The 144,179-nt window shown below is 32.2% G+C and overlaps 9 protein-coding genes and 1 pseudogene across 15 annotated transcripts; 5 read left to right on the top strand and 5 right to left on the bottom strand.

Annotated features, from left to right (window-relative positions):
• Positions 1-43,551: 43,551 nt before the first annotated feature.
• On the top strand, positions 43,552-44,508 carry LOC133790178 (probable thionin-2.4). Its single transcript, XM_062227713.1, has 3 exons — positions 43,552-43,909; positions 44,007-44,084; positions 44,208-44,508. The coding sequence occupies exons 1-3, from the start codon at positions 43,678-43,680 to the stop codon at positions 44,294-44,296; spliced, it is 399 nt and encodes a 132-aa protein (XP_062083697.1). The 5' UTR covers positions 43,552-43,677; the 3' UTR covers positions 44,297-44,508.
• Positions 44,509-54,117: 9,609 nt separating this feature from the next.
• Positions 54,118-58,289, top strand: LOC133789337 (patatin-like protein 3). Its single transcript, XM_062227193.1, has 8 exons — positions 54,118-54,168; positions 55,341-55,432; positions 55,560-55,768; positions 55,874-56,078; positions 56,168-56,317; positions 56,774-57,082; positions 57,177-57,349; positions 57,941-58,289. Exons 3-8 carry the CDS (start codon positions 55,656-55,658, stop codon positions 57,990-57,992), a joined length of 1,002 nt encoding a protein of 333 aa, XP_062083177.1. The 5' UTR covers positions 54,118-54,168; positions 55,341-55,432; positions 55,560-55,655; the 3' UTR covers positions 57,993-58,289.
• Positions 58,290-81,996: 23,707 nt separating this feature from the next.
• On the top strand, positions 81,997-85,711 carry LOC133789336 (patatin-like protein 3). Its single transcript, XM_062227192.1, has 7 exons — positions 81,997-82,273; positions 82,470-82,678; positions 82,772-82,976; positions 83,066-83,215; positions 84,262-84,558; positions 84,653-84,825; positions 85,248-85,711. Exons 1-7 carry the CDS (start codon positions 82,166-82,168, stop codon positions 85,297-85,299), a joined length of 1,194 nt encoding a protein of 397 aa, XP_062083176.1. The 5' UTR covers positions 81,997-82,165; the 3' UTR covers positions 85,300-85,711.
• A 2,069-nt stretch (positions 85,712-87,780) lies between these two features.
• Positions 87,781-88,569, bottom strand: LOC133792692 (ribosome-inactivating protein gelonin-like). The gene has a single exon (XM_062230597.1). The coding sequence runs from the start codon at positions 88,567-88,569 to the stop codon at positions 87,781-87,783; it is 789 nt and encodes a 262-aa protein (XP_062086581.1).
• Positions 88,570-93,751: 5,182 nt separating this feature from the next.
• On the top strand, positions 93,752-103,882 carry LOC133789335 (thionin-like). Of its 5 annotated transcripts, XM_062227190.1 has the most exons (5): positions 94,063-94,278; positions 95,623-96,009; positions 96,107-96,184; positions 99,288-99,345; positions 103,568-103,882. In XM_062227190.1, exons 2-5 carry the CDS (start codon positions 95,781-95,783, stop codon positions 103,572-103,574), a joined length of 372 nt encoding a protein of 123 aa, XP_062083174.1. In that variant the 5' UTR covers positions 94,063-94,278; positions 95,623-95,780; the 3' UTR covers positions 103,575-103,882. The 5 variants fall into 5 exon arrangements, with proteins under 5 accessions (XP_062083172.1, XP_062083171.1, XP_062083174.1 ...); XM_062227188.1 differs by lacking the exon at positions 103,568-103,882 and adding an exon at positions 93,752-94,019 and having other exon boundaries at positions 94,088-94,278; positions 96,107-99,374; XM_062227189.1 differs by lacking the exon at positions 103,568-103,882 and having other exon boundaries at positions 99,288-99,374.
• A 3,332-nt stretch (positions 103,883-107,214) lies between these two features.
• LOC133790177 (uncharacterized) lies at positions 107,215-111,106 on the bottom strand. Of its 2 annotated transcripts, none has more exons than XM_062227711.1 (4): positions 110,446-111,106; positions 110,225-110,362; positions 108,960-109,501; positions 107,215-108,097 (listed from the first exon to the last, which is right to left on the bottom strand). In XM_062227711.1, exons 1-4 carry the CDS (start codon positions 111,044-111,046, stop codon positions 107,420-107,422), a joined length of 1,959 nt encoding a protein of 652 aa, XP_062083695.1. In that variant the 5' UTR covers positions 111,047-111,106; the 3' UTR covers positions 107,215-107,419. The 2 variants fall into 2 exon arrangements, with proteins under 2 accessions (XP_062083695.1, XP_062083696.1); XM_062227712.1 differs by having other exon boundaries at positions 110,225-110,356.
• A 2,720-nt stretch (positions 111,107-113,826) lies between these two features.
• On the bottom strand, positions 113,827-117,677 carry LOC133792691 (uncharacterized). Its single transcript, XM_062230596.1, has 4 exons — positions 117,370-117,677; positions 117,212-117,304; positions 116,909-116,963; positions 113,827-113,990 (listed from the first exon to the last, which is right to left on the bottom strand). The coding sequence occupies exons 1-4, from the start codon at positions 117,538-117,540 to the stop codon at positions 113,827-113,829; spliced, it is 483 nt and encodes a 160-aa protein (XP_062086580.1). The 5' UTR covers positions 117,541-117,677.
• A 12,349-nt stretch (positions 117,678-130,026) lies between these two features.
• Positions 130,027-130,940, bottom strand: LOC133792690 (UPF0481 protein At3g47200-like). Its single transcript, XM_062230595.1, has 2 exons — positions 130,885-130,940; positions 130,027-130,546 (listed from the first exon to the last, which is right to left on the bottom strand). The coding sequence occupies exon 2, from the start codon at positions 130,525-130,527 to the stop codon at positions 130,027-130,029; it is 501 nt and encodes a 166-aa protein (XP_062086579.1). The 5' UTR covers positions 130,528-130,546; positions 130,885-130,940.
• A 4,024-nt stretch (positions 130,941-134,964) lies between these two features.
• On the bottom strand, positions 134,965-136,903 carry LOC133789334 (UPF0481 protein At3g47200-like). Of its 2 annotated transcripts, XM_062227186.1 has the most exons (3): positions 136,748-136,857; positions 136,585-136,621; positions 134,965-136,467 (listed from the first exon to the last, which is right to left on the bottom strand). In XM_062227186.1, the coding sequence occupies exon 3, from the start codon at positions 136,446-136,448 to the stop codon at positions 135,138-135,140; it is 1,311 nt and encodes a 436-aa protein (XP_062083170.1). In that variant the 5' UTR covers positions 136,449-136,467; positions 136,585-136,621; positions 136,748-136,857; the 3' UTR covers positions 134,965-135,137. The 2 variants fall into 2 exon arrangements, with proteins under 2 accessions (XP_062083170.1, XP_062083169.1); XM_062227185.1 differs by lacking the exon at positions 136,585-136,621 and having other exon boundaries at positions 136,748-136,903.
• A 4,562-nt stretch (positions 136,904-141,465) lies between these two features.
• Positions 141,466-143,213, top strand: LOC133789333 (UPF0481 protein At3g47200-like; annotated as a pseudogene).
• Positions 143,214-144,179: the final 966 nt, after the last annotated feature.

The raw sequence follows: 144,179 nt of genomic DNA, 5'->3' as shown, positions 1-144,179 counted from the left end.
TGGTCAAGAATCTGCCGCCGTCTCTCAAACTTAGGATTTCCCCGTCGATCACTTTGAAGACATCAGGTTCGTCGGATTGGTCTGCAATGACATAGTCGGTTACGCGGTCGACCTTCCAGTAAAGGTCAACCTCAACGCTTTTTATGATGACTTGACCAGTTTGGGGAACGTGGTCCTGGATCAAATATTGCACATGTGTGTCGGACGGGGCATGGATACTAGTGAACTTCAGATAAGTTTTGCCCTCTTGAGTTACAGTGGAGAGTAACTTATCATCGGTTGTTCGCCTGAACACCGCCTTCTTTCCGTGAGACATTTTGATTCCACTTCTTATTTCAAGGGAGGGAATATATCACTCTATCTTCTTAGCTTGTTTACTCCTTGAGAGAATTTTGATACGTATTTATAACGAAAATATATATATATTATTGCAACTTAAAATAATATTGTTTTATTAATGATTGACAAACAAGCCATAATTCGTTTCTACTGTTCCTGCATGCATGCATGCATGTAATAAAGTTGAGTTCATTGGTAATGTATTCATAATTAAAACGTTTCTATTAATATATATATATATATATATAACCACAAAAGTCCATGAAAAAATAGTTAGTACTTGTAGGGTTATAAAGTTGAGATAAGCTTAATGATTATTTAAAGGTGTTTTGTCTCAATGTCATATAATGTTGTTATGCACACCTGAATTGACCACAATTAACGAAAAGAAAAAAAATTACCTAAAAGAAACTAAGGATTGTTTGTGTAATTTTTTAGATCTTGTTGAGAAGAAAGGTAAACACACATATTTGATTCCCACTTATTTGATATTGTTTTGTCATATTTAAACGAAAATTGAGTTGGAGTTGTTTTATGTGGAATTTTGTAAACTAATCTTTATATTCTAACGCCGTTTATAATTTTATCGAATAAATATATAAATATGTTTTAGTTGAAGTTTTTTCTTTTTTTTTTTGGTGAATCAGTAAGAATTCATTACTCCAACAAACAAATACAAATTAAAGCACCTTAATCAAGGTCTTGAACCAACTTGTACAACAACCCCATTATAAACCATCAAACCAATCTAAATTCTTTTGCTAAGGGGCACCATTGGTGACCAATACCGTAGGGACATCAGTTCATTATTTTTTCCATAATTTTTTTATTTTAAGATTGAGTATCAATCATTTCTCTAATCGTGAATAGAGGTTTGTTTGGAGTTAAATCCATGCACATTTATGTTATGCATTTATGATGGACATGTGAGTAAGATCTTGTGGGTTCTCTTTTCAAGATATTGTGTGGTATCGAATGCTTACTTAGATGCTTTCGTTCCTCTTGAATGGGTGCAACTATGGCTGTCCCCATGATCACCTTTTTATTTATTTTTTTAATAAGAGATCACACTGTAGCTTCCATGAAATTTTGATACAAGCACATGCAAGCAGTAGAAATGATCATAATGAATACCAAGAAGGATTTCCAGTATATATATATGATTATGATTAGATTATTTGATCATATTGAGTATATATATATATTTATATATGAGTTTTATGTATGTATGTTTTAGATAATTTTTTTTTTTGATGAATCAGCAGCTATTCATTACTCCACTAACAATATTACAACCTATAGGCGCCTAATGATAATTTTAGATAATTTTTTATGATGGGCTTGAGTGTGATCACAAAGTGGGGGTAAGTCAAAATTATGGAGCTTGTTTTTTATAATAAATAATTACGTAGTTTAAAGAACTAAAGAAAAACGTGTTTGGAGAGATATGTCACTTTAACAGAAAAAGCCAAGAAGAAGCATATCGTATATAATTTATGTAAGTCAGAAAAATGGTGTAGCTCTGCTTGTTTATATGTGTTGAAGCTTAGCAATTTTAGTGTCTATCTTTAATAAGTTACCTTTTCATCTCAAATCGTTTGCTCATGCCTATGTTTTCTTCTTTGTTCTCCACTTTATTTTGTTGCTGAAAAATAGTGTTTTTGCTAAGATAAAACTGATGAGGTAAAATTGATCTTACCTGTTATAATGAGGTGAATAATGATCTTATTTGTTACAATGAGCTGTATCATATTGTTTCTCTAACTCTTCTGTAAAAATCTGAGATTTAATTGCAGGTTTCAAAATTTAGGATTTATTAAAAAATAAATATTATACTGCCGCTTTGTTTTTAGAAAAATAACAACCAGCTGATATGTGTATTGCTTATGATAATAACATGAGTTTAGTTTTCTTATTACATTTTTTTCTCTATGTTTATAGGTGATGAAGATAGCGACACGAGAATTGGATGCTTGTAAATAATAAAGAGATAGTATTGGACAAATGTTATAATTTGCCTTCTATTATGCTCATTAGACATATTATTTCTAAGCATAAACTTTTATTATGGTATTTTTCTCTTGAAACTTTTTTCATTTGTGACACATGAATTGGATATTTTGGTTGATAAAAAAAATATATTAGACTTTATCATATTCTAATTACATTAATAAATAATAGATTAATAAATAATAGATTGCTTTATCAAATAAATGTAACTAAAGATAATTTGATTACATTTTGAAAATATAATCAAAGATAATTAGATTACATCTTGAAAATGTAATTAAAGATAATTAGATTACATCTTCAAAATGAAATTAAATGAAAAAAAATATACTAAACATAAAGAATCATAACATCTAGATAATGTTACTATTGACAATATATAACACCAAAACAACGTTATAATAGTCTATTTAATAACATGAAAAAAATGTAATCAAATGGCCAGACTTTTTATAACATGGGCAGACTTAACACTTGCTAAAGTGTTATAAACTGCACTTGATAACACTTCTCGAGAGTTATCGTAAATATTTTTTCTTGTAGGGCGAGTGTCATAAATCCCAAGTTGCAAAAATTGGGAGGACCTCCTGACCAAGGGAACTCAAAAAGATGCTCCTATACAAGGCACCTTAGAGTAAACCCACTGTCATATAAGTCCCAAGTTGCCCAAACATGAGATGACTTCAAGATTTGAGGACCTCGACAAGAGTACCTCAGGATTTGAGAACCTTTATTAGATGACCTCGCCTGGAGGACTTTAGGATTTGAGGAACACGCCTGAAGAAACTTCAAGCTTAAGAATTGGCTAAGGTCTTTGAGTAGCTCGGATCTTCTTACTATGACTATTTTCCATGCTCAGATGTGAAGCATCTCAAATGTCTTACAAGACAACTTGTGAGACTATACACACCAGAATCATTATTAAAAGATTGGTGAGTAAAATTAATGATACGCCCAAGGCCTAATATCATGTATTTTAGATTGTTAGAATATATTTTACATGGTTCTTAATTGTGTAAAAAACATAGTATTCTTTGATTAATATTTGTCATTAAATTGTTCACATCCAATGCTTAGAACAAAAACACTATATGTTTTTCTTTATAAATAATGTTGTTTTATATTTTGTAGTTTCATTAAATTTATTCACAATTAATGTTTTGGAGTTGTACTCTTGAAGTGAAGGAAAATCTATATTTTTGAATTAAACAGAGCTTAAAGAAAATATATTTTTTGGAAAAGATAGTTTGATTGATTTCAACTATCAGTAAAAATTGGGAAGTCAATATATTTATAAATACTATTAAATATGTTGACGTCGTTTTTCCTCAACTAAATAAATAAGACCAATTAAACAACTTATAAACAAATAGAGGAAGAAAAGAATGAACAAAAGAATTTTTACATGGTTCAGTAATTAAAATCTACCTAGTCCACGAGTCACTATTATTAGGTCGTCTTGGATGTTTGAGAATTAAACTAAAATCTTGAGACACGTAGTTATGATATCATGTTGATCTATTGTCTGATTGTAACAAATAGAACAAAGTGTTGTTAGCGTTATGTATGCGACACAACGCGAGACAACAAAGGAGTTACTAAGGTATGGCGTAACTCAGAGAGCGGACACACCAAGATGCCCCAAGTGGGCAGAGGAGGACCAGTTCTGGGATAGTTTTTCTGGTTCCCCTGAGAGTTGTTACTTTATCTGTTTGTGATTATTTCAAATAAAGTGCATGTTTATAATGGAATGACTGTTATATATTTCATTTAATGTTAAAGATGTTGAGAATATATTTGTGGTATTTTTCCTTGATCTTTGTATCTGTGTGTACTTCCTTACTAGACTTTTAGCTCACCCCCTTCCATTCCCCCTACAAGTAGACGTTAGGATCTGTATGGCACACATGGTGAGGTGGGAGTTCCCAAAGTTAAGTATGTATGTTGCAGGGAGGCAATGGACGGGAATGATCCAAAAACAATATTTTGAGCTTCATCATGTTTAGTTTAAATTGAGTGGGATTGTGCTATTTTTCAAATGAACTGCATAAAGACACTTTATTTTGTTTTTAAAACAAATTGGCCCTTATTGCATTATATTTTTATAAGGCCCCACTGAACTTTTTGGATAATTATTGGCATATTTCTAAATAAGCATCAAAATGGCATTTTTGCAAACTTAGACAAGATATGAAGTTATCAATAACTATTCAGTCATAGAATTAACCCTTAAGGGAACAATTATTTGATCCGTTAGGAAAGCATGATTTCCATTATTGTAAAATCATGTTCCCAATCATTAATGTTTTTTAATATTCAAAATAAAAGTCACTATGCTCATTATATTAAGAGACATTAATGAATGAATTAAAAGATCCAACAAACTTCAATAGGAGTTCATAACTATCCTACTTTTAGTTAGAGTATAGCATAGCAAAAGATGCACTTTTTTTTGTCTATGTTGTTATATGTAATTCATGTTATTTAAAATAATGTTATGTTTTTCTTTTAGCAACAATGGGATCCCATATCCTACTTATGAATTTTATATAGTTTTAAGCCTTTAATAAAGATATGTTATTTCAAATGTATGTTTTCGTAAGTTTTATTAAAAATTAGTGTTTATGTATACTAGTCGTTAATGGTCCAAAGTCTAGAGTAGTTGGGTCATTACAGTTGGTATCAGAGCAAACAGTTCATTCACATGAAGTTCTCCTCGATACACACACTCAAAGCTCTGAATCTGACCGCCAAGTAAGTATTTAAGTTATAGTTATTATGCGTATATGTATAGCTAATGATTTTAGCATTTATGTTTTCAGTTAATTATGAATGGAGCATTAACCTATGAGATATACGAGCCATTAAGGCTTTAAAGAGAATAAGAGAACCAAGAAACACCATAGGAACACAAGAGAAAATCACTCGAAGACTACTTTTGTTCCACAGAAAAATAGGTCACCTTCAAGAATCTAAGTAAATCATGATGAGATCAACATAGTAGTATGTTTTAATAATTAGACTACTTAGAGATTTTCATCCCGTAATTGAAGCCTTAGAGGAAATATGGGAAACAATGGATGATGACGATGAACTGCCAGCAACAATGCGATATTACTTCCTCTTAATTAGGTTAACTTCAAAATCAGAATTTCAGTTTACAAATGAGCAAAAACATAGGATTTTTACGAACCTTCCTCGATGACATTTTGAGGCACATGATAATGAAGATTATGAAAAACTAGATGATGATATGCTAGGTGAAGGATCGAATGTAGAAGATCCTAATTTTTAGAATAGTTATTTTCATTGTTGATTTTATTTATTGTTTGTTTTATGGTTGTAATAAGTGAAAACTATTTTTTTTCCAAATTAATATCATGTTATTTTGTTATCATGTATGAGTATGATTTTTTTCAATCATTATAGATAATAAATAAAATAAATAATGACTAAGTTCGGTGAGGGTGGATACAAATCAATGGACCAAGTTTCTATATTGAGAGTTAGGGGGCCATAGTAGTGGGAACGATTTTACTGATCCCAGCCCTCCCTCAATATGGTTAACTTTGGAACAAAGATGAGTTTCGAGCCTGAGAAATTAGTCATATAGGATTGTAGAGTCCAAGAACTTTACTTAGCTAAGTCAGATAGTAGTATAATAGTAATAATAGTATTATCTTTATGACTGTGGATTTTTTGTTCAGAACGGGATTTATTTGGACACTCATAGTAGTACTTGTAGATTTTCTAAGTTTAACCTATAGTTTGGAATATTAATTTTAACCTAAGGTTTGATTAATATGACTGATATTGAGGATAATATTTCTTATACTATAAGGTTTAGATAAGAACCAATAAGATAATAGCACATGTTATGTATAGGTTTATTAATGATTAAGTATTTTGAGGATTAAATCTATTAAGGTTAAAATTTGAATACTCTAAGGTCAGTCAGCAGCTTTGAAAACATTAGAGGGCTTAGTCAAGGCTGTTTACTCAATTCAAATTAAGCTAAAAATGTATACTTTCGTTTTCAAATAATCAGCGTATACCGATATATCGCAGCTATAGGGGCGATATATATATCGCCGCACGAAGATACGAAAAACACGAAACGTTGCACGATTGCCTCGGGCATACTGGCCCAGGCGATATATCTCCTACAGGGGGCGATATATCGCTTACAGGGGGCGATATATCGCCCCTCTCAGCATATTTTGAAAGTTTTCAAAAACGTTTTCCATTCAAACCTTCAACCTCTTGATAAGTCCAGCACCTTTCTGAACGAGTCTTCAGCCTCTGTTGAACGATAATTCAAATTATTTTCACTTAAAAAGCCATTATTTTCATTCAAGTTAAATGAGATCTTTTCATTCCTAAACTCTATAAATAAGACCTAGTACCCAGCCATTTATTCATCTATTACTCTAAGTTCAGAGGCTGCAAGTTGCTAGGTGAGTGTGAGAGTGTAAACACTTGCGTTGGAAATTATAAGCTTGATCATTATAAGCTTATCAAACACTTGGGGAAGTAAGGTTTATTCACATTTCGGTTCAAGGTTTAGATTGAACATATAAGTCTTCAAGGTATTTCCAAACTCTAGTCCATTTCTGTGTTATGTTCTTTAAGTTCTCATAGTCTTCTACTCATTCTAACCTTATTCTTATTCTTGGTTAGGAAATCCAAGTTCTTAAGCACAAGGTTTTTGGTAAGTATATTTTGATAGCATAGTTCCTTCTTCACTTTCATCCCTTTTCTTTAATATACTCACCATATTATAAATGGTTTTTAGGAGTGTTCCAAGGTCCCAAATCAGTTCTCATATCCCGGTTATTTTGGTAATGAAAATAGGATAGGATTTATGTGTTATATGATTTTATATGTTATCTCATGAATATGTGTTATGAAAAATGCTATGTTGAGTATGATTGTAGAGTTGGGCATATGACCTATATGACTAACAACCCCCAAATAGATTATGGGCATATGACTTGCTTAGCTAGCAAGACCCCACTAATCTAATGGGCATATGACTTGTTTAGTTTATGGGACCCCAAGTAATAATGGCCATTATAGTATGTATGTGACATAAGTGTTATGGTATGTTTTTATGTTGCATTATAAATTTTTATGTATATGGCTATATGTTAGATTGTCCTTGCTGGGCATTAGGCTCACTCCTTTTTTGTTTATATGTGTAGGAAAATAGTTCTAATGGTGGGAAAGGTTCTTGAAAGCTTGGGGAATGTGTATTGAGGCAGAATGCATTCAAAGAACCGAGAGTTTCGATTTGAGGATGTAGTTTTTGTTTCTTATGGTTTTTATATGTATTTTTCCGCATTTTGTTATGTAATCTCTTTTTAATTATCATTATGTCATGTTTTGATTTTAAAAAAATGGGATCCCATATCCTAACTTAAATTTTATGTAAGTTTGACCTTTGTTTTTTTCAAGTTTTAATAAAGTTGTGATCTTATCACTTGTAAGTGTTATTAAGAAGTAGTGTTTGTGTATAGTTTTCGTTAATGGTCCAAAAGTCTAGAGTAGTTGGGACATTACAGTTGGTATCAGAGCAAACGGTTCCTTCGCATGAAGTTCTCCTCGATACACACACTCAAAAGCTCCGAATCTGACCGCCAAGTAAGTATTTAAGTTATAGTTATTTTGCCTATGTGTATAGCTAACAATTTTAGTATTTGTGTTTTCAGTTAAGTATGAACGGAGCATTAAGCAATGAGGATATCCGAGCCATTAAGGCTTTAAAAAGAGTAAGAGAACCAAGAAACACTATAGGAGCACTAGAAAGAATCACTTGAAGACTGCTTTTATTCCACAAGGAGATAGGTCACCTTCAAGAGTCTAAGCAAATTATGATGAGAGCAACGGAACAATATGTATTAATAATTAGACTATTTAAAGATTTCCATCCTATAATAGCAGCCTTAGAGGAAATATGGGAAACAATGGATGATGAAGACAAACTGCCTGTAGCAATGCGATATTACTTCCTCTTAGTTAGGTTCACTGCAAAATCTGAATTTCAATTTACAAGGGAGCAAAAACATAGGATTTTTAAAAACCTTCCTAGAGGACATTTTGATGCACATGACAATGATGATTATGAGGAGATAGATGACGATATGCTAGATGAAGGATCGGATGTAGAAGATCCCGATTTTTAGAATAGTAGTTTTCATTGTTTGTTTTATTTCTTTCTTTATTTTATGATTGTAATAAGTGAAAAACTATTTTTCCAAATTAATTTCATGTTATTTTATTATCATGTATGAGTTTGATTTTATTTTTGCAATCATAATAAATACTAAATAAAATGAATAATGAATAAGTTCGGTGAGGGTGGATACAAATCAATGAACCAAGTTTCCTTATTGAGAGTTAGGGGGCCTTAGTAGTGGGAACGATTTTACTGATCCCAGCCCTCCCTCAATATGGTTAACTTTGGAACAAAGATAAGTTTCGAGCCTGAGAATTAAGTCATATAGGATAATTAGAAACAGACTTAGAAAATAAAGATGGCTTGTTTTTCTAAGTATAGAAACCCACTTTAATAATAAAGAAGACTTATATAATTTTCATAAGAAGTCATAATAAATAGGTCCGAGATATGTTTGTTTTAGAATAAGTTTATGCCTTAGAGCCTATTAGGTAAAGTTCTAACATGTTTCTTTCAACTGTTAGAACTCTGCAACGATGTCGCTTCGAAGATCTGCAAGCACCAACGGAAATGCCTCCAACGCTGTTCCAGCGAACAATGACGCCCCTCCAGTTCGCAGAAGGGGAGTGCGTGCTACTGCTAGCCACAACGCGCCGGCACCACAAGCTGACAACACTGCGGAGATTGCCAGACTGCGACAACAAGTCGAGGAACTTTTGCAGCAACAACGTCAACAAGCGCAAACTCAGCCTCAGCCTCCGCCGCAGCCGCAGCCACAGCAAATGGCCTCAGCACCCCAACAAGTTGGTCCATATGGAGGATGGCCAGTGGCGAATTACGCGCCATATCCAGTACCGAATATGGAGCCAGTGTATGAGACATTCCGGAAACACCACGCTCCAAACTTCGAAGGGACTACAGACCCCTTTGAGGCAGAAGAGTGGCTAAGGAATGTGGAGCCAATTCTGACACACATGAATCTCAGTAATGCGGACCGCATATCCTGTGTCTCGACTTTGCTCAAGAAGGATGCCAGGATATGGTGGGACTTGGTCTAGCAATCGCATGATGTTGCCACCATGACATGGACTCGATTTGTGGAGATCTTCCACAAAAAGTACTACAATTCGGATGTACACGTTACGAGAGTTAAGGAGTTCGCCAATTTGAAGCAAGGAAATTTATCGGTGGCATAGTATGCTCGTCAGTTCGACCGCTTAGCTAAGTTAGTGTCTGAGATGGTTCCAACTGATTTTCTGAGGGTAAATAAATTTGTTAGAGGACTTCGACCGAAGATCGAGATGGGAGTTAAGTTAGCAAACCCGGGGATATACTACATATGTCGATGTTCTTGAAACGACAATAGAAGTAGAGAGGTTGCAGGCAAATGTAAGTAAAGAGGAAGCCAGTAAGCCTGAACCAAGACAACAGAATCAACCTCAGACCAATCAAAACAACAACCATAATGGCAACAATCAGTCCAACAACAACGGTAACGGTCAGAAGAGGAGGCATCCTGACAACAAGCAATCTGACAGCGATAAAAGGGCACGAACAAATAATGGGGGAAATAGGCTGAGCTACGTGGAATAACTGCCATGTGCTAAGTGTCAGAAGAAGCATCCTGGGGAATGCCGCGCAAACACAAAGGAATGTTTTAGCTGTGGTCAGGAAGGACGCCAGAAAAGAGATAGTCCTCAGCGCAAGCCAGTAGGAAAGAAAGACGACAAGATGGTTCCTGCTAGGGTTTTTATGTAATGACCCACTACTCTATACTTTTTGGACCATTAACGAAACTATACATAAAAATTCTTACTAAAACATACATTTGCGAAAATACCATAATTTATTATAAACTTGTAGAAACAAAGGTTACTTTCATAAAAATAAGTAGGATATGGGTACCCATTGTCTTTAAAACAAAAACAACTTAAAAACTAAAAAGAGTTACATAGAAAATGCGGAAAATACATTTAAAACCATAAAAAACATAAACAAGACTACATCCTCGAATCGAATAACGCTCGGCCCCTTGACTCCATTCACCATCGATACACATCCTCCAAGCATCACGAATCTTACCGCCTCTAAGCTTATTTTCCTGCACATAAACAGAAAGGAGTGAGCCTAATGCCCAGCAAGGAAAAATCTAACACATAGTCATATACATCAATTTCATAATAACGTAAAGACATATCATAACACATAATGCACTTATTATAATGGCCATTATTACTTGGGGTCCCATAGACTAAACAAGCTTATGCCCATGAGATTAGTGGGGTCCTACCAGCTAAATAGGCTTATGCCCACAATCTTTTTGGGGTCTTGTTAGTCAAATAGGGCATATGCCCAAGCCTACAACATACACATCAATAACATATTCATAACATATGAAAACATAACACATAAGATAACATAAACATAAACATATAGATTCTAGCCTATTTTCCTTACCAAAGTTACCGGGATTATGTGGACTGAGTTGGGACTTTTTGGAACACTCCTAAAACCATAAGAAAGAGTGAGTCTAAAGAAAGGAGATGAAATGAAAGAGATGGAAAGACTAAACCATAAAAAAAAACATACTTACCGACTTATATGCTTAAGAACTTGGATTCCCTAACCAAAATAAGAATGAGGTTAGGGGACTGAGTAGAAGGTTTTGAGAAAGGAATATAATATGAAATAAATGGAGTAGAGTTTAGGGTTTACCTTAAAGATTTGCAAGATCAATCTAACCTCCACCAAAATACTATAGAACTCACTTCCCAAAGTGTTTGATAAGCTTATGATGTTTAAGCTTATAGTTTTTCCCAAACCAAGTGTTTACACTCTCACACTTACTTAGCACTAGCAGCTTCTGAACTTAGAGTAAAAGGTGAAGAAATGGCTGGGTACTAGGTCCTATTTATAGAGTTTTGGAATGAAAGTATCTTGATTTTACTTGAATAAAAATAATGGCTTTTTAAGTGAAAATCATTTGAATAATCGTTCAGCAGAGGCTGAAGACTCGTTCAGAAGATGCTGGACTTATGGAGGAGTTTGAATGGCTGGAAGGAAAAGAATTCAAAAAAAATTGAACATATGCTGAAGGAGGCGATATATCGCCCCCTGTAGGCGATATATCGCCTGGGTCAGTATGCCCGAGGCGACCGTGCATCGTTTCGTGTTTTCCGTATCTACGTGCTGCGACATATCGCCCCCTATAGTTGCGATATATCGGCACTCGCTGAATATTTAAACACGAAATTACACATTTTTAGCTAAGTTTGAATGGAGTAAACAACCTTAACTAAGCCCTCAACGTATTCAAAGCTGCTGACTGACCCTATAACATTCAAACTTTACTCCTTATTAAATTTAATCCCCAAAAATACTTAATCCTTAATCACCATTCATAATATGTGTTTAAAATCCTATTGGTTGATGTCTAAACCTTATAATATAATAAATATAATCCTTAATATCAGTCACTTTAATCAAACCTTAGGTTATACTTAATATTCTTAAACTATAGATTAAACTTAGAAAATCTATAAGTACTACTATGAGTGTCCAAATAATTCCCGGTCTGAACCAAAAATCCATAGTAACAAAGATAATGCTATAAATACTATCATACTATTATCTATCTTAGCTAAGTAAGGTTCTTGGACTCTACATTTTACTTTAACCCAAGGAGAGGCTGATGCTAGCAATAAGGTGGTCACATGTTAGGTTTTTATCCTCAATAACTTATGCTCTGTATTGTTTGATTCGGGAGCCACTGATTCGTATATCTCGTTAGGAATGATAGAAAAACTTGACAAACTTTGTGAAAGATTTAGAACTAGGTTTGTAACCGAGTTGCCTTCGGGCAAAGTAGTTCTATCATCACGGATAGTATGAGGCGTACCGATCAAGATTGAGGACATAGAACTAGAAGGAGACCTGATATAACTGGTGATCAAAGACTTTGACGTGATATTAGGCATGGATTGGCTAGCACGGCATGGCGCAACCATCGACTGCAAATGCAAGAAGGTGATGTTCGAGACTCCTGACGGCCAGAGATTATGCTTCATGGGACAAGCTTCAGGATTATGCACCCCGTTAGTATCATCTCTCAAAGCTCAGAAAATGATGGAAAAAGGATGTCAAGCGTTCTTAGACAACATCACAAATGTAGAAAGGGAGACACCACTTAAGGTTGGAGATGTCCGCGTTATACAAGAATTTCCAGAGGTAATTCCCAATGACTTGCCAGGATTGCCGCCGACTCGGGAAATTGACTTCACGATAGAATTAGTACCGGGCACCGAGCCTTTCTCTAAGGCACCATACCGAATGGCACCTACGGAACTCAAGGAGTTAAAAACGCAGCTACAAGAACTCCTAGACTTGGGTTTTATTAGGCCGAGCCATTCGCCATGGGGAGCCCCGATGCTATTCGTGAAGAAAAAGGATGGAAGCATGCGAATGTGCATAGACTATCGCGAGCTGAACAAGGTAACAATTAAGAACAAATACCCGCTACCCCGGATCGACGACTTGTTTGATCAACTTCGAGGTGCGACTGTATTTTCAAAGATTGATTTACAGTCTGGGTATCATCAGCTCAAGGTAAAGGGAGAAGATATTCCTAAGACAGCCTTTAGAACTCGTTATGGACATTACAAGTTCTTGGTTATGTCCTTTGGTCTTACTAACGCACTCGCCGCGTTTATGGACTTAATGAATATGGTCTTCAAGGACTACTTAGATAAATTCATCGTAGTGTTCATCGACGACATCTTAGTATACTCTAAGGATGAAGTAGAGCACGAGGAACATTTGAGATTGATTTTGTCACGACTGAAGGAGCATCAACTCTACGCCCAGTTCAAGAAATGCGAGTTTTGGCTTTTAGAAGTGGCGTTCCTCGGGCACATTATATCAAAAGACGGAGTAGCAGTAGACCCATTAAAGGTAGAGGGCGTGAAGGATTGGCCAAGACCAAAGAACGCATCTGAAGTAAGAAGCTTTCTAGGGTTAGCAGGTTATTATAGGAAGTTTGTAGAGGGCTTTTCAAAGATAGCCACTCCGCTCACCAACCTGACCCGAAAACAACAAAGATTCAACTGGAATGATAAGTGTGAAGAAAGCTTCCAGTTGCTTAAGGATATTTATAAATACTATTAAATATGTTGACGTCGTTTTTCCTCAACTAAATAAATAAGAGCAATTAAACAACTTATAAACAAATAGAGGAAGAAGAGAATGAACAAAAGATTTTTTACATGGTTCAGTAATTAAAATCTACCTAGTCCACGAGTCATTTTTATTAGTGTAAAATCCTTTATTGGCATATTTGACAATATTGACAAAATTAATTAAAGGAGAATTTTCGAAATGGGTAGTTTCCTGTTTTGTTGTAACATGTCTTTCTATAATATGATTATTATATATATGTTAATAAAATAAATATATAATTTCCTATAAAAGAATATCTTTTATTGAAATGGAAATTATTGGTATTTATTTTATTTTTTGATTTGATTTATTTGTCCAGAAATCGTGTACAGCTTGCAGAGATAATTTATATATTGTTTGCTTATTTATTTAAGGAAACTGGGTTTAAAAACTGTCCAGGTTCAATGAATCTGTTTGAACGGATTGCCAGTCTGTTTGAACAGATTCTGACTTTCCTGTTTGAGAAGATTTTTCATTTATTGGCTGATTGGTTTCTGATTTGTTTTCCACGACCTAAAGGGATTCTAAAAAGTATATTGTAGAGACTCAGAAAAAAAAATGTATAATTTAAATTATTATTTTTGTGTGTGGGACCCACCTGAGTAAATGAGTCCGTACTCTTTTTTTTTTTTCTTTTCTTTTCTTCTTCTTTTCCCTTCTCTCTCCCCGAAACCCCTTCTTCTTCTTCTCCCTTTTTCTTTTTCTTTTCTTTCCTTTGTTTTCTCTCCAAACCAGTCACGACCACAACCAGTCGGACCACCGCCGGAGCGCCATTTCCGACACGCGCCGGAGCTGCAGCTTCCCTGACTGGCGATGACGGAAACCCCAAAGTTTGGTGACCATCAGAGCAAGGACGCGCTTGTACGGCAACTTCGATGTTTCGCCGTCGAAACTTTGAGGTGACTTTCCGGCGAACTCCGACCACCGTTCGGCGAGTGGGTGGTACCGTTGGATTCAGCGTCGTGAGAGGATCGTCGACCACTAAGTCATTCCGGTCAACTCACCATTTTTCTCCGGCGAGATTTTGGGTATCTTCGCCCCTTTGGAAGCATTTTCCTGCGACACCGGAGGTCATTTGGGGGAAGGGGCTGTACTTTCATGACGTACTCATCGAGAGGATCGTTTTGATATATGCCATTCATATATTCGTCGACGTTTTAGGTACCGCCACCAACCGCTATTGTGCACCGCTTGGGTGAGGTTCCGGAACTTGAAATTTTAAATATGGTCATATTATATGTCATTGGACACGATTTTGAATAAGGAATGCTATGATGATAATCGTTTGCTCATTTGGTGCACATAGGAAAAACGTGATATTAAAATCGGACTAAATCATTCTAAGATCATCGATAAGCTTAGGAACGTCGCTTTGGGCTCAGATTAAATTCTAAGAGGTAGGGACTCAACTGGACTATTGGACTTATTTTACTCGTATTGAATTACATTCAACATATTCCAATTTTGAGATTTATTAAATGTTTGAAAAATTGAAAACTTAACCTGCATGCTTTCTGATCTGTTCTAAGGGCACTGAGTGCCAATTATATATTTTTGTTCACTTATTTATGCAGGTTATGATTTTTGGGTTCATTCAAATGTAGCTGTTATGCTGCCCAATTTTCTAAAATATAAAGGGAATATGTTTCTTTCTTTTCATGTTTACCTGCAATTGGTTATACCGATGAGAGCCATAGTGATCATGATTGGTGCACGTTGTTGTTTCACGACCTAGTCTCTGTGTCATCATAGGTAAATCAGGTGCCCACTCAGGAAGTGTTCTGAGCCTCCCCCTTGTGGTGGTTATCAGGTCCGGCTACCCGGTTTAGGATGTCGGATTTTCTATGGTGGGTAACGGGAACTAGGGATCTAGTGGACGGTGTGATGTGCACTTGTAGCTATGCTCTTATGATTATTTGTGGTTTCTCTCTATTTTGGTTTATACATGATGATATATGTTTTGCTTTCAAAGCTAACTATGCAGGGGTTTTATTAAACTTTTGGGTCCATGATATAAGTTGTTTTCCTACTAGGCTTTATAAGCTCACCCCTATCTCTCCCATTCCAGGAGCCTAGTGACGCGAACGTGGAAATGATGAATTACCGATGGAGCCAACGTGTTTAGCCTATTTCTTTTTCGGGTCATTGTCTTATCTTTTGAGCATTATATATGTATTCGACTTCGAATCTAATGATCGGTATATCTGAATGAGCTATGAAATAGTTAGGGATGAGGAATGGTGGATGCTAAGTATTATTTTGAGTGTTTATGACTTATTAAATTTAACTATTTGGTGATTACATAACTGTGAGAATATTATTATTTTATGTATAATGATAAGTGATCATACTTTTATTACTAATATTTTTATATATAATTATAGGAGTTATTTCATTATTTTAACTTATAATTATAGTACGATTAATATAAATTAAATGATCTTTATAAAGACTATTTTTCAACGAGGGTCAAAGTTTAACCTTTGACCACCCAAGTTATGGATATTACAAATCTGCCACGGCCTAGGGCTCGGGTCGTGACATATATAATCATCCTTAGGTCGCTGTTTTTTCATTATCTCTCTCAGTGTATTATTTTCCAAATATTTTTCAAGTTTTAGAGAGACTTTTTATTATGTTAAGAACTTGAGTCCAACAAGTTCTTAGTGGTTTATTACAGTGTACTTCTGTATTGTTTTCTTTGTGTTAATTGTGCAGGTTCAACACACTTGGACATTATTCATCAAGCTTCGGGAGAACTCTTGTTCGTGAGTCACTTTTCGGGAGGAAAAGTGCAAGTGTTATGATTTGAAGGGAGTTCAAGATCTTCGCACTTCAGAAATTTGATTATGAGTTTAGATTACAACAGTTGTGACAAATTCAAGAGGGAGTCTTTATTTGTATAAATCAATTTGGTTTTGTAATCGTTTAAATATTATTATAATAAATTTCATTCTCTGGGCGTGGCCCCGTGGACTAGTAGCAATCTGCAAAGATTGCTGATACCACGTATAATTTAATTTCGTGTGTTCTTTACTTTATGTTCGTTTTTATCTTCTGTGTTTGCTAAAATTGAATATCGTGTTTGCTTGGGGGCGTCAGTTGATTCTTCTCAATTTCTTTCATGACAAGGAGTTCCTTTTCGTGGTAAAGACCAAGCTGCCTAATCGTATTTTCGATAATGATTGAATGACATCTTAGTTATTTATATTGAGAAAGAAATTATTGACTGTATTGGTAATGAAGTTACTATGCGACATTTTCAAAACATGATAACTCGTCGTGGAAATCTCCCACTCGTATGATTCTGCATTTTTAGTTAATTGGAAATTGATTAGTGTGATAGAAGAAGCTCTGCAAGAGAGAGCTTATTTTTATTATACAGCCAGATGGACAGAAAGTACATATATAGAAGAGAAGGTGGAGACCATGAATGCATACATGCATGCATGGCAGCCATGCACCAACCATGAAACTAAGTACGTACGTAAGAGGCATACATGCAGTCTAGTCTAGTGCATATTATACCTGATTAGTAGTACATAGTAGTATGGTGATGAGATTATTTTGTAATTATTACAAGGAAGACACTCTAATTATATAACTTACTACGTACCTGGAATGGAATCAATATTAATTGCCTGCTGCAGCAATATCTAGGCTAGCCTAGCCTAGCCTAGAGGTTATATATATATATTTATATATATAAGGGAACACAGACAATAATAATATAGACCCCTAGCCTTATTCTGCGAATAATACATAGAGAGAGAGAGACCTTAAGTTTTGTTCGCAGGTGCCTCTTCAACTAGCACCTGCAAAGCAGGGGTAGTGGCCACGAGAAAGTCATTCTGATCGGTGGTCAAGAATCTGCCGCCGTCTCCCAAACTTAGGATTTCTCCGTCGATCACTTTGAAGACATCAGGTTCGTCGGATTGGTCAGCAATGATATAGTTGGTTACGCGGTCGACCTTCCAGTAAAGGTCTACCTCAACGCTTTTTATGTTGACTTGGGTAACGTTGTCCTGGATCAAATGTTGCACATGTGTGTCGGACGGGGCATGGATACTAGTGAACTTCAGATAAGTTTGCCGTCTTGAGTTGCAGTGGAGATTAACTTATCATCGGTTGTTCGCCTGAACACCACCTTCTTTTCCTGAGACATTTTGATTCCACTTCTTATTTCAAGGGAATATGTCACTCTATCTTCTTAGCTTGTTTACTCCTTGAGAGAATTTTGATACGTATTTATAACGAAAATATATATATTATTGCAACTTAAAATAATATTATTTTATTTATGATTGACAAACAAGCCATAATTCGTTTCTACTGTTCCTGCATGCATGCATGTAATAAAGTTGAGTTCATTGGTAATGTATTCATAATTAAAACGTTTCTATTAACATATATGTATATATATAACCACAAAAAGTCCATGAAAAAATAGTTTTTACTTGTAGGGTTATAAAGTTGAGATAAGCTTAATGATTATTTAAAGGTGTTTTGTCTCAATGTCATATAATGTGTTCTGCACACAGCTGAATTGACCACTTCTAACGAAAAGAAAAAAAATTACCTAAAAGAAACTAAGGATTGTTTGTGTAATCGTTTAGATCTTGATGAGAAAAAAAGGTAAACACACATATTTGTTTCCCACTTATTTGATATTGTTTCGTCGTATATAAACAAAACTTCAGTTGGAGTTGTTCTAGGTGGAATTTTGTAAACTAATCTTTATATTCTAACACTGTTTATAATTGTATCGAATAAATATATAAATATGTTTTAGTTGAAGTTTTTTTTTTTTTTTTTGAATCAGTAAGAATTCATTACTCCAACAAACAAATACAAATTAAAGCACCTTAATCAAGGTCTTGAACCAACTTGTACAACAAACCCATTATAAACCATCAAACCAATCTAAATCTTTTTTGCTAAGGGGCACTATTGGTGACCAACACCACAACGACATCAGTTCATTATTTTTTCCATAATTTTTTTATTTTAAGATTGAGTATCAATCATTTTTCTAATCGTGAATAGAGGTTTGTTTGGAGTTAAATCCATGCACATTTATGTTATGCATATATGATGGACATGTGAGTCAGATCTTGTGGGTATAGGAATAACACTTGATTTGACAAATCAATAAAAGAAGACAATAAAAATATACTTTGTGTTTTATCTCATTATTTGTTGGGACACTGTATTTTAATAAATTATTTTCAGACCCTATATTTTGTAAAACGATTCAAATAGAACCCTAAAACCAATTTTGACAAATAAAAAATTGAATATAACAATACAGTTGTTAGGCAGAATTATTAGATTTTTATTCTGAGTTGTTAGTCTGGTGAATTATTTGTAATTTCAGTTTAAAAAACTTTGATTAAAATCGGGTTTATGAGTTTATTTGAATCATTTTACAAAACACAAAATTCAAATTAGAAATAAAGCAAAACACATTATCCAAAATAGTATAATCCTTAATGTTTATTTGAGACAATGTGTTATGCATGGGTGGCCATCATTACTAATTAACGAGTTATTAGCTGGGGGTAGGTATACATACTATTGTGTTGAATATTACTTAACAAAACGACGAAAATAAGGACAGTTTACATAAAGAAAATGCACGAAAAAATTGACAATTGGTGCAATTAAAAATATATATATATTTATACTATAAATATGTATGGGCAAATATTTATTAATTAGTATTTTCAAATCAAAAGTTAATTGGTAAGAAACATTTACATTACTCTTCCTATACTAATATAAAACTCCATAAAAAATAACTTCCATGTAATGATTAACTCTATATCCAATATAATGTCTTCAACAAAAATAACCTTAAATAATATTTATCCTTAAATAAACTAAATCTAGAGTTTTTAATGAGAAAACAATTCCAAAGTCTTAATAATAATATTACTACGACAAAATGTGTCGTTTGCACGTGCTGGTCATCAAGAATTTAAAACGTAAGAATTTTATAAGGGTTAAAATATTTAGTTAATTATATTGGTTAAAAATTGAGCCCCTAGAACTCAAATTTTGGGTTGGAAAATTCAAACCCCATACCGAATATGGAAAAGTATTTTGATTCTCATTCTCATCTCTAAATTAATTCCTCCATACTAAACAACCCTATAGTCTTCTGGTACTATAATATAATTGTGTGGCATTACTGTGTGGCATTACTGTGAACTACGTAAAAACGCGTTGTTAATATAGGGGTGGATAACCTGGATCGGGGAATTCTGGGAAACAAAAGATTAAAGGCACAGAAAGCTTGCTGCTCAAAGGAAAGAAAGCTAGTCGAAGGCACAACCACATAATGAAGCTGCTTGAAGTGAGACTTGCTCGATGGACACACTACAGAAAAAGGGGCTATACCAGGAACATGTTCTCGGTATAGACATTTCAGATGCGCGAAACCTTTTCGCGGTTTTGAAACAGGGTAAATTCCTATACTGAGAACATGTTCTCGGTATAGGGTATATAAATATCCCCAGCTAAGTTCCTATAAAATAAATTCAACTAGAATGATCCATATTTCACGAAATATCACAAAATACCACAAGATATTTATGTAATTGATATTTGAATGTGTTTTTTTTTTATTATTTTGAATACGTAATCAGTTGTAACTATCACACTCTACACGTGTAAGGCCTAGATAATTTTGAAGGGCTCATAGCCCGATAAGAGACTCTATAAATATGGATCTCCAAGAGTGCACTTTACATACCTCACATTCATTAGTCTCCAAGAGTGCACTTTACATACAAAATCCTTGTTAAATTGTATTTTCTCTCGTGCTTAGGAAACTCAGTTGAACTTTGTTCTTCTTGATCTTGAGTCTAAGACCTTCTTGATTAATATAAGTTCAAGTGGATATATAGGTCATTACCAACTCTTGGGGTTGAACCACTATTAATTCCTTCTGTCGTTTTATTTGATTTTAACGGTTAATATTATTTGTTGTCGTTCAAATTGACTCGGTGTCGTTGACCAAAATACTGGGCAACACAAAGTTTTATTCTATTATAAACTATAAGATTTATAATATTAAAATAATAGTAGGCATAAATAAAATTTATATGTAAATTTATACTAGGCATATATTTTACGCGTATCATTAATTACCGATTGTCATTAATTACGCGTATCACCAGCTTTGAATACGTTGAAGGCTTAGTCAAGGCTATTTACTCCATTCAAACTTAGCTAAAAATGTGTAATTTCGTGTTTAAATATTCAGCGTATGCCGATATATCGCAGCTATAGGGGGCGATATATCGCAGCACGTAGATACGGTCGCCTCGGGCATACTGGCCCAGGCGATATATCGCCTACAGGGGGCGATATATCGCCTCCTCCAGCATAAATTCAAACTCTTTTGAATTCTTTTCCTTTCATCCATTCAAACTTCTTCAAAAGTCCAGCATCTTTTGAACGAGTCTTCAGCCTCTGCTGAACGATTATTCAAATGATTTTCACCTAAAAAGCCATTATTTTTATTCAAGTAAAATCAAGATACTTTCATTCCCAAACTCTATAAATAGGACCTAGTACCCAGCCATTATTCACCTTTTTCTCTAAGTTCAGAAGCTGCTAGTGTTAAGTGAGTGTGAGAGTGTAAACACCTGGTTTGGGAAAATCATAAGCTTATCAAACACTTTGGGAAGTGAGGTTCTATAGTATTTCGGTTGAGGTGTAGATTGATCTTTCAAGTCTTTGAGGTAACCAAAACTCTAGTTCATTTCTGTATTATGTTATTTTCTTTCTCAGTCTTCTACTCAATCTCTAACCTTAATCTTCATTTTGGTTAGAGAATCTAAGTTCTTGAGCACATAAGTTTCGGTAAGCATGTTTCTCAAATGGTTTAGTCTTTCCATCCCTTTCATTTCATCTCCTTTCTTCTTTAGACTCACACTTTCTAATGGTTATTAGGAGTGTTCCAAAAGTCCCAACTCAGTCCATCATATCCCGGTAACTTTGGTAAGGAAAATAGGCTAGAATCAATATGTTATATGCTTATGTTATCTTATGTTTTATGTTATTAAATGTGTTATGAATATGTATGTTTGTAGGCTTGGGCTTATGCCCTATTTGACTAACAAGACCCCAAAAAGATTATGGGCATATGCCTACTTAGCTAGTAGGACCCCACTAATCTCATGGGCATAAGCTTGTTTAGTCTATGGGACCCCAAGTAATAATGGCCATTATAATAAGTGTATTATGTGTTATGATATGTCTTTACGTTTATTATGGAATTTATGTGTATGACTATGTGTTAGATTTTTCCTTGCTGGGCATTAGGCTCATTCCTTTCTGTTTTATATGCAGGAAAATAATTTTTAGAGACGGTAAGATTCGTGACGCTTAGAGGATGTGTATCGATGGTGAATGGAGTCAAGGGGCCGAGCGTTATTCGATTCGAGGATGTAGTCTCATTTTACCTTTTTATGGTTTTATATGTATTTTCCGCATTTCTTATGTAATGTCTTTTTATTTTAAATCATGTTTTGTTTTTAAAGACAATGGGATCCCATATCCTTCTTAGTATTTTATTAATTTGAAAGTAACTCTTATTTTACAAGTTACTCAATAAAAATTATGGTATTTTCGTAAAAATGTAAGTTTATGTATAGTTTCATTAATGGTCCAAATAGTCTAGATTAGTGGGTCATTACAACATTGCTGGCCGGGGTGCAGTGGAGGCCTTTCAGTACGCCCCAGGCAGTCCTTTCCTCCTAGTTGGCCATTGCCCTCCTTTTCCTTTGATTCATTGGTGTGATGACTATCAGCCTCTTCACGACCATGCACATCTTTGAATTGTGAAGTCCTCTTATCTCGAGGAGTCTTGGAATGATCCTGCCTGGGAGGAGACTTTTTACTACCCGACCGGTGACTCCCTGATCTAGAAGTCTCCGATCGGTGGCTCCTGGAGGGGGGTTCTAGAGTGCTCCCTTTGCGTCGAGGCTGTTCTGGATCGGTCCCCTTCATCTTCCTGACCAGGGGGGTTACTCCTGCTACTGCCTGGTCCTCGAGAATCGGCTCTGTCAGTGGCCCTCCGACCAACGTCATTATTTCTTGCTCCCTGGGAGGCTTCTTGTGCTGCAGCTTGAGCATTGGCTTGGCCCAATTGGGTAGCCGCTTCTAGAGCAAGTGCTGCTTTACGATGTCTCCAGTTGACCTCCTCTTCTTTTTGTCTGAGCTATTCACTTCTGGCCTCCATATCGTGCCTTTGCTGCTCTAACGCGGCTTTCTGCCTGACCATCTCTTCAGCGAACACCTCCTGTCTGGCGTGGAATTGTGCCATCTACTCCTGGAAGGCCCCCATGGCTTCCGAGAGTTCTTCGACTTCTGGAGTCACGTCCTCGAGCATGACCCTAGGCTCAATCTCATGGTCTTGTGGGCCAAGACCTTCTGATCTAGCAGGCTCGTTAGAGGAGCCTGTCTTCTTGGATGCCGCATTGGTGCTCTTAGGCACCATAATACTTCAGGGACCGTCTGTCTTTCCCTTCAGGCTCTCAATGAAAGCACCAAAATGTTGACTGCGTTTTTGGCCAACGACGTGTGAACGTCAAAAACGAAAAAAACCTTCAAGAGAAATAAACGACACAGAAGATTTTTATAGTGGTTCAGCCCCAATGTGTTGGTAATAGCCTAATCCACTTAGAGTTGTGATTATAGATCTGCACTGAAGATCAGATGAACCTGTGGCAATTGAGTTTCTTCAGTGCATATTACAAGAATACAAGAAGTCTCTCAAAATACAAGTATTCTCTCTCTCTCTCTCTCTCAAAATAGGAATTCGAATCAAAAGTTCAAAAGTCCCCTTTATGATGCCATAAGCCTTGTATTTATCGGCTCAGGATCGTACAGATGATATCCCCCATAATCGGGATATTTTGTTATTCTCATTATATTTAATTTACAATAATATTCAAAATATAACAAAACACTGTTTTTACGGGATAATTTGAGAGATTCCCGTGCAAGCCATGACCGATTCTTGTTGAGCCGTTTCTGGAATCTCTTGCGTAGCCCGGATCTGTCTAGTCGATCCATATCTCATTCAGGCCGGTCGACCACACCTTCACTGGGCAAACACGCACCTGACTAGGTAGACATGCACTTGGCTGGGCAGACATGCACTTGGCTGGTCGGACATGATCATGACCGATCAGCCAAGGCCATGCCTGGTCGGGCAAGGTCATGACTGGGCAGACAAACATGTGATTGGTCGGGCAAGGTCATGCCTGGGCTGACAAACACATGACTAGTCAGACATGGTCATGCCTGGGCAGACAAACATGTGATTGGCCAGTCAAAATTCTTCATTGGTCTACTAGGTCACTCCTAAGCCAGATCACCCAACCATTCCTTGCCATTTGTCATTTCTATTGCCATGTCATCGTTTTCAATTTTTGGGGATAACAGGAGGTATCTATGGTTCCCCAAATAGAATGTTAGCAAATTGAGTAATTTTAGGACCTTTGGAGGGGTCCAAAGTCAAAGGAGATGGTGATGCGTCGCCACCCAAGTGGTGTAGCATTGCTTGATGTGTGGGGCTTCAAAAACCCCAGCAGCTTGGTCTTTACCACGAGAAGGAATTCCTTTTCATGAAAGAAATTGAGAAGAATCAACTGACACCCCAAAGCAAACACGATAATCAATTTTATCTTTATTGGGCTGGTTGTTTAAAAATGTTGCAATATGTTGCTTTTGGTTCATTAAAGTGCTACACTTATTCCATGTATAGTTGTGAACACTATCAGGGCTGCCAACATGAACTTTCAACCTATTTTTATTCTTTTGAAAATTGGAAAACCCTATACTGACAAAAGAATCACCACCTCCTTACTCCCTAATATTTTCTTTATTAAGAAAACATCATTGACAAAAAAGTGCATCTTTTGCTATGCTATACTCTAACTAAAAGTAGGATAGTCATGAACTCCTAGTGATGTTTGTTGGATCTTTTGATTCATTCGTTAATGTCACTTAATATAATGAGCATAGTGTCTTTTGTTTTGAATATTCAAAAACATTAATTATTGGGAACATGATTTTACAATAATGGAAATCATGCGTTCCTAACGGATCAAATAATGGTTCCATTAAGGGTTAATTCTGAGACTGAATAGTTATTGATGACATCATATCTTGTCTAAGTTTGCAAAAAGGCCATTTTGATGCTTATTTAGAAAAATGCCAATAATTATCCAAAAAGTTCAGTGGGGCCTTATAGAAATATAATGCAATAAGGGCTAATTTGTTTTAAAAACAAAATAAAGTGTCTTTATGGAGTTCATTTGAAAAATAGCACAATCCCACTCAATTTAAACTAAACATGATGAAGCTCAAAATATTGTTTTTGGATCATTCCCGTCCATTGGCTCCCTGCAATATACATACTTAACTTTGGGAACTCCCACCTCACCATGTGTGCCATACAGATCCTAACGTCTACTTGTAGGGGGAATGGAAGGGGGTGAGCTAAAAGTCTAGTAAGGAAGTACACATAGATACAAAGATCAAGGAAAAATACCACAAATATATTCTCAACATCTTTAACATTAAATGAAATGTATCACAGTCATTCCATTATAAACATGACTTTATCTGAAATAATCACAAACAGATAAAGTAACAACTCTCTGGGAAACCAGAAAAACAATCCCATAACTGGTCCTCCTCTACCCACTTGGGGCATCTTGGCGCGTCCACTCTCTGAGTTACGCCTTACCTTAGTAAATCCTTTGTTGTCTCGCGTTGTGTTGCGTACATAATGCTAACAGCACTTTGTTCTTTTTGTTACAATCATACAATAGATCAACATGATATCATAACTACGTATCTCAAGATTTTAGTTTAATTCTCAAACATCCAAGACGACCTAATAAAAGTGACTCATGGACTAGGTAGATTTTAATTACTGAACCATGTAAAAAATCTTTTGTTCATTCTTATCTTCCTCTATTTGTTTATATGTTGTTTAATTGCTCTTATTTATTTAGTTGAGGAAAAACGACATCAACATATTTAATAGTATTTATAAATATATTGACTTCCCAATTTTTACTGATAGTTGAAATCAATCAAACTATCTTTTCGACGGTGAGTGTACAAAACCGACGCAAAATAGCGATGGTGAGTGAGCTTATTTGTTGTAGTGAATATAATTAAATTAACAAACATATACATCTATATTAATCCTTTAATCCTTTCAAACATATCTGAAGAAAAAACAGATATTATACACTTCTTAAGACAACAAATTGCACAATTATAAAAGCTAGCATTAAAAACATCAATTTCATCAATGACGAAACAATTTTTTTAAAAAAATTAAAACAATGCCTAGGGGAGGAGGATGATTCGATGAGAGGACAAAACACAGAGGGCTAATATGCATCATCACTCAAATCTGAAAAAAATAAAATAACAAACAATCGTTTCTTAGGCGCAATGGGGAGGAGGATGCTCCAGATGCACGATCTTTGGGCAGAGGGACAAAAACATGGCTAGGATGTGGTGACACGACGAATTGAAGAGTTTTTTGTTCTTTGAAACTTTCAGAAAATAAGAGAAAAAAACGAAGAAGAAGAGGGCTAGGGGTTATATTGATGGACTATAATGAAGTGTACTCGCTATAGGTTGAACATATATCATCCCTAAAATTCTGATGCACCATTTCAGTTAAGTGATCCTGAACCTACATCAACAACATGTTTGACGCACCGTTCGTTAGGTGATACTAAACCTAGAGTTACGATATGTCGTCGCAGTAGGCCCTGAAAATTTGGCATAAACTTCTGGGCGGGCAATTTCACTCTACTTTTTTTTTTCATCCCCTATAGTGACAACATGTCATCGCAATACGGTGTGAAAATTTGGAGGGATTTGACATGTTTTGTCCTGTGTTTTAATTTTTAACCCAAGAAACTGGACTCGAGGGCATTTAACTTTTCTTGATTATGTGTTCAAGCAAAACCCACTTGTTTAGATGATTTTCAGATGCCCAGGAATGTTATATACTCAAAAATTATTATTTTATTTTTTAAACTTATAATGTACAAACAGATCTACACAAATTATTAAATAATAAATAATGTATGTTTAGTTAATGAATGTGATATATAAAGCATTTATATCAATAGTTTAGATTAAAATAATATATATGAAATATTATTAAAAATAAAATAAAGGTATTATTATGTTTTTCAAAATTATACTTGATTATAGTATTTCTTTTTATTTCGTTAAATTTATTTCATGATTAAAATTGTATATAAATTATAACGTAATATATAATTTGGTAATAATTTTTATTTTAAAATGACATTTGATAGTTATGAGTATAGTATATATTATTTTGATAAATATATAAATTATATTTTAATTTTATGAAAATATAAAAAATTGATAGATTTCTATAGATGTATCCAACCAAACGCAAAATTTAATTTTCTCAAAAATTATAAATAAGATCTCAATGCACAATCAACCACAGTAATACAAGTTTCCATTAATATAAAACCTATAAGGTCATCCTCCGTACCATACAGTCCTTAGAGTCTAATCTTTGTTCACGTTTTATTAAATTCAAAAAAGAAAAGAAAAGTAGGCCTGCTAAAAAAACAAAAGTTGAACCAATTTTTCAACTGTAAGTTGCTTGCATTCTATATATTTTCTATATACTTTCAGAGTTGTGATGATATTTTTATAACTTTTATTTATATTTTTTCAATCACTAGGACCCATATATACGTATATATTTTGTTAATTGTACCAAAATGTCAAATTTTACTTGCACATGCATTTAATATGATTGATAATAATTCATGGACCGTACTGCATTTTCTTTATGTAATATATAACACAATAGTATATATATATATATATATACCTACCCACCAGCTAATCACCTGTTTAGGAATAATTTGACAATTGTCTTTTTCCTAATTTTTTAACTGTAAATGTAAATGCAAGAATTCTATATTTTTCCTATATACTGTAATAGCTGTGATGTTATTTTTATAACTTTTATATATTACCCATATATATATACTTACATATTTTGTTAATAGTAGCAATTGTCAAATTTTAGTTGCACATGCATTTTCTTTATGTAAACTGTCCTTTTTCTTCGTTTTCTTAAGTAATATATATACCGATGGCCACCCATGCAGAACATATTGTCTCAAATAAATAATATATATTAATATGCAAATAGGTGTTTTCATCGTTTTCTTTTATTGTTGTGTCAAATCATGTGTTATTCCTATATCAACAAGATCTAACTCACTTGTCCGTCGTATGCATAATGCTTGTCTTAAGAAAAAAGTGAGAACCTAGTTCATTTGCTAGATGCACAAAATTAAATATAATTTTCTGCATAACATAAATGTTGCAGGGATTTAACTAACCTATATTCACTGGTAGAAAAATGAAAGAAATCATCATAACATCATGAACTACAAAAATTTAAGGTAAAAAATGAACCGATATTCTTAATGTGTATTCAACTTCTTTTTTAAATTTGTTGACTCGTTTTTGGTTAATTCGTCTAACATCCAAAGGAAAATATTGAGACTTGTGAGAGCTAAATGAAGTATATGAGATGTTTCTAGTGCCCAGGAATAATGAATAAAGAAAGGGTTTTATAGTAGTTTAGCCAAAAGATGATGGCCTACATCCACTTATAGTCACTCTCATTGATCTTGCAAGCCATGTATTACATTAGTATTTAGCTTTTAGATATTTGACTCTATTGAAGATGGAGGGCTCTCTCTATACAAAGTTGCCGCCCCCTTTCCGTTTCTCATTTTGCTTCTTACTCCTCTTATATATATTGAAGAGTTAGGGTTACATTTGAATGTGGGCTTAAGTTACTGGGCTTCACCCAATAATTATACAAAGTGACAATTGACTAGGCCCAAAGCATGATCTGGGCTGATGGGTAGTGATACTCCCAAATTGGGTACAACAAATCTTCATGTTTGCATAAGGCTGGCTTATCGTGTAAACTCTCTTCTTCACGATGACCAAATCTTTAGGCCTTGGGCGTATCATTAATTTTACTCGCCAATCTTTTAATAATGATTCTGGTGCGTATAGTCTCACAAGTTTTCTTGTAAGACATTTGAGATGCTTCACATCTGAGCATGGAAAATAGTCATAGTAAGAAGATCCGAGCTACTCGAAGACCTTAGCCAATTCTTAAGCTTGAACTTCCTTCAGGCGAGCTCCTCAAATCCTAAAGTCCTCCAGGCGAGGTCATCTAATAGAGGTTCTCAAATTCTGAGGTACTCCAGTCGAGGTCCTCAAATCTTGAAGTCATCTCATGTTTGGGCAACTTGGGACTTATGACAGTGGGTTTACTCTAAGGTGCCTTGTATAGGAGCATCTTTTTGAGTTCCCTTGGTCACGAGGTCCTGCAGGCGAGGTCCTCGAATCGGATGGTCCTCGGAATTTTCGCAACTTGGGATTTATGACACTCGCCCTACAAGAAAAAACATTTACAATAAATCTCGAAAAGTGTTATCAAATGCAGTTTATAACACTTTGGCAAGTGTTAAGTCTGCCCATGTTATAAAAAGTCTTGCCATTTGATTACATTTTTTTCATGTTATTAAATAGACTACTATAACGTTGTTTTGGTGTTATATATTGTCAATAGTAACATTATCTAGATGTTATGATTCTTTATGTTTAGTATATTTTTTTTCATTTAATTACATTTTCAAGATGTAATCTAATTATCTCTAATTACATTTTCAAGATGTAATCTAATTATCTTTTAATACATTTTCAAGATATAATCTAATTATCTTTGATTACATTTTCAATATGTAATCTTATTATTTTTAATTAAATTTTCAAAATGTAATCAAATTATCTTTAATTACATTTATTTGATAAAGCAATCTATTATTTATTAATATATTTAGAATATAATAAAGTCTAATGTGTTTTTTTTTTATCAGTCAAAATATCTAATTCATGTGTCACAAATGAAAAAAGTTTCAAGAGAAAAAATACCATAATAAAAGTTTATGCTTAGAAATAATATGTCTAATGAGTGTCATAAAAGGCAAATGGTAACATTTGTCCAATACTATCTCTTAATTAATTACAAGCATCCAATTCTCGTGTCGCTATCTTCATCACCTATAAACATGAGAAAAAAATGTAATAAGAAAACTAAACTCATGTTATTATCATAAGAAATACACATATCAGCTGGTTGTTATTTTTCTAAAAACAAAGCGGCAGCATAACATCTATTTTTCAATAAATGATCAATTTTGAAACCTGCAATTAAATCTCAGATTAAATCTCAGATTTTTACAAAAGAGTTAGAGAAACAATATGATACAGCTCATTGTAACAAATAAGATCATTATTCACCTCATTATAACAGGTAAGATCAATTTTACCTCATCAGTTTTATCTTAGCAAAAACACTATTTTTCAGCAACAAAATAAAGTGGAGAACAAAGAAGAAAACATAGGCATGAGCAAACGATTTGAGATGAAAAGGTAACTTATTAAAGATAGACACTAAAATTGCTAAGCTTCAACACATATAAACAAGCAGAGCTACACCATTTTTCTGACTTACATAAATTATATACGATATGCTTCTTCTTGGCTTTTTCTGTTAAAGTGACATATCTCTCCAAACACGTTTTTCTTTAGTTCTTTAAACTACGTAATTATTTATTATAAAAAACAAGCTCCATAATTTTGACTTACACCCACTTTGTGATCACACTCAAGCCCATCATAAAAAATTATCTAAAATTATCATTAGCGCCTATAGGTTGTAATATTGTTAGTGGAGTAATGAATAGCTGCTGATTCATCAAAAAAAAAAATTATCTAAAACATACATACATAAAACTCATATATATATATATATATATACTCAATATGATCAAATAATCTAATCATAATCATATATATATATATACTGGAAATCCTTCTTGGTATTCATTATGATCATTTCTACTGCTTGCATGTGCTTGTATCAAAATTTCATGGAAGCTACAGTGTGATCTCTTATTAAAAAAATAAATAAAAAGGTGATCATGGGGACAGCCATAGTTGCACCCATTCAAGAGGAACGAAAGCATCTAAGTAAGCATTCGATACCACACAATATCTTGAAAAGAGAACCCACAAGATCTGACTCACATGTCCATCATATATGCATAACATAAATGTGCATGGATTTAACTCCAAACAAACCTCTATTCACGATTAGAGAAATGATTGATACTCAATCTTAAAATAAAAAAATTATGGAAAAAATAATGAACTGATGTCCCTACGGTATTGGTCACCAATGGTGCCCCTTAGCAAAAGAATTTAGATTGGTTTGATGGTTAATAATGGGTTTGTTGTACAAGTTGGTTCAAGACCTTGATTAAGGTGCTTTAATTTGTATTTGTTTGTTGGAGTAATGAATTCTTACTGATTCACCAAAAAAAAAAAAAAAAAAACTTCAACTAAAACATATTTATATATTTATTCGATAAAATTATAAACGGCGTTAGAATATAAAGATTAGTTTACAAAATTCCACATAAAACAACTCCAACTCAATTTTCGTTTATATATGACAAAACAATATCAAATAAGTGGGAATCAAATATGTGTGTTTACCTTTCTTCTCAACAAGATCTAAAAAATTACACAAACAATCCTTAGTTTCTTTTAGGTAATTTTTTTTCTTTTCGTTAATTGTGGTCAATTCAGGTGTGCATAACAACATTATATGACATTGAGACAAAACACCTTTAAATAATCATTAAGCTTATCTCAACTTTATAACCCTACAAGTACTAACTATTTTTTCATGGACTTTTGTGGTTATATATATAAATATATATATATATTAATAGAAACGTTTTAATTATGAATACATTACCAATGAACTCAACTTTATTACATGCATGCATGCATGCAGGAACAGTAGAAACGAATTATGGCTTGTTTGTCAATCATTAATAAAATAATATTATTTTGAGTTGCAATAATATATATATTTTCGTTATAAATACGTATCAAAATTCTCTCAAGGAGTAAACAAGCTAAGAAGATAGAGTGATATATTCCCTCCCTTGAAATAAGAAGTGGAATCAAAATGTCGCACGGAAAGAAGGCGGTGTTCAGGCGAACAACCGATGATAAGTTACTCTCCACTGTAACTCAAGAGGGCAAAACTTATCTGAAGTTCACTAGTATCCATGCCCCGTCCGACACACATGTGCAATATTTGATCCAGGACCACGTTCCCCAAACTGGTCAAGTCATCATAAAAAGCGTTGAGGTTGACCTTTACTGGAAGGTCGACCGCGTAACCGACTATATCATTGCAGACCAATCCGACGAACCTGATGTCTTCAAAGTGATCGACGGGGAAATCCTAAGTTTGAGAGACGGCGGCAGATTCTTGACCACCGATCAGAATGACTTTCTCGTGGCCACTACCTCTGCTTTGCAGGTGCTCGTTGAAGAGGCACCTGTGAACAAAACTTAAGGTCTCTCACGTGTTAAGTTCGCAGAATAAGGCTAGGGGTCTATATATTATCACTGTCTGTCTTCCCTTTATATATATATATATATATATATATATATAACCTCTAGGCTAGCCTAGATATTGCTGCAGCAGGCAATTAATATTGATTCCATTCCAGGTACGTAGTAAGTTATATAATTAGAGTGTCTTCCTTGTAATAATTACAAAATAATCTCATCACCATACTACTATGTACTACTAATCAGGTATAATATGCACTACACTAGACTGCATGTATGCCTCTTACGTACGTACTTAGTTTCATGGTTGGTGTATGGCTGCCATGCATGCATGTATGCATTCATGGTCTCCACCTTCTCTTCTATATATGTACTTTCTGTCCATCTGGCTGTATAATAAAAATAAGCTCTCTCTTGCAGAGCTTCTTCTATCATACTCATCAATTTCCAATTAACTAAAAATGCAGAATCATACGAGTGGGAGATTTCCACGACGAGATATCATTTTTTGAAAATGTCTCATAGTAACTTCACTACCAATACAATCAATAATTTCTTTCTCAATATAAATAATTAAAATGTCATTCAATCATTATCCAAAATAACTAAAATACGATTAGGCAGCTTGGTCTTTACCACGAAAAAGAATTCCTTGCCATGAAAAAAATTGAGAAGAATCAACTGATGCCCCCAAGCAAACATGATATTCAATTTTATATTTATTGGTCTGGTTGTTAAAAAGTGTGGCAATATGTTTATTTTGGCTCATTAAAGTGCTACACATATTCTGAGCATAGTTGTGAACACTATCAGGGCCGCCAACATGAACTTTCAACTTATCTTTATTCTTTTGCCAATTTGAAAACCCTATACTCACAAAAGAATCACCACCTCCTTGCTCCCTAACATTTTCTTTATAAAGATAACAACATAGACAAAAAAAGTACATCTTTTGCTATGCTATATTCTTAATAATAGTAAAATAGTCATGAACTCAAATTGATGTTTGTTGAATCTTTTGATTCATTCGATAAAGTCTCTTAATATAATGAGCATAGTGACTTTTGTTATGAAGATTTTAATAACTTTAATGATCGAGAACATGATTTTACAATAATGGAATTCATGCTTTCCTAACAGATTAAATAATGGTTCCTTTAAGGGTTATTTCTCGGACTGAATAGTTGTTGATAACGTCATGTCTTGTCTAACTTTGCAAAAATGCCATTTTGATGCTTATTTAGAAAATGCCAATAATTATCCAAAAAGTTAAGTGGGGCCTTATAAAAAATATAATGCAATATGAGCACATTTGTTTTAAAACAAAATAAAGTGTCTTTATGCAATTCATATGAAAAATAGCACAATCCCACTCAATTGAAACTAAACATGATAGAGCTCAAAGTATTGTTTTTGGATCATTCCCGTCCATGGCCTCCTGCGACATACATACTTAACTTTGGGAACTCCCACCTCACCATGTGTGCCAAACAGATCCTAATAACGTCTACTTGTAGTGGGAAAGTAAGGGGCTGAGCTAAAAGTCCAGTAAGGAAGTACAAACAGATACAAATATCAAGGAAAAATACCACAAATATATTCTCAACATCTTTAACATTATATGACATATATCAAAGTCATTCCATTATAAACATGCACTTTATTTGAAACAATCACAAACAAATAAAGTAACAACTCTGTGGGGAAACCAGAAAAACAATTCTAGAAATGGTCCTCCTCTGCCCACTTGGGGCCTCTTGGCGCGTCTGCAACCGAGGCCCACGGTTTCCCCTGCCTCCAACCGAAGCTCCAGCTGTTTCCCCTGCCTCCAACCGAAGCTCCAGCTGTCCCTTGCACTCCACGGCCCACCTCCTGAAGCCACTCGGGCCCAAACCCATCTGCCCATTTGCTCAGGCCCTGCCGTGTCCTCCATTCAGCAGCCAAGCCCGATCCCACCAGCAAGGCCCAACGCCCCAACCTGTGTACTCCTCCCAGCCAGCCACCTGCCAAAGGTGCCACAATCCCCTTGAGCCCATCAAATTGCAATTTTGTCCCCTTGTCCCTTTGTTTAAAAATACCACACTTTTCACTCAAACTTTTCTACACATTTTACCCCATAGTATCATCATTACACCCTAAAATTTACCCCTATTTGCCATATTATTATTAATTTAATCAATTTAGTTAATTTAAATTGATTATTTTAATAATCTCATTTTTGCTATAAATAGGGAATTTTCAAGACCATTTGGGGGTGCTTATTTTGGGAGAGGTCATACCACAAAGTTTCTACACTTTCAAACCTCTCTATTCTCTTCATCTTCTTCTTCTTTTTGGTTAACTTTCTATGTATTTTTAGAGGAACAATTTGGGGGGTTTTCCTCCAAATTTTCCTAAGTTATGTTTGTAATTTTTTTGTTTATATTTTCTATTCTAGTTATGAGTGTCTAATCTTTTTAAGATTATAAAGTTGATGATGAAACAATATGTAACTAGATAGTACTTATGTTTTATGTTGATTTATGATTTTGTGCAATAAAGTTTATGGATTTTCTTCTTCAAATATTTTCTTTCATCTTAAATATCATGTATTTTTTATTGTTAGCACATATTTACACTTTGTTCTTCATTAGTGCAAAAACATAATATTCTTTGTGTAAGATGTGTCATTAAATTGTACACATCCAATGCTTAGAACAAAAATATTATGTTTTGCCTTATAAATAATGTTATTTGATTTTTTGTTGTTTCATTAGGTTGATTCACATTAAATACTTTGAAATCATACTTTTTGAAAAGTGAAGAAAAATCTTATCTTTTTAGAAGTAATTTGTGCTTAAAATTATAAATCTATTTGGAAAATGATAGTTATTTTTACTATCACTAAAACTTGGGAATCAATGTACTTATAAATATTATTAAATAAAACTAAGATTAAAAAGTATTAAAAATCTATCCTATCACATATGTAGAAAATATTATGTCAAGATTAGTTCACGCTTCAATAACCAAAGGAGTACCCCTTTCAGAAAAATCTGATTTTGATTTTTTTAATTCGTGCAATTTTTCAAAAATGATTACCATGCGGTCATCAAAAGAGACAATCATGAATGTTTTAGCCCTCTCTCTTAGGCTTCTGTATATAGAATTTCAAGAAAAGTGGAGGCAAGTAAAGGGAGATATACCACTAAAATACAGATATATGTCTTAGTAAGAGCCAAAGACCTATGAACATCAGCCTTCAAAAATGGAAAATTTTGAAATGTGGAATTTAGAAGCCTAAGGTATAGGGAAAATATAAAATTCCGTGCAATTTTGAGATGTGTATAGGGTATTGGGCACAAAAGTTGTAGCATTATGTCTTAGGCTTGTAAATATAAAATTTCGTACAATTTCGAGGTGTGTAGTGGGAGATATGACCAAAATACAGAGAGATGTCCGACTATTAAGGAAAACCTTGTGAAAATTGCCACTAATAAGTGGAAAATTTTCAAATGTGTTCAAAAGGCTTTGTTTTAACTCAAATAGAAGCATTTACCGATGACATGTCACGGGGAAAAGTATCGAGCAATTTGAACAAGAGTAGACTGTATTATGACAAAATTAGTGCAGTCTTCAATTACCAAAGGGCTATCCCTTTCTGAAAAATTTGATTTCTATATTATAAATTTGAGAAATATTTTAAAAATGAAAACCAAGGAAACTTCGAGGGTATTGGGCATGAAAGTTGTAATTCTATATCTTAGGCTTCTAAATATTAAAAACGCGCCAACAAAATTCTTCTTTTTTATACTGAAAACACCAAAATGAGAATTGAGTCTTATAATAAATTGCATATGAATAGTATAAAATTGAATAACATTATAAAAAAAAAATGCACAAGCTGTTATTCTCTTATATTGGAAAGTATAAATCATGTTGATGTGAATGGAAAAGTCTGATAATGGATTATGCAAAGCAATTAATATATTGCCTAAAAAGTTTGAATGTCAAAACAAAGTTTACCTCAAAAGTTCAATTTTAGTAACAATACAAACATTACAACAAAATGGGGTTTCATCACTTTGTTTAGGAGACATTAAAAGTATACATCTTCCACAAGAGAAGACGTAGGAGGAGTCATTAAAAAAAGGCATTTCATGTCTCCCCATAGGAGACGTTGGAAGTCACGTGGGAGATGACGTGAAAGGCAATTATTAATTATTTTTTAATTATATATATATAATAAAATAAAAATATATTAAATGGAAAAAATAAATCTAGCTAACAGAATTGTAAAAATGTGCAAATAAAAAAAAACCAGTAAAATGACAAATTCCATCATCATCTTCATTTTCAATAAGTTCAAGGTATTTCTCAATAAATTAAAATAAACAAAAACCCATAAAAATGCCCAAATTTCATCTACCCTATCATCTCCATTTCAAGAATTTAAAGTGAAACCTAAAACATAGAAATCTAAAACATATATACAATGGATGAGATCAATACTGTGCATGAGGAATGGATGGATTACTTCATTGAGCATATGCTGGCATGGCTATTGTACTCAGCTAGACTTTCAGATATATATAGCTAGGCTAATAACTACTAACTTGCAACATATATTCACTACATCTATATACATTTTTTTATGAGTTTTTGAGTAATATTTAAATAGCATGTCATCATATATATATATATATATATATATTCTATAATATGTCCATTTGCTATAGATTGTTCGGCCGGTTGTACGTGTTAAGTTCGCAGAATAAGGCTACGGGTCTATATTATTATTGTCTGTGTTCCCTTATATATATAAATATATATAACCTCTAGGCTAGGCTAGGCTAGCCTAGATATTGCTGAAGCAGGCAATTAATCTTGATTCCATTCCAGGTACGTAGTAAGTTATATAATTAGAGTGTCTTCCTTGTAATAATTACAAAATAATCTCATCACCATACTACTATGTACTACTAATCAGGTATAATATGCACTACACTAGACTGCATGTATGCCTCTTACGTACGTACTTAGTTTCATGGTTGGTGCATGGCTGCCATGCATGCATGTATGCATTCATGGTCTCCACCTTCTCTTCTATATATGTACTTTCTGTCCATCTGGCTGTATAATAAAAATAAGCTCTCTCTTGCAGAGCTTCTTCTATCATACTCATCAATTTCCAAAGTACTTACATGCTTCAAAAGATATTATTTTGGGTCTTTTTCCAAAGTTAAATATCTCATTAGCCGCATGACGTACCGCAAACGATATCATTAGGTTGTCGAGAAACTTGCATATATATATATTAGACAATTTATTATAATTAATCAATAAATTATAAAAAATAAATCAAGTGAAATAAGTTTCACATCTGAAATCATACTTGAATTGGAAACCAAGTATTATAGGTAAGCATATGGCCATACTAACACAATTTTCACAACATATTTTATTCAGTTTTAGTAACTAGGAATTGAAATCATCTAGTTAAAAAAATATTGAGCATAGTTTCCCCTATTTCTACATGCTATCCACAATTTTTCATATCATAACAAGATAATCAAACAATACCACACAATAAATTTCATCCTTAGTTCTCCGCATCACATAAGTCTTAAATCCTAATTCTTCTCTAGCAATCATATATCCTCATCATAATATATAGATATGTCATAATGTTTATGATAACATACCTTTCAAAGTGTTAAGTCCTTCCAAATCCACATGCAATGTTAACAATATATGTAAAGACATTAAGTAGACAATAAACAAAAACTAAATTTAAAAATCATATTCCATTAAACTAATAAACCAAGAAAAATCAAACTTTAAAAATAAAAATTATGTCAAAATATCCACTTTAACATATAAATTTCTACAATAAGAATTAAATTAGACAATATACAATTTAAAATATTTAAAAAATTAAAATAATAATTTATAACTATAATTTTCAACCAAAATTAAAGAAAAAAATTGTTTAAATAACTCTAAACTAATCTACAACATTTCAGTTATCACTACTGCCATTACCCAATATACTTAACTCTATAATATACAAAAAATAACACAAATTAAATCTTACAACATTCAATTTTCGGCCAAATAAAAAAAAAATTAAATCTTACCAAAGACAGCTCCAAATCAATGTCCCAAGCTCCTTTAGTCTTCTACGAAGATTACCTACTCTAGATTCAACCTAAAACATTCATAAAACAATACAAAATTAGGGAAAAATACTTATCAATACCAAATACCTAAAGTTACTCTTGATGTTTGAAGAAAATGGTGATGAAAAATATAGCTCAAAACCTTCAATTATAGCCAAAAAAAAAAAAAAGAGAGAAAATGGTGGTTGGTTTGGTGTCGCTGAATGGGGAAGAGGAAGAGAGAAGAGAGGGGAACACAAGAAGAAAGAAAAGAAAGAGAGGGAAATTTTTTTAAGCTCAATAGCCTTTCATTTCCAAAAACTAACTCTTAAGAGAACCATTATTTAATTTATCTCAGATTGGTATAGATTATATCCCAGCCATTCACATCAGTGAGTCCTCAAATATTGCATAATTTAGTGAAATTATAATAATTATGCTAATTTGGGTATGTAATTACATTTAATGTTTTACTATTATATTTTAGTACAATTATTTATTAATTTTCCAAATATTGCATAATTTATTTATCGTCTTATTAACCGTTGATTTAAAAATTCTGTCATTTAATTATAAATGAAATTATTGCATCTCTTTTCATGCATATAAATATAGATTACTTTACTAATTTTGTATCTTTAAGTATAACAAAACTTAATGCATTGATGAATTTTGTTTTATACATTTATTTTCATATTTCGAACAAATTTGTGCCAACATTTGTGTTTTTGTTGGATATTTTGGGATTTGTTTAGATTAGGCTTTTTCCTAGTATTTTTTGCATGTTTTTTCTTGATCGATCTTGATGAATCTCGATGATAAGACGATGCTAGGTGCATCTAGATGGGTAATGACAATTGATAAAAAATTATGAAGATGGCGATACTCAACGCATCTCATAGCCCTTAATGCATCTCGATAAGTTATGATCATTGACCAATGAGCATCATCTTTTTCACTAATGTTGGAAATATATGACATGCTTTCTTCAAATTTAATATCTCTAAAATTTAGACAGGTGGTCGAAAATATACGACGATTGGTCTAAAGTTTAGAGAGTTGGTTTGAAGTATTAAACACCCTGCTAAAATCACCATTAATTTTTTTTTATGATTTTCAAGCTTTAAGCTCTACAAAACTCTATAAATAAACCTAATTTCTTATAATTACTATACTTTCAATCTACTAAAACAATCATTTTACATTTTTAATCTACAAAAATAACATCAAATCTCATTTTTAATAATTAAAACCTATATAAACTAACATTAAGAATAATTAAGAATGTGGCCGGCGGCCGTTGATGGGTAGTGGTCACCAGCGACGAGGTGATAGTAATAGCGGCGGCGGAGTGGGGTGGGTGAGATGAGTGAGGAAGAAGATGGTGGTTTTAGGTTTTCAATTTATCTTAGTATCATTCTATATTAATGGAAAAATGATAATAACAAAATTTCACTAATAAATGAGATCATTTACCTAAAATCGAAATAAAATTACACTATAAAAAACTATAAAAATAGACTATTTTACCAAGACATCCATATATGCCATCATTGTCATGTAGAACAAACTCCAAAAAAGTAGTTGGGAATAAAAATCACGTTTATGTATCCAGCCCAACACATGTCTGATAAGGTAGTTGTTGGATTGAATTGTATTTCTTCGATGAGTGGCTATGATGATGCCAACTGGCATGGTGGTCATATTGTGACAGGAACGATCAGGTGTTATTATTAGTTATGTACAAAAATCATAGAGTTGTCAAGTACCCTACCACAGGAAATCAAATTCAGTGAGAATTCAAGCCTGATGATCTGATTGTCCTTTCAGATAATTTAATAGAGCATACAGATTTAATTGATTTAGTTGAAAAACAAAAGATAGTAAAAATGAAGCCAATGGTTTAATTTGCAAGAAATATACATATATACAATTTTTTGTTATGTTTTTCTAATATGAAATATTTATAATAGTTGTCTGAAATGGTAAACTAGAAAAGATTTAGTATGAAATTGAGTTTTCTCAAAGGTGTCAATTCTTAGTTTGTCAAAGATTTATCATTAATATTATTATTATTACTCGTTATAGAGTGTCTGGTGATCATATAATTTTCTATCTACTCCCAATAACATCATATAAATGTGTCAGACTTGCTAATCAAGTCATTTAATTAAAATTGTGACGCTAGAACCCTAATTGAGCTAGGGTTTAAAAATATTTTGGTCATAAAAGGTAAATTTCATTGAAATAAAACTTTTCTACACGGGATCCCAACCAAAAATAGGGTTAAGGAACAGTTGACAAAATTTCAAAGGTTATGAACAACCATGAGCCACTCTAACAGTAAAATATGCACTTTAGGTTCTCCTTACCCTGCATCGTTCCTCGATCGTGGCGGACGAGAAGCTCACTATGTACATTCTGCTCCAGAGCTCTCCAACTCAGGATTGGTCCACCTTGCCCTTGCCTTTACCTTTGATTCTGAGTGCTTTAGTTAATAGAGACAACTCTCGAGCACGATCCGTCCAAGCCCTAGCATACACTTCTGATGAGAGAATCTGACCCTAGGTTGCCTTCAGTGTTCCTCCCAGCCTTGGTTCCACCATTTTCCAAGTTCAAACCCTTACTTTAGAGGCCAATTCCAGTAGATCTCCTTATCCACTCGAAGGATCAAAGTCCCAAGACCTAGCCTTGACTTCCTCTTAATTCACAGCTTCAAAATCCTCAAGGACTAGTGGAAGGAGAAGAAATCGTGTGAGAGAGAGAAAGAGTTCTGTTTTTTTTCTTTTCCTTCAGTTTCTACCACTTTCCCTATGCTCTAAAGAAAATCATTAGAAATATTAAGTATATCTCCTAATAACCCAAAAGACCCTTTTTGCCCTCCCAATAAATCCAAATCGCTTAATCCATCTAAGGGTATTTTGGTCATTTGCTCCCAATTCCCGCAAATTCTTTGAGTGTCCCTAATATTTACCACTTAAATCACATCATCTAATTAATCACCAATTATTTTTCCCAATGTCTAAAAATCTCCAATATATTTCCCCAAATTCCCATAAATACCCTCATGTTCCCACCGAGCCAGGTATAAATCCCCGCTGTGACTATTTCGCTAAACTTCTCACTAGGATCGCCTCGAGCCATATGCTACGAACACATCCACATCATAATGTGGTCTCATCAATTTCCCACAAATAATCACATTTATGCCCTCAACGGGCCAAAATTACAAATATGCTCTTATAAGCTCAACAGAGCTCACATGCTTATTAATACTATCAAAACATGCATTTCATACATTCACATTATCATATAAGCATGATTATCACATAATCATGCAGTTAATCGTTTAAATCACACATAAACCAATTATGCCCTTCTAGCCTGCTAATCAAGGCCCTTAAGCCTTATTAGCGACTTTGGGTCATTACAATGGCCCCTTGTCGTGCTCGGCTTTCTGCCGATCTCGGCCTTCGCTGTTACCGGCCTTCACCGTTCATTTAAAAATATGCATTACATAGCATAAAATCAATAGATATTTAAACATATATTGAACATAGACAATAGGGTTACCCGCTGCAGTTCAATCAATAGGGTAGTGCCCTGCAATTCAAGCAATAGGGTCATGCCCTCCTCTACGGGTACAATAGTTTTCTTACATGTGTCCCAAGCTATCTGAGCACCACAATCCGAAGCACAGTCCTCTAACACGAGCCTCGCTGATAACCTAGTCACAAGATAATTACAATAGTCGTTCATCAAGTTCTCATCCAATAAATAGTTTCGAGGCATAAATCTAGCCTCCGAGACCTTGGTTTCTACCAAACTATGTAGTAGAAACCTTCCTGAGCCTTAAAGTTTGAGTTCCCGAGCTAAAAATCCTTGAACTGGCAAAATTTTGCATCCCCTTTGGCAAAAGCGAGTATGATACATGAACTTCAATTTCTTCTTAAGAAATATCTAGAACATGACCTAGACGATTGGAGGACCTTTGTTAGCTACTGTCTGTCTCCTGAGTTTATGAAACGATTACATATATGATTTATTAGTTTTGAAGTATTAATAATTGCTTAAAAACTTACCTTTACTTATTTCAAGGCTTTGTGGGAAGCACAATACGAAAGAGCTCTCAAATATAATTTGAGGCATCGTACATCTCGTAGAGGACTTGCTAATGTTAAAGAATGTAGTGTCTCGAAATATTACTTAACTAGATATTAGTACTATTTTACGAGACCCATATATGCCATCATTGTCACGTAGAGCAAACTCAAATAAAGTAGTTTGGAATAAAAATCACGTTTATGTATTAAGCCCAACACATGTCTGATAAGGTAGTTGTTGGATTGAATTGTATTTCTTCGATGAGTGGCTATGACGATGCCAACTGGCATTGTGGTCTGGTCATATCGTGACAGGAACGATCAGGTGTTATTATTAGTTATGTACAAAAATCATAGAGTTGTCAAGTTAAAACAATGAGGTCCAATATTTTTGGGGACCTGTACTGCTTCTTGATTATTTAATATATATATATATATACTTATACAAAGACCACGTGAGCTCATTCCTTTGGACGTCAAAACATATGCATGTGATGATCACATACGTATGTACGTTGTTAGCAGTCAAAAATCAACAATTTTAAAGAAATGGAGGAATTCAGTGAGAATTCAAGTTTCATGATCTGATTGTCATTTCAGATAATTTAATAGAGCATACAAATTTAATTGATTTAGTTGAAAAAAAAAGAATAGAGTAAAAATGAAGCCAATGGTTTAATTTGCAAGAAATATATATATATACATATGTATACAAAAGAAATTAGTCGTGGAAATGACATATTAAAATAACTTCTTTATCCAGTCTCTTAGTATGAATAAAATGATGTTCAAAGCAAGGAGATAATTTTGAACAATATATGGAAATATTAAATAATTTAAAATGATTTTGAAAGAAATGGAGGAATCAGTAATAAATTTACAATGCACCCTTCCACAGGGAACCAAACCCTGTGAGATAGTTTATCTAAAATATGAATATGACTGTGCTTGAGATAAGGATGTCAGGTGAAGTTTGTGGTGGCAAGGGAAGCTTGTATGTTGAACACCTACTATTTAAGCTGGGTATTGTAAGTCTAGTTTCATCAGCACTTCATCAATATAAATTACTGGTATTCTCTATATTTTGTAAGAAGATATATAGTGAGCTAATCAAGAGACGATGGAAGGCAAAACTGTTATTATGCTTGCACTCTTCCTGAGCCTTGTTTTGGGACAAATTCAAGTTGAGGCAAGAAAGAGCTGCTGCCCAAATAACTCTGCCAGAACTACCTTTAATGTTTGTCGTTTCGGGGGAGCCTCACAATCAATTTGTGCATCACTTAGTGGATGCCAACTCATTTCTGGGTCTACATGTCCTTCTGGTTTTACACACGACATTCTTGAAAACACTGGTAAAATAAACTTGATCATTTGTTCTATTGTGCTTCTTTAGTTAACTTGCTGCAAGAGATTTCATTTTGATGTAAGCTGCATGTAATTTTACTCTAGGTGATGCTGCCAATGAATACTGCAAGTTGGGGTGTGCATCCTCTGTGTGCGGTGCCATAACCACTCTCCAAAACTTTGGTAAAGCCAACTCCCCACTCCCCAACCTCATTATTATTATTATTATTTTGCTTCGGTCTTTTACTTTTTTGATATAGAGAAGAGATTTCATTCTAATTATGCAACTATTGTTTCGGCGACTAGACGCAGGTGAAGTTGTGAATGCAGCTGTTGAAAAATGTACCATGGCATGTTCTGCTCTTTGCACCAAGTATTCTATTAGAACTGCCTAGACAAGCATATTCTGTAAAAGTGAAGGAGTAGTCATTTAAGGCTTTCAATAATTGTCATGTGTATGTGACAACAATATGCTAGACTCTAGTGCATATTGTTTAAGGTGTTTTTTGTTTGTGTCTGTGTGTGTCGTAGAAGACTGTCGATCTTAGATTGTATATCCTTCTACTTGCTAGCTCTTATCTAATTAAAGAGTAATGTGTCTTTTTAATTTTGTTCTTGACTACTTTGCTGGTTTCCATTTATATTCCACAAATCCTATCCTACAATTTTTTTTTTAATTATATAAGCAGCTCATGAAAACATAACTTAGTAACACAATTTGTAGCTTATGAACATATTATAGAATATATACATATATATATATATGATTACATGCTATCTAAATATTACTCAAAAACTCATAAAAAATTTATATAGATATAGTGAATATATGTTGCAAGTTAGTAGTTATTAGCCTAGCTATAAACTAATAATTTATCTTAAAGTCTAGATAAGTACAAGAACCATGCCAACATGTACTCAAGGAAGTAGTCCACCCATAACAACATTCTTTATCTTTACCATATTAATGACATAACAACATTCTTTATCTTTATCATATTTCAATCTTTAATATTTTCACCCTTGTTTTTTTTAAGTGTATCATTAACTTTTGCACTCAATTGATTTTAAGTAAATTAGACTTAAGTTTTTAAGTTCACTCAAAACTATAAATTACTAGAAAGAGGATTAGAGTACTCTTAATAGTTTCTCTAATATTATTTTTAAAAAACTACTTCTTTATTTTACATCTAATTTTTATATTACATCATAGATCAAGATATGAGACTAAGACTGAGACTGGTTAATATAGTTTAAAGTACATACACACAAGCTTCTTAGGCATTAAACACAGCATAATTAAAACAACTGTGATCACTCTTATTTCCTTATATATATATTATTATTATTATAGACTACTTAATTTAGATTTAAACAGTATTTATTATAGACTTCCAAATTTACATAAAAAAACATTTTAACTTCATATAATCTTCTTAAGCATTAAATATTACTTTTTTAAAACTCAGCATAGCTTCCCTGTAAATAGGACTACCAAACCTTTAAATATTCAATGTACTACTCAAATATTGAACAAAATCACTAAGCAGATTGCTTGAGTCACAGAGAAGATAACCATAATTATGGTTATCTTCTCTGTGACTCAAGCAATCTAATCATAATTACTTACATTTAATAAGACTAAAATACCTATCTATATTGTATTACATCATGTATCTATTATATATATATATTTAAATAATAATCCAAATTTTAATAATAACAGTCTAAACTTTAAAATCCAAGTAATTAAAATCCAAAATTAAATATAATATGCTTTTTTGTTCTTCGATACTTTTAGTGTCTTGAAATAATAGCATTTGTAAAAATTTATAAAAGACGTTTGTTTTAGAAATCAAATATCTGATTTTATATTACTTATTTAAAATATATTATAGGATGCCAAATTATGAGGGCAGCTAGGTAGCTGTGTCATTAAGTCTTTCGTTGAAAATTATAATAATTGCTGACAAACACTACTGAAGCATGTTTTTCCTTTTTCTTTTTCTTAGAAAATATATGTGTATTAGTATTAAAAATGAGGATACAATACGACTCATTTTTTAATTTTTGAGCAAAAAAAATAAATAAAGAAATTAAAAATTAAAAGTTCATAAGTACTACCTTTCTCGTTGATCACAAGTTCATAACATATAATGATAACAACATAGATCTTTGGCCATATATATATATATATATTTCAATATTGTTGTATTAAAATATTTGATGAAATGTCTTCTTCGTTTCTTTAATTTATTACTAATTAATAATACCAACTAACATATGTTAATGTCGAGACAAAACATCATTAAATAAGAAAAATAACTCTAAATTTAACCACGGGCAAGAGTTAGCATTTACTAATATAACGAAATTAATTTTTACAATTCACTTTCAATTTAATGATATCTTAATAACTATAAATAAGAAAAAATATGCAAAGGGAGAAAGTTATAGAATATATGAACACAACGTACTCTGTATTTTGTCTAATTGTTTGTTTGAACCTAGTGTTTTGACAAATTATTTTTTACATTTTGTATTTTGTAAAATAATTTAAATAGACCCCTAAACTCAATTTTAATATAAAAAATAAAATTGAACTAAAATCACAAACCTCCCTCTCTCCTTGGAGCTCACCCATTCGTTGGGTGATCCCAATTAAAAACAAAAGCACAATCATTAATTTTGCCTATTAACTTGTGGTGTCATCCACTCGAAAGTCTAGTCAATATTTGTGAGTGTAACTCATTATTTTAGATTAATAACTTAACTCAAGAGTGTGTCTTAGGGTCAGTCAAACTTGAAATGCATCATTCAATCATCTTCTTAAAATTAAAGAAGTTAAACTTGAATAATAACACAGTCATAAACCTTCCTTAGGGGGACGCAAACAAAGGCGTCTCGAGGTCCATTCCATGAAACATCGGTGTTAACTAACAATGAAGATCATAGGAGTTATTGTTACATATCTCCTTCTCCCACTCACTATTTTAGAATATGTGTTTTCTCAAAACATCCTATGCTTTTTAATTAATTTTACCAAATGATATTCTAATAATTACTAATCTCATTAAGCATTAAACAATAAACAAAATTCAATCAATCTACTAAATAGGCATTTAAACTATCTAGTCTATAAATGCTCTAATTATTAAGAATATCATTTGCCTATCTAAAAAATTTAATTATCAAATAGGTTTGAAATTAATACTTACAATCAGTTCACTGCCTCGTACTAGATTAAACTAGATTAATTATATGAATCATCAAATAAAAGCATATAATCAAATAGGACGTTCCGAATCAAAACATGTTGTTACTCGTATGAGATGGATGCTTTAATTAGATAATGTGTGGGTAATATGTATGGCATGTTACAATGCATGACAATGCTATTAAACACATTTAATTCATTCAAACATTTAAATAAATAAATACAGTAAATAAATAAATGCGAGCCGGATGTTTTGGGTATTTCTAGAAAAATTACAACACATGCAATAAATGACAAAATAAATAAAAATAAAACCAAGACTTCATGTGGAATCTCCATCTCTATCTTTTTGGGTCTACTATTATTTTTATGTCATCTAGCCCAATTTTGAATTATAAATGACTTCAATAATTTTTAAACAATCTTTTAAATATATTGAACTTGGCTAATTAAAGCCCAATTAGTCATTTAGGCCCATTTTGATTTTGGGCCACTTAATTCAAAATTTAATTAGCATTTTAAAATCCTAATTAACAATTTGAGTCAAGCCCATATATTCAAGGAAACAACCAGCCACCCTAGGGCTCGGGTAAGGAGCTCGACTTAGTGCGGGCAACTCGAGAGCCACCTTCGCACCAAGCTGTCAGGGCAGCTGCGCATTTGGAGCGATCCAGGAGCGTGGCAGGGGCGCGAGGAGGCAGGCATGCAGTGGCGCAGCTAGGGGCGCGGTTGGAGGCTCGGGTGCAAGAGTGCAGTAGGGGCCCGGGGAGCAAAGCACGCACGGGCGCAGGTATGCGTACTCTGTCAAATGATCAAAATAGGTACTTCATTCTCTTTATCGATGACTTTACTAGAATGACACGGGTTTACTTTTTGCGACAAAAATCGCAAGTTTTCAATATTTTCAAGAAATTCAAAACCCATGTCGAAAAGCAAAGTGGTCACAACATCAAGACAATAAGAAGTGACAGAGGCAAAGAATACTCGTGTCGAAAAGCAAAGTGTTCATAGGTCATTGGCTCTTACTCAGACATATGTTCGTATTTTGGTCGTATCTCCCTTTATTTGCCTCCAATTTTCATGAAATTCTATATATAGATGCCTAAGAGATAGGGCTACAACTTTAATGATTATCTCTTTCGATGACTACATGATTATCATTTTTGCAAAAATGGAATGAGTTCAGAAAATTTAAATCGGATTTTTCTAAAAGGGGCACCCCTTTGGTTATTGACGCCTGAACTAATCTTGACATAATATTTTCTACATGTGTTCACCATGTTAGTTATTTCTCACCTTGACATCTCTTGGAGAATTGTTTATTCTAGAGTTAAAATGAAGCCTAAACTCCACAATTGAAATTTTTTAGTATTTCAAGGCCAATTTTCACAGGTCTCCTGCTCATAGTCGAATATCTGTCAATATTTTTGTAGTATCCCTTGCTATAAACTTTTAAATTGCATGAAATTTTATATATAGAAGCTTAAGAGTGAGGCCTACAACTTTCATGCTTGCCTTTTTCAATGATTGAGTGCTTATCATTTTCAAAAAATTTCTTGAATTCAGAAAATTGAAATCAATTTTTTCTAAAAGGGGTACCTATTTGGTAATTGAAGACTAAACTAATCTCAACATAATATTTTCTACATATGTTCCCCTCAAAATCTATGGGAAAATAACTGTTAGTTATTTAACATGTTCAAAACATTTGTTATTCTAGAGTTAAAACAAAGCCTAAACTCCACAATTGAAAATATTCCTATTTTCAAGGCCAATTTTCATAGGTCAAATAACTGTCAGTATTTTGGTCGTATCTCCCTCTATAAACCTTCGAATTGCTTGAAATTTTATATATAGAAGTCTAAGAAAGAGGGCTATAACATTCATATTTGTCTTTTTTAATGATAGGGCGCTTATCATTTTTTAAAATTTGCTTGAATTCAGAAAATCAAAATCGAATTTTTCTAAAAATGGGTTCAGTTTTGGTAGTTGAAGCCCGAACTAATCTCTACATAATATTTTCTATATGTGTACAACATGTTAGTTATTTCTCCCCTCGACATCTCATGGGGAAATGCTTTGTGTAGAGTTAAAACGAAATCAGTTCATGTTCTACCAATGAGGATGAATTACATGATTGACCATTATGCAGATCTCTATGTGAGAGAGATAGTTCGTCATCATGGGACTTCGAGGTCTAACATGTCTGATAGGGACCCTGTCTTTACTTCCAAGTTTTGGGGAAGTTTGCTGAGGGCGATGGATACGCCGGTAAAGTTCAGTTCAGCTTATCATCCTCAGACCGATGGTCAGTCTGAGAGGACTATCTAGATATTGGAGTACATGCTAAGAGCATGTGTGTTTCACTTTGAAGGGTCCTGAAGTAAATATTTACCTCTGATAAAGTTTTCCTATAACAACAGCTACCAGCTTACTATTGGAGTGGCACCTTATGAGATGTTGTATGGTAGAACGTGCATATCACCCATTCACTGGGATGAGATGGGTGAGAAGAAATATTTAGGTCCTCAAGCAGTTCAGAGGACCACTGAGGCTATTGAGAATATTAGAGCTTGGATGCTCGCGTCTCAGAGTAGACATAAGAGTTATTCAGACCCAAGGCGGAGGAACGTGGAGTTCCAGGTGGGAGACTATGTCTTCCTTAGGGTTTCACCTCTGAGAGGGGTGAAGAGCTTCGGGAAGAAGGGAAAGTTAAGCCCTAGGTTTGTGGGACCATTTGAGATCCTGGAGAGGATTGGTCAGCTGGCCTATAGGTTGGCCTTACCCCATGCACTCTCTAGTGTGCATAATGTATTCCATATTTCCATGATGAGGAAGTATGTGTCAGATGGAACTCATGTACTGAGCTATGAGGATCTGGAACTGGAGGCAAACTTGTCCTATAAGGAGTAACCAATTCAGATTTTAGACAGGAAAGACAAGGTCCTGAGGAACAAGACTATACCTTTAGTTAATGTATTGTGAAGGAACAACAAGGTCGAGGAAGTGACATGGGAGCTAGAGGCAGATATGCAGACTCGATATCCTGAGCTACTCAGGTAAAATTTCGTGGATGGAATTTGTGTAAGAAGGGGATAGTTTGTAACGTCCCAAAATTACCTAATAAGGCTTTGGGCCTTGATTAGGGGGCCAGGATGACAATATATGTAATTATATGTTTATTTGATATATTTGATTGTGATTATGTGAGTTATATAATAATATAACTAGTTATGCATGTTTAAGGATATTAAATGTGTGTGTGGGCCTGTTTCTTATTAGAAGAGCAATTTTCGTCATTTGGCCCGCTATGGGCATAATTGTATATATGTGCATATATGTGATTAACGTGAGAGACCACATTATTATGTTGGTTTATTTGGGTTACTCATCAAGAGACGATCCTAGGGAGCAAGTTTGCAGGAAAGTCACAACGGAACCCAATACCCAACTCGGGGTGAGTCAAGGGGTATTTTAGGTATTTAGCATTAAATCGGGTTATCTGGTAATGGGAATGAATAATTGAGGATATATTTGGAGTTAGCGAGATTAGGAGAGAATACCGGGGATTTTGACCATTTTGCCCTCGGGGACGTTTTTGGTACCCCAAGCCTCGGGATTAGCTTAAGTCGTTTAAACCTCAAGGAAACAAAACATAAACACTTAAACACCTCACACACTCAATCGACTCTTTCTCTCTCATGTTTGGCATTTATCACATTAAATTCGGTTACTCATTTTCGAACTTGCCTCATTTGTGCACTGAATACTCTATATATTCGAATTCACTTTGGTTATTTAATTGTCAGTGTTTTCTTATTTTTCTCTCTCACTTATAACCAAAGTGTTTAGGGTTTTGTTCTTTGTGTGTTTCACTTGTTTCTTTCTTCATAAAGACTCGAGGTCGAGGTTCTTCCTCAAAATTTGTGAAGTCTCAGAAGGAGACAGTTCCCTCTGCAACTCCGACTGCTCCAGCATCTATCCCTATGGTCTCTCCTCCTACAGGCCATCAACCCAAGACCACAACAAGAAAGAAGGTTCTTGCCCTTCCGGGTCATGAAGGAGCTACTTTGATTGGGGCTACTAGTAAAGGAGTTACCTTTCCCAACCTTGATGCTATGCAAAACCTAGCCTCGGCGGTTCCACTTGCCTCATGTGAAGGTCAAGTAAAATACAATCCTGCCTTGAATACAAGTCATTCCCAATTAGTCTCCACTGAAGCTGTGACTGATCCATCTGAACATGACTCTGAATCTTCGTTATCCACTGATGTGTTGACCCCCAAAGCAAAGGGAAAACGCAAATCCAAAACCGTTGGAACAAAGAGAACCGAAAAGGCAAAAGTGGCTCCAACAAAAGGTACCAACTCCATCTCTGATTCATCTCCTTTATCAAGATTCAAATTGAAGGAAAAAATAAATCCACCTACTTGCACCTCATTGGAGGATGTTTCTCCTGAAACGGAAGACTCACTGCCTGAGTTGGACCCTTCCTTGACCGAGCCAATTCCTGAAGTTCCTCTTGAAGATTTGGAGGAGGAGTCTGAATCTGAAGAAGACCCATTCGAAGGCACTCCTGTTGCATCTGACCCAAAGGGAACAACACCATTGGCCTTTCCCGAATTGTCTTCCAAACTCACTAAACAAAAAGGTGCCCCTGTCCGTACCTCAGGTTCTTTCAAAGCTCATTCTCTTACTTTCTGTTTTAATGATAATGAGAAAAATATGCAATTTTATGAGCATCGTCACTTTATTAGTGAGAATAATTTCCTTTTTGCTCCTCATCGTGTTTTTGGGGTCTTACTTACTTTAGAGGAAATGAGTTGGTTACGATCTTTGTCTGGCTTTGATGAGTTTGTGCCTCGGGTTGTTAATGAATTTTATGCAAATTTGAATGATGAGTTGTTAGATCAGACTTCTTTTACATTTCATAAAGTGTATGTTAGGAGTCATTGGTATAAGTTTAGTCCAACTGAAATTGCTAAGGCCCTCAATCTCGTTCCTATTGAGATTGATGATTCTATTGATTATGAAAAGGATCAAGTCTTGTCTGAATTGGTTGGTCAAGCTATGGTGTGGGAACCAAGCGTCTCTCTACGAGTCTCGGATCTTACTCACTATTATGGTGCACTTTTCAAATTTGCAATGTTTAATTGGATGCCTACCCCTCATTCCTCGACCATAACTCAAGATATGGCTTTTCTATTGTTCAAAGTTGGGACTGGTGTCACCATCGATCTTGCTGCTATTATTTTTTATTAAATCATGTCCTTGAGTGGTGCCAAACGCAAGGGTCAACACTTGATGTTTCCGCAAGTCATTCATAAACTTTTGGACTCTCAGCGTCCTTTGAAGAAGTCCCACAACACCTTGACTTCTCCTTTGGTTGGTCCTACCTACACTGTCAAAGATGACCATGCTCCCTCCACAGCTCGAAAGGTCAAAGGAATTAATCTGGTTGGTTCTGGGTCTGGCAATGTCACGTCTGACACTCCTGCTGTCCCGACTGCTCTCGCTTCTGTCCAGACAGGAATTGCAAGTCTCTCCGAGCGGTTCACTCTCACGGAGGATACTCAGCGCCAAATTCTTGCTTCGTTGACCATTATCAATGCATCCACCACCATTATCAATGTTTTGTAGAAGTCAATATTTTGTACTTGAGATTCTTTATTAATTGATTTTATTCTCTGGGCGTGGCCCCAAGGACTAGGTTATCCGAAAGGGTTTCTGAACTTTGTAAAAATTCATAATGTTCTTTAATTGTTTTTGCACAGTATTCTTATTGTGTTCAGTTTCTGTCGTGATAAGTTTGAATTCTGTCCCGATAAAATGGACATCTATTTAAACATTTAATTACCATTCTGCACTTGAATTAATTGACATGGTTTAATTAATTTGGTAATTACTAAAAACGAAATTTCACTTTGTAATGCCTTTACAATGTTATCATCGTTATATCATTTATATGAATAAGTATTACGTTTTTATACTTATGTAATCTATGTAAGCTGGAATCATTATGTTACATAATCAGACTTACCACACCATCAGTCTTGTCTATTTATATGTTCGATTTCAATTAGCAATAAAGTTGGAATAGGATGTAAAGTTTTGGATAAGAAAGAGAGGACCACTTTCACTTTCAGAAAAGCAAAGGAAAAAAAAAAGAGCAGCCAATCATGTAAATTAATTTGTAATAATGGAATTAAAGGACAACATAAAGAAAGCCACAAGTCCTTCACCCTTTAATAATTGATCTCTTCATTACTTTTACTTTTGAATTTTCATTGATAAGAATATATTGTAACTCATAATAGCATGGCCATTCTAAAAAAAAAAAATAGCATGGCCATTATAATATGTTACTTAAAATTCAATGGGATATTTTAGTTTTTATATTTAATATGGAGCCTAAATAAAAAAAAAATCCAGATACTTTGCACAAAAAAAAAACTATTATTTCCCACTCTTCCTATAAGAAACTCCTCCAATATAACAATTGTCGTGTCAGAACAATTTTTTTTAAAGGATTTAACATTATAATTAAAGTTGTGCAAGTTTATTAATAAAGTAAAATTTATAAATGATTAGTGACAAAAAATTACATCATAAAATATTTACAATCATATAACATTATAATTTCTTCGTATAGGTTTTAATGCAAAAAAACAAAAAAATTGTGCTATTTACTTTTACTGGAAACGAATCAAACGAAAATAATTGCCTCTCGTGAATTTAACAAAATGAGTACAGAAAATTTTGAAATAAATAGACCATATTTTGCTGCATTGATGTAAAATTTAAATTCAAGGGCACAATAACTTTTTCCAAAGTCCAGCAAAAAAAAAAAACTACAAAAGCAAATACTTTTTCCAAAGGTTGTTTATACCACTACGCCTATATATATATATATATATATATATATAGTGTAATATTTTCATTTCAATAAATTTCAAGAGTTGAATGGTTTCATTTTACTACAAATAATTACTATTAAAAACTAAAACACTATACAGGTTGTTTGAAAGCTGCTTCCAAGCAAACAAATCAGGTATGAAATACAATCTTCTTTCCCAGTCTTACATATATATATATATATATCATATTAATCACATACATCATCTAGAACAGTAGAAAATTATAGTAAAAAACTCCATTAGAAATAATCTTGGCAGATTTAGGAACAATTAGGTCTCAGTAACCAACCCCCTAGCTATACCAGAAATAGATATATAGGGATTCACTGCCAGAAACTCAATATACAATATTGGAAGTCGTAGCAGAAGGAATCTCTGGAAAACAAAAAACTATGTTACACTAAAAATATATCTTAAAGAAATATCTCAGGAAGCTTCAGTGAAATTAAGAGATATATATATCTTGAAGAAAGATTATGAGGACAACTTTAAAATCCCATGGAGGAGGTACAATTAAATTATTATAATGATTATATTAAAACTTAAAATTAATATCCTTTAGCGATTATAAAAAAAAAATCGATAGAAATATGGAGTTTATTTATTTGATACCTTGTGTTTTCGTAAAATATCATTTTCGTACCCTCTTTTTTCAATAATGCTCATATTTTAAAATCATACATATTTAGTACCCTAGGCTTAAAGTTGATACATTATGTATAAGAGATGACAGGGGGACTATTTTTTTTCTCACAAAATATCAAAAAACAATTTAACATTATTATTTATTTTCATTGAACTAGTCAATATTTTTATAATTAATAATTAAATTAAATATTCAAGACTAATAGGTTCATTTTTATAAGAGATGACACGGGGACCATGGATCCATGAACTCAAACTCCAATAAGTTACTTTGAGTTTATTTATAACAAACAAACTCACTACCTTATTAATTCCATCAGAATTTCACTCTTGAATTCATAGAACTCTTTACACCATATGTAAATACGTTATTCATTGTTATAACCATAACTGTTATTCAATCCTCTATAGATGATCTACTAATATAATGGGTGCAAATTACCGTTTAACCTCTTATTGCTATTTTATCCTTAACTCCCATTAAGTTTCTTGTAAATAAAATTTCGGTAAACTTAACAGAAATGAGTTCTCTATCATTTAACACTTGAACCAAGCTATAAGATGACATCTATAAATAGAACTACGTAGTTCCTTCGATTCCATTGCATATATATCCAACTTTTGTTTAACAATAATAAATAATAAATGAGTAATATGGCAGCTGAGACAATTACAGTCTTAAGTATTGATGGAGGAGGAGTTAGAGGGATCATCCCTGGGGTTATTCTTGCTCATCTTGAATCCAAACTTCAGGTAACTTATTGTGTTTCTTTGTATACATGACAAATCTCCTCATGTAGCTACTTTAAGTTTTATTTTTTTATGCAATTAAATTTTAGATTTAGTGTACTAATATATATATATATTTCTGTATGGGCAGGAAATAGCAAAAAAAGAGAAAATTGAAGAGGATACGTGGCTTGCAGACTATTTTGATGTGATCTCAGGGACAAGCACAGGTGGTCTTATCGCCACAATGATATCAACACCCAGCGATAATGGCCGCCGCCCTTTATATGAAGCCAAAGATATTGTGCCTTTCTACATACAGGAATGTCCATATATCTTCTCAAATAAAAAATACGGATCGTGAGTAATATTCTAATAATAGGATTTTTAAAACTCTCATATACTAATTTTCACCCTAGCAAGGTTTCATATTTTGTCTTTATCTATTTTATACATATATATTAGGTCAGAAGAAGACTATAATAGAATCGAAGTAGAAGCTGAGCAAATTCCTGATGGTAAGGTAGGGAAACCAAAGTATGGTACGTATCTTCAGGGTCTGGCAAATGATCGTCTTAAGGAAAAACGTCTGAGCAATACCCTCACAAATGTTGTCATTCCTGCATTCGACATCAAGAAATTTTCACCAGTTATCTTCTCCTCTTATGAGGTGACAATCTCCTAAATTTGACTTTATGACAAATTATATTATTGTGTTATATATTTACATATATATATATTATTTGGATGATGGTGCAGGTGAAGAGTGGGAATAAAGTGTTGGATGCTAAACTTGCAGATATTTGCATTAGCACCTCAGCAGCACCAACTTACTTGCCAGCGTATAACTTCGAAAACGAGTCTGAAGAATTCAACATGATTGATGGAGGCCTTGCTGCAAATAATCCAGTACGTAAAATCACTCATATATATACTCATAACTTAATATATATATATATATGTTATATGTAGTGACTTTGTATATTTGATGTGGAGAATTTTTTTATAGGGGCTTCACTTTGACATTTACTGGTAGGGTTCTCAGTGTTTTTGACTCGTAAATAGTTTTTGGCGCGATTTTTTATATGACTACGTATATTGTAGCTATTTAGATCATCCTGTAAATTTTCAGAAAATTCCGAATAGTTTATAGTAATCTAAACCTAGTTTTCGGTACTGTAAATTATTCAGAATTTTCTGAAAATTTGCAGGATGCTCTAAATAGTTACAATATACACGTTCATAAAAAAAAAATCACGCCAAAAACTGTTCACGGGTCGAGAAAAACTGAGAGTCCCACCAATAGGGCTTAAAGTGAAACCCCTGTAGAAGAATTGTCCCATATATACACACAAAACTTTACAGACTGTAACTGCTATTACCGAAGCTGTGAAACCAAGAGCAAAGGATGTTGAGCAGATCACGTTTCCAGATCTTCTTGTAATCTCATTAGGAACAGGTGTTGAAGGCATGACAGGGGAATACAACGCTGAAATGGTTAATAAATGGTGGGATCTTACTTGGGTCTTTTACCCGACCAGCTGCGAATTTTGGAAAGGAGCTCGTAAACCTATCATTGATTTCTTGTGTAGTGGAAACGCAGATATGGTTGATCACTACTGCACAATGTTTTTTCAATACACTAATAATGCCCAAAACTTTCTTCGTGTTCAGGTAAATGTATGTTTTGATTTATATAATAATAAATGTTATTTTGTAAATTTTGGTTATATATTAAAAGTAGTGCATATATTTACATCAAATGTAGGACAATAACTTGCCAAAGGAGCTTTCTCCGTTGGATAACGCTAGCACCGACAACATGGATAAATTGGAGGAGTTTGCCAAGACGTTGCTGACAAAGCCTGTTACACGTCTCAATCTATCTACCTTTGGACGTGATCAAGTAGACGGAGAAACCTACGAAGAAGCACTCAATAGGTAAAAAAGAAAACGAAAAGAAATGATTGTTAATTTTAATGAATATATATATATATGTAGGACTATTCTTTAGAGGCTTCACTTTAAGCCCTATTAGTAGGATTCTCAGTGTTTCTCGACCCAAGAACAGTTTTCGGTGTGATTTTTTTTATGACCGTGTATATTGTAGCTATTTAGAGTATTCTGCAATTTTTTAGAAAATTCTGAATACTTTACAGTGTCGAAAACTAGGTTCAAACATATTGCTTTTCAGGCACATAAAAAAATTAGTCACGCATCCAACAATATGTTTGAACTTAATTTTCGGCACTATAAACTATTCGGAATTTTCTGAAAATTTACAGGATGCTCTAAATAGCTATAATATACATGGTCATAAAAAATAATCGCGCCAAAAATTGTTCACGGGTCGAGAACACTGAGAGCCCCACCAGTAGGGTTTAAAGTGAAGCCCCTATAAAATAATTCCCCTATATATGTATACACAATAAAACACAAACATTATATTTGTATTAATTTTGAATGTCATACAATTTTTTTTTTGAACTCTTATATCCAATATAATGATAATAATATGCATGATGGTTGTAGGTTTGCACAATTGCTTGTTGATATAAAGAAAAAGCGAGGTGGTGCAGCATGACAATCTTGGAGGAGGCCATGCCCAAATCAAAGCGGTGTCGTATATAATAAAAGCTCCACAAGGTCTGCTGTTTGTCGAGTTCATAAAAATAAATAAATAAATACTTTCCTCTTAATGGAAAAGTAAATGTGTGGTTTGGTTTATGGGTGTAATAAAGTACGATCCTTTATATGATCGTTGAAGTTGTGATTGTGGTACTGTCAATATTAAAGCAATGTATTGTGTGTATTGTATTTGTATTATAAGATATTATATATGTTTGATTTTTAATAATGTTGATGTCTTATTATTAAGTTATATCACGTCTTTGTCTTGTATTCCATTAGTTACTATTCTTTTATTAAATAAACTAAATTGATAGAATTAAATTATACTAAATTCTAAATGCCATATATTACTACAACAAATATAGTCCGTAGGGTGACGAATGTCGTCCCTAATAATAATCAAAGTCGCTCCTAATGACTATTAGCGGCGACAGCTAATATGTAGACGATAATATAGATTATTAACGACGAATTTAATGTCGCTCTTAATAATTAGTATTAACGGCGATATTTCTGCCTCTAATAAAACGATCGTCGCTCCTAATAATTTAATATTAGCAGCGACTGTTATATTATTAGCGGTGACAAATGTCGCCCCTAATACTTTGATATAATTAAAATAAAAAATTTAAATAATATTTTTTAATTTGTAATATCAAAATTAAATATGCATAAAAATAATAACATTAAATTTAAATATGCATAAAATTAATAATTTATGCAATTTACAAAACTAATACAATATTATCCCAATTAAATATTCATGCAATGATATATTAATTAAGATCTACTATTTAATAAAATAATATATAAAAATCTCAACCTTGGGCATCAATTGTATTGTCCCATTCTTCTGGTGCCTGCGGTGGTGGCGACAGTGGTTGTGGTGTGTGCGGAGGCATCAACCATGAATACTGTAGAGGTAACGATGATCCTATAGGTCCATATATGTATGGATAAGGACATGTCCATATATATCATAAGTGACTAAAGGTTTATTAAATGAAAACTTATAATACACCTTTAGTCACTTATAATATTTACATGTGAATTATATAAATTTTAACATTAACAAACTAGAAATGGAAATTTAAAAGTTACTTTATAATCATAAAAAAAGAAATCAAAAGTATAACAAGCTACCATATAGCTTATTATAAATGTTACTATATAGTAGTACATAATAACTTTAAAATGTAAAATTAATATATATTTTTTAGTCAATAATATAATTTACATAAAAAAATATAGTTGTAGTATTTTTTATCGACTAATAGTAAAATAAACTTAGAAATTATTTTTGAAATATATTAAAAAAATTACAAATCTTAGGACAGTTAAATTTAACCATTTTTTTTACCTTAAAAAAATTGCTTAAGAATTACAATAGTTTACTTTTATTTTAACAGTATATAAAATAAATTAAGGTTCTATTTGGACATTGGATTTTAATAGGAGAAAAAAAATAAATTCAAAGGATTTATTTTTTTATATTTGGATTGAATCAATAAATTAAGAATCTTTTTCTAGAAAAATTGAAATTTAAATGTATTACATTTTTTTTTTTAAATTTAGATCTTGTCATAGTCGCTGTCAATTTATTTAAATTATTCTCTTCTATATATAAACTTAGAACGTGTTTCCATGCACGTGCAGTTGATCAAAAATTTCAAAGTCATCTCAATAGAAAAATATAATTGGAACAAGAATAACTAATTAATTAATTGGAACCCATCCTTAATTAGCTTTTCCTTTCTTTTTTCATCTATTGCACATTTATTTACGAGTTGTTTTAAATATTTATATTATTTAAGCAAATAGATTAACTAAATAAGAAACTAGAATCGTATGGAAAACAAAGCCAACTAGAAATATATACCCATTCGGAAGTTTTATAAGCAACATTTTCATATTTTATATAAATTCTATAATTAAAGTCTATCCATTAATTATTAATTTATATGTATATGTTTACATTAATTATATATTTTTTCAAATTTAATGGAATAAATTTAGTCATAATTTACATTCTTCATAAATAAAATTTAGTCTGGGTTATATAAATAACTTGTGTTCATACATAATAGCTCAATCATTCAAGAAGCCCATTAATTTGATATTATTGTTATATATAAAACCAATATTATAATAATAATTTTTAATATTATAATTATATATATACATTTTCTTAGTTCATCCATTCAAAGCACATTCTCACTTTCAGACAAAACACCTATAGAATATTTTTAACTGATATTAATGTTTGTTACAAATATGCAAGTGTTCAATGAATTCGAAAGGGGACAAATTAGTTTTTTTTGTTCGCATTCCAAAACTTGGCCTTTCTAAACACTCATTACCGAAAAGATATACACTAAGAAAAGGAATATTGTTTATGAGTGCATACAAACAATAGAAGTAGCTAGATACTTATTAATTATGCTTTGTCTTATTGTCACAATGTATTTTTCATATGTGGGGTAAGATTTTGTAAGAAAAATAACAAAGAAGTTAGTTGGGCAGTTAAAATTTTATATAGGCATTATTTGGTAAGGAAGACGTGTCAAATTAAGATGCTCTATATAAAGTCGATTCAATATAAAAAAAAATTAGTTCGTATGAAATAAATTTTATATGGTGTTTTATCGAAATACAAACTCGATACTTTATATTTTCAATAATGCTCTTCTGATACCCTGTAATTCAAAATTGTACACATTTGGTATCCTGGACTGAAATTTTAACAATATTGTTTTATCAATTTGACCAAACTGTCCTCAACTATATGCAATTAAGTAATTAAATTTTAATTTGAAACTCATATAATTGAGGTCATATTGATAAAATGTAAGTCCAGGGTACCAAATGTGTACAATTTCAAATTACAGGGTACTAGATGAACATTATTGAAAACATAGGTTACCAAATATGTGTTTCGATAAAACACAGGATACCAAGTGAGTATTTACTCTAATTTTATATAATATAAAAATTACATCCAATATTTATTAAAATTGATGATATTTTGTTACAATTAAATTATTAAAATGATTATATTAAAACTTAAAATTAATATCCTTTAGCGATTATAAAAAAAATCAATACATATAGGGAATTTACTTATTTGGTACATTGTGTTTTCGTAAAATATCGGTTTTTGGTACCCCTTTTTTCAATAATGCTCATATCGTATAGTGTATTTTAAAATCATACATATTTAGTGCCCTAGACTCAAAGTTGATACATTATTTATAAAAGATGAGACGGAGACTATTTCTTTTCTCACAAAATATCAATAAATAATTTAACATTATTATTTATTTTCATTGACCTAGTCAATATGATATTTTCATAATTAATAATTAAATTAAATATTCAAGACTACTAGGTTCATTTTTATGGTACCATCCGGTATGGTGCCTTTGAAATAGGCTCGGTGCTCGGTACTAGTTCGATTGTGAAGTCTATCTCCCGTGTCGGCGGCAATCCTGGTAGTCGTCACGAAATACCTCTGGGAATTCCTTTATAATGAGGACGTCTCCAACCTTTAGTGGTGTTTCCTTTACCACGTTCGTGACGTTGGCTAAGAATGTGTGACGTCATTTTTTCTATCATCCTCTGAGCTTTGAGAGATGAAATAAGCGGCGTACGTAGTTCTAAATTTTTTCCCTTATAGCATAGTTTCTGACTGTCAGGAGTCTCGAACATCACTTGCTTACATCTATAGTCGATGGTTGCGCCATGCCTTGCTAGCCAATCCATGCCCAGTATTACGTCGAAGTATTTGATCTCTAACTCTATTAGGTATCCTTCTAGTTCTACGTCCTAACGTTTGATCAGTACGCCTCGTACTATCCGTGATGATAGGACTACTTCACCCGAAGGCAACTATGTCACAAACCTAGTTCTACAAGGTTTGTCTAATTTCTCTATCAAACCTAACGAGATATACGAGTATGTTGTCCCTTTTCTCCTCTGGCTTGAGCTGGGGACATTGCCTCCTTTGGTGACCTTCCTGACCACAGTCGAAGCATCCTTTGGAGTTTGTACGACACTCACCAGGATGTTTCTTTTGGCACTTATCACATAACCCAGCCTTTTATATCCATTGTTCATCCGTGCCCTTTTATCGTTATCAGACTGCTTATTGTCAGGATGCCTTCTTTTCTGACCATTACTATTGTTGTTGCTAGACTAATGGCTGTTGTGGTTGTTGTTCCGGCCATTCTGAGGTTGAATTTGTTCTTTAGGCTCAGGTTTACTAGCTTCCTCTTTATTAACATTCGCTTGAAACCTTTTCTACTTCTATAGCCGTTTTTAATGTATTGGCGTAAGTAGTGGTTCCAGGGTTTGCTACCCCTAACTCAATCTTTGGTCTAAGTCCTCTAACAAACTTGGTCACCCTCAGAAAGTCAGTTGGAACCATCTCTGGTGCAAACTTGGCTAATCTGTCGAACTGCCGAGCATATTCTACTATCGTCAAGTTGCCCTGCTTCAAACTAGCGAACTCCTCGACCTTTGTAGCGATGATTGCCGAGTTGTAATACTTCTTGTGGAACAGCTCCACAAATCTTGTCCATGTCATGGTGGCGACATCATTAGTCTGCTGAACTAAGTCCCACCATATTCTAGCATTCTTCTTAAGTTGAGACGAAATGTAGGATATGCGATTTGCATTGCTGAGATTCATGTGCGCTAGGATCGGCTCTACATTTCTGAGCTATTCTTCTGCCTCAAAGGGGTCTATTGTCCCTTCAAAGTTTGGAGCGTGATGCTTACGAAACCGCTCGTAGATTGGCTCCATGCACTTAGCTGGGTATGGTGCATTGTTCACCATTGGCCATCCCCCATAAGGACCTACTTAATGGGGTACTTGAGCCATTTGCTGAGGCTGAGTCTATTGTCACTGTTGCTGTAGTAATTCCTCCACTTGTTGTCGTAGTCTTGCAATTTCTGCGGTGTTGTCAACCGGCGATGGCTGCGTTGCGCTTCGGTTGGCGGTAGAACGCACTACCCTTCTGCGAACTGGAGGGGCTTCATTGCTCTCAGGAGCCGCGTTGGAGGCATTAGCGTTTATGCGTGCAGACCTTCTGAGCGACATCTTTAGCAAAGTTCTAATAGTCGAGAAAGTATATTAGAACTTACCCTATTAGGCTCTAAGGCAAAAACTTAATCTAAGAAAAAGTAACTCGAACCTATTAATTATGACCTCTTATGAAATTTTTTACAAGCCTTATTTTAATTAGGGTGTGTTTCTATACTTAGAAAAAAAAAAAAAAAAGCCATCTTTATTATTTTCTAAGTCTGTTTCTAATCATCCTATATGATTTAATTCTCAGGCTCGAAACTCATCGTTGTTCCAAAGATAACCATATTGAGGGAGGGCTGGGATCAGTAAGATCGTTCCCACTACTATGGCCCCCTTACTCTCAATATGGAACCCAGTTCATTGATCTGTATCCACCCTCACCGAACTTGGTCATTATTTATTATGATTGTAAAAGAAAATCAAACTTATACATGTCATTCAAAAATAACAATGATATTTATTTTGAAAAAAGTTTTCACTATATACAATCATAAATGCAAAGATAATAAATAACAAAAAAAATAAACTAATTTATAAATACTGTTAACTGAAAACATAAGGGCTAATACACATAATCATAACAACTATAACTTAAACACTTACATTGGCGGTTAGATGCAGAGCTTGGGCATGTGTATCAAGGAGAACTTCGTGTAAATGGACTGTTGCTCTGATACCAACTGTAATGACCCAACTATTTCTAAGACCTTGGATCATTAAAATTACTATACATAGCTACTATTTCGATACAAACATAAGAAATAACATGCCTTTATTGAAAACCCAAAATATAAGAAATAGCATGTCTTTATTAAAAATCTAAAATAAAATGTGATATGGTATGGGTTCCCATTGTTTACAAAACATAAAAAATATCTTTAAAAACAAGTTCAAAAAAATTGAATGCGGAATTACAAAAGAGACATATTTCAAAAGACTAAAATAAACGTCATCCTTGATCGACACGCAGCCCATCCATTCCATTCATCCTCAACACACATGCCATGCTACCAAGAATCCTTCTGCCTCCATCATCATTTTCCTGCATCGCACTAAAATAAAGGAATGTGTCTAACGCCCACCAAGGAAAATCTACTAAAAACAAAACGTACATTGTATACATAAGCATAAGACTACATCAAATACTATAAAGGAACATAAGACTATCTAAAACATATAGCATATATCATAAGCATACACTATAAAATATATGGCTACAAAAACATCTATTACAATGCCCATCGTACATCTTGGGGCTCGCTAGCTAGGCAATCATATGCCCATAATTCTACAGGGCTAGTTATCTAAACAAGTCATATAAATTTATGGGTCTTGTTATCTAAACAAATCATATGCCCAAGGAATATACTATTGGTACTTGTTATCTAAACAAGTTATTTGTTATCTAAACAAATTATATGCTTGTTATCTAAACAAAACATATACCCAAGAACTAAAACATATCATACATATACATATCATAGCATAAACATATAACATAACATATCATAACATAACATAACATAAAAATATCATAACATATAAGCACATAAAATCTATCATATTTTCCTTACCAACACTGGGATATAAGAACAAGGACGGGATTTAGAATACTCCTAAAACCAACAATACAAATGGTGAGTATTTCTAAAGAATAAATAATGAATGTGGAAACTAAACCATCAAGAAGAAACTTACCAAGAAAGAACTTAAGTTTCAAGAACCTAATCAAGAATTAATAACGAAAGTTAGGATCTGAATAAAAGGAACTAAAGAAAACTAAAGAGTTTTAAAGAATTGGACTTAAAGAATAGGAGTACCTTTGTTGACCTTATGGATTGGTCTAACTCCAATACCGAAATACACTAAACCTCACTTCCCAAGTATTTTATAATACTTAAGATTAACAAAGCTTTTTCCAAACCCAAGTGTTTATCACTCTTAAGGTCTCACTAGCACCTTGGAGTCTGATCACAGCTGAAGAGTGAATGGAAGGGTTGGGCTCTAAGTCCTATTTATAGAGTTCTAGGAATAAAAATTTTCTTTTTGGCTTTGAATAAAAATAATGAATTTAATTGAAAATATTTGAATATTCATCAGTCAAAGGCTTAGGACTCGGTCAAATCGTTTAGAGGTAGTTCTAAGGAGTCAAAGCTTGTTTTAAAAATTAAAAATAAAAATAAAAAAAATAGAATCCTAACTTCTAACTTCCTAAAACCCGTAACTCTAAACTCACTTGTAGTAAAATCAATATAACTAGAGTTGTAGGACTCTGATTTAGACCATCTTTATAATGTTAGAAAGCTAATTCAATTATCCACAACTTTCTTGAAATACTATTTTTCTAAATTCATAATATAACTGGGACAAAAATAGGTCAGAAGTTACAGTACCCTAAAGTTACAGGAAAATCTATTTAATTATCTAAATAACAACCTAATCCACAAATTTCTTAACTAACCATAAAATAACAAACTCTAATTCCCTAATAATCATGCTTATGACAAGTGTTATATTCTTATTGGCTCTATCTAAACCTTAGGTGATAATAAATAATACACCTAGGACCAACAATATTAATCAAACCTTATGTTATTATTAATATTCTTAAACTATAGGTTAAACTTATAAAATTCATAACTATTGCTATGAGTTTCCAACTAAATCTCGACTTGAACCAAAATTTACGGAATGTAACTTACTACAAACTAATACTAACTACTTCTACTACTACTACTATCTAGCTAGTTATGTAAATATTCTGGGACTCTACAATTCTCCCCCACTAAAAAGAATTTCATCCCTGAAATGTACTTATCAAACAATTCCGGATACCGGGTTAACATGTCTTCCATCAACTCCCACGTTGCCTCCCGTTCAGAACTATTACTCCATAGGACTTTGACTATCGGAAAACTCTTAGACCGTAATTCTTTCATCCTTCTATCTAGGATGATAGCCGGTCGTTCCTCGTAACTCAAGTCTTTCTAGAGTGTTATCATATCATATTTGAGGACGTGAGATGGGTCTGACACATATCTACGCAGCATCGAGATATGGAACACATTGTGACTATTTCCTAGAACTGGCAGTAGGGCTAATCTATATGCAATTGCTCCCACTATGTCCAATATCTCAAAAGGACCTATAAACCTTGGACTAAGCTTGCCTTTCTTCCTGAACCGCTTCACACCTTTCATAGGAGATATCCTTAAGAAGACTTGATCTCCGACTTTGAATTACACAACACGCCGCTTGGCATCCGCATAACCACTACAACCGAAATGGGTTTTAGGGGCGACGCATGTCGCCCCTAATAACCCTAAAAGTCATCCCTGATATGTATTAGGGGCGACATGTCTCCCTTGATGTGTCGCCCTTGATAAAATGCACCTAATGAGGTACATTAGGGACAACTCAATGGGTCGCCCCTAATATTCAAATATCAGGGGCGATTGCGTCGCCCATAAAAGTTGGAATGTTGCCCCAAAAGTTTGAATATTTTCCATCACTTTTGTCGATATGTCGCCCCTGATATACCAATAGTCGCCCCTAATATTCAAATAACAGGGGCGACATGTCGCCCCTAAAAGTTGGAATGACGCCCCTGATATTTGACTATTTTCCATAGCTTTTGTCGATGTGTCGCCCCTGATATTCCAATAGTCGTCCCTAATACTTGATTATTAGGGGCGACAGTGTCGCCCCTAAAACTATTTTATTTATAAAAAATAATAAAATTAAATAATTAAATAAATTTTTTATTAATTATTAATCTAAATTATTAATTAAAATTTTAAAAATTGAAAATAAATATATTAAAAATAAAAATATTATATTAAATATTCAAATTAGTTTATTAAGATAAAAATTATCCATATTCTTAATACATTAAGATAACAAATACTCATATTGTTCATATAATTTAACAATAATTAATAATAAAATAAACCTAGTTTTTAAATCAGCTGCCTCGTCTATTGTCTTCTTGTTGCGGTTGTGGTTGTTGCAGTTGCTGCGGTGGCAGCATCGGCCAAGGATATTGGGGAGGTGATGTGGACGATCCAGCTCCATACATGTAGGGATACGATTGTTGCGACGACAGTAGAATCGGCGACGGACAAGGTGTTGCTCCGTACATGTATGGAGGTACCATATGTGATATTCCTTCCATGACTCAATAAGGTCCGGGTTCGCCTAAAAAATATAACCCAAATGTTAGAGAACATATAATTTAAAAGAACATAATTTTGATAATATTTTAACTTTCACATACTTTTTCGTAACGGATGGCTGCCATTGATTTTGTATCATGCGTTGTAGAATACTTCTGTTTCTTCCGATTTTGCCCAATTCTTTACGGAGTGCGCAATAAATTTCGAACTTGTAAATAACTGACAAACTATCCATGCGGTCACATAGCGTCCTGGATAATTCGGAGAAGCATATTTAAGAGTTCTTACTGACTCAGCCTCTCCGAACGGGTCTAAGGCTATTCGTGATTAAAAATAATTAAGAAAACATTATCACTAGGTGATAATATATAAAATTTCTATCCTATCTTTGGTGATAAAATTTGATCACCAAAGAAAAGCAACAAAAAATGAAATATTTTTTAACACTAGTTGTTTTATGATGTCTTATAAAATCTTATGACACCATAAAAAAATTAATTGATTAGTTTTTTTTAATTATCAAACTTATTTTTTCATCTCAATTAATTAATGATTTATTTTTAAATTATTCCTCTAATTTTTTAATTTGCATATAAATTATTAAATTTGTTTATTTATTATTTAATTATTTATGATTCTCTTACCCTATCCTGACCTAGAGGATCCCTTGGAGATAGTAAGCAGACATCTACTACTCCTCATTTTTTCAAAATGTTTGAAGAAACATTTTGAAAAAATGAGAATATTAGATGAATACATTGATTCGGATTACTATCCCCAAGGCATCTACTAGATGCATGTCTATGACTTTTTGTTATTAGAAATAATAACAATTATCAATATGTGATAATAACCATCATATCCTATATATGATGTTTTACAAGGTCTTATTTTATTATTAATTTCTATTTTAATTAAATATAATTAAAATTAATTATAGGTAATTATTTCATAATTAGTTATTTTTTAACTATCAAACTTATTTTTAAATTATTACTCTAGAAATTTAATTTATTTTAAAATGATTAAATTTGTTAATATTATTTATCTAAATTTTTGTTTTATTTTTAAATTATTTATCTAAATTTTAATTTATTTTTAAATTAATAAATTTGTTAATATTAAATGAAATTATAATTTTTTTAATTTTTTAAAATTATTTATTAAAAGAAATAATTTATTTTGTAATAATTAAATTTGTTAATATTTAATTAAATTATTTATCTAATTTTTAAAATTATTAAATTTGTTAATACTAAATTACATTACTTATGAATTTTTTTAATTTTTTTTAAAAATATTAAACGTGGTAATATTAAATTAAATTATATTTTTTTGTTAATTCAAAGTTTTTTGTATTATTTAATTCCCGTAACTCTACCAAAATTTCAGCAGCATAACAACTATATTTTAAGCTATCCCAAAAATTTAAAAGCCTGCAATTGACATTCAGAAAATTCTCAGAACATTGACAATATATTATACATTTTTCTACACATATTCACAATATATTTTTCTACAAATATATTAAAAATAGTAAACACATATTATTTTCTACCCACATTCACAATACATTTTTCTAAACACATATTAATAAACATTCACAATTTATTTTTTTCTAAATAAATATTAATAACACTAATATTACTTAAACCTAAACACATATTAACATTAATAATTCTAATATTTCAAACATTTCAAATATAAATATATTTTTAATCAACTTAATTAAACTAATTAAAATAACATAATCAAATAAAAAACATAACTTGATGCAATTTTCCTATTCTCCTTCAATGTTCTATTTCTCTCCTTCAATTTCTACACACCAACACAAATATATATATAATAGTTATTAAAAATATACAAATAAGAAAAAAAACTAATATATATCTAATCATACTGTATTATACATATATATAAATAATAAAAACTATATATAAACTAATATATATAAAAATAATAATAAAATATATATAAACTAAAATATATATGTATATATAAACTAAATATATATGTATATATATACTTACCTCTGATCGGTGTCGCGTGGTGGTGGTGGTGGTGGTGGCCCTAGATCGGCGGCGTGGTGGTGGACGCGTGGTGGCATGGTGGTGGAGGCGCAGGGTCGTCGCGACGGCGGGTGGCGTGGTCGTCGGTGGAGGAGAAGAAGAAATGGTGAGGGAGATGAAGAAGAAGAAATGGTGAGGGAGATGGAGATGGAGAAGAAGAGGCAAATGTGGATAGAGAGAGAGGGAGAGAAAAAATAAGATTTGAGAGAGAGGATGAGAGGGAGAAGAAAGGGAGGGAAATGGGAGAGAGAGGGAGAAGAAAGAGAGTGAAATGGGAGAAGAGAGGGGACTGAGAGGGAGAAGAAAGAGAGAGTGAGGGATCGGTGAGGGAGAAGAGAGAGTTTTAGTATATAAAGGTATTAGGGGCGACGGGCCCTAATATTAGGGGCGACACGTCGCTCATAATAATTTTTAATTATTTCACATGCCGCCAAAATTTCCCTCCAATATCTGATTATCAGGGGTGACATGTCGCCCTGGTATTAGGGTCAGTCGCCCCTAATAATTTGTAATTATTTTCACATACCATCGAAATTTTACCAAATATGTAATTATCAGGGGCGACATGTCGCCCCTGATATTGGCGCCTGTCGCCCCTAATACCCAATATCAGGGGCGACATGTTCAATATTAGGGGCGACGTGTCGCCCCTAATAGTTTTCACTTATTTTCGCATACCACCCAAATTTCCCAAAAAATCTGATTATCAGGGGCGACGTGTCGCCCCTGATATTGGGACCTGTCGCCCCTAATATTTTTAAAAAGTATTAGGGGCGACTCACAATTTGTCGATTCATGCTGCTTACTTGTTTGTGGCAAACCCGTCACGAAATTTATGGCTATATCATCCCAATTCTATTTTGGAATGGTAAGTGGTTTCAATAAGCCTGCAGGCCGCTGATGTTTTTCTTTCACTTACTGGCATACCAAGAATTTAGACACATACTCCGCTATCTTTCTTCATTCCTGGCCATCAATATAACACTTTAAGGTCGTGAGTCATCTTGGTCGACCCTGGGTGAACTAAGTATGGGGTATTGTGCGCTTCTTCTAAAGTCTTCATCTTACACTACAAGAAATGAGATTTTTAGCTACAAAAGTTTTAGCTACCAAATATTTTTTGTAGCAGTTAATTATCATTTGCTACTAAATTTTGGTAGCAAAATAATTTAGTAGTAAATTATAATAATAGAATACCAAATATAACTGCTACCAAATATTTTGGTAGTATATTTATAGTTTCAACTACCAATGTTCTTTGGTAGCTAATACTGTTGGCGTGTTGGCGCCAAGTAATAAGTTTGCTACTAAGTTTGGGTAGCAAAATGATTTAGTGGCAAATTGTAATTTAAGTGATACCAAATATGTCTGCTACCAAAATATTTAATAGCATATTTATATTTTCAGCTATCAATATTTTTTGCAAAATAATTTAGTTGCAAAATCTAATAATAGAATACCAGATATTCTTACTAGCAAAATTATTAGTAGCTAATTAACACTTTAGCTACCAATTTTTTTTAGTTGCTAAATCTATATTGGTGCTAAAAGATAAAATTGCTTACTTTATATATTATTTTCTACCATTTGTTATGGTAGCAAAAATGAAATTTTTAGCTACTAAATTTCTTTATATTAAATTTTGAAAAAAAAAATTGTAGCATTATAAGTATATCAACCATTAATATCGGTCGCTAAAGGTAGTAAATATAATTTTTTTTTAAAGAACATTAGTAAATCATATTTATATCTTTAATATATTTGTAATAGTTATTTATTGTAAGGACATGACGATGATAATTATACAACCATATTATTACATTTGAAATTTATATGTATTAATACATATATACACATACTTATATAATAAAATATTTGATCCGTATAAGTTTATAAGATGTATATATAATAAATAAAATAATCTCCAATATAATTTACTATTAATATAAATATATATTATATATTAATTAAACATAACCAACCACATCCTGATATCTTATACAGCTGTCTATTAAATGCACACTCTCTCACACGCACTTTACCTCACCATTACCACTAACACTATCATTCTACAAACCGTTTACATATATATCACTACAAAAAAAAGGTTCAATACCGAGAACATTATACCGACAACATGTCCTCGGTATAGACATTTCATATGCGCGGGACATTTTCGCGGTTCTGAATAGGTTTAGTTGCTATACCGAGAACATGTTCTCGGTATAGGGTTTATAAATATCCCCCTCAGCCGCGAAGCCCCTTCTCCTTCCTCTCTGGTTTCTCTGGGTTTTCTCCGAAACCTCCGCCTCCCTCCGCCGATTATAGCCGTTTTCCTCCATAAAAGCTCGGTTTTAAGCCCCAAAATTGCCAAGGGTGAAGGAATTTCTGTGTATTTGTTGAAGGTATGGTTTATTTATTCATTTTATATATATATATTTATGAAATTGTATAATGATATTTTCTAATTTTTGTTTGAAGGTTGGGTATTCGATTTTTGTTGGACTATAGGGATTGCTAGCAAGATATTGAAGGCATTGGTAAGTTTTTTTTAATTTTTCTGTATTTTTTTAATTTTTTTTCAATTTTTGAATAATTTATGTTTTTTTATATAAATAATATAATATTAATTTTAATAAAAATCTGAAATAATTATATTAGATAGAATGTATTTATTTTTAGGTTTTCAAAATAAGTATTAGTAAAAATGATATTAGGAATTAGAAAATTGTTAAATGATTAATTAGTATTTTTTTTAAAATAAATTTTATGTTGTTTTGGTGAATTTTATGTGTATTAAACATATTAGTAAACATATTAAATATTTGAGTGTTAATTTGAAAATTTTGGTGGTAATGTTAGTATGTTGTTGTTGTCAATTTTAATTTTTTTTTGCTTATGTTAGTAGTAAAAATTCAGATTTTATGAATATTGATGATTAATTTGTTGTTAATTTTTAGTAGAATTTTAATATTTTGGTTAGAAAATTGAATAATTAATAAAATTTAGACTAATAATTATAAATTATATAGTCGTTTAAAATGTATTTGTAATGCTCTCTGCATGATCTGGGTCTGGATATTTTTTATGTGTTATTTGCAGGATTTTAAATTTTGGGATAGATGAAAATTTAGTCGTTATGCTGCCGAATTTTTTATAGAATTGTAAAATTTAGAGATATTGTGAATATTAGTAGAAGTACTCAATAAAATTTATAATTTAATAAATAGTGAATTGATAAGTAAAATAATATATTTTAAAATTAAGATTAAAAAAAATTAACATTAACATTATGCAACTAAATTTTAATAAAAATAAACATTAATTAAATAATTTAAGTAATAATTAAATCCTAAAGTAAATAAATAAATTTTAAACAAATCTTAGAAATTTTGTTTAAATTAATAAAACTATTCAATAAAGCATAAGTAAAATATGTAATTTAATAAATACTAAATTAATATGTAAAAAAAATAATATGTGTTAGTTCTGATTAAATAAAATTAACAAATATATTATTAGAAAACCATTATTAAAATTAAATTTAAAATTAAAAAAATTAAATTTAATATTTGTTAATTTTAATCATTATTAAAATTAAAATTAAAAAAATATGTTTTTAATAATATTTGTTAGTTGTTATTAATTTTTCTGTATTTTTTTTAATTGTTTTTTCAATTTTTGAATAATTTATGTTTTTTTTTAAATAAATAATATATTTTAAAATTAAGATTAAAAAAAATTAACATTGACATTATGCAACTAAATTTTAATAAAAATAAACATTAATGAAATAATTTAAGTAATAATTAAATCCTAAAGTAAATAAATAAATTTTAAACAAATCTTAGAAATTTTGTTTAAATTAATAAAACTATTCAATAAAGCATAAGTAAAATATGTAATTTAATAATATTTACACTGAAATATATTATAGTTAGATATCATAAAACAACATAATTAACTTCAAAGAGCATAAGACATTAAAAAAACATATTTAATTTTATTTTCTTTTTTCTTTGGTAATAATAAATTATTACCAAAGATATAATAGTGTTATTATCACCTAGTGATAATATTATATTTTTTTAGTGTTCATCACAAGATGCCTTAGACCCGTTTAGAGAGGGTGAGTCATTGAAGACTCTTACATTTGCCTCTCTCTGAATTAGGACACACACAAATTGATTGTAAGTTTGATGATTAGTGTTCCGTGCAGTGCTACATTCATAAAATGTCGATCGACAAGAGCTGGATTAATTTGACAGATCGATTATCCGATGAGTATGAGGCTCGTGTGATGGATTTTCTCCAGAGAGCTCGGCAGTGCGTTGACTCAAGGGGATTGGTGAAATGTCCGTGTAGGAGGTGTGTCAACGTTGAATTTCAGACGATTGATGTATTAGAAAATCATCTTTTTGTAAATGGTTTTCTACGGAAATATACCAATTGGCATTGGCATGGAGAGGATGAAATAATACCAATGAGAGCTCGGATAGATCAAAATGATGAAGATGAAATGATGGATGTTCTCAATGATCTTATGCAAAATGACAATGACGAACAAGCGGAGAATGAGCGCGGTCAAGAGATACCTACAACAGACTACAGGGGTGGGCAACATTATAACGATTTGTTTGCTGAGATCGAGACTCTATTATTCCTCGGGTGTCAAAATTACACATCATTGAATTTCCTAGTGAAGTTAATGCATTTCAAAGTGTTGGGGAAAATTCCCAACAAAATATTTGATGGAATGCTGGAGTTGTTACATGATGCATTTCCAGCCCCAAATAAGCTTCCAAAATCGCATTATGCAGCGAAAAGGTTGTTGCGGAAACTTGGATTGCGCTACGAGTCAATCCATGTCTGCAAGCATGATTGCGCATTGTTTTGGAAAGAACATGCTGGAAAAAGCAAATGTCCTGTTTGTGGGGAGGATCGATGGGTGGACAAGAACACCAAGGGAAAGAAAGTGCCTCATAAAGTGATGCGTTATTTTCCTTTAACCCCTAGGTTAATGCGAAAATATGCATCGAGGCACATTGCTCAACATATGAGATGGCATCATGAGCAACGTATAAATGAAGATGGTGTATTGCGTCATCTTGCTGATGGGAAAGCTTGGAAGGACTTTGATCGAAATAATCCAACATTTGCAATGGAACCCAGGAATGTGCGGCTTGGATTGGCTGCAGATGGATTCAATCCCTTTGGTAATATGAGTCTTTCTTATAGTATGTGGCCGGTAGTGTTGACGACATATAACTTGCCACCATGGTTGTGCATGAGAGAAACTAATTTCATGTTGAGTTTATTAATTCCGGGACCTCATTCGCCAGGAAAAGATTTTGATGTTTTCTTAAGACTATTGATTGATGAGTTAAAAGAATTATGGGTGACTGGTGTACAGACTCGAGATGCAGTCGATGGCAGTTTCTTCACTCTTCGGGCAGCTTTGATGTGGACTATAAACGATTACCCAGCAAGGAGTAGCCTTTCTGGATGGACTGGCCAAGGTTATCATGCTTGCTCTACTTGCAATGTGGCACCATCTATTCGTTTACAAAAGAAGGTTGCTTTTTATGGTCATGGACATTTTTTACCAATAAAACATGCCATTAGAAGGGACAAGAAGACATATGGTGTCGTTGAAAAAAGATTACCACCAAAGCCATTAACCATGCAAGAAATGTTCACACAAATGAGTTTTATACCTGATTCTCTTCCTGGTAAGCATGTCAGTTATGGCGGCCAAAAAAGAAAGCGTACAAAAGAGCAAGTTGGTTGGCGGAAAAAAAGTATATTTTTTGAGCTCCCATATTGGGCCAACATAATGTTGCGACACAATCTAGATGTTATGCATATTGAGAAAAATGTGTGCGACAGTTTAGTAGGCACAATAGTTGGGCTGGAGAATAAGACCAAAGACACAGTTAGTGCCAGAGTAGACTTGGAGAAGATGAAGACGAGACCAGAGTTACAGCTGAGGAAGTTGAATGGTCGGATACAAAAGCCTGCAGCCAAATTAATTTTCACTGTTGAAGATCGCCAAAAGATTTGTCGATTTCTTAAATTAGTGAAGTTTCCAGATGGTTTTGGATCTAACCTAAGGAAAAATGTGATTGATAATGACAATAAGATCACTGGTTTGAAATCGCATGATTGTCACATCATTATGCAATGCCTTTTGCCAATTGGTGTGCATGCATTCCTAGAGAAATCGATGAGTACAACTATTATTGAGTTATGCACTTTCTTGAAGCTCATTTGTGCGAGAACTCTAAAAGTCTCAGATTTAGAAAAAGTCAAAATTTCAATTGTTGAGATTGTTTGCAAGTTAGAAAATATTTTCCCACCTGCTTTTTTCGATATCATGGTCCATCTACTAATACATTTACCGGAAGAAGCAATACTTGGAGGACCGGTTCACATGAGGTGGATGTATCATTTTGAAAGGTATATAAAAAAATTGAAGAATTATGTCCGTAATAAAGCACGTCCAGAGGGGTCAATAGCAAAAGGATATGTGGTTGATGAGGCATTAACATTTTGCTCCATGTACTTGAAAGGTGTTGAGACAAAGTTCAATCGTCCAGACCGAAATGTAGATGTTGGTCCATCACTTAAAAAGATGTCGGTCTTTCGATCTCAGGGTCGTCCAATTGGTAAGAAATCATTGACAATTTTGGAAGATGAAGTGAAGAAAATAGCGGATTGGTATATTCTAAACAACTGCAATGAGATCTTGCCATATCTTCGGTAAGTAATTAAAGTAGTTCATCAATTCATTGCATGTTTATTATAACATTTATTAGTAGCTCTTAAATTAGTTGTTTTTGTTTGTTGCAGAGAGCATAGGGAAATTCTACAGACTAGAGGTGTTGAAAACCTAGACCAATTACATAGAGAGGAATTTCCTAATTGGTTTTATAATAAGATTTATCATCTTCGACAAACAGGATCCTTGGAAGTACATGAAGAATTAATCTCTTTAGCAAACGGTTCTTCAACTCGTGTTGCGTCATACCCTAGGTGTGTTGTAAATGGAGTAAGATTTTTGTGTTATGACAGGGACAAGAATCGCAAAACTCAAAATAGTGGAGTCTCTGTAGCAGGTGTCAAAAATAGTACTTATTACAGCCAGTTGGAAGAAGTTTTAGTGATGTCATATCTTTCTGGTTGTTCTGTTGTATTATTTAAGTGCAAATGGTTTGACACTAATCGGTCTTCAGGATTAAAGTTTGAACAAAACATAACGAGTATCAAAACCAGTTCGGAGGCCTTCAAAGATGATAAATTTATCTTAGCAACTCAGGCTAACCAAGTTTTCTACATTGAAGACCATAAAAATAAATCTCATTGGAAAGTCGTCCAAGAAGTGCATCACAGAAATGTGTGGGACATCCCACTAGTTGAAGAACAAGCGGAGGATGTAGAAGTAGATGTTATGCACGACACTAGTTCCTCTAATTTCCAATTATTCGTTGATCTTGGACCGTTGCCACAAATCAGCTTTGAACGTACGGGGGCTCCATTACAATTTGTTGAGATAGATAATGTTGCAATTGAGGAGGAGAGGGAGGAGGAAATGGAAGAAGAAGAGGAGAAGGAGGAAGAGGAAGTGGAGGAGGAGGAGGAGGACGTTGAGATTGAATATGAAGATGATGAAGAGAAAGATGAACACATAGAACCCGATGATGATAGTGAAGATTATTATAGTGATAATTAAGTGGTAATTTTATAATATGTTGAAGTAATTATTTTTAACAATAAATAATTTTATATAGTCATTTTTATGTGATAAATGTAATTTTAATATCGATTAATTTGACAGATATGGCTGATGTTATTGCTCAATCTCACGGGGGTGATGGTGGAGGATGCGATCCTCCACGTGAACCGTCAGATATCCCAGCTGATTGTGAACGAGGTAATACTTTACACATTGATATACTCCTTAAAATTTAACAATTAATCCATATTAATTTTAAAATAGTGAATTTGCATACAATAGCGCCTCCAAATAAACGTGGACGCCATAAAGGATTGAACATGCGGGAAAAGAGGGAACAGTTGGGGCGTCCTCTCCCTCTCGAGTGGGATGTGTGGGGGAGAACATATAAAGAGATCGGAGAGTACAGCTCAAATTTCTCAAGAGAGCTCGGATTACTTGTTCGACAGTACACAGATCCGGACTGTCCTCAATGGTCAAAAGTACCAAATGCCTCGAAAGAAAGAATACTTGCACATTTGGAAGTAAGTAGTTTATGTATTTTTATGTTAATTATCATTTTATGTTATATATCATATTTACTAATAAATGTTTGTAAATTAGGATGATTTGTTTGATATTGGGCGTACTAGATATGGAGAAGGGCATATGCCTGGGATCTTGAGAGGCATTGATACTTCGTGTGCTAAAAAGTATTCTGACTGGAAGTATGATATTAAAGAGCATGTAACGATTAATGGGCCACAAAATCGTTATGGTAGTTGCACGGATACGCAGTGGCAAAAAGCAATTGAATTTTTCCGACGCCCAGAAATTACGGTATTAATTTCTTGCTAAACTTAACTATCTTAATTAAATATATTACTAACGATAACTTTTTGCAGAAACGTTCTGTGGTCAACAAGGAAAATAGAAGGAAACTGAAAGAGCTTAGCTATGGAGGTTCTCAGTCAATCCCAGCCCTGCGCTATAAAAAAGTTAGTTAATTAATTATTTTTTAGTTTATTTTTCTTATTTATGTTTAATTATTAATTTTATAAAAATATATGTACGTGACAGCGCAATTTAGAGACTGGGCAACTTGAGTCCATCCCGGATAGCTGGATGGATACTCACCATAAATCAGGCACAGGGTGGGTGACAGAGACAGTCAAAAATACTTGGGTACGTTAAGTTTTTTTAAACATTTTTCAAAATTTTAATTGTTTCAAAATTTTAATTACATTATACATTGTATCATAGGAGGAATTGCGTGCATACCACGACACACAGCAGACACAGGCAACTGATACTGAGAGTTCCACACCAGTTTCGAGTGCGCCTGAAGATGAAGACATATCTTTGGTACAAACTGTCTTCGGAAAACGACGGGGCCACCAGAAAGGATATGGACGTATCCTTAACATAAGGGACCGAACTCCATTTGATTTTCGTCCTTCACAAACTAGAGATGAAGAGTTGTTTGAGATGAGAGAGCGTCTTCGACAGTTAGAGGAGCATGTCCGGACTCATTGTATCACCCCGGGATCTCAATCTGCTCGACCACCCCCCGATGATCCCGATGTTGGAGCACCGACTCAGTAGGACTTTTGTATGAATTTTATTACAATTGACTATTACATTATCATGTTTAACACAACTCTTTATTTTGATTCAGCGAACATACTCTTATGTTTTTATTTATATGTTTAATATAAGTGTTTTAATTTTATTCTATTTTTTTCTATTTAATTTAAATTAAATAAATAAATAAATATTACAAATATAAAAAAAATAATTCGGAAAAAGTCTATACCGAGGACATTGTCCTCGATATATACCAGCAAGATGTCGGTATATACCAGTACGATGACAAATTGGGATTGGTTGTACCGAGGACATTTGTCACTTTCTACCGAGGACATTGTCCTCGGTAAAACCTATACCGAGAACTTTTTAATGTCGTCGGTAGAAGTTTTGTTTTACCGACGCAGCTGTACCGATAACTTTCTACCGACGACATTGTCTCGGTAGAGGGTATACCGAGGACTTTTGGGCTTATACCGAGGACATTTGTTCTCGGTATAGGCCTTGTTTTTTGTAGTGTATTTACATAAATATTTGTAAAAGGAATCACTTAGTTATCACTTCCCTACAAGAAAACTAATCGTCTCTGTCTTAGTTATATAATTATTTGCCTGCCTGCAAACGCCGGGGAACTCTCTCTCTGTCTCAATGTTATCGTTTCCATCTTCTTTCTCATATATATATATATATCCCAGCAACGATGCTTTCTCTTATATATACATTCATTAGTAATTAATTATTGTATATTTTGTTGTTTTTCTTTTTCTCTTTTGCAAATTTTGCATAAAGCTTGAGAGATTGGAGATTAGAAAGTTCTATGAGTAAAGCCTACAAAATACCATCTTGTAATTTTATATTATTATAGATCTCTTAACTTTCATCTTCGATCACTACAACAAAAACGCTTATTACCGGCGGAAAAAACGGCCGGCAATAGTCAGGAAAGCCGCCGGTAATACTTTTACCGGCGGGCTCTGCCGGAAAAAATCCGCCGGTAAAAACCGGTCGGTAAAAGGTCGTTATTTCCGGCGGAACTAGCCTCCCGCCGGTAATAATATTATTCCCGGAGGATTATTACCAGCGGATCCCGCCGGTAATAATTTGGTCGGAATCCATGTCTGACACATTATTGCCGGCGGTTTCCGCCGGTAATAATCCGGCGGTAATAACATATTTAAAAAAATAATTATATTTATATATATATAAAAAAATATTGAAAAATGTTGTCGAAGATGATTAGCAGTGATTCACATGGCCAAGATTCATCTTGAACGATGGTTTGCTGAGAATCCAGACTCCATTCGACCTTCTTGAACGATGGCTTGCTGAGAATCCAGACTCCATTGGATTAAAGAGTAATAATGGCCAATCTTTTTTCAAAGAACGGAGTCCACTAAGATAGGTAGAGAGGAATCCGAATGGCTAAAAAAAAAACAATACAATAAAATGAAGTTTTTTTATATAAACAATAACATAATTATTTTCTTTATATAAATCTATAATAAAACAATATATAGACATACCCCCTTCGCTGTTACAGTTGCCGGCCACCGGAATATCTTCGGGAACGCCGGAAAACTCCACGGCAGAGAGCACTCGGCGGATTAGAAGAGAGAATCGGAAGAAAAAAAAATGGAGGAGAAGGAAATGGGGAAGGGGAATTGGGTTGCACAAATATATAGATTATTATAGCTGGCGGAGCCCGCCGGTAATAATCGAAATATTATTACCGGCGGAGCCCGCCGGTAATAAATTGAAATATTTATTGCGCGGCAGTTTTGCCGCCTTAATAAATTCTGATTATTACCGGCGGGTTGTCCGCCGGTAATAATAAATTTCCCGCTGGTAATAATTAAATAATTTTAAAAAATAAAAATAAAAACGGATTAATACCGGCGGACTACGTTTTCCGCTGGTAAAAATAGTATTATTACCGGTGGACTTTCTCCGCCAGTAATAATTCCGCCTGTAAAAATACTTTTTGTTATAATGGATGTAGAACTATGAAGTTTATATTTGTAAATTTTGTATTAATAAAATATTCATTGCTTCTTCAATATATTTCAATTTGTATGTATGCCATATATCTTTATTTCAAATTTTAAATTTTAAATTTAGTTTTGATATTAGTCGTGTTCATTTATATTTTAATAATTGAACAATTATATTAGTTACCCAATTAATACAAATACCCAGAAATAACATCTAATGGAAATTGTTTTATTAGCTACTAATGTAAAAATATTTAGCTACCAAATTTTAAGTAAATAATAGCATTGCTAATTATTCTAATAAATAGTAAATTAATTTATTATTGTATTATGGTAGCAAAAAAAAATTTAGTGGGCACAAAAGTTAATCATTTTGCTACTAAATATAATATTTTTTGCAACTAGATATTTAGTAGCAAATAAAACATTTGCTACCAAAATGTTTAGTAGCTGAAAACTTTTAGCGACGGAGAATTTGCTACGAACAAGCTACCAAAAATTTTAGTAGCAGAAAATCCATTAACTACCAAAAATATATTATTGGCTACCAATTTTTTAGTATCTAAAATACATTTTTTTTTGTAGTGTTAATCCCTTGATCATTTGGCACGCATACCTGATCCTTGTATCTTAATAACCCCTAACGAGATATTGGGAAATATGTGGCCTTCCTTTCTCTAACTGCATCCATATAGATATAGAAATAAAATAATAAATTAGCAATAACTCTATCCTCTCTTTTCTATATGCCATAGATATAGATAATAGGTAATACAAGATTTCTTTTCTAAAAAAAATTCAAATCACCGCAATTGCTATCAAAATTGCGTACCCAGTTTGTATTCATACTCCAAGCGAATTGTAATTACCGAAAAGATATACACTAAGAAAAGGAATATTGTTTTGTCCTTATATTGGGTATCCATGCAAAGAAAACTAAACTTTTAGAAAGATAATTTTTTGTATGGTGTACCTTTATGACTAACCCTTTTTTTTTAATAAAAAAAATGTGATAATTCTGTTTATGGGTGCATACAAACAATAGAAGTAGGTAGATACTTATTAATTATACTTTGTCTTATTGTCACAATGTATTTTTCATATGTGGGGTGAGATTATGTAAGAAAAATAACAAAGAAGTTAGTTGGGCAGTTCAAGTTTTATATAGGCATTATTTGGCAAGGAAGACGTGTCAAATTAAGATGCTCTATATAGAGTCGATTCAATATAAAAAAATTAGTCCTTATATAATAAATTTTATATGGTGTTTTATCGAAATGAGTGCAAATTACCATTTTACCTTTTATTTGTATTTTATCCTTAACTCCCATTAAGTTTCTTGTAAATAAAATTTCCATAAATTTAATTACAGAAATAAGTTCTCTATCATTTAATACTTGAACCAAGCTGCAAGATGGCATCTATAAATAGAACTACGTAGTTCCTTCGATTCCATTGCATATATATCCAACTTTTGTTTAACAATAATAAATAATAAATGAGTAATATGGCAGCTGAGACAATTACCGTCTTAAGTATTGATGGAGGAGGAGTTAGAGGGATCATCCCTGGGGTTATTCTTGCTTATCTTGAATCCAAACTTCAGGTAACTTATTGTGTTTGTTTGTGCATATACATAATATTAATTTTAATTATACATGCACATCTGTATATATATTTTAACTAAGATTCTTTGATGCATGACCAATCTCCTCATGTAGCTACTTTAAGTTTTATTTTTTTATGCAATTAATTTTAGATTTAGTGTACTAATATATATATATATATTTATGTATGGGCAGGAAATAGCAAAAAAAGAGAAAATTGAAGAGGATACGTGGCTTGCAGACTATTTTGATGTGATCTCAGGGACAAGCACAGGTGGTCTCATCGCCACAATGATATCAACACCCAGCGATAATGGCACTCGCCCTTTATATGAAGCCAAAGATATTGTGCCTTTCTACAAACGGGAATGCCCAAATATCTTCTCAAATAAAAATAACGGATCGTGAGTAATATTCTAATAATAGGATTTTTAAAACTCTCATATACTAATTTTCACCCTAGCTAGGTTTCATATTTTGTCTCATATATATATTAGGTCAGAAGAAGACTATAATAGAATCGAAGTAGAAGCTGAGCAAATTCCTTATGGTAAGGTAGGGAAACCAACCTATGGTACGTATCTTCAGGGTCTGGCAAAAGATATTCTAAAGGAAAAACGTCTGAGCAATACCCTCACAAATGTTGTCATTCCTGCATTCGACATCAAGAAATTTTCACCAGTTATCTTCTCCTCTTATGAGGTGACAATCTCCTAAATTTGACTTTATGACAAATTATATTATTGTGTTATATATTTACATATATATATATTATTTGGATGATGGTGCAGGTGAAGAGTGGGAATAAAGTGTTGGATGCTAAACTTGCAGATATTTGCATTAGCACCTCAGCAGCACCAACTTACTTGCCAGCGTATAACTTCGAAAACGAGTCTGAAGAATTCAACATGATTGATGGAGGCCTTGCTGCAAATAATCCAGTACGTAAAATCACTCATATATACTCATAACTTAAAATATATATATATATCTCTTTTAAGTAAAACAAATTGTGTATTTAGTGGTTTTTTTTAACCAATATTATAAATAGGGTTTATACTTTTTAAATCTTATGTTTTGTCTCTTTATCTGTTTAGATTCTGTGTTTTGACAAATTACTTTTTGGACTCTGTGTTTTCTAAAATAGTTCAAATAGACTCCTAAACCCGATTTTGATCAAAGTTTTTCGAACTAAAATCACAAATAATTCATCAAACTAACAACTCAAAATAAAAATATAGTTATTCTGCCTAAGAACTGTGTTGTTATACTCAATTTTTTGTTCGTCAAAATCAGATTTAGGGACCTATTTGAACTATTTTACAAAATACAGGGTCCAAAAATAATTTGTTAAAATAAAAGATCCAAACAAGTAATGAGACATGGTCTAAAAATATATAAACCCTTATAAATATTTAATGAAAACTAACTAAAAAATATATGGTAGAATAAATATTTGATAATTATATATTAATATAAATTATTTATCTTATCCTTTAAATGCAACACGATGTAATATATTAGGCAATAATATTATATATATAAATTAATGTTATATATGTTATATATGTTATATGTTGTGACTTTGTATATTTGATATTTTATATATAAATATATATAGGAGAATTTTTTATAAGGGTTTTACTTTAAGTCCTATCGTTGGGCCTCTCAGTGTTCTCGACCCGTGAACACTTTTTGGCGAGATTTTTTTATGACCATGTATATTGTAGCTATTTAGAGCATCTTGCAAATTTTCTGAAAATTCTGAATAGTTTACAGTAGTTTGAACATAGTTTTCAATACTGGAAATTATTCTAAATTTTTTGAAAATTTGCAAAATGCTCTAAATAATTACAATATACACGTTCATAAAAAAAATCATGCTTAAAACTGTTCACGGGTCGAAAAACACTGAGAGCCCCATCGATATGGCTTAAAGTGAAGTCCCTATAGAAAAATTGTCATATATATACACAAAACTTTACAGACTGTAGCTGCTATTACCGAAGCTGTGAAACCAAGAGCAAAGGATGTTGAGCAGATCACGTTTCCAGATCTTCTTGTAATCTCATTAGGTACAGGTGTTGAAGGCATGACAGGGGAATACAACGCTGAAATGGTTAACGGTTGGTCGGCTTTTGAGTGGATACGTCACCCGTTATGGAGTGGAAAGCGTACACCTATCATTGATTTCTTTAGTAGTGGAAACGCAGATATGGTTGATCACTACTGCACAATGTTTTTTCAATACACTAATAATGCCCAAAACTTTCTTCGTGTTCAGGTAAATGTATGTTTTTATTTATATAATAATAAATGTTATTTTCTAAATTTTGGTTATATATTAAAAGTAGTGCATATATTTACATCAAATGTAGGATAATAACTTGCCAAAGGAGCTTTCTCGGTTGGATAACGCTAGCACCGACAACATGGATAAATTGGAGAAGTTTGCCCAGACGTTGCTGACAAAGTCTGTTACACGTCTCAATCTATCTAGCTTTAGACGTGATCTAGTGGAAGGAGAAACCTACGAAAAAGCACTCAATAGGTAAAAAAGAAAAAGAAAAGGAATGATGGTTAATTTTAATGAATATATATATATATGTATGACAATTCTTTTATAGGGCTTTGCTTTAAGTTCTACTCCTAGAGCTCTCAGTGTTTCTCCATGCGTATAAAAAAAAGTTGTCATACGTGCAACAACATGTTTGAACTTATTTTTTGGTACTGTAAACTATTCAGAATTTTCTGTAAATTTGCAGGATGCTCTAAATAACTACAATATACACGGTCATAAGAAAAACCGCGCCGAAAATTGTTCACGAGTCGAGAACACTGAGAATTCTCCTATATATATGTATACACATTAAAACACAAACATTATATTTGTATTAAATATTAATGTCATACAATTTTTTTTTGAACTCCTATATCCAATATAATGATAATAATATGCATGCATGGCTGTAGGTTTGCAAAATTGCTTGTTGATATAAAGAAAAAGCGAGGTGGTGCAGCATGACAATCTTGTAGGAGGCCATGCCCAAATAAAAGCCGTGTGATATATAATAAAAGCTCCACAAGGTCTGCTGTTTGTCGAGTTCATAAAAATAAATAAATAAATACTTTCCTCTTAATGGAAAAGTACATCAATAAGATCATATGTGTGGTTTGGTTTATGGAGTTTCTAGTGAAAGTCAAGTTCTATCGGGTGTAATAAAATACGATCATTTATATGATCGTTGAAGTTGTGATTGTTGTACTGTCAATATTAAAGTACGATCATTTATATGATCATATGTGTGGTTTGGTTTATGGGTGTAATAAAGTACGATCATGTATTGTATCAAATTGTATTGAATGTATTGTATTTGTATTATAAAATATTATATATGTTTGATTTTAAATAATGTTGACGTCTTATTATTAAGTTATATCACGTCTTTGTCTTGTTTTCCATTAGTTACTATTCTTTTATTAAATAAACTAAATTGATAGAATTAAATTATACTAAATTCTAAATGCCATATATCATTACAACAAAAATAGTCCTTAGTCGCTCCTAATAATAATCAAAGTCGCCACTAATGACTATTAGCGGTGATAGCTAATATGTTGACGCTAATATAAGTTATTAACGGTGACTTTAATGTCCCCTCTAATAATTAGTATTAACGGTGACATTTCTGCCCCTAATAATCGTGAATCTCAGATCATATTTCGCCCCTAATAATTTACTATTAGTGGCGACTGTTAAATTATTAGCGGCGACAATTATCGCCCCTAATATTTTGATATAATTAAAAAAATATATTAAAATAAAAAATTTAAATAATATTTTTTAATTTGCAATATCAAAATTAAATATGCATAAAAATAATAACATTAAATTTAAATATGCATAAAATTAATAATTTATTCAAATTACACAACTAATACAATATTATCCAAATTAAATATTCATGGAATAATATATTAATTAAAATTTACTATTTAATACAATAATATATAAAGATCTGAACCCTGGGCATCATTTGTATTGTCCCCTTCTTCTGGTGCCTGTGGTGGTGGCGGCGGTGGTTGCGGTGCCTATGGTGTGTGCGATGGCATCAACCATAGACACTGTAGATGTAACGATGATCCTTCAGGTCCATATATGTATAGATAAGGACAGGTCCTTATATATATATCATAAGTGACTAAAGGTGTATTATCACCTTTAGTCACTTATGATATTTACATGTGAATTATATAAATTTAAACATTAACAAACTAGAAAAGGGAATTTAAAAGTTACTTTATAATCATAAAAAAAGAAATCAAAAGTATAACGAGTTACCTTATAGCTTATTATAAATGTTACTATATAGTAGTACATAATAACTTTAAAATGTAAAATTAATATATATATCTTAGTCAATAATACAATTTACATAAAAAATATAGTAGTAGTGTTTTTAAAATATATTAAAAAAATTACAAATTTTAGGACACTTAAATTTAACCATTTTTTTTTTACCTTAAAAAAAATTGCTTAAGAATTACAATAGTTTACTTTTAATTTAACAGTATATCAAATAAATCAAGGTTCTATTTGGACCTTGAATTTTAAGAGGAGAAAAAAAATATTCAAAGGATTTTATTTTCTTATATTTGGATTGAATCAATAAATTAAGAATCTTTTTCTAAAATAATTAAAATTTAAATGTATTACATTTTTTTTTTAAATTTAGATCTTGTCATAGTTGCTGTCAATTTATTTAAATTATTCTCTTCTATATATAAACTTAGAACGTGTTTCCATGCACGTGCAGTTGATCAAAAATTTCAAAGTCATCTCAATAGAAAAATATAATTGGAACAAGAATAACTAATTAATTAATTGGAACCCATCCTTAATTAGCTTTTCCTTTCTTTTTTCATCTATTGCACATTTATTTACGAGTTGTTATAAATATTTATATTATTTAAGCAAATAGATTAACTAAATAGAAACTGCTAGAATCGTGCGGAAAACAAAGCCAACTAGAAATATATACCCATTCGAAAGTTTTATTAGCAACATTTTCATATTTTATATAAATTATATAATTAAAGTCTATCCATTAATTATTAATTTATATGTATGTTTACATTAATTATATATATTTTTTTTCAAATTTAATGGAATAAATTTAGTCTTAATTTACATTCTTCATAAATAAAATTTAGTCTGGGTTATATAAATAACATGTGTTCATACATAATAGCTCAATCATTCAAGAAGCCCATACATAGCGAAATTATTAATTTGATATTATTGTTATATATAAAACCAATAATTAATAATCATTAAAGAAGCCCAAATTGATGCTTTTATTCCTCATATTAAAACATTATTATTACAAATATGATATAGTAGGAAGATGATAAAAAGGGAAACATAATGGAAAATACCATACATAATTTAAAAGGGCATCAACAGATTTATTAGTAGCATAGCAGCTTTTTGTTCAAAGCTTTATTATAACTCGGCCATGGCTGTGGCTGTGGCAACATTCAGCAAGAGTTTCATGTCAGCTTTCACTTCTGCAACCGTCGACACCTTGCGTTGACTATAGTCTTCATTCTGCAATGTAATTGTATTGGGAAATTTTCCATCTTTAGATTTCTGGATTGCTATGGAAAGTGCGCTCCAATTATTCTCATAGCTGATAATATCACCTTTAGGGGGAAACTCTGATTGAAAGCCATGGAACTCCAGTTTCTGCTGAATATATTTGAATCTTGCAGCCTCTGACACCATTTGGATAACAATTAGAAGACTCTCACGAAGATCTTTGGTAGGCTTGTTGTTATCAAAACTTTTGAACTTTTGAAGGGATTCGTTTAATGGCTTGAATCCCAAGTTGGTTTCCTCTCTTAGTTTCATTCCCAAGCTATTATAATTAGTTTCGAGCTCAACATCAACCTTCTTAGTCTTAGGAGATTGATCGAAAAGCAAAGTTTTGGAATTGGGAGGAGCTTCTTTGAAGAAGTAGCAACGCTTTTCTTCGCCATCGACTTGATAGGCCACCACATATGCGTTGAGAGTAAGTACTGCGAATGTGATGGAGACACTTGAATTGTGAAGATTCACATACACAAACTGTTTGTCTCCGACCGCAGCGGATTTTGTTCGCAACACTGGAATGTCATGGCTCTCGGTTCCACCGTACAACTCTCTTCGTAGAGATCCCATGAACATCTGGTAAGATCCCACACTCACATCTTTAGTGTTGAGACTCACAGTGTTGTAGCTTATTGCTTCCATTGTTTTCAAACTCACAGTGAGAAAGTAAGAAGAAAAGGAAGGAAAAGAAGAAAGAAGGGGTGAAGGGAACTAGGGTTTGGGTTTGCTATTTAATACAAATCAATTTTCTAAAATACCTCTCAATTTTTTAATTTTTTGCAAACCAACCCCCATATATTTATCAAAAATATTATATTAATGGAATCCACACATGTAAATTTGATTACTAATTCATACCCTAGCTATTCTTCCAAAGGCCAAGAGTCGATCGCATTTGGTCATTATAAAGTTAAACAACTTATTATTATTTATAACCAAAATATTAATATTGACTATACTATTAATTCACAAGGGGTAAGAGACGACTATTATTATTATTATTATTGTTGTTGTTATTTATTGCATTAGAAAAAATCAAACAAACAACGTGAACAACATACTCAACTTATAATAAGCTATTCAGATATATATATATATATAAAAATTTAATTTTTTTTACTTCCAAAGCTACCTTCAATTCATTGTGTAGTAAATAAAAACATAAATATTATCTTCTTATTATGACTTGTTATAAAGCTGAGTATTGCTAAGGGGCACCACTGGTTCCCAACACCATAAGGAGGTGGCATATTGTAATTGGTGCAATTTAATATCGGTTATTATTTATTTGAATTTAATAAGTATTATGGGGTATCACTAACTAGTTATGGGGTGCCACCTCATGTGATGTTGAGCGCCTTAAAATGCTAAATAATAACACTCTATAAAGCCTTTCTAAACGGCTAGTGGGCTCGCGCAATAAACACAGAATGTATTAATTAGCTGATTAGGAGTGCATTCATTATATATTAATATTTAAAGTTAAACATTTTATTAATCAAAATAATATATTTGCTTAATTAAATTAAATATATAGTCCCCAAAACACACAGAGACGACATTTTTTTTATTTGTTTATTAGTGTTATACTAAAATTTAGTAGATTTAAAAGAAAATGACGTAACTAGGCATTTGGCATATGACATCACTTTGAACGTGAAATAATTCTCACCTCTTTCCATTATTTCAAGAATGTATATATATTAATTTTAATAAGACAATAATTCATTTATGAAAATTATTTTTATATTTTGAACTATTTTATAAACTATTTTTAAAACATTATAATTCATAAGGCTTAAAATAATTAATTAAGAAAATATTATTTTACTTTTTAAAAAAAAAATTCAAGAAATTAAAGTATTTAAAATAATAAAATGTTGATGCATATGTTGATGCACATGTTGACTAATTCATAAAGGTTCAATGTAATATACTTTTCCGAGCTAATTACTTAACATAAAATATAATAGTTTTATTTGAAATTGAATATTTTCCACAAATAATTTATTTAAACACAATTATAAATAATGCAATTTTAAATTAAAACATAATTGGATCCAACTACTCACTCAATTTTAAAATAAAATTGGATCCAATTTGGAACCTAGTGGACGTACATACATGGACTACATAATCTAGTAGCTATCTAGGTAGGTGTGTATTTGATCCTATTTTATTATGTAAAGTTGAACAACTTACTATTAATTAATTATAACCAAAATATTCACAACATTAATAAATATTATCCACAAATTGTTCCCAAAAGAATACAGATAGAGACGATTTAATTAAAATGAAATTTGGTGACGTTTGACCTTACCGCTAAATTAACCTTAAAATTAATGTTCGAATTGTCCACTTCTTAGCCACATGCATCGAATTGTCGAGTTTTTTTTTTAAATTTAGTCTTACTTTACATTATAATTGATAAACCAACCTTAGTCTTCGATCTGTCATATATATAATACACAACTCGTGTTCATTCTTCCTAATCAAACTTATTTTTCAATTATTCTTTTATATAAAATAAAATATTATTATTATCGATCAAGTATCCATTGTCCCCTGAAGATAGGGACGACTTTTTTTTTAATATATTAAAATTAGGTGTATTTAAATGGAAATTAGTGAGGTATATGTGGGCAGTTTGGCATATGACTTCACTTTAAAAAAAAATGCATATAAGTCATTAATGCACATGTTCCAACTTTCGAATTTGTCTCATGAGCCATGCACACACTCGTTTGAAGGTTTTAAAAATAAATTTTAAATTTTTTATTTGAATTATATATATATATATAAAAGTTTAACTACTATTTCATTATATATTAAAATGTATGTCTATAATTATATATGTGTACAAATATTTTACATTTTCGATTTATGAAAATAAAATAGTGAGAATTATATAAAACAAAAAGTAAAATAATATTACATAATGTGAGCAAAAATTGACATTTAGTGGTCAATGGATGAACTAAGGGAGTTTTCGACCTCCAATTAAATACTGATATTGTATTTTCTAGCTTCACACCGAATTTTGGAACCTCTAAACATTAGATCAACGGTGCAATTTTGTTCTTGGTCATAAAGATGGGTTCATCGCAACACTAAAGTGAGTGAAAGTTGACTTTTAGTAGTAAAAAGACTTGTCAAAAATTTTCAAGCAAAAGCAATCACATAAAAAAAAATTCTAGCTTCGCAACAAATTTTGGAACCTCTAAACACTAGCGGAAGCAGCAACCCCTTGTCTTGTTGCGGTGGGCCCAGCAGTTTGCCCCTAGCACCAGATGGATTCCTAGGCGGAAAATCACTTCGCTGCCCGTTGAAATTGCTTATCGACGGAACTTGGTGAGAGATTTCAGCCTTGGGCTCTAGAGGCTTTTGGCTTGACCTTCTAGATGAGACTACCATCCTTACAGCAATAGAATCCGAATGTGATTGTCTTAGGCTCTCAATGAAATCACCACAATGTTGACTGGTTTTTTAGCCAACTAAGGCCAAGTTAAATAATTAATTAGAGAGCTTTCAATTAGACAATTAATGAGCAATAAATAAATCAAAAACCTAGTAATAGTGGGCAATAAATAATGAAGAACAACATGATTTATAGAGGTTCGGCACCAAAGATCGGTAATGACCAACGTCCTCTTAGTTTTGCATTAATCTTGAAGGCTTACACAAGATCACAAGAGATTACAAGTGGATCTCTATGTGTAAAAAGCAATACAATGTGGCAAAGTACTTGCTAAATACCGAGCGAAACTGCTCGGTATACCCCTAATGTTGGTCGGTAAGCTATTCTTCTGAACCCCCTCCATTGTGGTGGAGGGTTTGTATTTATATTTTTTCCCTTCCCCCCGGTTGCGCCTGAGCATAGCTGATAGGGAAATATCTCTTTCTTCTCGCAAGTAGTTACAGTCTTATTTGTAGGAGGTTTGACCGAGTCTTCAAGGCTGTTAGGCGCACTTTGCAGGTGGTAGGGAAATTCTCCCGGAGTTCCAATGGAGAGTGTAACGACTTTCATCCGAGCAGGTATATATGTTCGTCATACAGACCAGTAAGTATTTAGGGGTCCTGCCGGGCAGGTGAGCCTATAGCATGCCAAGCAGTAACTTGTTCGTATTCCCTGTAGGTATATATTGACCAACTTGTCAAGGAATCTGATCAGCCTACTGCATGTGTCCAAATTTAGTGCCACATCAGATATGCCAATTTTTGGGATAACAACCGAGGACAGTGTCCTCGGTATAGCTCATCCAGATGACAAAATTAGACAGATTTCAACGACGATATTGTCAACTCTATACCGAAAACTATTATCCTCGGTACAATCTATATCGAGAACATATTTAATGTCCTCAGTAGAACTTTTCCTCTACCGACGAGGATGTACCGAGAACCTTTTACCAAGAACAAGTTCTCGATAGAATTTGTACCGGGAATAATCAGGATTCTACCGACGACTTTTATTCTCAGTATATGTCCTGTCTTTTGTAGTGAAAATAATTTTTTCCAAGAAAAATAGTATTGTTTTACTTGGAATTACTATATAAAAGCATCTTTAAACAATCCCACATGTTCTAGACAATTTATCAGATTAGTTATAATCCTCCATAAATGAAGAAGATTTTAGTACATATACTCATGTATGTAATGTTCTAAAAATATATGTGGACAAGTATAAATATATAATGTATTGTTTAATAACCATATTAAGTATGTACATATTTATAGTATTTTTGGAGATCATAATGGGTGGATGATCTCTTTGGACACACCCTTCTATCTTTTGTTGTGAGCCTATTGGGCCTTAAAAACTCCTTTCACACAAAAGATAAGCCCAATAATATTTGTGGTATGCCAAAAATAAATTTAAATATTGTATTTGATATATTTTTGACTAAACACATATAAACTAGGGATTTTTCATAAATATACATTTTTTTATGTTTTTTTTTTACATTTTTACGACCCCTGATTTTTTTTTTTTAATTTTATTAACTTAAGTTTTTAAAAATATGATTTTAAAGTTTCATAATTACAAAAATACGATTTCAACTAGACATCAACCCCACAACAAACAGTGTTGGAAAATCAACGTAAAATCAACTAGACAACAACCTCGTAGTATTGCAGTGTTGAAAAAACAATTACAAATCAATTAGACATCAACTAATTGGACCAACCCAAAAGAAACTAAAAGACAACAAAAAAGGAACCTCAAAAAACTTATCTCCATGCATTTTAAAATGTGCAAACATAAATGGAAAATATGTCTCAAAATAACTAAACATATACAAAAAATAAACTAAAAAACAACAATTAAACAACAACTTGAAGTCAATCCATTGCATACTATAACATGTATTAAAAAAAATTAAAATATATCAAAAAATAACTAAACACTCATTAGACATTATACAACAACACAACAACTATCCATAAAATTAAACAATTACAAAACAACATGAAAACAACTATACACAAATATAAACAACACAAAAACAAAATGAGATTAGACAACTATACGTAAACTTAAACCTAAACAATACAGTATTGAAAAAACAACTTAAAATGAACTAGACATCAACTTCACGACAATACAATCAATACATTACATCAAATCCAACATAAAAAAGAAAATATTTTTGAAAAAACTCCAAAGCAAAGTGTTTTTCCTTATTGTCAACTATATATATAAAAAAAATTTGGCCTCAGAGTATTGAATTACAAAAACACCTTATAAATTGTTATGTTACAAATTGAGCCTCTAATGTCATACACGTCCAATTTTTTCATTTACCACTACGCGTCCCCCAACTAGAGCTTATTGTGTCCCTCCCTTATTCCATTTCTCCAGTATTCCTTATTTCATTTCAAGCCTTGATCCTCAGAAGCATGTGACACTCTTCAATATCACAGATTTAGTATTATTATTATTTCTCATTATAAAGTGTGTGGTAATCATAGTTTTCTATCTACTTCCAATAACATCATATACAAGTGGGATGAATATGACACTACTAGGAGCTTGAGATAAGGACGACAAGTGAAGTTTGTGGTGGCAAGTGAAGCTTGAATTAATGGTAGAACATCTACTATTTAAGTTGGGTATTTCTATAGTTTCACCAGCATTAATTTCATCAATATACAGGTGTTCTCTATATTTTGGAAGAAGATAGTGAACTAATCAAGAGGCGATGGAAGGCAAAACTAATCAAGTTGAGGCAAAGAGCTGCTGCCCAACTATCTTTTTACAAAATATAGAGAATACCAGTGGATGGCAAATCATTTCTGGGTCTACACGTCCCCCTCGTTATACTGACGACATTCTCGAAAACACTGGTAAATAAACTCATTTGTTCTATTGTGCTTCTTTAGTTAACTTACTGCAAGAGATTTCATTTTAAAATTCAAATTACTTAATTTAAGCTCAACAGCCGTTCATTTCTAAAAGCTAATACTTAAGAGAACCATTTTTTAATTTATCTTATTACATTCCAGCCATACATCAGTGTGTACTCAATATTGCATAATTTAGTAAAATTATACTAATTATACTAATTTGGATATGCAATTACATTTAATTTTTTACAATTATATTTTAGTGCAATTATTTATTAATATGCCAAATATTGCATAATTTATTTATTGTCTTATTAACCATTTATTTATAAATGAAATTATTGCATTTCTTTTCATACATATAAATATAGATTAATTTACTAATTTTGTATTTTTAAGTGTAACAAAACTCCATGCAATGATGAATATTGTTTCTATACATTAATTTTCATATTTCGAACAAATTTGTGCCAACATTTGTGTGTTTGTTGGAATTTTTGGGATTTTTTTAGATTACGCTTTTCTTAGTAGTTTCTGCATTTTTTTTCTTGATTGATCTTGATGAATCTCGATGATAAGATGATGCATGGTGAATCTGGATGGGTAATGACAATTGATCAAACATTATGAAGATGGCGATAGCCCTCAATGCATCTCGATAAGTTATGATCTTTCACCAATGAGCATCGTCTTTTTCACTAATGCTTGAAATATATGACGTGCTTTCTTAAAATTTAATATCTCTAAAATTTAGTCGTGCGGTCCAAGATATATGACGATTGGTCTGAAGTAGAACAAACTCAAACAAAGTAGTTGAGAATAAAAATCACGTTTATGTATTAAGCCCAACACATGTCTGGTAAGGTAGTTGGATTGAATTGTATTTCTTCGATGAGTGGCTATGATGATGCCAACTGGCATGGTGGTCATATCGTGACAGAAACGATCACGTGTTTATGTACAATGTTTTTGAGGACCTGTACTGCTTTAGCAGTAAAAAATCAACAATTTTAAAGAAATGGAGGAATAGTAATAAATTTACAATATACCCTTCCACTGGGAATCAAATTCAGTGAGAATTCAAGCTTGATGATCTGATTGTCATTTCAGATAATTTAATAGGCATACGAATTTTATTGATTTAGTTGAAAATAAGATGGTAAAAATGAAGCGAATGGTTTAATTTGCAAGAAATATACATATATACAACTTTTTGTTCTAATATGAAATATTTATAAAGATTTGACAGTAGTACAGTCATAAAAACAGTAGTACAGTCATAATATGAAATATTTATAAAGATTTGACAGTAGTACAGAAGCTTATGAAGCTTATGAATGACAGGTGAAGTTTGTGGTGGCAAGTGAAGCTTGAATGGTAGAACACCTACGACTATTTAAGTTGGGTATCTGTAAGTCTAGTTCCATCACCATTTCATCAATATAAACTACTTGTATTCTCTATATTTTGTAACTAGAAGATAGTGAACTAATCAAGAGACGATGGAAGGAAAAACTGTTTTTATGACTGTTCTCTTACTGAGCCTTGTTGTGGGACAAATTCAAGTTGAGGCAAAGAGCTGCTGCCCAACTACCGATGCCAGAAATCTCTATGATACCTGCGATGAAAGGGGAGTCTTAGAAACAGTTTGTGCATCACTCAGTGGATGCCAAATCATTTCAGGGTCTACATGTCCCACTGGTTATGAAAATGACATTCTAAAAAACCCTGGTAAAATAAACTTGATCATTTGTTCTATTGTGCTTCTATAGTTAACTTGCTGCAAGAGATTTCATTTTGATGCAAGTTGCATGTAATTTGACTCAAGGTGATGCTGTCAAGGAATACTGCAAGTTGGGGTGTGCATCCTCTGTGTGCGGCGCCATAACCACTCTCCAAAACTTTGGTAAAGCCAACTCCCCACTCCCCAAGCTCATTATTATTATTATTATTATTATTATTATTAGAATACTTGATGCAGAGAGCAGAACATGTCATGGAACATTTTTCAACAGCTCCATTCAAAACTCTTGTCTATGACAATAGTTGCATAATTAGAATGGAATCTCTTGTCTATGACAAAAAAGTAAAAGATCAAAGCATAATAATAATAATAATAATAATAATAATAATAATAATAATAGTGTCTACAATGACCATAAACCCCATTTAATTATACATTCTGTTAATTACAGAACTGATTTTATTATTATTATTATTTATTTACACAACTTAACATTGGAAAACTAACTCTTGTCCAATGCTTAGCACAAGCATCCTATTTCCAATTTAGATGTTTAACAACCGCTAACATGTCTATAATTAAGTATACTAAAATTATAAATTTAGTGTGAAAAGACCCAAAGTTCTATTAAATTTTGATAAGTTTAAAATTTAGTTACTTTTTGGTCAACACAATATAAAATAGAAATTAATTTTTTTTTTATTCTGGTCATCTTCTCCGGCCACGAAGAAAAAACATATGCTTCCTACATATCAAAATGATCACCTTGAAGAGTATGTCGCAATGACACCACTTTTGAGCCCAACCGACTATCAGTGTGGCTGGAAAATATTTTTAAAATTAAAGATAAGAGAGAATGTAAGAAATTAATAAAAAAAAATTATAGTGGAGAGAGAGAGGCCCGTACCATAAAAAAACAAAAATAAAATAAATAAAAAATTGTACTGTTTGTTTACTTTACCAAAATACTCTATTCTTTTTCATTTCCTTTTACTTTGCAAAGAAGATAACTTTTCAACTACTCTTAGAAAACGTAACGGAACAGAAGTGTAATGACCCAACTACTCTAGACTTTGGACCATTAACGAAAACTATCCATAGACACTAATCCTTAATAAAACTTACAAGTGAAATGATCTAACTTTATTAAAAACATGTAAAAATAAATGTTAAACTTACTTAAAATTTAAAGTAGGATATGGGATCCCATTGTTTTAAAATCAAAACATAACATAAATGTAATTAAAAGGGATTACATAATAAAGTGCGGAAAAATACACATAAAGCCATAAGTAAAGAAACTTCATCCTCGAATCGAACTGTCGGCCCTTCGATTCCATTCCGCCTCAATACACATGCCCAAACTACCAAGAACCTTTCCCGCCATCGAAGCTATTTTCCTGCACATATAAACATAAAAGGATTGAGCCTAATGCCCAGCAAGGAAAAATCTAACATATAACCATATACATAAAAATTCATAATGCAACATAAAACATACTATAACACTTATGTCACATACATACTATAATGGCTATTATTACTTGGGGTCCCATAAACTAAACAAGTCATATGCCCATTAGATTAGTGGGGTCTTGCTAGCTAAGCAAGTCATATGCCCATAATCTATTTGGGGCTTGTTAGTTGTACAGGTCATATGCCCAAGTATACAAGCATCCTTAACATAGCATTTTTCATAACACACATTCATAAGATAACATATAAAATCATATAGCACATAAATCCTATCCTATTTTCCTTACCAAAATAACTAGTATATGATAACTGATTTGGGACATTGGAACACTCCTAAAAACCATTTATAATAAGGTGAGTATATTGAAGAAAAGGGGATGAAAGTGATGAAGGAACTATGCTATCAAAATATACTTACCAAAAACCTTATGCTTAAGAACTTAGATTTCCTATCCAAGAATAAAGAATAAAGTTAGGGGCTGAGTAGAAAACTATAAGAACTTGAAGAAAATAATACCAAATGAACTAGAGTTTTGGAATACCTTGAATGCTTTATGACCAATCTAAACCTTGAACCGAAATGTAATATAAACCTTACTTCCCAAGTGTTTGGTAAGCTTAAAAATGATTAAGCTTATAATCCCCAACCCAAGTGTTTACACTCTCACAATAACCTAGCAACTTGCAGCCTTTGAACTTAGCTTGATGAATTAATAAAAAATGGTTGGAGCTAGGTCCTATTTATAGAGTTCTAGGAATAAAAATCTTCTTTTTGGCTTTGAATAAAAATAATAAATTTTAATTGAAAATATTTGAATAACCTTCATCCAAAGGCTTAGGAATTGGTCAAATTTTTCAGAGATATTTAAGGATTCAAAGCTTGATTTTTAAAATAATAAAAACAAATAGAATCCTAACTTCTAACTCCCTAAATCTCATAACTCTAAACTCCCCTGCAGTAAAATTAACATATCTGGAGTTTTAGGACTCTGATTTAGACTCTCTTTATACCGTTAGAAAACTAATTAAATTATCTAGAACTTTTAAGAAATACTATTTTTCGAAATTCCTAATATAACTGGGTCAAAAACAGGTCAGAAGTTACAGTACCCTAAAGTTACGAAAAATCTATTTAATTATCTAAATATCAACCTAATCCACATATAAATAAAATTGTGATAAATGTCATGTTCCTAACAGATTCTGGTGAAGACTAAGTCTTATATTTTCCTTATTTTATCATTAAAATAATAATTTCTTAATAATCATGCATATGTCAAAAGACATAATCCTATTGGCTCTATCTAAATCTTAGGTTATAATAATTATCATATTAATAACCAGCAATATTAATCAAACCTTAGGTTAAAATTAATATTCTTAAACTATAGGTTAAACTTAGAAAATCTACAAGTGCTACTATGAGTGTCCAATTAAATCCCGGTCTGAACCAAAATCCACAATCATAAAAATACTACTACTATTACTATTATACTACTATCTAACTAGCTAAGTAAAGTTCTTGGACTCTACAAGAAGCTTGTTTCATGTACAATACATCAAAGAGGAGAAAGAGAAGCTCTTTTCATCTACAATATCAAAGAGGAAAATCAATATAACTATTTTCATCAACTATGGGTAAATGAAGATTACGATAATGTGATATTTTTCTTAACATAGGTATTTATCCTTTCATTTTTTTTCCTATTTCTTTTTTTATGTATAAACGAGAGATGCTATATGATAAATTTTTGTTATCAGTTGCTAATATGATAATTTTTAATCTTAGCAAATAGGCTTACTGTGAAAGATAATTCCTTTTGTGGTGTAATATTCTTTTCCTCAAGGTATGTTATCGTTAAATAATTTTTTTATACATGATATTTCCCTCCAAAAAAAATTCATTGTAGTGTGTAATTGTTCTTTTAATTAACCATGAATAATTATTCATATATGAACAAATTTTGTGTGTTACCTATTTTTCTTAGTTAAATTAGCACATGGAAGAGGCATATATGGACATGGATTTGATAAAAGAGAGAAGTGAAAGAGTTTTAGATAATAAAAAAGAGAAGGTTGAGTATTCAGAAATTCTAAAAGCACCGGAACCTCAACCTGGAATGTATTTTAGTTCATTTAGTGATCTTTATGAGTACTATAGACAATATGGAAAGCAAGAGGGTTTTGGAATAACAAAGAAAACTTCACGTGCTTCAGAAGACAAAAAAAAACAATTTTTTTAACTTTGTCGTGTTCTCGAGCAGGAAAATCAAAATCACATAAGCAAAACTATCTTAATCCAAATCCTTTGACAAAAGTGGGATGTAAAGCCAGAATTAATGGTACTATTCTTGAAGATGGAAAATGTAAGATTAATTCAGTTATACTTGAGCATAACCATGGGTTAAGTCCTCAAAAGTCACAATTCTATTTGTGCAACAGAGAGATAAGTATTGGTGCTCAAAGAAAACTTGAATTAAATGATCAAGCAGGAATAAGTATTGTAAAGAATTTTCAATCATTTGTGGTTGAAGTTGGGGGTCATGATAATGTTCCATTTTTAGAGAAAGATTGTAGAAATCTTATTGAGAAAGCAAGACGATTACAACTAAGAGTTGGAGATGCTGAAGCAATTCACCAATATTTTCTTCGAATGCAGTCTAAGAATTCAAGTTTTTTCTATATGATGGATTTAGATGATAAGTCAAGAATCAAAAATGTATTTTGGGCTGATGCAAGGAGTAGAGCGATATATGAAGAAAATATATTAAACTGGACTAATTAAAGCTCAATTAGTCATTTAGGCCCATTTTGATTTTGGGTCACTTAATTCAAAATTTAATTAGAATTTAAAATCCTAATTAACAATTTGGGTCAAGCCCACATATTCAAGGAAACAACCAGCCACCCTAGGGCTCGGGTAAGGAGCCAGGTGGTGGTAGTTTTCAATAAGGGGCTCGACTTGGTGCGGGCAACTCAAGAGCCACCTTCGCACCAAGCTGCAAGGGTAGCTACGCATTTGGAGCGATCAAGGAGCGCGGCAGGGGCGCGAGGAGCCAGGCATGCAGGGGCGCAGCTAGGGGCACGGCTAGAGGCTCAGGCGCAAGAGCGCGACAGGGGTGCAAGGAGCAAAGCACGCATGGGTGCAGCTAGGAGCATGGATGGAGGCTCAGTGCAAGAGTGTGGTAGGGGCACAGGGAGCTAGGAAAGCAGGGGCGTGGCTGAAGGCTCGGGCGCAAAAGCGCTTGGTGCCTAGCGTGCTCGGGCAGGAGGTGCTGAGAGGATCTCGACACTTTTGGGGCTTGGGGCTTGGGGTTACATCTTTTTGCAAATAATTATACTAATACATAAAATTAAATCATAAAAAATCATATGCCCCATATGACTTTCATTTTTGTAGATGTAGAGAAAATTAAGAATTCTTAAACTCAACCATATAATTAACAACTCTTAAGAAGAAACATTCATCAAGCAAACATCCATCCATTCATCACATATTACCATAATATAATAATTCATATTTTACCCACACAACAATTAATGTATGAAGAGATTAATGACCACTCTTATATCAATTGTTGGTAACTGATTTACCATGTGCACAGCGGAATGCACGGTGTGGTGGGCCCAGAGATTTCAAAAAAAATATTTAAACATACTTTAAATAACTGGATGCATTAATATACAAAAATTAATTAATGAGACAGAAAAAATAGGAATTACCAATTGCAAAACTATCAAGAATCATTGCTATCTTTTTGTGTATCTCCTACGAACATCCAATCCAAAGCAATCTTCAAAATACTCAGACCAAGATCTTCCAAGATATATATCTACACCTCAAGACACATGTTGACACGTAGAGTTATGGTGGGATATTTTTTATTCATGAGATCTTGGAATTTTCAAGTCTGACACAATTTTCAGGAATTGGAAAAATATTATGATATATTTATTCCAGCGTGACTAAAACCTTTGTGACATTTCAAATGTCACTTTATATTTGGTATTATAGTGACATTTACAAATGTCAATAAAATATTTTTAACTTATTTAAAAAATATTAATTTATTTTAAATTATGACATATTATTATATGAAAAATAATTTTAAAACTAATAAATAATTATTTTGGTTTTAATTTAATTTTTTATTTTACATAATTATAAATGCTAATAATAGTAGCTAGATAACAAAATTAAAATAGACAAATATAAAAAAAAATTACAAATTTTATAATTAACTTGATTACTGAAATAGCTTTTGTACATAAAGAAGTACATGATCAATATGTAAAATATAATTAGATATAATAAAAGAGTTATTGTAGTAAATAGATACAATCTCTTTTTTAAAATTTCTTTCATTTGGAACTATACTCAAATAATTTCTGTTCATAATCATTATCTTTTTTGTAATCTAAATAAGCCTTAGCTTCTAGTACTTCAAGTCCTCTACAGTTTGCAACTTGCAAGAAGGAGAAGTTCTAATGTATTGATTTTCTGTAGAGTCCAAGAACTTTACTTAGCTAATTGTTTAGTAGTATTATAGTATGTTTAGTGTTATCATTGTTACTTTGGATTTTTGGTTCAGACCGGGAGTTATTTAGACACTCATAGTAGTACTTATAGATTTTCTAAGTTTAACCTATAGTTTAAGAATATTAAGTATAACCTAAGGTTTGATTAATGTGACTGATATTAAGGATTATATTATTATATTATAAGGTTTAGACATCAACCAATAGGATTTTAAGCACATGTTTTGAATGGTAATTAAGGATTAAGTATTTTTTAGGATTAAATTAAATAAGGGTAAAGTTTGAATGTTATAGGGTCAGTCAGCAGCTTTGAGTACGTTGAGGGCTTAGTCAAGGCTGTTTACTCCATTCAAACTTAGCTAAAAATGTGTAAATTCGTGTTTAAATATTCAGCGTATGCCGATATATCGCAGCTATAGGGGGCGATATATCACAGCACGTAGATACGGAAAACACGAATCGATGCACGGTCGCCTCGGGAACAAAGGTCCAGGCGATATATCGCCTATAGGGGGCGATATATCGCCTCCACCAGCATGTTTTCAAATACTTTTGAATTCTTTTCCTTTCAGCCATTCAAACTCCTTCAACAGTCCAGCATCTTCTGAACGAGTCTTCAGCCTCTGCTGAACGATTATTCAAATGATTTTCACCTAAAAAGCCATTATTTTTATTCAAGTAAAATCAAGATATTTTCATTCCCAAACTCTATAAATAGGACCTAGTACCCAGCCATTATTCACCATTTGCTCTAAGTTCAGAAGCTGCTAGTGTTAAGTGAGTGTGAGAGTGTAAACACTTGGTTTGGGGAAAAACTATAAGCTTAAACATCATAAGCTTATCAAACACTTTGGGAAGTGAGTTCTATAGTATTTCGGTGGAGGTTAGAGTGATCTTGCAATCTTTGAGGTAAACCCAAAACTCTAGTTCCTTTCTGTATTTTATGTTATTTCCTTTCTCAAAACCTTCTACTCAGTCCCCTAACCTTATTCTTATTTTGGTTAGGGAATCCAAGCTCTTAAGCATATAAGTTGGTAAGTATGTTTTTATGGTTTAGTCTTTCCATCTCTTTCATTTCATCTCCTTTCTTTAGACTTACTCTTTCTTATGGTTTTAGGAGTGTTCCAAAAGTCCCAACTCGGTCCATAATCCCGGTAACTTTGGTAAGGAAAATAGGCTAGAATATATATGTTTATGTTTATGTTATCTTTTGTGTTATGATATGATATGGGTATGTTATGAATATGTTGTGCATGTGTATGTTGTAGGCTTGGGCATATGCCCTATTTGACTAACAAGACCCCAAAAAGATTGTGGGCATAAGCCTATTTAGCTGGTAGGACCCCACTAATCTCATGGGCATAAGCTTGTTTAGTCTATGGGACCCCAAGTAATAATGGCCATTATAATAAGTGAATTATGTGTTATGATATGTCTTTACGTTATTATGAAATTTTGTTTATGTTTATGTCTATGTGTTAGATTTTCCTTGCTGGGCATTAGGCTCACTCCTTTCTGTTTATGTGCAAGAAAATAAGCTTTAGAGGCGGTAAGATTCGTGACGCTTGGAGGATGTGTATCGATGGTGAATTGAGAGTCAAGGGGCCGAGCGTTATTCGATTCGAGGATGTAGTCTCCTTTTAAACTTCTTATGATTTTATGTGTATTTTTCCGCACCAAATATGTAATGCCTTTTATTTTTAAATCATCTTTTGTTTTAAAAACAATGGGATCCCATAATCCTTCTTAGTATTCTGTTTGTTTGTAAATAACTCTCATTTTGCAAGTTACTCAATAAATTATGGTATTTTCGTAAAAATGTAAGTTTTATGTATAGTTTCGTTAATGGTCCAAATAGTCTAGAGTAGTGGGTCATTACATTTTCCTACCATAAAATATATATATTTATAATTAATACCTCTTCCACCACTTAAATGCATGTTGTGAGAATAGCACTATAAATATTACAATTCTAATTAAATTTATAGAGTCAAAGCTGTTAGGACTAGTTTTGGTATGTTTTTATGGCGTGTTTTAAGATGCAATTTTAATCTTTTATTTGGTTTTGTGCGATATTATGCCGGTGTTTATTGTGTTTTCAGGATTAAGTGTGGTTATGGAAGAAATAACTTGAAATTGGAGGAAAAGTGCTTAATTTTTGAAGAAACGGTGTTAAACGGGCTAAGGAATGGAAACTAGGCGAAACCGGGGGTTAAATTGATGATTTGGTGAAAAGCTGGAATTAGAGCCGCGGCTCTATGGTGTAGAGCCGCGGCCCTATGAGTTACAGAGAAGGAAAAACAAATCTGTCAGCATTAGAGCTGAGGCTCTATCAGATAGAGCTGAGGCTCTATTAAAATCTGAATTAGAGCTGCGGCTCTATAAAGTAGAGCTGCGGCGCTACATGAAGTCAGAGAGGAAATCCGGGTTGCGAAATGCATTAGAGCTGCGGCTCTATCAAGTGGAGCCGCGGCGCCAGTCCGTACGGAAGCCGAAGTTAGGGCATTTTTCAAGGGCAATTTTGTCCTTTCGCACATAATTAATTAGGGATTATAAAAGCTTTCTTAATGACGTTTTTAGGGAGGGGATTAACCTAAGGAGACGGCTGAAGACACATTGTAGAGGATTGCAAGCGGAATTGAAGAACTCATCACAGTTTTTCTTCTTTTCTACTTTGATTTTCTGTATTTTGGATGTCTTTTATTTCTTCTGTGGTTATTATGGATTTGATCATGAACTAAACTAATTTTCTAGGTTGTTAATGGATTCTCCTGAACCTTTATTTTAAAGTAATGCAAGTTTTATGATTTCAATTTTATCTTGTGATTTATTCAATTCGAACATAATGCTTGTGAATGATTGATCACCATTAACATGAAATATATGGTTTTGATTCGAAATCTGAAAAGTGAGAATTGAATATGCTGTAATTGAATAAACATAGATTTCATATTAGGACGAGAGTACCTGTGTGGTCTGTGTAGTTTTAGGGTTGTTAATCTTAATGCCTATCTTATGTTTATTTATCACAGAGATGTAGAAAATTTGCATAAGATTGAGACTTATATATCCTAGTACGAATATAAGTTATTATTGTTGACCTGCTATCACAAGAGAAGAACTGAATAGTAAGATTTGTGTTAAGGAAAATTAAAGAGGATGGTTGATGAAATTAATTGCCCTAGTTTTTAATCCATTGAATTTTCGTAACGTTATTTATTTTCAGTTATTGAAGTTAATTTTAGATTTTGTTTTACAATTTTAGTAAATTCTTGTGACTCAATTATTGTTAGCCAAATAGAAATAGGAATTAAGTTTGGGTACTTAGTATACAGTCCTCGTGGGAACGATCTCACTTACTCTTTATTACTTGTTACTATTACGTGCACTTGCGTATCGATTTTACACAACAAAAGCATATATGTAAATTGAAAATACTTTATCTTAAATCCATTAAACTAGTAAAAAGAAATAGCTTGCAACTACTACCATATAGAGGTTGAAAAGAATATGTATACACCCTTCCAATTAGGTAACTCAAGTTTTAGTTGTCATTTAAATGAACTTGTGAATTATAGAAACAAACCTTAATCAAATTTTCAATAATGAGTCTGTTGTTCACAGCAACAGTAACTACTATACAGAGATTGAAAAGTCCAGCATAGCTCTGCCAAAAAATTGAACTCTATAAGTAGTCATCAATCCCTCTATCCTAATGCAAACTAGGTTTGGATCATCTATAGATCATTTACATCAAATGTCCAAGTATACAAATCTAACGAAAACTCAATGGTTGTAATCGGGAACCCTGAATACAGACAACTGGAAAAACTGTTGTTTAGTACAAATGACATAATTCTTGAAGAAATATGGCCACGACTAGAAAATGACGCACTTTGGGAAGAGTATCCGGCAGAATACTCATCCCATCCATGCAAAACATATGTTCATGTCGAGACAAAACATCATTAAATAAGAAAAATAACTCTAAATTTAACCACGGGCAAGAGTTAGCATTCACTAATTGAAATTCTATTTTTTATGTTTACCAACTTAATTATTCAAATTAAATAATTAATTGCTGAACTGTCACAGAAATGTTTAAACGGACAGAGAGACTGTTTAAACAGAAACCAGATGTGTTTAAATAGTTTATCACCAGAAGATAAAAACGAACATAAGGTAAAGAACACACAGAATTTTACATGGTATCAACAATCTTTCCAGATTGCTACTAGTCCATGGGGCCACGCCCAGAAAATGAAATTTATTATAAGAATATCTAAACTATTACAAAACCAAATTGACTTATACAAATAAAGACTCCCTCTTGAATTTGTCGCAACTGTTGTAATCTAAACTCCTAATCAAATTTCTGAAGTGCTAAGATCTTGAACTCCTTTCAAATCATAACACTTACACTTTTCCTCCCAAAAAGTGACTCACAAACAAGACTTCTCCCGAAGCTTGATGAACAATGTCCAAGTGTGTTCAACCTGCACAATTAACACAAAGAAAACAATACAGAAGTACACTGTAATAAACAACTAAGAACTTGCTGGACTCAAGTTCTTCACATAATAAAAAGTCTCTCTAAAACTTGAAAATATTTTGAAAATAATACACCAAGAGAGATAATAAAAAACCAGCGACCTAAGGATGATTATATACTTTTTAGAATCCATTTAGGTCGTGGAAAACAAATCAAAAACCAATCAGCCAATAAATGGAAAATCTTCCCAAACAGGAAAGTCAGAATCTGTTCAAACAGACTGGCAATCCGTTCAAACAGATTCATTGAACCTGGACAGTTTTTTAAACCCAGTTTCCTTAAATAAATAAGAAACAATATATACATTATCTCTACAAGCTGTACACGATTTCTGGACAACCAAATCAGATCAAGAAATAAATATCAATAATTTTCATATATACAAAAGTTTAAGGCAAGACAATCTTTTATAGGAAATTATATATTTATTCTATTATAATTTGATTTTAGAAAACACATTACAACAAAACAGGGAACTACCCATTTCTAAAATTCTTCTTTAATTAATTTTGTCAATTGTGTCAAATATGCCAATAAAGAATTTTACACTAATTAATAAAACCAAATTCATTTTTACAATTTAGTTTTAATTTAATAATCTTAATAACTATAAATGAGAAAAAAATATGCAAAGGGAGAAAGTTTTATTCATATCGCATAATTTTTATATCTTTAAATTAGTATCACATACATGATGATTACATATTGAAATATCAAATAAGTTAATATAAATATGATCTAGCAAATGCATATCTTTTAACCGAGATAACTAATATAAAACACCATAAATATGAAAACAAATAAATAAAAAGTTCATCTTTCCTTTTCAACTACATTCTATTATAATTGCTCATTCTCCTTAATGTCTCCTTGATGTAGATTTTGGAGGATATGACATAGTAGTTGTAGCGGGCTATTTCAAGTGATGTAAAAAGGGTATGGAGAAGGATTGGGATACCGAAAGATAACTCAACGATGTTTGCTGGATCTTGCTCAGATGTCTGTTTGTCCTTTTGTTCAAGGACAACGGCATCTATGAATGCCGATACTGTACACAAAATGGAGAACTCTGTTAACGCAAGTACCGTGAATATAGGGTACTCTAATCCCATTCTCGTCCAACATGTTTCGAATAGAAGGTGGATAAAGAGCGAGGCAGCTGCGAAACCGAAAGCAGCAGAAATATTTGTCAAGTTTGGCATGCCATCTGTGTTGAATGTGATGCTCGCTATGATTGTGGCCACTACTAAGTTGAATTTGAGTAGGCTCTTATGATCACTACTAGGCTTGGAAATATTATTCATGATAGTATCTTGTTTCTTATTATGTAGTTGTTCCTTGTCTTCTTCGCCATTTTGACTAATGATCAATGGTTGCGGTTGTGGATCTTGAGTTGTTGGTGGTGGATAGTACTTATATGGTAAGCTTGTCCTTGTAATTTCACTGTCTAATCTTTTTTCCAACCTCTGCTTTTCTCCTGAGGATTTTAAAGAACGTAGCACCAAACGCTGCATATGCATGTATGTGTACATATATGTTATTCAGAGAATAATGGTATGGAATATATAAATATACACCAGTGGCTTCAAACACTACTATAAGTTGGCTCATGTATGTGTACATATATGTTATTCAGAGAATAATGGTATGGAATATATAAATATACACCAGTGGCTTCAAACACTAGCATAAGTTGGCTCTTTACGACTGGTTTGTGATTTTTCATTTGTAGTTATTAAATTAAAATATATGAAACACAATATTGAATTTGACCAGTATGATACCTTATGGTGTTGTTGGACACCAATAGTATCTTTTACTAATTTTCCATATCAAAACTAAAGTATAATGAACACTCGTATTCAAATTGATGATGTCATTGGAATATTTTATAATGATATATATTAAAAATTAATTTGTTATAACTAATTGATTTTTTATTTATTTAATATATAAAAATTAATGGTGAATATTTATCTGTTAAACTTAGTTTGAATTTCCTAACTAAATAGAGACAATATCTAAATTAAGTTGAGAGAATATCTCAACCTCTGTAATTGTGACAAAGACTCTAATGGTAAGTCTCACTCTATAAATATAGAGTACCGGTCCCCAAGCTTACTGTTCATTCTGACTTTCAGTAACTCCATCTAAAAGAGTTAGTGAGAGTTTGGAAGCCTGTGTACTCGTTCTAATTGAGTTGTAGATCGAGATTATCAATAGCAATGGTTGGAGGTACATATATTCGATCCTGTCTTCGTATATATTCAATCTACATATCTATTCCGCCTACATGATTATTCATATGCCTATATTTCATTTATTCTAATAGTCATCGTACAAGGCTATTAGCTGTATAAGGTTGTTTACCTTCTGATAAGGATGCAGCTGCTCACTTGACATAGTAATGTCAATAGGTGTCATCCCCTTGCGATTGATAGCTTTCTTTACAACTTTGGGGTGTTTTGCTAGCATTGCTAGAACTTCAAGATGCCCACTGAGAGCAGCTACATGCAATGGCGTATTTCCTTCTTTGTCTTGCTCATTAGGCTCGATAATACAATCAAAGTGATCACTTCTACGAAGAAAATTCCAAACGGCGTGTGCCCTTCCTCTTTTAACGGCCACATGCAAGGGTGTCTGGTTGTTATTGTCCAACAGCTCACACACATCTGGACAATGCTTAACCAGTTCGTTTATTACATCAATATGCCCTTTCATTGCAGCAATGTGCATTGCAGACATGCCTTGGTCATCCTTAATGTAAGCAAGGGATCTATTGCGCTGCAAAAATAGCTCCACAACTTTGGCTTTTCCAGTGTATGCAGCGTAGTGAAGAGCTGTTCTTCCTCGTTTGTCCTTCTCTTCTAAGACTTGAGAATTACATTTTTCTACTAACTTGCTCACAAGCTCTGCAAGTATAAATTAATTACTAGTGAATGGGGAAATATTAAGCAACTAATAAAAATATAATGAGTAATGATATATGCACCCAAAATATACATACAAATATTACACCCAGTGATGTGTGTTAGAGAAAATATCCCACATGAAAAGTGTGTGGGTATATTCAACAATTTATAAAAGTACGTGTTACTCCACTCATCACTAATTGCTTTTGAGATGGAACTCATACTTCTTACCATGCACATCATTCTACTTCTACACTACTTTCCACATTCTAACAATGTGAAAGTTTAGCCTAACTAATCATATTTATTAAAACTGGGACTCACTGTGTTAGAAAAAATATCTCACATAGAAAGTGTGTGTGGGTATATATTTAACAATTTATAAGAGTATAAGTTACTCCACTCATCATCAATTGGTTTTGAGATAGAAATCATACTTCTTACCATACACATCATTCTACTTCTACACCACTTTCCACATTCTAACAACGTGAAAATTTAGCCTAACTATTCATATTTATTAATACTGGGACTCGCTGTGTTAGAGAAAATATCTCACATAGAAAGTGTGTGTGGGTATATTCAACAATTTATAAGAGTATAGGTTACTCCACTCATCACCAATTGGTTTTGAGGTAGAACTTCATACTTCTTACCATGCACATCATTCTACTTCTACATGTATCATTACTCAAATAAAATATTGACGTGGAAGATGTATACCTTGGTACGTGATGATGCTCTGATTGTATCTGGTTTCAAGCAGCGGTATCAGACCGCTTAACTTAAACAATAGCATGAGGAAGATTCTGATTAAAGTAACAGAAAGAGATTTCGACTTCGGCTTTAGGAAAACTGGATCTAGCAAAACAATAAATCAGATTAGTATATGATCAACCAATATAAAGAATTAATTAAGAAATAAATGATATAATCGTATATACGTGGATGAAATTCTTGACAAGCTACTGCATGCATCACAGTCAAGCCATCCCTTCCCGATCGGCAACTAGCACCAGATGACAAGCAATCAGAGATGGAATCTAAGATGGAGCCAGCGATTTTGTAAAACCCATTATCCACAGCCATGAATAGAGGTGATTCTCCTGAGTCGTTGCAGACATAAACCAAGTCTGGATCTTCCTTGAGTAGTAAATTGACCACATCACTGTGTCCATATCTTACTGCCTCGTGCAACGCCGTGTCTTTCTTGATATTCATACTCCGGAGTGGAAATTCTCCTGCTGCTACTCCTCCGTCTTTTTTTTGAACGCTAGTGATTAGCTTCACCAAGTCGAGATTCCCTAACCTTGCCGCTATATGAAGGGGTATATCGCCGTTGTCGTTGGTGTCGTGCACCAGCCAGGGGTGTAAATCTAGGATTTGCTGTGTTGACCTTTTGTTTCCATAACTGACTGAGACATGCAGAAGAGAGTTTTTCCGGGCTGTCACTTGAGCCTTTGGATCAACGTTGTTGAAACTATTCTCAGAAGAATCGCTATTTCCATTTCTGGCATCCTCAAAGATAGTCGGATCCATTGGCATCGATATATATATATATGTGTGTGTGTATAATAGGTGAGGTGAGGTGTGGGCAGATTTTGATTTTGGAGCAGAAATAATGCTTGTACTCAGCTCAAGTGAAGTTCTGTATTTATAGGGCTATTTAATAGGTATGCACGTAAAGTAATACCAAACATCACATCAAATGTAATTACCACGAAATATTATGAAAACTTTCATACATTTCCATATATTTTTCTCTCGTAAATGCTAAGAAATTAAATCGCAGTAGCTTTATATATCCTACTCTGATAATATTTTATTGTTTTTAATTTTTTTTTCCTACAAAAGAGTTTAGATGGCAAGCCCATATATATTTTCATGTGTCATGATCATTCCTTCTAATTTCTAGCTCAAATGGTGGAACACCCTTTGATTCGAAGGGAAAGTGCAGGGTTCGATCATGCTAAATGGGAAAAAAATTATAACTCTAACTTCACCTTAAGTGACGAATCAATAAAGAAAAAAATGTTGTTATTCTGTATGGTTGGTTAGTGGTACCACATAAATATGTGGGCTTCGATATTTAATTACACTATCAGCAATACTTCACTTTCTTGTGAGGTTGCCACACCAATAGTACATGCCACACCAATAATACAGATAGAAGTCAAGAAAGTAACTAAATGGGATTAGGTTTTGTATCAACCACTCCTTAATCTTGGAAAACTACTTAAACTTTCCAAAAAGAAGCCAGAAGTCTTGATTGATATATACTTTTTTGTAATAAAAGTCTTGATTGATATAGACAAGCATTATCGTAATTAATGGAAAAGAAAGGAAAACTAAAAACACTCAAACCAATGGTAAATTTTTTTTTTTTTAAAGGAAACCAATGCTAAATTGGTGAGGGTGTTTTTTAAGCCAAAGTGGTGTTGAAAAGCCATCAATTATTATTTAAAGAATATAGTAAAGTTTTTCCACAAAATTTCTGAAAAAGTGATCGAGTGGTCCTTTTGTGACCCTAGTTTTTTTTTATAGGAATGTGACGCTAGTTTCTGTTAGTTTTTCCACAAAATTTCTACTATATATAATTGGATATTGACAAGTTGGTTATTAGCTAAATAAAGTCGAGAGGCTGATAAAGGGGACAAGGGGCTACCAACTTGGCTCCCTTCTTTGGGCGTTATCATGAGAGCTTCAATCCCGCCAAAGAATGTTCGCCAAGATCCTACTCGATGGATCGTCCCCACGTATGATGGGGTGCGTTACTTGAGCCCCTTCAACCAAATAGACTAAGGGATCCTGAACCAGAGGTCAAGGGTGGCTAGGCTAGCACACAAAGTGCTCACATTGAAGACTCATTAGACTATCGTTTCATACTGCCAGAGAGAGTCACCCAGATTCGAATCCCTAACCTCTAGGATATCAAGCATGCCACCTTACCACTAGGCCAATTGATTGGTGGTTATGATTGATTATTAAAATTAAAGAATCTCATCAAGAATAAATTATCACAAATTTGTATCCAGATGTGACAACTTTACTAGCCATCTCTTCTACTTTTCTTTTCATTTCAAAGTACTTTCTCTCTACTTTACAATTTCTCGAGGGGCTACAAATCTCTTTAACTTTTACACTTCACTTTCATTAAAATTTCGGGGTTGCTCCTCTTCTTAGTTCAAGTTTTCATTTATGAAACCTATGTGTATTATTTTTACTTTGTCTTATAAATAATAATTTGAAGTATTATGTTTTATCTCAAATATTATTATTATAATATATAAGCATCAACCTATATGCAAACTTTCTACATCTGCGTGTTAAATTTAAACGAATAGTAGGTATTAAGCACGAAAATCCTAAAGCTACACAAACCATATAGATATTCTCGTCCAATATTAAAAAAAAAAATTCTTCAATTACAGCATAATTAATTCTCACTTCTCAGATTTCAAATTAAAATCGTATAGAACATGTAAAAGATGGTCACTCAATCACAAGCATTAAGCATAAGCTTGAATAAATCATAATATAGAAGAAGAAATCATAGAAATTGCATTAAATCAATAAAGTGTTTCAAGCGACTTCATTAACGCCCTAGAAAATAAAATTAGTTCATAACTAGATTCATAATATCCATTGATTCAGAAAAGAATATAAGAAGAAGAAAAGAAAAACTCTTGATTAATTTCAATCTTGATCTCCAAGTTCCAATCTTGATTCCCCATTCTTGATGTTCTTGAGATTTTTTAGAAAAAAATGCTAGTTTGATACGTTTTAGGGCATAAAAGGCTATAAATAAATGTTTTTGGGTACTGTTCTTGGGAATAAGATTCAAAATCACTACAAGAAATAATAGTTTTAGAGGCGACTTTATCAGGGGCGACTATGTGCCGACTCTAATATTCAAGAAATAAAGGGCGACACATCATTAGTCGCTCCTAATATTGTAATAATCGCCCCTGATAATGAAATCCTTTGACTAAAACTGGGTGGGAAAAGTTGGCGGGTGGGGTTATTTTGGGAAAATTATTAGGGGAGACATGTCGCCCCTGATACATTTTGTCATCACTAATCCCTAATATACCACATAAAACTTACACAGACACATACCAGACCTTCGTTTTCTCTCCCTTTCATTTTTGCCTCATTCTTGTTTTCTCCGTTGCCGCACACTCACCCTCACTCTCAATCTCTCCATCGCCGCACCCTCACCCTCACTCTTGATCTCTCTGTCACTGCCTCTACCTTAGCCAGTCAATTGTAGCCGCACTGCCACCGTCGCCGCACCCTCACCCTCACTCTCACTCTCGATCTCTCTATCTCCGCACCCTCACCCTCACCCTCAATCTCTCCGTCACTGCCTTTACCTCAGCCAACCGATTGTAGCCGCACCGCCACCGTCGCCAACCGAAGAGCACACGCTGAAGAGCATAGTGATGTATTCCCCTATAAGTTTTCTTTGAACTCCCATGAACACTCCCTGTAAAGAGGATATAGAGGATTTCATTATATATATGTGAGACTATATATAAATGATTTTTTCGTAAACATTTTTTTAGGGACAATGCTTTCTGAAACCGAAATGTACTAAAATTTTTGGGGACAATGCTTTGGAAATCCATTATATAAACCGAAATGCACTAAGATTTATCTGTATTAGGTTTGGGTGAAACTATTATTTGTTTGCTGATAATCAATGCACTATTATTTGTTTGCTGATAAAATACAAGAATTTGTAGAGGGTTTGGGTTTGAAATACGTTGTCTTCAATTATGGACTTGAAGAGTGCTTATTATTTGTTAAATTTTCTGAAATGGCCTTTGTAAATGAGTTTAACATAGTTGTGTGAATTTTCTTTGTCATTTTCACAGAGTCCACTTTGCATTTGGTTCTGAGGCTCCGTGGTGGAATTATCGAGCCATCTCTTATGGCTTTGGCCAGGAAATACAAACAGGAGAAGATGATTTGCCGCAAGTATGTAGTAACATTTTGTTTGGTTTATAGATAATTTGGTATTTTATTAAGCATGTGAATATGTTATTATATATATATATGTAGTATTAATTTTCTGTACATGACAATTTGGTATTTTATTGTTGATGTAGATGTTGTACATGACACCAACTCATCGAATTTTGTTTTGACTGTGGATCTCAGAGAGTTGGTTGTTCAGCAATCTGATGTACCAGCGACTCAAGTCAACACAGCCCATCGACCTTCTTTAGTTGTTCAAGAAGATGATGGATTTATTAATGACAATGAAGATAATATGGCAAACAACGTAGAAGAAGTAGAAGATGAGGATGAATTAATTGTCGACCTTAGTGATGATAATACTGATGATATGTGCCCGATAGATGTTGATGTAATTAGTGAGGATAATGACTATTCTACTTAGTTTTGTATCTAGTGTTAAATGTATTATACATATTGAGAAATAAAAAGTTCGTTTCCAAATAGCATGTCTCAAATTACTTAATCAATTAAAATAATACTCAATAAATTAATTATAAGTAATAATTAAATATTAAAATTGATAGGTTAAATTATTGTCGTGTTAGGAGATGCCAACAGATGTGGCTAGAGCCCACGGTGGAGACGTTGGCGGTGATCCTCCACCGGATCCTACTAGGATCCCAACTACATGCGAGTCAGGCAATTTTTTTGTTATTTTCTTTACTCACATATGTTTATCATGTATTTACTAATATTCTAGGTATTGTTAATAAAAAAAAATACAAGAATCCCAACTAAGAAAAAGGGTTGTGGTGCAGCTATTGGAAATGATCTAGATGAGAGGCTGTGTAAAAATGGAAAATATATAATATGATAATATTTTTAAACATAAATGATAATTTTTTCGATAAAAATTAAGATTATGTATTATATATTATTATAATGATATTTTATAATATTTGAATTTATATTAATATTAATATAATTATTAAATATCTTATATGATATATTATTATAATAATGATATTTTATAACATTTAAATTTGAATTTGAATTTAGATTTATATTAATATAGTTATTATATATGTAATCTTATATTAAATATTATTATAATAATAATATTTTATAATATTTGAATTTATATGAATATAATTAATAAATATCTATTTTTAGTTAGTTTTAAAGGTATATTCAGTTAAAGTTAACAAAACTAATCGTTAAAACCAAGAATTTCTGTTATCTACCCATTTTTTATATAGAAGAGATATAAATATAAGCTCATATATTATATATAATATAAACTTTCAAAAGAGATTAAAAAACTATTAAAGTATGAGCTTTGTATTTCTTTTTGAAGATAATAAAGTCATTGATTATGTTGTTGTTAACCAAGGTTTGGTTGCCTAGTTATTCTTTTTGCATCCATGATATTATAATGCCTCACTCTCAGCAAGTTTAATCAATAAAGATTGTTTCCATTAAAAACACACACACAAACTAGTACAAGAAAATATTTCTAAAATATTAAAACAAAAAGAAAATCCATTACCATACGATATAAGGCTACAATTTATAAAGTTACAAATATAATACCACAGTTAATAAAGAAAAATAGTAGAATATGTTTTTATAAACCTCCACTACCACTACAAAAAACAGGGCCTATACCGAGAACAAATGTCCTCAGTATAAGCTCGAAAGTCCTCGGTATATCCTATACCGAGACAATGTCGTCGGTATAAAGTTATCGGTACAGCCGCGTCGGTAAAACAAAACTTATACCGACGACATTAAAAATGTTCTCGGTATTAGTTTTACCGAGGATAATGTCCTCGGTAGAAAGTGGAAAATGTCCTCGGTACAACAAACCCCAATTTCTCATCGTACTGGTATATACCGACATCTTGGTGGTATATACCGAGGACAATGTCCTCGGTATAGACTTGTCCCCAATTTTTTTTTTTATATTTGTAATTCCCTTATTTATTTATTTACTTATTTATTTATTTATTTATTTTGAATTAAATATAAGAAAATAGAATAAAATTAAAACACTTATATTAAAGATATAAATAAAAACATAAGAGTGTATTCGTTGAATTAAAATAAAGACTTGTCTTAAACATGATAATGTAATAGTCAATTGTAATAAAATTCATACATAAGTCCTACTGAGTCGGTGCTCCAACATCAGGATCATCCGGTGGTGGTGGTGGGGCAGATTGAGATCCCGGGGTGATACAATGAGTCCGGACATGCTCCTCTAACTGTCGAAGACGCTCTCTCATCTCAGACAACTCTTCATCTCTAGTTTGTGAAGGACGAAAATCAAATGGAGTTCGGTCCGTCCATATCCTTTCTGGTGGCCCCGTCGTTTTCTGAAGACATTTTGTACCAAAGATATGTCTTCATCTTCAGGCGCACTCGAAACTGGTGTGGAACTCTCAGTATCAGTTGCCTGTGTCTGCTGTGTGTCGCGGTATGCACGCAATTCCTCCTGTGATACAATGTATAATGTAATTAAAATTTTGAAAAATGTTTAAAAAAACTTAACGTACCCAAGTATTTTTTGCTGTCTCTGTCACCCACCCTGTGCCTGATTTATGGTGAGTATCCATCCAGCTATCCGGGATGGACTCAAGTTGCCCAGTCTCTAAATTGCGCTGTCACGTACATATATTTTTATAAAATTAATAATTAAACGTAAATAAGAAAAATAAACTAAAAAATAATTAATTAACTAACCTTTTTATAGCGTAAGGCTGGGATTGACTGAGAACCTCCATAGCTAAGCTCTTTCAGTTTCTTTCTATTTTCCTTGTTGACCACAGAACGTTTCTGCAAAAAGTTATTGTTAGTAATATATTTAATTAAGATAGTTAAGTTTAGCAAGAAATTAATACCGTAATTTCTGGGCGACGGAAAAAATCAATTGCTTTTTGCCACTGCGTATCCGTGCAACCACCATAACGATTTTGTGGCCCATTAATCGTTAAGTGCTCTTTAATATCGTACTTCCAGTCAGAATACTTTTTAGCACACGAAGTATCAATGCCTCTCAAGATCCCAGGCATATGCCCTTCTCCATATCTAGTACGCCCAATATCAAACAAATCATCCTAATTTACAAACATTTATTAGTAAATATCATATATAACATAAAATGAGAATTAACATAAAAATACATAAACTACTTACTTCCAAATGTGCAAGTATTCTTTCTTTCGAGGCATTTGGTACTTTTGACCATTGAGGACAGTCCGGATCTGTGTACTGTCGAACAAGTAATCCGAGCTCTCTTAAGAAATTTGAGCGGTACTCTCCGATCTCTTTATATGTTCTCCCCCGCACATCCCACTCGAGAGGGAGAGGACGCCCCAACTGTTCCCTCTTTTCCCGCGTGTTCAATCCCTTATGGCGTCCACGTTTACTTGGAGGCGCTATTGTATGCAAATTCAATATTTTAAAATTAATATGGATTAATTGTTAAATTTTAAGGAGTATATCAATGTGTAAAATATTACCTCGTTCACAATCAGCTGGGATATCTGCCGGTCCACGTGGAGGATCGCATCCTCCACCATCACCCCCGTGAGATTGAGCAATAACATCAGCCATATCTGTCAAATTAATCGATATTAAAATTACATTTATCAGTTAAAAATGACAATATAAAATTATTTATTGTTAAAAATAATTACTTCAACATATTATAAAATTACCACTTAATTATCACTATAATAATCTTCACTAGCATCATCGGTTTCTATGTGTTCATCTTCCTCTTCATCATCTTCATATTCAACCTCCTCCTCCTCCTCCTCCTCCTCCTCCTCCACTTCCTCTTCCTCCTCCTCCTCTTCTTCTTCCATTTCCTCCTCCCTCTCCTCCTCAACTGCAACATTATCTATCTCAACAAATTGTAATGGAGCCCCCGTACGTTCAAAGCTGATTTGTGGCAACGGTCCAAGATCAACGAATAATTGGAAATTAGAGGAACTAGTGTCGTGCATAAAATCTACTTCTACAAAAAGATGATTTTCTAATACATCAATCGTCTGAAATTCAACGTTGACACACCTCCTACACGGACATTTCACCAATCCCCTTGAGTCAACGCACTGCCGGGCTCTCTGGAGAAAATCCATCACACCAGCCTCATACTCATCGGATAATCGATCTGTCAAATTAATCCAACTCTTGTCGATCGACATTGTATGAATGTAGCACTGCACGGAACACTAATCATCAAACTTACAATCAATTTGTGTGTGTCCTAATTCAGAGAGAGGCAAATGTAAGAGTCTTCAATGACTCACCCTCTCTAAATGGGTCTAAGGCTTCTTGTGATGAACACTAAAAAAATATAATATTATCACTATGTGATAATAACACTATTATATCTTTGGTAATAATTTCTTATTACCAAAGAAAAAAGCAAATATAATTAAATATGTTTTTTTAATGTCTTATGCTTTTTGAAGTTAATTATGTTGTTTTATGATATCTAACTATAATATATTTTAGTGTAAATATTATTAAACTTATTTAAATTTGACATATTAATTTAGTATTTATTAAATTACATATTTTACTTATGCTTTATTGAATAGTTTGATTAATTTAAACAAAATTTCTAAAATTTGTTTAAAATTTATTTAACTACTTTAGGATTAATTTTTATTTTTATTAAAATTTAGTTGCATAATGTTAATGTTAATTTTTTTTAATCTTAATTTTAAAATATATTATTTATATAAAAAAAAATTATTCAAAAATTGAAAAAAAATATTAAAAAAAATACAGAAAAATTAAAAACAACTAACAAATAATATTAAAAACATATTTTTTTAATTTTAATTTTAATAATGATTAAAACTAACAAATATTAAATTTAATTTTTTTAATTTTAATTTTAATTTTAATAATGATTTTCTAATAATATATTTGTTAATTTTATTTAATCAGAACTAACACATATTATTTTTTTACATATTAATTTAGTATTTATTAAATTACATATTTTACTTATGCTTTATTGAATAGTTTGATTAATTTAAACAAAATTTCTAAGATTTGTTTAAAATTTACTTAACTACTTTAGGATTTAATTATTACTTAAATTATTTAATTAATGTTTATTTTTATTAAAATTTAGTTGCATAATGTTAATGTTAATTTTTTTAATCTTAATTTTAAAATATATTATTTTACTTATCAATTCACTATTAAATTAGAAATTTTATTGAGTACTTCTACTAATATTCACAATATCTCTAAATTTTACAATTCTAAAAAAATATTAAATATGTTTACTAATATGTTTAATACACATAAAATTCACCAAAACAACATAGAATTTATTTTTAAAAAAATACTAATCAATCATATAACAATTTTCCAATTCCTAATATCATTTTTACTAATACATATTTTGAAAACCTAAAAATAAATACATTCTATCTAATATAATAATTTCATATTTTTATTAAAATTAATATTATATTATTTATATAAAAAAAACATAAATTATTCAAAAATTGAAAAAAAAAAATTTAAAAAAAATTAAAAAATTACAGAAAAATTAAAAAAAACTTACCAATGCCTTCAATATCTTGCTAGCAATCTCTTTAGTCCAACAAAAACTGAATACCCAACCTTCAAACAAAAATTACAAAATATCATTATACAATTTCATAAATATATATATAAAATGAATAAATCGTTAGAATTACTTTAAGATTTATTACTTATTTAAATAAAATTTCAGGATTAATGTTTATTTTTATTAAAATTTGGTTGCATAATGTTATTGTTAATTTGATTTAATCATGATTAAAAATATATTATACAACTTATCAATTCACTATTTCTTAAATTATAAATTTTATTGAGTATTTTTAATTCTAAAAAAAATTGGGCAGCATAACGGCTGTATTTTCATATATCCCAAAATTTAAAAACCTGCAAATAATACATAAAAAAATATCCAGTCGCAGAACATACACAAAGCAATACAAATACATTGTAAATGACTATATAATTTATAATTATTACTCTAAATTTTATTAATTATTCAATTTTCTATTTAAAATATCATAATTCTACTAAAAATTAACAACAAAAACAAAGCATCAATATTCATCAACACTAAGAATAAAAAAATTAACAACAACAACAAAATTCAAATTAAATAAACAAAACTCACTCTAATGATCAAAATTTATTAACCAAATCTAATAATCTAAAACTAAAATTATTTAACTCAATCTAAAAAATAAACAATCAAATATTAAATTTTCATATAAACATATATTTATAACTAAAAGTCAAATTATATACCTAAAAAATAAATTATTAAATTAATAAATTTTCATACTAATAAATTAATTATTTATCATAGGATTAAACTAACTAAATCTTAAAACTATATATGTATTTTACAAAAATACTACACAATATATTATTTCCTCTAAATTGGATATCACTAAATTTTTAACTAATTTTCATCACAAATTATTATTTTTACCTATTTTAATTACATAATCAGAAATTATATATATAATATAACAAATAACAATATATTAACAATATTAAACAAATTATAAATAAAACCCTAAATATATTTATGCAAAAAATATAAATAAAACCAAAAAATTACAAAGAAAATGTGAAATACCTCTAAAACCGCTGGTATACAATGCAAAACCTGAAAAAAAAATACCACGAAAAACTCATTATAAAAAATCAAAACTGAAAAAAAATTTAACAATTTATACAAAAAAAAAAACTGAAATATTTGTAAATAATTACCTCAATAAGCCTTATAGCCACTTAAATCGCCTTTGGAAGGGAAACTTTGACCAAAAATAAAGTTTGTAGGGGCCGAAATGCAAGAAAACAGAAATGGGGGGCGGAGAAAACGGGTTTTGGTTTTTTTCCGTTTCAGAGAAATGAGCTCTCTGTTTGGGGAAGATGAAGATTATAAAGACCCTATACCGAGAACATGTTCTCGGTATAGGGTCCTCGGTACACAAACTAAAATGAAATAACCGCGTAAAAAAGGCGGGAGTCTGAATTAACTATACCGAGTACACGTTCTCGGTAAAGACCTCGGTAAAGACCCTATACCGAGAATTTGTTCTCGGTATAGGGTCATCGGTACACAAACTAGAATAAAAAAACCGCGTAAAGGAGGCGGGTGTGTAAAAGATCTATACCGAGAACTTGTACTCGGTACGATGTTCTCGGTATAGGACGTTTTTTTTGTAGTGTACCACGGTTCAAGGTTGAGGATTTCACAAAATACAAATGTTTTTAAAAAATAAAAAACAAATTATATTTTCACCACATGGATAGTTATAATTATAATTTTTTTTATGATGGTGTACATTATAGTTATTTAGCATGTTCTGTAAATTTTCATGAAATACTAAATAATTTATAGTGCCAAAAAAAAGATTCGAACATTCTATTTCACAAGCATGCATGAATTATGTTTTAAATCATTTTTTTTTTGCATTATAAATTATTCAAAATTTAATAAAAATTTACAGGATGTCCTAAATAATTACAATATACATTGTCATATAAAAATTAAAATTGTAACTATTCATATACTGAAAACACAACGTGGTGCACCAATACGCCACTTTTTGGGATTGCACTATAGAATTACCCTATTTTTCATATTTAACTTTATATAGATATATTATCAAAAATATATATAAATATATTTATCATATAATATGCGAAGTCTCCAATGAAAAAAAAATGTAAAAGCTATAAAAAATAAAGCCCATGGTGGTGCCTATTAAGACTTTAATTTCTTTAGACCATCTCTAATAGGAGATGTAAATATTGTGCTATATTTAGTACAAATTTTAGCATTATGCTCAAATGCACAGTTGTAAAAACTGATGTAAAAACCAATATTTCATTAATGCTAGTATGATATTTATTGAAAATATACAAAAAGTAATCATTTTTTCTTATATTTTATTGTTGATAGTATAAGATAATAATAAAATAAAAAGATAAAAAGTATAGCATTTAATGCTAATAGATAAATATAATACTAAAATAATAAAAATGGCATAAAAGTAAATAAAAAGTCTAGCATTTATGGTGATGCAAAATATACACCATGCTATATTGTGTGACATATTTGGCCAAACTTTTAGCATGTAAAAATTTGGCATAACTTTTGGCATATCATTGGAGCAACTATTTTGTAAAATGAACTATATTTTAGTCATGCAACAATAGCTACAATATACACGGTCATAAAAAAACTTGCACAAAAAACTATTCAAAGGTCGAAAACACTGAGCACCGTACCGATATGGCTTGAAGTGAATCTCCTATAAAAAAAAAAATCTCCATATATATATATACTTACATTTCTCTAAACAATTACTCACTCCATCATAATAATTTCAGAGTACATGCCATGTGAAAAAGATGTGAAAGAATTCAAAAATGAACTGTCAATCTTGTTCAGTCAATTGTCGACGAGTGTCAGAAAAGATTAGGTTTATTAATACCATATTCTAGTCTCGAGTGGTATTATTATCTAAATTTCTATTTATACAGAGTACTTTATTATTAATTAGTGATTTTAAAAATATAACGGAGGAAACAATAGATATTTTTTCATTCAAAAAACAAACAAATTATTTAATTTCTCTAATACAAAGACAATTAATGTTTTTTCTTTTTCTTTTTCTTAGAAAATATATGTGTATTAGTATTTAAAATCAATACAAATAAGTTATTATTAATTTTTGAGCAAAAAATAAATAAATTAAAAAATTAAAAATTATAAGTTCATAAGTACTACCTTTCTCGTTGATCACAAGTTCATAACATATAATGATAACAACTTAGATCTTTGGCCATATATATATATATATATATATATATCAATATTGTTGTATTAAAATATTTGATGAAATGTCTTCTTCGTTTCTTTAATTTATTACTAATTAATAATACCAACTAACTATAGTACAAGAGAGATAAATATCTCTCTTTTGGTACAAGTGGTCAACCACATGTTCATGTCGAGACAAAACAACGTTAAATAAGAAAAATAACACGAACGCTGATGTTGGAGTCCTCCAAAGTAAAGCTTGTTATAAAAAAAAAAAAAAAAGTTGAACCAAGGAAAAGAAGATTTAATGGTTAAAATGTATTAAAGATTTATATTTTTTTGTACTATGTGTTTTGTTTAATTGTTTGTTTGAACTTTTTGTTTTGATAAATTATTTTTTGCATCTTGTATTTTGTAAAATAATTCAAATAGACTCTTAAACTTAATTTTAGTAAAAAAAAATTGAACTAAGATCACAAACCGCCCTCTCTCCTTGGAGCTCGCCCATTCGTTGGGTGATCCTTGCTTTTACTAATATAAGAAAAATAACTCTAAATTTAACCACGGGCAAGAGTTAGCATTTACTAATATAACAAAATTAATTTTTACAATTCAGTTTCAATATAATAATCTTAATAACTATAAATGAGAAAAAATATGCAAAAGAAGATTTAATGGTTAAAATGTATTAAGGATTTATATTTTTTCGCACTCTCTGTTTTGTCTAATTGTCTGTTTGAATCTTGTGTTTTGATAAATTATTTTTTGCATCATGTATTTTGTAAAATAGTTCAAATAGACCCCTAAATGACTTCATCTCCATCTCTATCTTTTTGGGTCTACTATTATTTTTATATCATGTAGCCCAATTTTGAATTATAAATAACAATATTTTAAATATATTAAACTTGGCTAATTAAAGCACAATTAGTCATTTAGGCCCATTTTGATTTTGGACCACTTAATTCAAATTTTAATTATAATTTTAAAATCCTAATTAACAATTTGGGTCGAGCCCACAAATTCAAGGAAACAACCAACCACCCTAGGGCTTAGGTAAGGAGCCAGAAGGTGGTAGTTTGCAATAAGAGGCTCGACTTGGCGCGGGCAACTCGAGAGCCACCTATATATATATATGGTGGTGGCGACGTCAGTGGAGGCACGGCGGAGGCATGAGCAATGGAGCCAGGCGCGGTGACGGGGGTGGCGTTGTGGGACCGAGGGAGAAAGGGGGAATGTGAGAGAAATGGGTTGGAGTTATGGTTTGGACGGTCGAAGAACACGAATTTAGGCTTAGACTTCAAGTTTGGGGGGTCGTAATGGGGTTTTCCGACAGGTAGGCATTAGGGGCGGCAGAGTAAGGGATTTGGGGCTTTAGGTCGAAATGAGGAAAATGAGGCAATTGGATTTGATATATAGGACTATTAGTAGTAACATGTGTTGTCACTAATAGTCGCTGCTAATATTTTTTTAAATGACGTGGCGACTATTAGCGGCGACACATGTCACCGCTAAAAAAAATGAGGGGAGGAGGGAGAATTCCCACATTTTTTTCTTGGTATTTTTTAATTTCTTAGGGATCACAATGTTGCCGCTACTAATATTCGAAATAAAAAAAAATTATCCGAAGTGATATTAGCAACGAAAATACTTAGTTGCTGCTAATAATAGCATTATTAGTAGCAAATTTTGGTTGCTGCTAAAAATCATTTTTGTTATAGTGAATGGATAATTACGACAATATCCAAAATTCTTTGCGAAGAATTTATTTATATTTGCAGCCATTTTTCTATGCAAATAATGATATTGGGAAAATTTGTAAAATAGAAGTTGTATCATAGGTTTAAATAACATTGAAGTGTCAGTTTTGTGCAACACATACCGAGTAGTTAATATAAGACTTGAACATAAAATCTTAGATTAACCTCAAACTTTATATTTTTCCTGAGAAATTCAATTATAAACACCAAATTAACTATCAACAATAAATTTAAAAAAAAACTAAACCTAAAACACACTAAACTAATCAAAATCCTTAGAAAAAGTGAAGAAAATAACTCTATCCCATAGAGTTAACACATGACAATCAAATTACAAAACAAAGGAAGTAAACAAATTTAAAATTAATTCCCAATGGAATTTAATTTGAAGCCTAACCAACTTATATACATATATTAAAAGGAAATAAAATTAGCGTTTTACCCTTTTAGGTATATCTTGTTCCTGAGAAATTCAATTATAAACACCAAATTAACTATCAACAATAAATTTAAAAAAAAACTAAACCTAAAACACACTAAACTAATCAAAATCCTTAGAAAAAGTAAAGAAAATAACTCTATCGCATAGAGTTAACACATGACAATCAAATTACAAAACAAAGGAAGTAGACAAATTTAAAATTTCCAGTGGACTTTAATTTGAAGCCTAACCAACTTATATACATATATTAAAAGGAAATAAAATTAGCGTTTTACCCTTTTAGGTATATCTTGTTCCTAGAGTACCATTTTCTTTGCTGGTGAAGGTTAAGTCACAACAAGTTTGCGACGTGAGCGCTCAAAACCTTTTCAGTTCAAAAAGTCAACCCAAGGGGAGACCATTATTCAATCTATAAGAAGGTATATATTACATATCTGTTAAACTACGTCCCTAACCATAAACATCATTGAGTCCCCAAAACAATTGTTCTTAGCCTGATCATTCTAACAAACAGTAACACATGAATCAAAGGATCAGATGACATATATAAAAGTTCATAGTAACCTCAGGATTAAGATCATCGTGTATATGATCATCATTTGATGTGTTTGATTAATACTATGAAATGGTATTTAAACAAGTATTAACAAATCACATCTAGTCCAATTCTACATACTCTTAGCATGCAAAGTACATCCACTAAAGTGTCCTACACTAGTAAACCGGATCTAGGTCATATATATTCATAATACTAGTTGACCGTACTAGCAAATAATTAATCTAAAGATTCCATAACTTTATTTTACTGCAAACTATATAAGTTTATTATCTTAATCTCAATCCTCTCATACCAATATGAGAGTAATACCACATATATAAACTTTGGAATTTTCTGATATTCATTTAATATTATCATAGAGTATCGGACATAGTCTATATATATAATAATTCAATTCAATTATTTATTTCATTTAACACATTTGTCAATTCCAATTGCTTTAAGGGCACTATTCCCAATAATCTCTCACTTACCCCAAAGCAAATTGAGCCATCTCTTTTAATATACTAATCATATTCTCCTGACCGATTTTGTCTAACAAAGTTTTTGTACCAGTTTTGTAAGAAACTATTTGAAGTTATCTTCAAGATTATTACATCAATTCTGTAAAATTGTCTTGTATTCAATGATACTTCATTTCATGTGCTTTAATTTGAAGTCTAACTAACTTATATACAAATATTAAAATATTAATTATAATTCCTAATCTAACGCTCACCTAATTTCTCTACGCCATGCTTCCCATATTTAACATGTGAGACCACAATGCTGTAATGAAGGGTACACAATGTCATAAATTTATCACCTACTTACAAAATTATTTTTACTTTTGAATATATAAGAAAAGTCCACTAAGTTTTATTTTTAATTTATAAAAAATATGAAAGTATTCATATTGAATTTTAAAAATGACCCAAATTTTAAAAGCTAATTAGCTTAATTAGAGTAATAAAAAGGTAATTTTCTTGACTATGATGGAATATTTAAAGAAGTTAGCCATTACTGAGTGGGATATGTTGGAATTTTTAGCCCTGGAGTATTTTTTATTATTATTATTATATACCCCTAAGTTTACTTAAATATTGTTTAATTAATCTAATTTGTAAGTAGAAATAATATATTTGTTGTGATAACTATTATGCTATAGTGTTTGATAATTATGTGGAAAAAAATTCTAAAAGGGGAAGCTAGATGTTATTAAAACCTATTAACTTTATGAAAAATTATTTGATAAAAGTAAAAAAAACAAAAGAATCATGCTCCATGAATCTATTTAAACACAAATTTTTACAATCTGTAGATAATGTACCGTTAAATATTGTTGGTTTTTTATCATGTGATTGACAGTGCAATGGAAGTATGTAATAATAACAATTTTTAAAGCATGTGATTGTTAAATCACTCTCTAGAAACCATAACTAGAATGACATATTTCTCAGGCGACATGAATCTGAATAAAATAGAAAATTACAAATACATTTCCTAGATGTATAATACACGTAGATCAAATATATAGTGTCTCCTAACCAACCATCTTCTATACACTACAACAAAAAAGGTCATTTGTGTCAGTTTATAACTGCCATAATTGAGTTTTTGCGTCAGTTTTATATGTGACGCGGAATCTCATAATGTAAACCAGATTGGCGTTTGTGTCAGTGGGGCACTGTCACAAATTAGCATTTGTGGCATTGCCCATTGACACAAATGACTGGCGTTTGCGTTAGTGTGGCACTGTCACAAATTTGGCATTTGTGGCAGATTTTTTTATGTGCGTGAAAAACAACATGTTTGAACCTAGTTTTTGGTACTGTAAACTATTCGGAATTTTCTAAAATTTTACAGGATGCTCTAAACAACTGCAATATACACGGTCATAAAAAAATCGCACTGAAAACTATTGATGAGGTGAGAATAGTGAAGAACCCTACTGGTAAGGCTTAAAGTGAAACCCTTATAGGAGAATTGTCCAATATATTTATATATAAATAATTATATTCACTAGGTACTTACAAGGTAGTACTAGTGATTGTTTCTATAAGTATTTTTAGTATTTTTGAAATATGAATGTATTGTAACTCTATTTTTTTAAATGATAGTATATAATTGTATAATATATTCTCAAGATCTTGAAAATTTTCTCTCGACGTGAACACGTAAAACCTTGGAAGAAGTCTCTAGAGAAACTCTTTTCATCATATAGTTTTATAATTGAATAAAAAATTCATTGCTTAAAATTCAAATCATTGACTAGTTATTAATTATTAATTAAGAGTATTTTATCAAATATTATCTGAATTATTTTTTAACATTATTTAAATAAATAAATATAATTAATTACAATAAAAATATTCTTATTATTTAAATAAAAATTTCAAAAATTAAAATTATAATTAAATGATTCTTTAAAACAAAATTAATTAATTTATCTTTATGACATCTTTGCCCCCAAAGAACAAATTTCTTCCAAATATGTCATATCATTGATTTTTCCGGATTTGAACTCTTACCTTGAATACTATGGATAGAGCCATCTTGGGGATTTATGGACCTATAATTTTGAGCTCCAATAAATTAAGATTATGAAATAAAACTCTTTGATATAATACTCTTAATTTATTATTCTCAATATTATTATACTAAGAATATGAGACATCATTTTTGCAATTGTAGACACTTATTTACAAAGTACTTTTTAAATGTAAAAGACATCCATCGATTTTATAATTAAATTTAAGTCAATCCTCTGTTAATGGTTCATAATTAAAGTAAGGATATGATCATCGTTTTACCTCTCTATTAATTTATTGTTTCCTTAACTAAATACCAATAACTTTACTATTGAAGGTTAATTCATTAACTTGTTTATGAATTTAAGCTAAATAGTCTTTCAATTGCAAAAGCTAACCCTGAAGAGAAACATTATTTAATTTATCTCAGATTGGTACAGATTACATTTATTGAAATTATAATAATTATGCTAATTTGGATATGCAATTACATTTAATGTTTTACAATTATATTTTAGTGCAATTATTTATTAATTTGCCAAATATTGCATAATTTATTTATTCTTATTAACCATTGATTTTAAAATTGTGCCATTTAATTATAAATGAAATTATTACATTTCTTTTCATACATATAAATATAGATTACTTTAATAATTTTGTATTTTTAAGTATAACAAAACTCAATGCAATGATGAATATTGTACATAATTACTAATACTTTCAATCTACTAATAAAATAATCATTTGGCATTTTTAATCTACAAAAACAACATCAAATCTCATTTTTAATAATAAAAATCCTACATAAACTAACCTTGCAAATATTTGAGAATGTAGATGGGTAGTGGTCACCAGCGGCGAGGCGATAGTAGTAGCAGCAGCGGGGTGGGGTGGGTGATTGTGGATGAATGGGTGATAAGAGTGAAGAAGAAGATAATGGTTTTAGGTTTTTGATTTATGTTAGTATTATTATATATTAAGGGCAAAAATGATAATAACAAAGTTTCATTAATAAATGAGATCATTTACGTAAAATCGATATAAAAGTAGACTATTTTACCAAGATACCCATATATGCCATCATTGTCATGTAATAAAAAGGTAATTTTCTTGACTATGGTGGAATATTTAAAGAAGTTAGCCATTACTGAGTGGGTTATGTTGGAATTTTTAGCCCTGGGGTATTTTTTTTTTATTATTATATACCACTAAGTTTACTTAAATATTGTTTAATTAATCTGATTTGTAAATAGAAATAATATATTTGTTGTAATAACTATTATGCTATAGTGTTTGATAATTCTGTGGAAAAAAGTTCTAAAAGGGGGAAGCTAATTGTTGTTAAAACCTATTAGTTTTATGAAAAATTATTTGAAGTAGTAAAAAAACAAAAGAATCATGCTCCAGAGATCTATTTCAACACAAATTTTATGTCATCCACCATCCAAGGTTTTTCCATGACATAATTGGGCTCGTTGGTCTCACACGCCTGTGGATCGTGCTTTAAAATGAACTCAATGATGAAGACAGCATCTACCAGAATAATCTTGACAAACTCATCACTTGAGAATCCGATATGTTCTGCGTAAAAGCTACGCAATTTTTCTTCTTGATTCTTTACGATACTTACGTAATAGTCCAAGTCTACCTCTGTGCGTTTAAGATAATCACGTAGGAATCTCATCTTATGTTCTTCCATTGATTTCAAATCTTCAGCGCCATGGTGAAGTGGGCCTATGGAAACCACCTGGGGTGTGTAGGCCTTCTCATTCACAGACCTTAGCCCCTTGGGAACTCGGTAAATACAACGGTTAGCAGATAAGCGAGGCAATCTTTCTAACTCCACCTTCACATTATTAGTTAAGTCCTTAGTAGTTGATGAGTTTGATTTTCCGAAAAGGATGTTTTCCATTTGTGCTCTCTTCTTCTACCTGTAATGTATATATCTCAAAACCAACAACATAACATAAAAGAAGCGGAATTTATTAATGCATAATATTGCTGGAAAATTATTATAGAAATGATTTAACTAGAAACTTTTACTTTTAATCAGTAGTTAATGTCCATAGACAGGTGGATTCTGCAGATTTCCAATTAAAATATAATTAAAACATAGGAATTCATATCCTTAATATTATAATACAAATTACAATTAATAACACTACAGAAATTGACTTGGAATGATATTGTCTTACAAACACTAAAATAAAAATCCATGCGAAATAATAAGGAGTGAAATCATTATATATATATATATAGACCACTTCACCTGTTTCGAAGTAGTAAAGCCTTGGGAGATGATTAGCAAAGCAGATCCAATAGGAGGATTGTGCATTCCAATGAAGCCAGCTTTTGATAGCCTCTAAACACCTCTTGCTGTATGTACATTTGAAAAAGAGATGGTCAATGTCTTCATTCTCTGCCCCACATAGCAAACAGACCAGATCAATATTAGGATTATATCTAACTATTCGATTCTTTGTGTGCAGACGCTCCCACATGACTAGCCACATGATAAATCGATGTTTGGGAGTAATAAATCTATCCCAAACAAATTTCCTCCACGGAACTCGGAATTCAGGAGAAACCAGCAGATTTACACCAAGTTTGATATGATATCTCTGTGATAAGAATGAGTCATAAGAGATTTTTGCTTTAAGACAATCCTTCACAGCTACTAAGCGCTTCCAGTACCAACTACAATCTGAGGGACACTTGTAATCCCACCAATTCTGATCCAGCAGATATACGCTATTAATCCACTTGACAAAAAGGTTATCTTTCTTCTTGGCAATTGCCCAAACATACTTTCCCATGGCAGCTAAATTCCAATCATGTAATCGGCCTTGAGCCTAAAAATGTGAAAGAAGCTTTAACTGATGAAAATTGGATTAAAGCTATGCAGGAGGAATTAGAACATTCTTTTAGAAACAAAGTGTGGATTCTTGTGCCAAGACTGTTGCATACCAATATTATTGGTACAAAATGAATTTTCAAGAATAAATAAGATGAATTTGGTACAATTGTGCGAAATAAAGCAAGATTAGTGGCACAAGAGTACACACAAATTGGAAGGAATAGACTTTGATTAAACATTTGCACCTGTTGAAAAACTTGAATCAATTAGATTATTTTCTATTGCTTGTTTGATTGGTTTCAGGTTGTTCCAAATGGATGTCAAATCCGCATTTCTAAATGGGATCTTGAATGAAGAGGTATATGTTGAACAACCCAAAGGGTTTGAAGATCCCCATGCACCTGATCATGTTTAAAAATTGGAGAAAGCTCTTTATGGTTTGAAGCAAGCCCCTTGGGCTTGGTATGAGAGACTCACTCAATTTCTTGTTTCTCATGGATACAAAAGGGGTGGAGTAGATAAAACTTTATTTATCAAAAATATTAAATCTAACATAATTATTGCTCAGATTTATGTTGATGATATTGTTTTTGGTTATACTTCTGACAATGAGGTGCAGGTATTTGTGAAACAAATGAAAGAGGAATTTGAAATGAGCATGGTGGGAGAATTGACCTATTTCTTAGGTTTGCAAGTCAAGCAGTTGGATGAAGGCACATTTGTCTCTCAAAGCAAATATGCTAAGAACTTGGTCAAAAAGTTTGGACTTGAAAGTTCAAAGATTGCCAAAACACCAATGGGAACGACTGTGAAGCTATCCAAAGATGAAAATGGTGTCAAAGTTGATCTTACACTGTATAGGAGCATGATTGGTAGTCTTCTTTATCTCACTGCTAGTAGATCTGATTTAAGTTATAGTGTTGGTGTGTGTGTCAGGTACCAAGGAAATCCCATGGAGTCTCATGTTGCAGCTGTCAAAAGAATCATTCGATATGTTCATGGGACTGTTGATCATGGTATTTGGTATTCAAAAGAAACTAACTCTAATCTAGTATGTTTTAGTGATGTTGATTGGGTAGGTAACACCGATGACATAAAAAGCACTAGTGGAGGATGCTTCTACTTGGGAAATAATCTAGTTTCTTGGCAAAATAAGAAACATAATTCTATTTCTCTCTCAACAGCTGAGGCCGAATACATTGCAGCAGGAAGTTGTTGTGCACAACTTTTGTGGATGAAGCAAATGATGATGGATTATGGGTTTGATCTTGACATTTTAACTATTTTTTGTAATAATACAAGTGCAATTAATATTTCAAAAAATCCTGTGCAACATTCACGTACTAAACATATTGATATTCGTCATCATTTCATAAGAGAATTAGTTGAATATAAATTTCTTGTCTTGGAATATATTGAAACACATAAACAAATTGCTAATATTTTCACTAAAGCTCTTGATTCGGTCCGCTTTGATTTCCTCCTAAAAATTTTGGGGTTTGTTCTCTTTAAATTTCCTTGTTATTGTGTAGTTACTCTTGATCAAATGTGTGTTGTTTAAGTTTAAGAAAATTATCAATTAATTTGAAAATTTTGTTTGTGTGTCAAGCTAGATAATCTGACTTGTGTTTATGAGCTTTTAGTTGTATATTCTTGAGAGAAAAATAATTAATTCCTCCTAGGCATATTCTAGTGAATCAATCAATGTTTAATGTTTGAGCTTCCATTTGTGTAGCATTGTTTCAAGCTCCTGTACAAAAATAGAGCTACCTACATCAGTGTGTGAAAGCCGTCTTTTGAGTAAGTTGGAACTTTGTAATTCAAAGTTATAAAGATGATATGCTACCATAGAAAAGGGCTACCACTGGTGTAGTGTGACAGCGTCTTCATGGGTTACAATTATTTACAAGTTCGGAAAGACTTATTTGTTATTGGGCAATGTTCCCTTGCATACATTGTCACACACTTATGCTTGAAACTATGCAAGAAAAATTGTACACAGATTTTAATAATAAAAAAAATTGTGTGTAAGACTCATACATGTTGATTGATTCTCTTAAGAATATGTGTTTTGACTGAATCGTGCATTATTTCTCTCGAATATTCTTTCTAATTTTTCATTTTCACAAGTGTTCTTATCCATGGTATACACTAATACTTATTTTCAGTTGTTTGATTCTATTTTTTTCAGGATAACACTCATTGATCAAAGCAGATATTTTTGGTTGAATTTTATTTTTGTGCTTTTTTATATATAAAAAATATTTGATTAACAAGGAAATTAATGATGGACCGAATCTTTGTGGCAATTATGTGAAATTGTGCATTTCTTTTGTGTGATTTAATATACTCTGTCTCCAAGGAATTTATTTTGTCCACTTACTCTCTTTGGAATACCATGATTTGTCTATTTATTATCTTTTACTTTGTTGCCTTCTTAGCATTTAAAAAAAAAACATAAATGGGAAAGATCACATCTAATCGTGTAGGAGTAGATTTTGTATTCTCGTCTTTTTTATTCTCCTTAATTATCTCTTTTCTATTAATAAAAAATATCAAAAAAAGGAGGGGAAAGTTCATTAGGAAGATCGTGTGGGGGTTTTTGGTTACCTTTTTAGTGTTGGAATTCTCTATTTATTTTATTTCCTTATATAAAAAAAATCAACAAAAAAAGGGTTAAGTTTTTATTTTGATCGTGTGTAATAGGTTTGTTTCCTTTTATTTATTTTTTAAATAAAAAAGGGAAAACTTATTTTTGCTTTGTGTGTCTTAAATGGGAAAGTCTTTGTCCTTAAAAAGCTTGTCACTTACCCACTTTCTCACTCGCCCACGATCCCTCTAAGTCTCTTCTTTTTTTTTTTCTCTCATTATTTTTGTAAGTGTTTGTTGCTTTTCAGAGAAGGAACAATGGTGAAAACTCATGGAGCTTCCTCTAAGAAGACCCCTGCTACTCAATCCAGAAAGCTGCCCTCTCCCTCGCCTCCTCCATATGTGTCAACGGCGCCTCCACCTTCTCCAGCACCAGCGACATCTATTGGGAAAACTCCCAAATCCAAGGCGCGCAAGAAGGTGATCTCTCTCTACTAAACACCCCATGGTGTTCCTACAGATTCAGGACATGTTGCTATAGAACTAGCTGCTATTCGAGCCTCTGTTGTTTCTTTGGCTGCTCGAGTGATGACAATTGAAGGACTGTAACGTTCTGTTTTGGATGTTGTCCAAGCTTTGTCCAAGGATCCAGCAGTTTAGTTTTACTTATTTTTATGTCATTTTTCCTAAGAACATTGATACTTTTTTTGTTTCTTTGGCTTCTTTGAAAGACACAAAGGGGGAGAGTAGATACCTCCAAAAACCTGCTTTAGGTTATTAGTGTTGTAGCTTCCCCTGTCAGTTTGAGGGGATGTTAGAGTATAACAGTAGTTTGTTAGAACAGTTAGCTTTAGGTTACAGAGCTGTTAGACTAAGCTCATTTATATTGCTCTGTACAGTCACTTAGACGAATATATATTCGATTACTTTCTTCTACAAACACATTTTCTATTCTTTGATTCTCTCTCAGATCAGATTCTCAACAATAGTCTCTTACACAAATAAACTTGCAATGAGTACAACTCTCAGAAATTAACCATATAAAAGATGCAAAATAACATGAACTAACAAGGAGGCTAGCCTTCAACAACAGAGATAATAGAGCAAACTGTTTGTATGAAGGTGAGAATAAGGAGTAAAGAAGCTGCGATCACGGAAAGAGTTTTCCAAGGTGAGTTGAAGTAGTTTTGTTTCAAGTTGGCCTTGTGATTGTTCCAGGGGTTTTTATAGTGCTCAATAAGTTGACTAAATATTTCGGCAAACATGAACTTTTTGTGATCCCATTGAACCCCATCACCCAGCTTGTTCATCAAAGTAACCACCCGGTTGTTGTCTCCTATACGATTCTCTATAATTTCAAATTTCACAAGCAATTCCACATCCTCGGACTTATCAACAAGGCTGCCCATGAGCACAACATAATGGGAAACGCATCTATTTACCCTATCATGACATTGTTCAAAGGCAATTAAGTTTCTGATTTTAGCTTCAGTAGCAGAGTCAACAATTCTCAGTTTTGGAATTTGCAACACTCCATTGGAGAATTGGATGTCAAGCAGCTTCTTGCCTTTGCTCACCTCGAACTTAACTCCAGCTTGGTGTAGCTTTGTTGCGGTTGGAAGGCTCAATGCCTTACCTTCCGCCAGTTCTCCAAATTGTGGCTTCTTGGGGACAGCAGAATTTATCAATAAATCAATTAAATGATTTAATAATGAATTTTCCTTATTTGAATCAGGGTTGAAAAAATTAGTTTTTGATGGTTCAGGGTCTAATAAATTAGTGAAGAGTAATTTGGAAAGCGAAGCGAATGAAAGAGTCATACCATCGTAAGTTACAGTTTTTGGGTAATAAAGATCCTCAAGGATGAATAAAGGCAGCTGATTCTCAAGCAACAACAAATCAGGCATGATGTCGTCCACCATCCAAGGGCTTTCCATGACATAATTGGGCTCGTTGGTCTCACACGCGCGAGGATCGTGCTTTAAAATGAGCTCAATGATGAAGACAGCATCTACCAGAATAATCTTTACAAACTCATCACTTGAGAATCCGATATGTTCTGCGTAACAACTACGCAATTTCTCTTCTTGATTCTTTACGATACTTACGTAATACTCCAAGTCTACCTCTGTGCGTTTAATATAATCACGTAGGAATCTCATCTTATGTTCTTCCATTGATTTCAAACCTTCAGCGCCGTGGTGAAGTGGGCCTATGGAAACCACCTGGGGTGTGTAGGCCTTGTCATTCACACACCTTAGCCGCTTGGGAACTCGGTATATACAACGGTTTCCAGATAAGCGAGGCAATGAATCTAAGTCCACCTTCACATTATTAGTTAAGTCCTTAGTTGATGAGTTTGAGTTTCCGAAAAGGATGTTTTCCATTTGTGCTCTCTTCTTGTACCTGTAATTAATATATCTCAAAACCAATAACATAACATAAAAGAAGCAGAATTTGTTAATGCATAATATTGCTGGAAAATTATTTATAGAAATGATTTAACTAGGGAGAAACTTTTACTTTTAATCAGTAGTTAATGTCCATAGACAGGTGGATTCTGCTGATTTCCAATTAAAACATAAGAATTCATATCCTTATTATAATACAAATTAGAAACACTAAAATAAAAATCCATGCGAAATAATGAGGAGTAAAAAAATTGCATATATATAGACTACTTCACCTGTTTCGAAGTAGTAAAGCCTTGGGAGATGATTAGCAAAGCAGATCCAAGAGGAGAAGAACCAGCTTTCGCCAGTTTATTAGGTGTATATTTATATAATAAGATGAACTACAAGCTTGGGTTTCGTGGGTTTTGTTGTGGTGTATATTTATAAAGTTAGTCAACTATGAGCTAAGACAAGTCAATGCTCAACCATGGCTAACTTCTTTAAATATTCCACAATACTCAAGAAAATTATTACCTTTTTATTACTCTAATTAAGCTAATTGGCTTTTAGTATTTGGGTCATTTTTAAAATTCTATATGAATACTTTCATATTTTTTAATTATAAACTAAAAATAAAACTCAGTGGACTTTTCTTATATATTCAAAAGTAAAATTGATTTTGTAAGTAGGTGATAAATTTATGACATTGTGTACCCTTCATTACAGCATGGTCGTCTCACATATTAAATATAGGAAGCATGGCGTAGAGAAATTAGGTGAGCTTTAGGAGTTATTTAACGTTGTTTTGTCTCGACATGAACATGTGTTTTGCATGGATGGGTTCACCAAAAGAGAGATATTTATCTCTCTTGTACTAGTGAGTTGGTATTATTTTTAATTAGTAATAAATTAAACAAAGGAAGAAGACATTTCATCAAATAAATGAATAGGTCCCCGACAATATTTTAATACAACAATATTGAAATATATATGGCAAAAGATCTAAGTTGAAAGTAACACTTAGAATTATATCATTATTATATGTTATGAACTTAATTAATTATGATCAACGAGAAAGGTATGAACTTGTAATTTTTAATTTCTTTATTTATTTATTTTTTTGCTCAAAAATTAAAAAAATGATTTGTATCGTTTTTGTTATGATGATATATATGTAACCATTGATTTTTAATACTAATACACATATATTTTCTAAGAAAAAGAAAAAACATTAATTGTCTTTGTATTAGAGGAGAAATTAAATAATTTGTTTGTTTTTTGAAAGAAAAAATATCTATTGCTTCCTCAGTTATATTTTTAAAATCACTAATTATTAATAAAGTACTCTGTATAAATAGAAATTTAGATAATAATACCACTCGAGGCACTACGGTATTAATAAACCTAATTTTTTCTGACACTTGTCCACAATTGACAATTCATTTATATATATATATATATATATATATTTAACATATGGCATGAAAGAGGACTTGGTTCTTTGATAAAAGAATTGCACTCTAACTATCATAATACACCTCCTGCCTCGCCGTGCCACGTAGCTACCGACCCTAGGGTTTCTAAACCTTAGGGCTTGCATCTTTGTTATTTATTTAAATTATAAGCCTAGTTTATTTTAGACTCATAATTAAATTGTTTTGTTTTGAATTAATTGTTTGAGTCCAAAAATTCAAAAGTGGACCTAATAGGCATTAAAGCCTAAATTAAGTATCTTAAAATTTGTTTAAGATAATTAAAAATTATTTTAATTCAAGATTTATTTGTGCGATTGATTTTTTTTTTTTTAGTAGTGGCTAGAGTAGTGATGGGTTGTGATATTATAGTTTATGTTTTTTAGTAGAAAAGTGAAGAAATCTGGGTTCGGAGGAGTAAGATTTATGTTTTAGAGAGTAAATGATAGTAGAAAGTAGTAGAGTTTTATTGATGGTTTGTTGTTTGTAGTTACGCTATTTGCTACCCATGATGGGGTATTTATAATAGCTAGCCTACTTTACAAATGTGTGTAGAATTACTTGTTCTAGATCTTTCGTTTACTATAAGGAATATTAACCACACAAATTTACTTGTTTCTCAAACATAACTAAAAAATTCTAGACTTAAGTTTTCTAGAAATGCTTATAAGAAATTCTAGAGTAATCTTATTCTACAAATATCTAGAAAATTCTAGAGTAGAATATTCTATAAATGTCTAGCATACTTATAATAGTTGACACCAAAAAAATGTCAAGAAAACATCAAAAAATTTCCTACATGATTTTGTTTCCTTCGTTCATTTGGCTCTCATATTCATTTATTTAACAGTTATAGAACACTATAACTATTAAAAATCAAATTTGATATGTGTAACTCCTTTTACATATCAATTTAGACAATCATGTTTAGGAGTTACAAATCCAAAATCAATAAACTAATTTTCATAGTTCAATTATTTATTACATTTTATTTAATAAAAAACATTACATTATTCAATAAAATAATATATCACATACACTTTAAACACATTAACTAAATCAAAAGTATAAATATGAAAATCAAACCTATGATATTTTATTAATAATTTTTTTTTTTGTCTAATAAGGAGACATATCAAATTTGTTTTGTTTTATTTTAATGAAATATTTTTTCAATTTAGCTATGGAATTTTTTAAATTTTATGAGATTTGTAATTAGAAAGAGGTGAAGGGAGGAAAAAACAAACTGGGTCATTAATTAATAAAGACGCGCTGAAAAAATGTTTAGTGTAGGGGAACACAAAAGAAGCACACTCTTTTTCATATATTAAATGCATGTCAAATGATATAATGATACGTATATAATGCCTTCTTGTGCTGAGAATTGCTAATAAAGTTCTAAATTTTATGATGAGTGTAATTAAGAAGATAGGGTGAGTAGAGAAACAAAAAGTCAGTCAATACTCTATAAATTGAAAGTTAATAAAGCTCACCTAACTTGGCCAGGCCATGGTTTCAACATATTAGCAAATGTGCTTCTTTTGTGTTATTGAGTCCGGAATAGTTTTCGGCGCGATTTTTATTATGATCGTGTATATTAATGCAGTTATTTATAGCATCCTGCAAATTTTTAGAAAATTCTGAATAATTTACAGTATCGAAAACTAAGTTCCAACAAGTTGTTTTCCACGTGCATAAAAAATATTAGTCACTCGTGCAACAACCTACCTAACTTTGTTTTCGGCACTATAAATTATTTTTAATTTTTTTAAAATTTACAAAATATTTGAAATAACTATAATAAAGACGCGCCCAAAAAAATGTTTAGTGGAGGAGAACACAGATAAAGAGCACTCTTTTTCATATATTAAATGCATGTCATATGATATATGATTAGAGAAACAAAAAAGTTAGCCAATACTCTATAAATTAAAAGTTAATAAAGCTCACCTAACTTGGCCAGGCCATGATTCCAACATATTAGCAAATATAATATAATTAAATATTCATATACAGAAAAATATGTCTTTATTGTATATATATATATATTTATATTATATGCATGTCATTTTATATAATAATGGTACATGTCAAGTAGTAGATTGAAAAGCCATGCCTTTAATTTGTGCGAGTTCTTTAAGGTTTTGTGTGATGTATAAGATTTTATTTGGATCATTATGATGTGCTTCACCTAACTTACGTCATGTTGTAGATTATTAATTGTGACAAACACTGAACTGAAAAAGCATGTTTTTTCTTTTTCTTTTTCTTTTTCTTTTTCTTTTTCTTTTTCTTAGAAAATATATATGTATTAGAATTTAAAATCAATGGTTACATATCATCATAACAAAAACGAGGATACAATACAAATCATTTTTTATTAATTTTTGAGCAAAAATAAATAAATAAATAAATTAAAAATCATTTTTTCTCGTTGATCATAATTAAGTTCATAACATATAATGATATAATTCTAAGTGTTACTTTCAACTTAGATCTATGGACCTATTCATTTATTTGATGAAATGTCTTCTTCGTTTCTTTAATTTATTACTAATTAATAATAATACCAACTAATTAGAACTAGAGAGATAAATATCTCTCTTTTGGTACGATGAGTGGTCAACCCATCCATGCAAAACATATGTTCATGTCGAGACAAAACATCTTTAAATAATAATAAAAAAACTCTAAATTTAACCACGGCCAAGAGTTAGCATTTATTAATTAATATAACCAAATTAACTTTTACAATTCAGTTTCAATTTAATAATCTTAATAGCTATAAATGAGAAAAAAATATGCAAAGGGAGAAAGTTTTAGAATATATGAACACGGCGTACGTACTATGTATTTTGTCTAATTATCTGTTTAAATCTAATGCTTTGAGACTGATGTCAAGAGTTGGGGTTGAGTAGAGACGAGAGGACTGGGGATTGAAGGAGGGACTGAGGAAGGTTGAACAGGAGGTGAGACTATAGGGGTACCAGTGGCGGTGGTAGAGGGTGGTGATGGGGGGAGATACAGTGGAAGATGAATCGCCAGGGGTGGTCATGGCTGGTGATACCAAGTTAAGAAATATATACTAGATAACCTTTAGGAAAACTTTGTATTAATGCTCAACAGTTACATTTGAAATGAATTCAAATACAAAACATTTATACAGAAAAAGGAAAAGCACAAAGGACATAGTACAAGGGAAAAATAGAATAGAAGGAATAATCCGCAACGGTTTGTACTAATGCCAATAAGGTGGTAGCTGTCAATATTGTGATCCTCCTCAACTTTTGATGGGCAAATGCCTTTCATTTCAACACAAGGCTTTACTACTTCGAAACAGGAGAAGTTTCTAGTTAAATCATTTCTATAAATAGTTTTCCAGCAATATTATGCATTAATAAATTCTGCTTCTTTTATGTTATGTTGTTGGTTTTGAGATTATATATATATATATATATATATATTACAGGTACAAGAAGAGAGCTTGTAGTTCATCTTGTACTACTTCGAACGAAACAGGTGAAGTAGTGTATATATATATATGCAATTTTTTTATTCCTTATTATTTCGCATGGATTTTTATTTTAGGTTCACCATGCATGCATATATCTTAATTAACTGAAACTCAAAAATTTGTATACGTATTATTTTCTCTTACATTTTTACTCCTTATGTTTTAATTGGAAATCAACAGAATCCACCTGTCTATGGACATTAATTACTGATTAAAAGTAAAAGTTTCTAGCTAAATCATTTCTATAAATTTTCCAACTTTTATGTTATGTTATTGGTTTTGAGATATATTTATTACAGGTAGAAGAAGAGAGCACAAATGGAAAACAGCCTTTTCGGAAAGTCAAAGTCAACTGAGGACTTAATTAATAATGTGAAGAAGGAGTTAGATTCATTGCCTCGCTTATCTCCAAACCGTTGTATATACCGAGTTCCCAAGCGGCTAAGGTCTGTGAATGAGAAGGCCTACACACCCCAGCTGGTTTCCATAGGCCCACTTCACCATGGCGCTGAAGGTTTGGAATCAATGGAAGAACATAAGATGAGATTCCTACGTGAGTATCTTAAACACACAGGGAAAGACTTGGAGTACTACGTAAGTGTCGTAAAGAATCAAGAAGAAAAATTGCGTAGTTTTTACGCAGCACATATTGGATTCTCAAGTGATGAGTTTGTCAAGATTATTCTGGTAGATGCTGTCTTCATCATTGTGCTCATGTTAAAGTGCTTGGATCCAAACATCAACGAACCCAATTATGTCTGGGAAAGACCTTGGATGGGGGACGACATCAAGTATGATTTGTTGTTGCTTGAGAATCAGCTGCCTTTATTCATCCTTAAGGATCTTTATGACCCAAATCCTCTAACTTACGATGATAGGACTCTTCATTCGGTAGGCTTTCCAAAATCATCTTCCCTAATTTATTAGACCCTGAACCATCAAAAACTGATTTATTAAACCCTGAACCAAATCATTTAATTGATGTATTGATAAAGTCTGGTGTCCCCGAGAACCAACAATTTGGAGAACTGACGGAAGATAAGGCATGGAGCCTTCCAACCGCAACAAAGCTACACCAAGCTGGAGTTAAGTTCAAGGTGCGCAAAGGCAAAAAGCTGCTTGACATCCAATTCTCCAATGGAGTGTTGCAAATTCCAAAACTGACAATTGTTGACTCTACTGAAGCTAAAATCAGAAACTTAATTGCCTTTGAACAATGTCATTATAGGGGTATAGATAGATGCGTCTCCCATTATGCTTTTCTCATGGACAGCCTTGTTGATAAGTCTGAGGATGTGAAATTTGGAATTATAGAGAATAGTATAGGAGACATCAACCGGGTGGTTACTTTGATCAACAAGCTGTGTGATGGGGTTCGATTTAATCAAAAGAAGTTCATGTTTGCCAAAATATTTAATCAACTTAATGAGCACTATAATGTCCGCTGGAACAATCACAAGGCCAACTTGAAACAAAACTACTTCAACTCACCATGGACAACTCTTTCCGTGATCGCAGCTGCTATAATCGTTATTCTCACCTTCATACAAACAGTTTGCTCTATTATCTCCGTTGTTAATAAAGGCTAGCCTCCTTGTTAGTTCATCTTATTTTGCATCTTTTATTTGTCTAATTTCCGAGAGTTGTAATCATTGCAAGTTTATTTGTGTAAGAGACTATTATTGAGAATCTGATCTCAGAGAGAATCAAAGAACAGAAAATGTGTTTGTAGAAGAAAGTGTGTTTATATATATTTTGTTAAATTTTGCTTTAGGATTGTGGTGCTTAATTCCTCCTATGTGTTTAAATTTATCACAAAAATGTAAAAGTTTGCAGATAGGTTGATGTTTATATATCATAGTAATAACATTTGAGATAAAACATAGTCCAAATTATTATTTCTAAGATAAAGTAAAAATAATACACATAGGTAGCTACAATATACACAGTCATAAAAAAAAATCACGCCAAAAACTATTCAGAGGTCAAGAACACTAAAAGCCCCACCGGTAAGGCTTAAAGTGAAGCCACTATAGAAGAATTGTCCTATACTTTTTTTTTATGATTATGTATATTGTAGCTATTTAGAGCATCCTACAAATTTTCAGAAAATTCCGAATAGTTTACAATACCGAAAACTAGGTTTAAACATGTTGTTTTCCACGCGCATAAAAAAAATTAGTCACGCGTGCAACAACCTGTTTGAACCTAGTTTTTGGTTCTGTAAACTATTCGGAATTTTCTAAAAATTTGCAAGATGCTCTAAATAGCTACAATATACACGGTCATAAAAAAAATTCGCTCCGAAAACTGTTCACGAGTTGTAAACGAGTTCTACCAGTAAGGCTTAAAGTGAAGCCCCTATAGGAGAATTCCCAATATATATATATATATTTAAAAAAAAAAAAAAAACAGTGAACTTACATTTTGCATTGTATGTTGCTTCTGCATAATATATATATATATATGCCTCGTTTGTTTGTTTGTTTGTTACTTCTATATTTCAGTTATAATAAGAGAGATTATCAGCAAGTTTGAAGATTAATCTATTAGCTACTCACAAAATTCTCATTCAGGATCTAATAATCACTGTTTGCGATTGTATTATATCAAGTTTGTTAAATATGAACAGATAGTTTGTTTTGGTTTGTACAAGTGTTTTTCCTTTGTTTCCTGAGACGTGCTGTGAGTTTGAGTGATTTTCTTTGTATACAGAGTCCAATCTTGAATAATTTATAT

Source organism: Humulus lupulus, chromosome 7 (assembly GCF_963169125.1).
Source record: "Humulus lupulus chromosome 7, drHumLupu1.1, whole genome shotgun sequence".
NCBI lineage: Eukaryota > Viridiplantae > Streptophyta > Magnoliopsida > Rosales > Cannabaceae > Humulus > Humulus lupulus.
This window is presented reverse-complemented; position numbering and strand designations above follow the sequence as displayed.

What these genes read in the sequence shown, in the direction of transcription:
- LOC133790178 (XM_062227713.1), top strand. Translation starts at nt 43,678, where the DNA reads ATGGAAGGCAAAACTGTTATTATGCTTGCACTCTTCCTGAGCCTTGTT. An exon ending in CGACATTCTTGAAAACACTG is followed by an intron (nt 43,910 to 44,006) that starts GTAAAATAAACT and finishes ATTTTACTCTAG; the next exon opens with GTGATGCTGCCAATGAATAC. An exon ending in AACCACTCTCCAAAACTTTG is followed by an intron (nt 44,085 to 44,207) that starts GTAAAGCCAACT and finishes TTCGGCGACTAG; the next exon opens with ACGCAGGTGAAGTTGTGAAT.
- LOC133789337 (XM_062227193.1), top strand. Translation starts at nt 55,656, where the DNA reads ATGATATCAACACCCAGCGATAATGGCCGCCGCCCTTTATATGAAGCC. An exon ending in TTATCTTCTCCTCTTATGAG is followed by an intron (nt 56,079 to 56,167) that starts GTGACAATCTCC and finishes ATGATGGTGCAG; the next exon opens with GTGAAGAGTGGGAATAAAGT. An exon ending in GCCTTGCTGCAAATAATCCA is followed by an intron (nt 56,318 to 56,773) that starts GTACGTAAAATC and finishes AAAACTTTACAG; the next exon opens with ACTGTAACTGCTATTACCGA.
- LOC133789336 (XM_062227192.1), top strand. Translation starts at nt 82,166, where the DNA reads ATGAGTAATATGGCAGCTGAGACAATTACCGTCTTAAGTATTGATGGA. An exon ending in ATCTTGAATCCAAACTTCAG is followed by an intron (nt 82,274 to 82,469) that starts GTAACTTATTGT and finishes ATGTATGGGCAG; the next exon opens with GAAATAGCAAAAAAAGAGAA. An exon ending in TTATCTTCTCCTCTTATGAG is followed by an intron (nt 82,977 to 83,065) that starts GTGACAATCTCC and finishes ATGATGGTGCAG; the next exon opens with GTGAAGAGTGGGAATAAAGT.
- LOC133792692 (XM_062230597.1), bottom strand. Translation starts at nt 88,569, where the DNA reads ATGGAAGCAATAAGCTACAACACTGTGAGTCTCAACACTAAAGATGTG.
- LOC133789335 (XM_062227188.1), top strand. Translation starts at nt 95,781, where the DNA reads ATGGAAGGAAAAACTGTTTTTATGACTGTTCTCTTACTGAGCCTTGTT. An exon ending in TGACATTCTAAAAAACCCTG is followed by an intron (nt 96,010 to 96,106) that starts GTAAAATAAACT and finishes ATTTGACTCAAG; the next exon opens with GTGATGCTGTCAAGGAATAC.
- LOC133790177 (XM_062227711.1), bottom strand. Translation starts at nt 111,046, where the DNA reads ATGCCAATGGATCCGACTATCTTTGAGGATGCCAGAAATGGAAATAGC. An exon ending in TTGTCAAGAATTTCATCCAC is followed by an intron (nt 110,363 to 110,445) that starts GTATATACGATT and finishes TTGTTTTGCTAG; the next exon opens with ATCCAGTTTTCCTAAAGCCG. An exon ending in AGCTGCATCCTTATCAGAAG is followed by an intron (nt 108,098 to 108,959) that starts GTAAACAACCTT and finishes ATGCATATGCAG; the next exon opens with CGTTTGGTGCTACGTTCTTT.
- LOC133792691 (XM_062230596.1), bottom strand. Translation starts at nt 117,540, where the DNA reads ATGCCTGGGATCTTGAGAGGCATTGATACTTCGTGTGCTAAAAAGTAT. An exon ending in TCCGTCGCCCAGAAATTACG is followed by an intron (nt 117,305 to 117,369) that starts GTATTAATTTCT and finishes AACTTTTTGCAG; the next exon opens with AAACGTTCTGTGGTCAACAA. An exon ending in ACAGGCAACTGATACTGAGA is followed by an intron (nt 113,991 to 116,908) that starts GTTCCACACCAG and finishes TCCTCTTTACAG; the next exon opens with GGAGTGTTCATGGGAGTTCA.
- LOC133792690 (XM_062230595.1), bottom strand. Translation starts at nt 130,527, where the DNA reads ATGGAAAACATCCTTTTCGGAAAATCAAACTCATCAACTACTAAGGAC.
- LOC133789334 (XM_062227185.1), bottom strand. Translation starts at nt 136,448, where the DNA reads ATGGAAAACATCCTTTTCGGAAACTCAAACTCATCAACTAAGGACTTA.